The 144,179-nt window shown below is 31.1% G+C and overlaps 1 protein-coding gene across 3 annotated transcripts; it reads left to right on the top strand.

Annotated features, from left to right (window-relative positions):
- Positions 1-42,501: 42,501 nt before the first annotated feature.
- Positions 42,502-143,466, top strand: LOC107449547 (visual pigment-like receptor peropsin). 3 transcript variants are annotated; one of them, XM_087150830.1, is made up of 7 exons: positions 42,502-42,677; positions 44,570-44,614; positions 109,567-109,729; positions 116,910-117,037; positions 130,989-131,085; positions 135,559-135,784; positions 137,424-143,466. In XM_087150830.1, the coding sequence occupies exons 3-7, from the start codon at positions 109,605-109,607 to the stop codon at positions 137,703-137,705; spliced, it is 858 nt and encodes a 285-aa protein (XP_087006956.1). In that variant the 5' UTR covers positions 42,502-42,677; positions 44,570-44,614; positions 109,567-109,604; the 3' UTR covers positions 137,706-143,466. The 3 variants fall into 3 exon arrangements, with proteins under 3 accessions (XP_087006956.1, XP_087006955.1, XP_087006951.1); XM_087150829.1 differs by lacking the exon at positions 44,570-44,614; XM_087150825.1 differs by lacking the exons at positions 42,502-42,677; positions 44,570-44,614 and adding an exon at positions 60,727-60,994.
- The last annotated feature ends 713 nt before the right edge of the window (positions 143,467-144,179 follow it).

Here is a 144,179-nt window from a genome sequence, read left to right as displayed (position 1 = left end):
AAAGAAAAAAAAGAAAAGTTTTTGAAAAGTTGCCGGAGCAGGGATTCGAACCTGCGCCTTATCATCCCTGCCGCGAGTTACTAGTCCAGTGTCTTGACCACGAGACCACTTGAACACGGGAAGTTTGCCTCAATTTCACTTCAAAAGCCCTCTCACGGCCAGCTTTGCAATTGGCATTTGGAGACCCCTCCCGCTCCCTCTAATTCACCTATAAAAATTTCCTCGTACAGTATTGCTAGGACCATGGCCCCCTACTTAGGGTCCGAGTATGAAAATTATAACTTTATATTTAAAGGAGTTAGACGGCTTCGATATTCGAACCGCACCCCACCTTTTTATTTTATTTTTTATTTTTTTATTATTATTCCATTATGTGTTTTTTAACAAAGAAAGATGCACAATTTAAATCATAGAACACCTTACGCATAATAAACTTTCAAATATATTGTAAAATTAATTTAAAGCAATGGAAAAAACGAAATTTTCCTGGATTTTTCCTGTTTTCCCCCATTATTTGATATTTTCCTAATTTAAGAAAATTATTTCCTACGCGTTGGACCCCCTAAAATACACAAAAACACAATAAAAAAAATAATATAATGCAAAATAAGCGAAAAAAAAAAGAAAGGTTTTTAAAAAGTTACCGGAGCAGGGATTCGAACCTGCTCCCTTCCATCCCTGCCGTGAGTTACTAGTCCAGCGTCTTGACCACGAGACCACTTGAACACGGGAAGTTTGCCTCAGTTTCACTTCAAAAATCCTCTCACAGCCAGCTTTGCAACTGACCTTTGGAGACCCCTCCCGCTCCCTCTAATTCACCTATAAAAATTTCCTCGTACAGTATTGTTAGGACCATGGTCCCCTACTTAGGGTCCGAGTTTGAAAATTATAACTTTATATTTAAAGGAGTTAGACGGCTTCGAAATTCGAACCGCACCCCACCTTTTTATTTTATTTTTTATTATTCTATTATTATTCCATTATGTGTTTTTAAACAAAGAAAGATGCACAATTTAAATCATAGAACACCTTACGCATAATAAACTTTCAAATATATTGTAAAAGTAATTTAAAACAATGGAAAAAACAAAATTTTCCTGGATTTTTCCTGTTTTCCCCCATTATTTGATATTTTCCTAATTTAAAAAAATTATTTCCTACGCGTTGGACCCCCTGAAATACAGAAAAACACAATAAAAAAATAATGTAATGCAAAATAAGCAAAAGAAAAAAAAAAGAAAAGTTTTTGAAAAGTTGCCGGAGCAGGGATTCGAACCTGCGACCTTTCATCCCTGCCGTGAGCTACTAGTCCAGCGTCTCGACCACGAGACCACTTGAACACAGGAAATTTGCCACAATTTCACTTCAAAAGCTTTCTCACGGCCAGCTTTGCAATTGCCCTTTGGAGACCCCTCCCGCTCCCTCTAATTCACCTATAAAAATTTCCTCGTACAGTATTGTTAGGACCATGGTCCCCTACTTAGGGTCCGAGTTTGAAAATTATAACTTTATATTTAAAGGAGTTAGACGGCTTCGAAATTCGAACCGCACCCCACCTTTTTATTTTATTTTTTATTTTTTTATTATTATTCCATTATGTGTTTTTTAACAAAGAAAGATGCACAATTTAAATCATAGAACACCTTACGCATAATAAACTTTCAAATATATTGTAAAAGTAATTTAAAACAATGGAAAAAACAAAATTTTCCTGGATTTTTCCTGTTTTCCCCCATTATTTGATATTTTCCAACTTTAAGAAAATTATTTCCTACGCGTAGGACCCCCTAAAATACAGAAAAACACAATAAAAAAATAATATAATGCAAAATTAGCGAAAGAAGAAAAAAAAAAGTTTTTGAAAAGTTGCCGGAGCAGGGATTCGAACCTGCGACCTTTCATCCCTGCCGTGAGGTACTAGTCCAGCGTCTTGACCAAGAGACCACTTTAACACGGGAACTTTGCCACAATTTCACTTCAAAAGCCCTCTCACGGCCAGCTTTGCAACTGACCTTTGGAGACCCCTCCCGCTCCCTCTAATTCACCTATAAAAATTTCCTCGTACAGTATTGTTAGGACCATGGCCCCCTACTTAGGGTCCGAGTTTGAAAATTATAACTTTATATTTAAAGGAGTTAGACGGCTTCGAAATTCGAACCGCACCCCTCCTTTTTACTTTATTTTTTTATTTTTTTATTATTATTCCATTATGTGTTTTTTTAACAAAGAAAGATGCACAATTTAAATCATAGAACACCTTATGCATAATAAACTTTCAAATATATTGTAAAAGTAATTTAAAACAATGGAAAAAACAAAATTTTCCTGGATTTTTCCTGTTTTCCCCCATTATTTGATATTTTCCTAATTTAAAAAAATTATTTCCTACGCGTTGGACCCCTAAAATACAGAAAAACACAATAAAAAAGAAATAATATAATGCAAAATAAGCGAAAGAAAAAAAAAGAAAAGTTTTTGAAAAGTTGCCGGAGCAGGGTTTCGAACCTGCGCCCTTTTATCCCTGCCGTGAGTTACTAGTCCAGCGTCTTGACCACGAGACCACTTGAACACGGGAAGTTCGCCTCAATTTCACTTCAAAAGCCCTCTCACGGCCAGCTTTGCAATTGACCTTTGGAGACCCCTCCCGCTCCCTCTAATTCACCTATAAAAATTTCCTCGTACAGTATTGTTAGGACCATGGTCCCCTACTTAGGTCCGAGTTTGAAAATTATAACTTTATATTTAAAGGAGTTAGACGACTTCGATATTCGAACCGCACCCCACCTTTTTATTTTATTTTTTATTTTTTTATTATTATTCCATTATGTGTTTTTTAACAAAGAAAGATGCACAATTTAAATCATAGAACACCTTACGCATAATAAACTTTCGAATATATTGTAAAAGTAATTTAAAACAATGGAAAAACAAAATTTTCCTGGATTTTTTATGTTTTCCCCCATTATTTGATATTTTCCTAATTTAAGAAAATTATTTCCTACGCGTAGGACCCCCTAAAATACAGAAAAACGCAATCAAAAAAATAATATAATGCAAAATAAGCGAAAGAAAAAAAAGAAAAGTTTTTGAAAAGTTGCCGGAGCAGGGATTCGAACCTGCGCCCTATCATCCCTGCCGCGAGTTACTAGTCCAGCGTCTTGACCACGAGACCACTTGAACACGGGAAGTTTGCCTCAATTTCACTTCAAAAGCCCTCTCACGGCCAGCTTTGCAATTGGCATTTGGAGACCCCTCCCGCTCCCTCTAATTCACCTAAAAAAATTTCCTCGTACAGTATTGCTAGGACCATGGCCCCCTACTTAGGGTCCGAGTATGAAAATTATAACTTTATATTTAAAGAGATTAGACGGCTTCGATATTCGAACCGCACCCCACCTTTTTATTTTATTTTTTATTTTATTTTTTATTTTTTTATTATTATTCCATTATGTGTTTTTTAACAAAGAAAGATGCACAATTTAAATCATAGAACACCTTACGCATAATAAACTTTCAAATATATTGTAAAATTAATTTAAAACAATGGAAAAAACGAAATTTTCCTGGATTTTTCCTGTTTTCCCCCATTATTTGATATTTTCCTAATTTAAGAAAATTATTTCCTACGCGTTGGACCCCCTAAAATACACAAAAACACAATAAAAAAAATAATATAATGCAAAATAAGCGAAAAAAAAAAGAAAGGTTTTTGAAAAGTTGCCGGAGCAGGGATTCGAACCTGCTCCCTTCCATCCCTGCCGTGAGTTACTAGTCCAGCGTCTTGACCACGAGACCACTTGAACACGGGAAGTTTGCCTCAGTTTCACTTCAAAAATCCTCTCACAGCCAGCTTTGCAACTGACCTTTGGAGACCCCTCCCGCTCCCTCTAATTCACCTATAAAAATTTCCTCGTACAGTATTGTTAGGACCATGGTCCCCTACTTAGGGTCCGAGTTTGAAAATTATAACTTTATATTTAAAGGAGTTAGACGGCTTCGAAATTCGAACCGCACCCCACCTTTTTATTTTATTTTTTATTATTCTATTATTATTCCATTATGTGTTTTTTAACAAAGAAAGATGCACAATTTAAATCATAGAACACCTTACGCATAATAAACTTTCAAATATATTGTAAAAGTAATTTAAAACAATGGAAAAAACAAAATTTTCCTGGATTTTTCCTGTTTTCCCCCATTATTTGATATTTTCCTAATTTAAAAAAATTATTTCCTACGCGTTGGACCCCCTAAAATACAGAAAAACACAATAAAAAAAATAATATAATGCAAAATAAGCGAAAGAAAAAAAAAGAAAAGTTTTTGAAAAGTTGCCGGAGCAGGGATTCGAACCTGCGCCCTTTCATCCCTGCCGTGAGTTACTAGTCCAGCGTCTTGACCACGAGACCACTTGAACACGGGAAGTTTGCCTCAATTTCACTTCAAAAGCCCTCTCACGGCCAGCTTTGCAATTGACCTTTGGAGACCCCTCCCGCTCCCTCTAATTAACCTATAAAAATTTCCTCGTACAGTATTGTTAGGACCATGGTCCCCTACTTAGGGTCCCAGTTTGAAAATTATAACTGTATATTTAAAGGAGTTAGACGGCTTCGATATTCGAACCGCACCCCACCTTTTTATTTTATTTTTTATTTTTTCATTATTATTCCATTATGTGTTTTTTAACAAAGAAAGATGCACAATTTAAAGCATAGAACACCTTACGCATAATAAACTTTCAAATATATTGTAAAAGTAATTTAAAACAATAGAAAAAACAAAATTTTCCTGGATTTTTCCTGTTTTCCCCCATTATTTGATATTTTCCTAATTTGAAAAAATTATTTCCTACGCGCAGGACCCCCTGAAATACAGAAAAACACAATAAAAAAATAATGTAATGCAAAATAAGCAAAAGAAAAAAAAAAGAAAAGTTTTTGAAAAGTTGCCGGAGCAGGGATTCGAACCTGCGACCTTTCATCCCTGCCGTGAGCTACTAGTCCAGCGTCTCGACCACGAGACCACTTGAACACAGGAAATTTGCCACAATTTCACTTCAAAAGCTTTCTCACGGCCAGCTTTGCAATTGACCTTTGGAGACCCCTCCCGCTCCCTCTAATTCACCTATAAAAATTTCCTCGTACAGTATTGTTAGGACCATGGTCCCCTACTTAGGGTCCGAGTTTGAAAATTATAACTTTATATTTAAAGGAGTTAGACGGCTTCGAAATTCGAACCGCACCCCACCTTTTTATTTTATTTTTTATTTTTTTATTATTATTCCATTATGTGTTTTTTAACAAAGAAAGATGCACAATTTAAATCATAGAACACCTTACGCATAATAAACTTTCAAATATATTGTAAAAGTAATTTAAAACAATGGAAAAAACAAAATTTTCCTGGATTTTTCCTGTTTTCCCCCATTATTTGATATTTTCCTACTTTAAGAAAATTATTTCCTACGCGTAGGACCCCCTAAAATACAGAAAAACACAATAAAAAAATAATATAATGCAAAATTAGCGAAAGAAGAAAAAAAAAAGTTTTTGAAAAGTTTCCGGAGCAGGGATTCGAACCTGCGACCTTTCATCCCTGCCGTGAGGTACTAGTCCAGCGTCTTGACCAAGAGACCACTTTAACACGGGAACTTTGCCACAATTTCACTTCAAAAGCCCTCTCACGGCCAGCTTTGCAACTGACCTTTGGAGACCCCTCCCGCTCCCTCTAATTCACCTATAAAAATTTCCTCGTACAGTATTGTTAGGACCATGGCCCCCTACTTAGGGTCCGAGTTTGAAAATTATAACTTTATATTTAAAGGAGTTAGACGGCTTCGAAATTCGAACCGCACCCCACCTTTTTATTTTATTTTTTTATTTTTTAATTATTATTCCATTATGTGTTTTTTTAACAAAGAAAGATGCACAATTTAAATCATAGAACACCTTACGCATAAAAAAACTTTCAAATATATTGTAAAAGTAATTTAAAACAATGGAAAAAACAAAATTTTCCTGAATTTTTCCTGTTTTCCCCCATTATTTGATATTTTCCTAATATAAAAAAATTATTTCCTACGCGTTGGACCCCTGAAATACAGAAAAACACAATAAAAAAGAAATAATAAAATGCAAAATAAGCGAAAGAAAAAAAAAAAAAGTTTTTGAAAAGTTGCCGGAGCAGGGTTTCGAACCTGCGCCCTTTTTTCCCTGCCGTGAGTTACTAGTCCAGCGTCTTGACCACGAGACCACTTGAACACGGGAAGTTCGCCTCAATTTCACTTCAAAAGCCCTCTCACGGCCAGCTTTGCAATTGACCTTTGGAGACCCCTCCCGCTCCCTCTAATTCACCTATAAAAATTTCCTCGTACAGTATTGTTAGGACCATGGTCCCCTACTTAGGGTCCGAGTTTGAAAATTATAACTTTATATTTAAAGGAGTTAGACGGCTTCGAAATTCGAACCGCCCCCCACCTTTTTATTTTATTTTTTTACTTTTTTATTATTATTCCATTATGTGTTTTTTTAACAAAGAAAGATGCACAATTTAAATCATAGAACACCTTACGCATAATAAACTTTCAAATATATTGTAAAAGTAATTTAAAACAATGGAAAAAACGAAATTTTCCTGGATTTTTTCTGTTTTCCCCCATTATTTGATATTTTCCTAATTTAAGAAAATTATTTCCTACGCGTTGGACCCCCTAAAATACACAAAAACACAATAAAAAAAATAATATAATGCAAAATAAGCGAAAAAAAAGAAAGGTTTTTGAAAAGTTGCCGGAGCAGGGATTCGAACCTGCTCCCTTCCATCCCTGCCGTGAGTTACTAGTCCAGCGTCTTGACCACGAGACCACTTGAACACGGGAAGTTTGCCTCAATTTCACTTCAAAAGCCCTCTCACGGCCAGCTTTGCAATTGACCTTTGGAGACCCCTCCCGCTCCCTCTAATTCACCTATAAAAATTTCCTCGTACAGTATTGTTAGGACCATGGTCCCCTACTTAGGGTCCGAGTTTGAAAATTATAACTTTATATTTAAAGGAGTTAGACGGCTTCGAAATTCGAACCGCACCCCACCTTTTTATTTTATTTTTTATTTTTTTATTATTATTCCATTATGTGTTTTTTAACAAAGAAAGATGCACAATTTAAATCATAGAACACCTTACGCATAATAAACTTTCAAATATATTGTAAAAGTAATTTAAAACAATGGAAAAAACAAAATTTTCCTGGATTTTTCCTGTTTTCCCCCATTATTTGATATTTTCCTAATTTAAAAAAATTATTTCCTACGCGTTGGACCCCTAAAATACAGAAAAACACAATAAAAAAGAAATAATATAATGCAAAATAAGCGAAAGAAAAAAAAAGAAAAGTTTTTGAAAAGTTGCCGGAGCAGGGTTTCGAACCTGCGCCCTTTTATCCCTGCCGTGAGTTACTAGTCCAGCGTCTTGACCACGAGACCACTTGAACACGGGAAGTTCGCCTCAATTTCACTTCAAAAGCCCTCTCACGGCCAGCTTTGCAATTGACCTTTGGAGACCCCTCCCGCTCCCTCTAATTCACCTATAAAAATTTCCTCGTACAGTATTGTTAGGACCATGGTCCCCTACTTAGGGTCCGAGTTTGAAAATTATAACTTTATATTTAAAGGAGTTAGACGGCTTCGAAATTCGAACCGCCCCCCTCCTTTTTATTTTATTTTTTTATTTTTTTATTATTATTCCATTATGTGTTTTTTTAACAAAGAAAGATGCACAATTTAAATCATAGAACACCTTACGCATAATAAACTTTCAAATATATTGTAAAAGTAATTTAAAACAATGGAAAAAACAAAATTTTCCTGGATTTTTCCTGTTTTCCCCCATTATTTGATATTTTCCTCATTTAAAAAAATTATTTCCTACGCGTTGGACCCCCTAAAATACACAAAAACACAATAAAAAAATAATATAATGCAAAATAAGCGAAAGAAAAAAAAAGAAAAGTTTATGAAAAGTTGCCGCAGCAGGGATTCGAACCTGCGCCCTTTCATCCCTGCCGTGAGTTACTAGTCCAGCGTCTTGACCACGAGACCACTTGAACACGGGAAGTTTGCCTCAATTTCACTTCAAAAGCCCTCTCACGGCCAGCTTTGCAATTGACCTTTGGAGACCCCTCCCGCTCCCTCTAATTAACCTATAAAAATTTCCTCGTACAGTATTGTTAGGACCATGGTCCCCTACTTAGGGTCCCAGTTTGAAAATTATAACTGTATATTTAAAGGAGTTAGACGACTTCGATATTCGAACCGCACCCCACCTTTTTATTTTATTTTTTATTTTTTCATTATTATTCCATTATGTGTTTTTTAACAAAGAAAGATGCACAATTTAAAGCATAGAACACCTTACGCATAATAAACTTTCAAATATATTGTAAAAGTAATTTAAAACAATGGAAAAAACAAAATTTTCCTGGATTTTTCCTGTTTTCCCCCATTATTTGATATTTTCCTAATTTGAAAAAATTATTTCCTACGCGTAGGACCCCCTGAAATACAGAAAAACACAATAAAAAAATAATGTAATGCAAAATAAGCAAAAGAAAAAAAAAGAAAAGTTTTTGAAAAGTTGCCGGAGCAGGGATTCGAACCTGCGACCTTTCATCCCTGCCGTGAGCTACTAGTCCAGCGTCTCGACCACGAGACCACTTGAACACAGGAAGTTTGCCACAATTTCACTTCAAAAGCTTTCTCACGGCCAGCTTTGCAATTGACCTTTGGAGACCCCTCCCGCTCCCTCGAATTCACCTATAAAAATTTCCTCGTACAGTATTGTTAGGACCATGGTCCCCTACTTAGGGTCCGAGTTTGAAAATTATAACTTTATATTTAAAGGAGTTAGACGGCTTCGAAATTCGAACCACACCCCACCTTTTTATTTTATTTTATATTTTTTTATTATTATTCCATTATGTGTTTTTTAACAAAGAAAGATGCACAATTTAAATCATAGAACACCTTTCGCATAATAAACTTTCAAATATATTGTAAAAGTAATTTAAAAGAATGGAAAAAACAAAATTTTCCTGTTTTCCCCCATTATTTGATATTTTCCTAATTTGAAAAAATTATTTCCTACGTGTAGGACCCCCTGAAATACAGAAAAACACAATAAAAAAATAATGTAATGCAAAATAAGCGAAAGAAAAAAAAAGAAAAGTTTTTGAAAAGTTGCCGGAGCAGGGATTCGAACCTGCGCCCTTTAATCCCTGCCGTGAGTTACTAATCCAGCGTCTTGACCACGAGACCACTTGAACACCGGAAGTTTGCCTCAATTTCACTTCAAAAGCCCTCTCACGGCCAGCTCTGCAATTGACCTTTGGAGACCCCTCCCGCTCCCTCTAATTCACCTATAAAAATTTCCTCGTACAGTATTGTTAGGACCATGGTCCCCTACTTAGGGTCCGAGTTTGAAAATTATAACTTTATATTTAAAGGAGTTAGACGGCTTCGATATTCGAACCGCACCCCACCTTTTTATTTTATTTTTTATTTTTTCATTATTATTCCATTATGTGTTTTTTAACAAAGAAAGATGCACAATTTAAAGCATAGAACACCTTACGCATAATAAACTTTCAAATATATTGTAAAAGTAATTTAAAACAATAGAAAAAACCAAATTTTCCTGGATTTTTCCTGTTTTCCCTCATTATTTGATATTTTGCTAATTTGAAAAAATTATTTCCTACGCGTAGGACCCCCTGAAATACCGAAAAACACAATAAAAAAATAATGTAATGCAAAATAAGCAAAAGAAAAAAAAGAAAAGTTTTTGAAAATTTGCCGGAGCAGGGATTCGAACCTGCGACCTTTCATCCCTGCCGTGAGCTACTAGTCCAGCGTCTCGACCACGAGACCACTTGAACTCAGGAAGTTTGCCACAATTTCACTTCAAAAGCTTTCTCACGGCCAGCTTTGCAATTGACCTTTGGAGACCCCTCCGGCTCCCTCTAATTCACCTATAAAAATTTCCTCGTACAGTATTGTTAGGACCATGGTCCCCTACTTAGCGTCCGAGTTTGAAAATTATAACTTTATATTTAAAGGAGTTAGACGGCTTCGATATTCGAACCGCACCCCACCTTTTTATTTTATTTTTTATTTTTTCATTATTATTCCATTATGTGTTTTTTAACAAAGAAAGATGCACAATTTAAAGCATAGAACACCTTACGCATAATAAACTTTCAAATATATTGTAAAAGTAATTTGAAACAATAAAAAAAACAAAATTTTCCTGGATTTTTCCTGTTTTCCCTCATTATTTGATATTTTGCTAATTTGAAAAAATTATTTCCTACGCGTAGGACCCCCTGAAATACCGAAAAACACAATAAAAAAATAATGTAATGCAAAATAAGCAAAAGAAAAAAAAGTAAAGTTTTTGAAAAGTTGCCGGAGCAGGGATTCGAACCTGCGACCTTTCATCCCTGCCGTGAGCTACTAGTCCAACGTCTCGACCACGAGACCACTTGAACTCAGGAAGTTTGCCACAATTTCACTTCAAAAGCTTTCTCACGGCCAGCTTTGCAATTGACCTTTGGAGACCCCTCCCGCTCCCTCTAATTCACCTATAAAAATTTCCTCTTACAGTATTGTTAGGACCATGGTCCCCTACTTAGGGTCCGAGTTTGAAAATTATAACTTTATATTTAAAGGAGTTAGACGGCTTCGATATTCGAACCGCACCCCACCTTTTTATTTTATTTTTTATTTTTTCATTATTATTCCATTATGTGTTTTTTAACAAAGAAAGATGCACAATTTAAAGCATAGAACACCTTACGCATAATAAACTTTCAAATATATTGTAAAAGTAATTTGAAACAATAAAAAAAACAAAATTTTCCTGGATTTTTCCTGTTTTCCCCCATTATTTGATATTTTCCTACTTTAAGAAAATTATTTCCTACGCGTAGGACCCCCTAAAATACAGAAAAACACAATAAAAAAAATAATATAATGCAAAATAAGCGAAAGAAAAAAAAAGAAAACTTTTTGAAAAGTTGTCGGAGCAGGGATTCGAACCTGCGACCTTTCATCCCTGCCGTGAGTTACTAGTCCAGCGTCTTGACCACGAGACTACTTGAACACGGGAAGTTTGCCACAATTTCACTTCAAAAGCCCTCTCACGGCCAGCTTTGCAATTGACCTTTGGAGACCCCTCCCGCTCCCTCTAATTCACCTATAAAAATTTCCTCGTACAGTATTGTTAGGACCATGGTCCCCTACTTAGGGTCCGAGTTTGAAAATTATAACTTTATATTTAAAGGAGTTAGACGGCTTCGATATTCGAACCGCACCCCACCTTTTTATTTTATTTTTTATTTTTTCATTATTATTCCATTATGTGTTTTTTAACAAAGAAAGATGCACAATTTAAATCATAGAACACCTTACGCATAATAAACTTTCAAATATATTGTAAAAGTAATTTAAAACAATGGAAAAAACAAAATTTTCCTGGATTTTTCCTGTTTTCCCCCATTATTTGATATTTTCCTAATTTAAAAAAATTATTTCCTACGCGTTGGACCCCTAAAATACAGAAAAACACAATAAAAAAGAAATAATATAATGCAAAATAAGCGAAAGAAAAAAAAAGAAAAGGTTTTGAAAAGTTGCCGGAGCAGGGTTTCGAACCTGCGCCCTTTTATCCCTGCCGTGAGTTACTAGTCCAGCGTCTTGACCACGAGACCACTTGAACACGGGAAGTTCGCCTCAATTTCACTTCAAAAGCCCTCTCACGGCCAGCTTTGCAATTGACCTTTGGAGACCCCTCCCGCTCCCTCTAATTCACCTATAAAAATTTCCTCGTACAGTATTGTTAGGACCATGGTCCCCTACTTAGGGTCCGAGTTTGAAAATTATAACTTTATATTTAAAGGAGTTAGACGGCTTCGAAATTCGAACCGCCCCCCTCCTTTTTATTTTATTTTTTTATTTTTTTATTATTATTCCATTATGTGTTTTTTTAACAAAGAAAGATGCACAATTTAAATCATAGAACACCTTACGCATAATAAACTTTCAAATATATTGTAAAAGTAATTTAAAACAATGGAAAAAACAAAATTTTCCTGGATTTTTCCTGTTTTCCCCCATTATTTGATATTTTCCTCATTTAAAAAAATTATTTCCTACGCGTTGGACCCCCTAAAATACACAAAAACACAATAAAAAAATAATATAATGCAAAATAAGCGAAAGAAAAAAAAAGAAAAGTTTATGAAAAGTTGCCGCAGCAGGGATTCGAACCTGCGCCCTTTCATCCCTGCCGTGAGTTACTAGTCCAGCGTCTTGACCACGAGACCACTTGAACACGGGAAGTTTGCCTCAATTTCACTTCAAAAGCCCTCTCACGGCCAGCTTTGCAATTGACCTTTGGAGACCCCTCCCGCTCCCTCTAATTAACCTATAAAAATTTCCTCGTACAGTATTGTTAGGACCATGGTCCCCTACTTAGGGTCCCAGTTTGAAAATTATAACTGTATATTTAAAGGAGTTAGACGACTTCGATATTCGAACCGCACCCCACCTTTTTATTTTATTTTTTATTTTTTCATTATTATTCCATTATGTGTTTTTTAACAAAGAAAGATGCACAATTTAAAGCATAGAACACCTTACGCATAATAAACTTTCAAATATATTGTAAAAGTAATTTAAAACAATGGAAAAAACAAAATTTTCCTGGATTTTTCCTGTTTTCCCCCATTATTTGATATTTTCCTAATTTGAAAAAATTATTTCCTACGCGTAGGACCCCCTGAAATACAGAAAAACACAATAAAAAAATAATGTAATGCAAAATAAGCAAAAGAAAAAAAAAGAAAAGTTTTTGAAAAGTTGCCGGAGCAGGGATTCGAACCTGCGACCTTTCATCCCTGCCGTGAGCTACTAGTCCAGCGTCTCGACCACGAGACCACTTGAACACAGGAAGTTTGCCACAATTTCACTTCAAAAGCCCTCTCACGGCCAGCTTTGCAATTGACCTTTGGAGACCCCTCCCGCTCCCTCGAATTCACCTATAAAAATTTCCTCGTACAGTATTGTTAGGACCATGGTCCCCTACTTAGGGTCCGAGTTTGAAAATTATAACTTTATATTTAAAGGAGTTAGACGGCTTCGAAATTCGAACCACACCCCACCTTTTTATTTTATTTTATATTTTTTTATTATTATTCCATTATGTGTTTTTTAACAAAGAAAGATGCACAATTTAAATCATAGAACACCTTTCGCATAATAAACTTTCAAATATATTGTAAAAGTAATTTAAAAGAATGGAAAAAACAAAATTTTCCTGTTTTCCCCCATTATTTGATATTTTCCTAATTTGAAAAAATTATTTCCTACGTGTAGGACCCCCTGAAATACAGAAAAACACAATAAAAAAATAATGTAATGCAAAATAAGCGAAAGAAAAAAAAAGAAAAGTTTTTGAAAAGTTGCCGGAGCAGGGATTCGAACCTGCGCCCTTTAATCCCTGCCGTGAGTTACTAATCCAGCGTCTTGACCACGAGACCACTTGAACACCGGAAGTTTGCCTCAATTTCACTTCAAAAGCCCTCTCACGGCCAGCTCTGCAATTGACCTTTGGAGACCCCTCCCGCTCCCTCTAATTCACCTATAAAAATTTCCTCGTACAGTATTGTTAGGACCATGGTCCCCTACTTAGGGTCCGAGTTTGAAAATTATAACTTTATATTTAAAGGAGTTAGACGGCTTCGATATTCGAACCGCACCCCACCTTTTTATTTTATTTTTTATTTTTTCATTATTATTCCATTATGTGTTTTTTAACAAAGAAAGATGCACAATTTAAAGCATAGAACACCTTACGCATAATAAACTTTCAAATATATTGTAAAAGTAATTTAAAACAATAGAAAAAACCAAATTTTCCTGGATTTTTCCTGTTTTCCCTCATTATTTGATATTTTGCTAATTTGAAAAAATTATTTCCTACGCGTAGGACCCCCTGAAATACCGAAAAACACAATAAAAAAATAATGTAATGCAAAATAAGCAAAAGAAAAAAAAGAAAAGTTTTTGAAAATTTGCCGGAGCAGGGATTCGAACCTGCGACCTTTCATCCCTGCCGTGAGCTACTAGTCCAGCGTCTCGACCACGAGACCACTTGAACTCAGGAAGTTTGCCACAATTTCACTTCAAAAGCTTTCTCACGGCCAGCTTTGCAATTGACCTTTGGAGACCCCTCCGGCTCCCTCTAATTCACCTATAAAAATTTCCTCGTACAGTATTGTTAGGACCATGGTCCCCTACTTAGCGTCCGAGTTTGAAAATTATAACTTTATATTTAAAGGAGTTAGACGGCTTCGATATTCGAACCGCACCCCACCTTTTTATTTTATTTTTTATTTTTTCATTATTATTCCATTATGTGTTTTTTAACAAAGAAAGATGCACAATTTAAAGCATAGAACACCTTACGCATAATAAACTTTCAAATATATTGTAAAAGTAATTTGAAACAATAAAAAAAACAAAATTTTCCTGGATTTTTCCTGTTTTCCCTCATTATTTGATATTTTGCTAATTTGAAAAAATTATTTCCTACGCGTAGGACCCCCTGAAATACCGAAAAACACAATAAAAAAATAATGTAATGCAAAATAAGCAAAAGAAAAAAAAGAAAAGTTTTTGAAAAGTTGCCGGAGCAGGGATTCGAACCTGCGACCTTTCATCCCTGCCGTGAGCTACTAGTCCAACGTCTCGACCACGAGACCACTTGAACTCAGGAAGTTTGCCACAATTTCACTTCAAAAGCTTTCTCACGGCCAGCTTTGCAATTGACCTTTGGAGACCCCTCCCGCTCCCTCTAATTCACCTATAAAAATTTCCTCGTACAGTATTGTTAGGACCATGGTCCCCTACTTAGGGTCCGAGTTTGAAAATTATAACTTTATATTTAAAGGAGTTAGACGGCTTCGATATTCGAACCGCACCCCACCTTTTTATTTTATTTTTTATTTTTTCATTATTATTCCATTATGTGTTTTTTAACAAAGAAAGATGCACAATTTAAAGCATAGAACACCTTACGCATAATAAACTTTCAAATATATTGTAAAAGTAATTTGAAACAATAAAAAAAACAAAATTTTCCTGGATTTTTCCTGTTTTCCCCCATTATTTGATATTTTCCTACTTTAAGAAAATTATTTCCTACGCGTAGGACCCCCTAAAATACAGAAAAACACAATAAAAAAAATAATATAATGCAAAATAAGCGAAAGAAAAAAAAAGAAAACTTTTTGAAAAGTTGTCGGAGCAGGGATTCGAACCTGCGACCTTTCATCCCTGCCGTGAGTTACTAGTCCAGCGTCTTGACCACGAGACTACTTGAACACGGGAAGTTTGCCACAATTTCACTTCAAAAGCCCTCTCACGGCCAGCTTTGCAATTGACCTTTGGAGACCCCTCCCGCTCCCTCTAATTCACCTATAAAAATTTCCTCGTACAGTATTGTTAGGACCATGGTCCCCTACTTAGGGTCCGAGTTTGAAAATTATAACTTTATATTTAAAGGAGTTAGACGGCTTCGATATTCGAACCGCACCCCACCTTTTTATTTTATTTTTTATTTTTTCATTATTATTCCATTATGTGTTTTTTAACAAAGAAAGATGCACAATTTAAATCATAGAACACCTTACGCATAATAATTTTTCAAATATATTGTAAAAGTAATTTAAAACAATGGAAAAAACAAAATTTACCTGGATTTTTCCTGTTTTCTCCCATTATTTGATATTTTCCTAATTTAAAAAAATTATTTTCTCCGCGTAGGACCCCCTGAAATACAGAAAAACACAATAAAAAATAATATAATGCAAAATAAGCAAAAGAAAAAAAAAGAAAATTTGTTGAAAAGTTGCCGGAGCAGGGATTCGAACCTGCGACCTTTTATCCCTGCCGTGAGTTACTAGTCCAGCGTCTTGACCACGAGACCACTTGAACAAAGGAAGTTTGCCACAATTTCACTTCAAAAGCCCTCTCACGGCCAGCTTTGCAATTGACCTTTGGAGACCCCTCCCGCTCCCTCTAATTCACCTATAAAAATTTCTTCGTACAGTATTGTTAGGACCATGGTCCCCTACTTAGGGTCCGGGTTTGAAAATTATAACTTTATATTTAAAGGAGTTAGACGGCTTCGATATTCGAACCGCACCCCACCTTTTTATTTTTTTATTATTATTCTATTATGTGTTTTTTAACAAAGAAAGATGCATAATTTAAATCATAGAACACCTTACGCATTATAAACTTTCAAATATATTGCAAAAGTATTTTAAAACAATAGAAAAAACAAAATTTTCCTGGATTTTTTCTGTTTTCCCCCATTATTTGATATTTTCCTAATTTAAGAAAATTATTTCCTACGCGTAGGACCCCCTAAAATACAGAAAAACACAATAAAAAAATAATATAATGCAAAACAAGCGAAAGAAAAAAAAAGAAAAGTTTTTGAAAAGTTGCCGGAGCAGGGATTTGAACCTGAGACCTTTCATCCCTACCGTGAGTTACAGGTCCAGCGTCTTGACCAAGAGACCACTTGAACACGGGAACTTTGCCACAATTTCACTTCTAAAGCCCTCTCACGGCCAGCTTTGCAATTGACCTTTGGAGACCCCTCCCGCTCCCTTTAATTCACCTATAAAAATTTCCTCGTACAGTCTTGTTAGGACCATGGTCCCCTACTTAGGGTCCGGGTTTGAAAATTATAACTTTATATTTAAAGGAGTTAGACGGCTTCGATATTCGAACCGCACCCCACCTTTTTATTTTATTTTTTATTTTTTCATTATTATTCCATTATGTGTTTTTTAACAAAGAAAGATGCACAATTTAAATCATAGAACACCTTACGCAGAATAAACTTTCAAATATATTGTAAAAGTCATTCAAAACAATGGAAAAAACAAAATTTTCCTGGATTTTTCCTGTTTTCCCCCATTATTTGATATTTTCCTAATTTAAGAAAATTATTTCCTACGCGTAGGACCCCCTAAAATACAGAAAAACACAATAAAAAAAATAATATAATGCAAAATAAGCGAAAGAAAAAAAAAGAAAAGTCTTTGAAAAGTTGCCGGAGCAGGGATTCGAACCTGCGACCTTTCATCCCAGCCGTGAGTTACTAGTCCAGCGTCTTGACCAAGAAACCACTTTAACACGGGAAGTTTGCCTCAATTTCACTTCAAAAGCCCTCTCACGGCCAGTTTCGCAATTGACCTTTGGAGACCCCTCCCGCTCCCTCTAATTCACCTATAAAAATTTCCTCGTACAGTATTGTTAGGACCATGGTCCCCTACTTAGGGTCCGGGTTTGAAAATTATAACTTTATATTTAAAGGAGTTAGACGGCTTCGATATTCGAACCGCACCCCACCTTTTTATTTTTTTATTATTATTCTATTATGTGTTTTTTAACAAAGAAAGATGCATAATTTAAATCATAGAACACCTTACGCATTATAAACTTTCAAATATATTGCAAAAGTATTTTAAAACAATGGAAAAAACAAAATTTTCCTGGATTTTTCCTGTTTTCCCCCATTATTTGATATTTTCCTAATTTAAGAAAATTATTTCCTACGCGTAGGACCCCCTAAAATACAGAAAAACACAATAAAAAAATAATATAATGCAAAACAAGCGAAAGAAAAAAAAAGAAAAGTTTTTGAAAAGTTGCCGGAGCAGGGATTTGAACCTGAGACCTTTCATCCCTACCGTGAGTTACAGGTCCAGCGTCTTGACCAAGAGACCACTTGAACACGGGAACTTTGCCACAATTTCACTTCTAAAGCCCTCTCACGGCCAGCTTTGCAATTGACCTTTGGAGACCCCTCCCGCTCCCTTTAATTCACCTATAAAAATTTCCTCGTACAGTCTTGTTAGGACCATGGTCCCCTACTTAGGGTCCGAGTTTGAAAATTATAACTTTATATTTAAAGGAGTTAGACGGCTTCGATATTCGAACCGCACCCCACCTTTTTATTTTATTTTTTATTTTTTCATTATTATTCCATTATGTGTTTTTTAACAAAGAAAGATGCACAATTTAAATCATAGAACACCTTACGCAGAATAAACTTTCAAATATATTGTAGAGTCATTCAAAACAATGGAAAAAACAAAATTTTCCTGGATTTTTCCTGTTTTCCCCCATTATTTGATATTTTCCTAATTTAAGAAAATTATTTCCTACGCGTAGGACCCCCTAAAATACAGAAAAACACAATAAAAAAAATAATATAATGCAAAATAAGCGAAAGAAAAAAAAAAGAAAAGTCTTTGAAAAGTTGCCGGAGCAGGGATTCGAACCTGCGACCTTTCATCCCAGCCGTGAGTTACTAGTCCAGCGTCTTGACCAAGAAACCACTTTAACACGGGAAGTTTGCCTCAATTTCACTTCAAAAGCCCTCTCACGGCCAGTTTCGCAATTGACCTTTGGAGACCCCTCCCGCTCCCTCTAATTCACCTATAAAAATTTCCTCGTACAGTATTGTTAGGACCATGGTCCCCTACTTAGGGTCCGAGTTTGAAAATTATAACTTTATATTTAAAGAAGTTAGACGGCTTCGATATTCGAACCGCACCCCACCTTTTTATTTTATTGTTTATTTTTTTATTATTATTCCATTATGTGTTTTTTAACAAAGAAAGAAGCACAATTTAAATCATAGAACACCTTACGCATAATAAACTTTCAAATATATTGTAAAAGTAATTTAAAACAATGGAAAAAACAAAATTTTCCTTGATTTTTCCTGTTTTCCCCCATTATTTGATATTTTCATAATTTAAAAAAATTATTTCCTACGCGTTGGACCCCCTAAAATACAGAAAAACACAATAAAAAAATAATATAATGCAAAACAAGCGAAAGAAAAAAAAAGAAAAGTTTTTGAAAAGTTGCCGGAGCAGGGATTTGAACCTGAGACCTTTCATCCCTTCCGTGAGTTACAGGTCCAGCGTCTTGACCAAGAGACCACTTGAACACGGGAACTTTGCCACAATTTCACTTCTAAAGCCCTCTCACGGCCAGCTTTGCAATTGACCTTTGGACTCCCGCTCCCTTTAATTCACCTATAAAAATTTCCTCGTACAGTCTTGTTAGGACCATGGTCCCCTACTTAGGGTCCGAGTTTGAAAATTATAACTTTATATTTAAAGGAGTTAGACGGCTTCGATATTCGAACCGCACCCCACCTTTTTATTTTTTTATTATTATTCCATTATGTGTTTTTTAACAAAGAAAGATGCATAATTTAAATCATAGAACACCTTACGCATTATAAACTTTCAAATATATTGCAAAAGTATTTTAAAACAATGGAAAAAACAAAATTTTCCTGGATTTTTCCTGTTTTCCCCCATTATTTGATATTTTCCTAATTTAAGAAAATTATTTCCTACGCGTAGGACCCCCTAAAATACAGAGAAACACAATAAAAAAATAATATAATGCAAAACAAGCGAAAGAAAAAAAAAGAAATGTTTTTGAAAAGTTGCCGGAGCAGGGATTCGAACCTGCGACTTTTCATCCCTGCCGTGAAATACTAGTCCAGCGCCTTGACCACGAGACCACTTGAGCACGAGAAGTTTGCCACAATTTCACTTCAAAAGCCCTCTCACGGCCAGCTTTGCAATTGACCTTTGGAGACCCCTCCCGCTCCCTCTAATTCACCTATAAAAATTTCCTCGTACAGTCTTGTTAGGACCATGGTCCCTTACTTAGGGTCCGAGTTTGAAAATTATAACTTTATATTTAAAGGAGTTAGACGGCTTCGATATTCGAACCGCACCCCACCTTTTTATTTTATTTTTTATTTTTTTATTATTATTCCATTATGTGTTTTTTAACAAAGAAATATGCACAATTTAAATCATAGAACACCTTACGCATAATAAACTTTCAAATATATTGTAAAAGTAATTTAAAACGATGGAAAAAACAAAATTTTCCTGGATTTTTCCTGTTTTCCCCCATTATTTGATATTTTCCTAATTTAAGAAAATTATTTCCTACGCGTAGGACCCCCTAAAATACAGAAAAACACAATAAAAAAAATAATATAATGCAAAATTAGCGAAAGATAAAAAAAGAAAATTTTTGAAAAGTTGCCGGAGCAGGGATTCGAACCTGCGACCTTTCATCCCTCCCGTGAGTCACTAGTCCAGCGTCTTGACCACGAGACCACTTGAACACGGGAAGTTCGCCACAATTTCACTTCAAAAGCCCTCTCACGGAAAGCTTTCCAATTGACCTCTGGAGACCCCTCCCGCTCCCTCTAATTCACCTATAAAAATTTCCTCGTACAGTATTGTTAGGACCATGGTCCCCTACTTAGGGTCCGAGTTTGAAAATTATAACTTTATATTTAAAGGAGTTAGACGGCTTCGATATTCGAACCGCACCCCACCTTTTTATTTTATTTTTTATTTTTTTACTAGCCGCAAAGGCGGCCAGCTGTCCGCCACGCTAAAGGTTTCCACAAATAAAGTTTTTTAAAACATAGCAGGAAATCTGAAGATTAGTGGACAATTAAAGTGTTTCTGTCCTGCAATTTTGTCTTCATATCCAGTTCTGCTGCAGATGTGTTATAGCTCTTGAAGATGTTTGAAGATGTAACTTTGCTATAGTAACCTAACCTATAATATAACTATCAGGTGGAGACTTGTTTTTTTTTCTTAAAAAAAGGCCTCAGAAATTGTAAAAGCATACAAAAGTTGCGTTAAATACATGAAAAGAACACGAAAACGAATTAATTTTTTATGGTATCTATTTCTCTATAATTTTTTTATGGTATCAATTTCTATTTCTATATCGCTACAAAAATTAACGTCGGGTAGACTATATTTGAGGGTGCCCCTTGATTCTCGCCAAGTTGTGATCGCCAAGCTGGGCGATGTTGAAACCCAATCGTGATTCTCAACGGTTTAGATTTTAGCGTTATCAATGTTCAACGGTATACGTAATTTCAGAGGTCCATTAGTTCTTCGTTAGATACCGGCTGGTAAGGTTACTTTTACTTCTGGTCAATAAGATCGAAGGTATGTGGGCAGTCATAAAAAGGGACTTTATAAAAAAATGTCATCACCAGTTCGGTACCACAAAAGCCATTTTCGATTCATATTTCGCCGAATTTATGTGACGATGGAGGTACACAGATTCTATTCACGATAAATTTAGACCGTATCTAACTGTTATTAGATAATTCAGTGCACCTAAATCTGAGAATATTCAAGCTTAATGAAGAAGTGAGTTGTTGTTTTTTTCCTTTTCTTTCTGCACCTTCTCCATTAATTTTTGCTTCAATTCAAAATCCTTTTTATTGGATTTATTAATTTTGCTTATATTGGGTTCATTGCAAGCTTTATCCGATGTTTTGTTGAAATTTTCCAATGTTTTTTGAAATATCATTATGTTTCGGCCGTTATTTCTTTTACCACGGTGTTCCGCGCAAACAGGAATAGCGCCAAACATAAGTCACCAATTTCGCCAAGGGGCATCCTCAAGTATAATTTTCCCTTATCGTCTTCGCTTAAGAAAAAAAAAAGAGAGTGGAAAGAAGAAGAAAAACTTATTATAACAATTATGAACAGCGATAAATATATCAAAGCGTAGCGTTCTATTTACGTATCTAATATGTTGCCACATTTTTAGTACAAAAGTTAAAGTTTTATCCACTTTGATAAATGTAAACTAATGCGAACCTTACAATTAAATTATTAATTCCTTCGTATATTATTGGTTTAAGTTGTCGAAAATTAATGTTTCATTTGTAAGGTTCGCATTAGCATACATTTATAAGAGATATGCATTTTTTAATAGTTTTTTGAATATGGCTCTTTGAAGACGAAAAAGCATAGATTTTCTTACAAAATGACTGATAACTAAAAAACTAATCCAAATTTTTGAAAAAGAAAAAAAATACTTCTTCATTATGTCAAAACACAATTATGTGTCGAGTTTCGAGCCTGGGCGAGGCTTCTGGGGCGATATATTGTGATTACAGACAGACAGACACACACACAGCCGCGTTTATTATTATGTATAGATTATTATTCCATTATGTGTTCTTTAACAAAGAAAGATGCACAATTTAAATCATAGAACACCTTACGCATAATAAACTTTCAAATATATTGTAAAAGTAATTTAAAACAATGGAAAAAACAAAATTTTCCTGGATTTTTCCTGTTTTCCCCCATTATTTGATATTTTCCTAATTTAAGAAAATTATTTCCTACGCGTAGGACCCCCTAAAATACAGAAAAACACAATAAAAAAAATAATATAATGCAAAATAAGCGAAAGATAAAAAAAGAAAATTTTTGAAAAGTTGCCGGAGCAGGCATTCGAACCTGCGACCTTTCATCCCTTCCGTGAGTTACTAGTCCAGCGTCTTGACCACGAGACCACTTGAACACGGGAAGTTTGCCACAATTTCACTTCAAAAGCCCTCTCACGGAAAGCTTTGCAATTGACCTCTGGAGACCCCTCCCGCTCCCTCTAATTCACCTACAAAAATTTCCTTGTACAGTATTGTTAGGACCATGGTCCCCTACTTAGGGTCCGAGTTTGAAAATTATAACTTTATATTTGAAGGAGTTAGACGGCTTCGATATTCGAACCGCACCCCACCATTTTATTTTATTTTTTATTTTTTTATTATTATTCCATTATGTGTTTTTTAACAAAGAAAGATGCACAATTTAAAAGCATAGAACACCTTACGCGTAATAAACTTCCAAATATATTGTAAAAGTAATTTAAAACAATGGAAAAAACAAAATTTTCCTGGATTTTTCCTGTTTTCCCCCATTATTTGATATTTTCCTAATTTAAGAAAATTATTTCCTATGCGTAGGACCCCCTAAAATACAGAAAAACACAATAAAAAAAATAATATAATGCAAAATAAGCGAAAGAAAAAAAAAGAAAAGTTTTTGAAAAGTTGCCGGAGCAGGGATTCGAACCTGCGACCTTTCATCCCTGCCGTGAGTTACTAGTCCAGCGTCTTGCCCAAGAGACCACTTGAACACGGGAAGTTTGCCACATTTTCACTTCAAAAGCTCTCTCTCGGCCAGCTATGCAATTGACCTTTGGAGACCCCTCCCGTTCCCCCTAATTCACCTATAAAAATTTCCTCGTACAGTATTGTTAGGACCATGGTCCCCTACTTAGGGTCCGAGTTTGAAAATTATAACTTTATATTTAAAGGAGTTAGACGACTTCGATATTCGAACCGCTCCCCACCTTTTAATTTTATTTATTATTTTTTTATTATTATTCCATTATGTGTTTTTTAACAAAGAAAGATGCACAATTTAAATCATAGAACACCTTACGCATGATAAACTTTCAAATAGATTGTAAAAGTAATTTAAAACAATGGAAAGAACCCAATTTTCCTGGATTTTTCCAGTTTTCACAAATTATTTGAAATTTTCCCAATTTAAAAAAAATTATTTCCTACGTGTAAGAACCCCTAAAATACAGAAAAACACAATAAAAAAAATAATATAATGCAAAATAAGCGAAAGAAAAAAAAGAATTTTTTTTTGAAAAGTTGCTGCAGCAGGATTTGAACCTGCTGCCTCTCATCCCAGCCATGAGTTACTAGTCCGGTGTCTTGACCACCAGCATACTTGAATACGCGAAGCCTGCCACAATTTCACTTCAAAAGTCCTCTCACGGTCAGCTATGCAATTGACCTTTGGAAACCCCTCCTGCTCCCTCTAATTCACATATAAAAATTTCCTCGTGCAGTATTGTTAGGACCATGGTCCCCTACTTAGGGTCCGAGTTTGAAAATTATAACTTTATATTTATAGGAGTTAGACGGCTTCGATATTCGAACCGCACCCCACCTTTTTATTTTATTTTTTATTTTTTTATTATTATTCCATTATGCATTGTTTAACAAAGAAATATGCACGATTTTAATTATAGAACTCCTTACGCATGATAAACTATCAAAATATTGTAAAAATAATTTAAAACGATGGAAAAAAACAAAATTTTCCTGGATTTTCCTGTTTTCACCCATTATTTGATGTTTTTCTAATTTAAGAAAATTATTTCTTTCGTGTAGGACCCCCTAAAATACTGAAAAACACAATAAAGAAATAATATAATGCAAAATAAGCGAAAGAAAAAAAAAGAAATTTTTTGGAAAAGTTGTTGGAGCAAGGATTCGAACCTGCGACCTCTCATCCCTGCCGTGAGTTACTAGTCCAGCGTCTTGACCACGAGACCACTTGAACACGAGAAGCTTGCCACAATTTCACTTCAAAAGTCCTCTCACGATCAGCTATGCAATTGACCTTTGGAAACCCCTCCTGCTCCCCCTAATTCACATATAAAAATTTCCTCGTGCTGTATTTTTAGGACCATGGACCCTAACTTAGGGTCCGAGTTTGAAAATTATAACTTTATATTTAAAGGAGTTAGACGACTTCGATATTCGAACTGCACCCCTCCTTTTTATTTTATTTTTTATTTTTTTATTATTATTCCATTATTTGTTGTTTAACAAAGAAAGGTGCACAATTTAAATCATAGAACACCTTACGCATGATAAACTTTCAAATATATTGTAAAAGTAATTTAAAACAATGGAAAAAACAAAATTTTCCTGGATTTTTCCTGTTTTCCCCCATTATTTGATATTTTCCTAATTTAAAAAAATTATTTCCCACATGTAGGACCCCCTAAAATACAGAAAAAAAATAAAAAAATAATATAATGCAAAAGAAAAAAAAAAGGAATTTTTTTTGAAAGTTGCCACAGCAGGGATTCGAACCTGTGACCTCTGTCACCAGGAGCGAGTTACTTTTCCGGTTTCACAATAATTTGGAACGAAAATTTAGCTTTGTATTCTAACACACATTTTGGTGACAGTCATGGTGGTCCTTTTCAGGAACCTTGTTGTTTTACTGGATTGTTTGTTATAGGCAGAAAGCAAGATCAAGTTAAATTGAACCACGTTTACGAGCAGTTTGTTACTTATAATAAAATAACAGGAACAACATTATTTTTCCCATTCCTTTATGCAGAATGACCAATTTTTATTTAAAAAAAAGTTAACTGAACAATGGAAATACCTTAATTAATTATTTATTTATTTCATTCTGATGTACACACCAGCTGCAAGTAAAAATTAAGCACAACTGTTAAATTTATTTTTAGTGACAGAAATAATATTATTATATTCAAAATGTTTACATGTTCAAATAATTATCATAATAAAAGTTGATGAAATTACACACATATATTTCATATATATATAATCATTATCATTACGCATTTTCCTTATTAGTTATTTTTATTAATTGAATTTAAAAATATGTTTAATATCTTTCTTAAATTTGCTATTTAATTTTAATTTGAAATTTTCAGTACTTTTCTGAATTTTAATTTTTACAAATTTCGTTATAAGATGTACAAAATATAGTTTACTCGCACTAAAACCAATTCAATGATTGAAAATTTGATTTTATTGCTACTTATTTCTACATTTGATTTCAACATTAAATTAGTTTTAATGGGTATTCTTCTTAACATATTTTTCACCGTCAACGAACATCCGATTCACATTGTGAATTTACACATCTTTTGCGCTCAACTTTTATAACATTTGTATTTATACAAGACTATAAGGACTAAGGAACCTATAATTCTTTCCTTATTCAAAAACTAACTGCATGTTTCATATTTCGTAGTATATATTTTAAATCTTAAAATCTAATTTCGAAATATATTAATAAAAAAAAATCATAAGTGATGCGAAGTGTGTGGTAATATTTAACCTCTCCACCGCAAAGGAATTTCGAAAAATGATACTTAAACACAGCTCCTTTTTCTTAATTTAGTGAATAAAAAAAGTTTTTTGAAATAAAATTTTGCAACACAACCTTTACGTAATTTGATGACTTCATTAACTTCTTTTCCAGTTGCAATATGAATATGATTAAAAGTATAGTATAAGCAAATATTTTATATAGTATAAACAAAAACATGCACAAGAACTGCAAACGTGCATGACATAGTTTTTTTTTCGCATCAAAAATCACTTTTTTTACATCAAAATATTGTAAATCAAGTTTTTTTTCGTAAAAAAATCAAATTGTCGAAGTATTACCTTGCTACAACTTCGAAAAATATTCTGTAAACATGAATCGTGGCAGTATGTTATAGAATTTTTGTGATGGATAAATAAATAGAGCTTTTATCGCATAGAAATTCCCTACCTAATTTCATTATAAGACCAAAATTTTTGATACAAAACATCTTTCGTTTTTTTTTATTTTTTATTATTATTATTATGTGAAATTTCGTACTTAGAATTGGTTGTTATCTACTCTTAAATTCAAAATAATAAATTTATAATATCAATGTTTCAAGAAAAAAAAATTATGTACCGTGAACATTTAGTTTGGCTTTGTGGTGCCCCCCTATCCTCTGGTGCCCTAACCACGTGCTTAGTGTGCTTAATGGTTAATCCGGGCTTGACTGTATCCTTGAAGCAAATTTGGTAACATTTCATTTAACCATTCTTCACATACTTCAAGAGGGACAGCTTTAGCTTCTCCATGAAGAGTGCGAAAGACATTGTGTGTGTGTGTTGCGAAGGAAGGGGCAAGATATCAGCTCCTAGGTTTTTTTTCTTGCTTTAAAAGATCCAAAAAAAAATCGAGTTAAAGGGAGTAAAATTCGAGTCATCGAGAATAATTAACATGAAATTGAAGATAAAAGGGTCGGGACCTCATAAGAAAATCGAGTTATAGCGAATTGACTATAAAGCGCTATATTCCATTAGATAAAAACTATGTTTATATGTATTACAGCAATTATTGCACAATGTTTATATATCGCAAAATTGTCTGAATAGTTGAGAAAAAAACAGTTTTGTCTAAAAGGTTTATTATAATTACAATTTCTTAAAAGACTTGATGAAAAGTGAAATTCTAACTTAAAATGGTTAGTCATCAAGAATATTAAAATTGGAATATAGCTCTTGTTTAAGACATTTTTTTTTTCGTAATAAAAAAATTTGATGTAAATTGCATAAAAACATTCATTTTATATAAAATTATTTAAAAATACATGAACTTTTAATTTAATGATTGAATTTAAATATAATTTCAATAATAATGTTTAAAAATAAAATCGATACATAATAAATAATAATATTATGGAGCTAGGTGGAAAAAATTTTTTATAACTATTGGCAAGATACAATGCTTCTTTTTTGAGCTCGCACATTTTTATTTTTGATGTTATTCACAATTTTTGAGAAAATTTTAAAACAGCATTTCTGAATGCATTTCTTACTCCATTGAGTAATCAGAAGCCACTGGAATAAGACTCTCCTGGCCATCATAGTCTACTGTTCCAAACCTTTGTGACTTATTTTTGGAGGCTATGTTAAAGGCAAAAATCTTCACAACCACACATTTTCCTCAGTTCAAAACTGCTTTTGACACTTCATAAGCAAATCATTGCTTTTTGACCCCACAGAATTTTGGTATTTATCAGCGCAATAATTTTTTTAAACTAAACAGATTTTACTGGAAATTTAATTTCTATTTGATGTAACTCAATAATTATCACGCTGGTGCATTGAAAAACAATAAATTATGGTAAGTATTGAAATATAAAAATAATACTTAATTATGTACTTCGTACTCTAACAAATATCTATTCAAGAACAAAAAGTAACATGCATCCAAAATTGTTTTCATTACTTAAATTAAAAAAATCCTTATGATTGAAAAATTAACTACTAATTCTCGCTTAATGGTAGTATGTTAAAAACATTCTGATATTCTATTTGTGTCTTTACATTGCAAGTAAAAAGATTTTTATTAGAAATATAATCTATTTTGGATTAAAATAAACACTCGCTAATAATTAAAAATCACTTGTTCAAATTTCCAATACTTTTTTTTTTCACAGAAAGAGAGAGGTATGAACTCCTTATCTCTCTCTCCTCAAAAATTACTTCCCGAATGCTAAATCTTACTTCCGTAGGAACGTGTTACATTTACTTACTAATTTATGATGAATCGATTCGATAGTTTATATTTTATACTGTCCATTCCAGACTCCAAATTTTTGTAGTTTCTTTGAAATTAATTGTTTTTCATTTGCTGAGGTTTTAAATGATTACATAATTTCTATTATTTAATAATAACTTGATTAAACTCCTTGTTCAATTTGTAATTTAAATGTATTCGTACGAAATATAAAATATTAATTTTTGTTGATTCGGATTTTACACGAAACTATGCCTCATTTCTATTTTATTGAATTAAATTAAATAAGCAGTGAGATACATTGTTAGTTTAATTTTTTTTTTATCATGGCCAATTTGCACTTGAGTAGCTCTAGTCTTCTATTTATCATTAGAAAATAGAATTGCTTCCATTTTAAGATTTCTCACGAGCTAAGTCGGAAACGGTATGAATCCATAGTTTATAATTTTGAAGAGAACACTGTCGATCCATTGGGGATGAATCGGCTGTGTTTTACCCACTGACTCTCCAAATTATTAGACGCATTATAAGATTCTATATAAAATCCTAATTATCAGATGACTTTATTGTTCGACTGAAACCGATTTGTTTACCCTTCTCTCTCAATTGGTTAAATTAGACGATGTAATTGTAAAATATTTATTATATCATGCATTATATTGTCATAATTGGACCAAATTATTAAATGCACTTTTTGCACGAGTTTATAGGCAATACTTATATTTATAATCATACACCCTTGTGCAAATTAATTGAAACAAACTTTTTTTTCGTGTTTTTTAAAGAAGATGTTTTGGGGTTGTTTCGGTTACAATGGGGTTGGACCATTGCAGTCTGTTGACGGTATGATGCGTTCTGAGCAGTACATTACTGTTCTGGATAAAAAAGTTGTTCCAGATATGAAGAAACGATACCCTGATGGAACAGGGATTTTTCAACAGGATTTAGCTCCTTGCCATACGTCCAAAATTGTCAAGAAATTCACGTCTGAGAATCAAATTGAGACATTGGAATGGCCAGGAAACTCTCCGGATATCAACCCAATTGAGAATATCTGGGCAAGAATCGCCTATTAAATATGGACTGTACAACTATGGAGAAGCTAATCACGGCGTTAATTCATGTGTGGTACAAGGACACAAATATTATTCTGTAAAAAATCAGTGGAATCCATGCCGAATCGTGTCCAAATGTTAATAAAGTGTCGTGGAGATCATATTATGTACTAAAAATTTTTGAGTTTGCATAAATTTAAATAAAATAGCATTTTCTCTTAGTTTTCTGAATTTATTGAGTTTGTTTCAATTAATTTGCACAAGGGTGTACATGTAATGGGTTTTCATTCAGGATATTTTTTTATTTACTTCCTATTTGTATTTATTTTTAATGCATTGCATTACGGTGTTAACCAATCGGTACAGGAACGTAAACAAATGAGAACCAGTTTCCTCCGAGTAAAAACAATACAGCTGTATAGAGTATCACCTGATAATTATAATTTTACATAGAATCTTATAGTATTTTAATCACGTGCCTAATACTTGTAATTACTATCGATTTAATGACTCCTCCAACATTAAGCCCCCCTTCTTTTCAGAGGCAGCATCCCCAAAATCTACGCGGTCGTTCATCACTGGTATCAGATCTCCAAGCTCATTACTCGTGTGAAAAGCGTTATTTCACGGAATAATTAAACAAGTCAGTTAAAGTGTATAAAATTCTACGATTTTACAAGGTATTCTATAGAATAACGATTACTTGAGCCTTAAAGTGTCATTCCGTTTGCTTTTAGACGCAGTAGCTATTGACACGAGCAATAATAAATTCCACTCATCTGATTTTCCTTATTAATTAATCATCCGCAATGGGGATTAAATATATTTTGAGAGAGATTTTAGCTATTTAAGATCAATTAATTTATAAAATAACTATGGAAATTGTTTATATTTCGCTTTATTATAGCCCCCTATCATTGGTTATTTCATAGAAGAACTAGGTAAAGTGGGGCTGGACTCACGATCGTGAAAACGGGAGTTCGAATCCAGTCTGAGGAAAACGCCCAGTGCAGTAAATGGTGTCTGAAGCACGTTAAATGTGTAGGGTCGCTAAGTCCTCTATGTTTCCATACTAAATTATGAGTCAGAACTGTTTTACTTTATTCAAGAAATTCAAAAGTTGTTATTCTGGCTTGGTTATCACGAAGTACCAAGATTTGAATCTAGTGCTCGAAGACTACATCAGGGCATCAACAATTGAAAACTCTGTTCAAGGATTAAAATATTTCGGTGTCTAGCCCATTGGTCCACCAGTTTTTAACGAAACTGACTTTTAGCCAGCCGAAATTATGATCATGAAGACGAATCATTTGGATGCAAGTAATCATACGTCTTCTAGGTATCAAACTGACCTCCAATGCTTTCATCTTCAACGGGAGGTTTTAATAGAATCAATATTCATGATTCCAATACATCAAAGTAAAAAAGTTGTTTCTAAATCACATAAAGCGCAGTTTTAAGAAGCAGCCCTTATAAAAGTTAACTACAGATTTCGATTGAACCTAAGCCCGTCAAAAAAAAAAAAGCTGAAGATGAATCAAAAATCCACAAATTTGCTTTAAAAAATCGAAAGATATGGTCGAAAACAGTGAACTAAAATAAAGATTGTTGTTGTAGTTCATTTACGTCGCACTATAGCTGTACAATCGGCTATTCGAGACGTTCTGGGAAACATCCCTGAGGATGATCCGTGCCATCACCATTCTGATCCTCTGAAAAGGGGATGGCACTCCCGCTTCAGTAGCCCGACGACCTGCACGCGAAGTCGAGTACTTTATGGTAGAACAGTTCAGAGAGGACCCATACCGTTCACCCTTGGTCCCAACGCAAAATGATCCAAGTGGTCATCCACCCGCACGCTGACCGCAGCCAGTGATGCTTGACTTCGGTGATCTGCCAAGAACCGTGTTTTAACTAAAATAAAGAAAACAGCTCCTCGGAGCAAGAAATCGAAACAATTTAGGTGTATTAAATAAATAGTCCAAAGAAACTGTAGCGGTATAATATATATATTTTATTTCATTTTTTTTTTTTTTTTGCATTGCAAGAACCGTTCGAAACTATTTTCATTTAAGAAAACGTGGCATAAAAATTTAAGAAAAAAAAAACAGTCTAATATATATGAAACGCTTTTAGAAAATTCTCAAGTCATACAGAAGTTTACCCAAATCATAAAGAATCGCTGTAATTCCGCATGTGAGTCATTTAGAATTTTTTCTATGAAAGAGGGGTGTCAACATTTTGAAAAATACTGATCCTTCACTTAACTAACCCCGCCGTCCGAAGACACCTCGTGTAGTAAATGGTGACTGATGCCCGCTAAATCTTTCGAGTCACTAAGTCCTTCATGTCTTCTGGATTTGGGTTCAAAATTACAAGGCTATGGAATTGAACATTAGTAGTCGTTAACCCAAAATTAGGTCGGTTATTCAACGACGGTTATAAAAAAAATTATTTATATCATTAAACAAAGAAAAAAATGTCTGCACTCCCTTAATACAGCGGTTCTTAACCTATGGGTCGCGACCCAAAATTGGGTCGCGAAGTATATTTCTTGGGTCGCGCTGAGTCGAACCAAAAAAGTTAGTAATACACCAAATAATAAGTAATACCTCCTAGAAGAAGTCATTGTGGCTTACTCAGCCTAATTTTGACTTCTTTTTGGGTCGCGACATGAATATATTTCTCAAATTTGGGTCGCGGCTTGAAACGGTTAAGAACCACTGCCTTAATATATTCCTCGAGGAAGTTCTAACTATTGTAGTAACTTAACATCTCATTCTAAAAAGCAAAATTGCATAGTTTTAAAACCAATTCTTTGTATGGGACACAAAAAAATGAGGTTTGTTTTTATAATGATTCGCTTAACTCAACCCCCACTGTTGTTATGGAATCACTTGCTGACGATAAACAGTTTGTAAATTAAAAGTTATTCAACAAAAAGATATGTAAATATTTTGTTGCAATAACAAAAATCCTTAAATTGAGTTTCTATAATATGAGTCATTTTGTTTGATTAATATTGCATCCACATTGGTTAATATTGCAACTTGCTGTTAGAAACCTTATTTAAATTTTCATAGTAATAAATGCTCGTTGAATGCTTTCGTCAAAGAAATTATTCAGCTGTCGGGCTTAACTGTAGCTGAGCTAGTTAATGTGACTTCGTAATTTAAAATATTATTCATTAATTTAATGGCGAGCTTTAACTGGTTGCAATTATCATTATAAAATAAATATAACTTATATAAAGTTTAATACTAGTACGACTAAACTTATTGATCATAAAATGTTACGTAATAAAACAAGCTAAAAGAAATATTTTGTAATATATTAAAGCAACACGTTACTTAAATTTTAAATAATAATCAAAAGAAAAAGGCCGGGATAGTCTGGTCGGTAGGGCGCTTGGTACATGTTCGTGGGTTCGAACCCCGCCGGCTGAAGACTCCCCGTGTAGTAAAATGGTGACTGATGCACGTTAAATCTGAGTCGACTCGCAAAATCCTCCATGTTCCCATAACAAATTAATATTTCTGAGGGTACTGAATTAGGGATTGATCGCTCTCTGATTCCAGTCAAAATTACAATCTGTGGAAGAATGAATGGGTCCGCCCTTTAAACTGACTTGACGTATGGGTGTGGTAGAAGTCAAATTCTTGGCCATACATGGCGCCACTGGAAAACGAGAACTATCGCACCCCTCTGCCTTAACAGACATGCATCAAACAAAAAAACGCAGTGATAGCAGAGAAAAATATTTAGCAGGGATGATAAATAACAGTTACGGCTACTTTTAAATAAGGAACAAAGAAATAAAGCGAATCTTTTAGTAATTTACTATAAAAAAACTTAAACTTTTATTAATTTTGTGCTGATTATCAATCTTTTTTTATTAGCCATCATATTATGCAATTTCCTTTGAAATCTCAAAAAGACCTTTTTGATTGATCCCTACATGGTGAAAGTTTTTTCCTTACATTCTTGAAACTGGGCGAAATTCTTTATTTTAGTGAAATTTCTTTTAAAAAAAAACAGCTTGTTTTTATATAAGTCCCGAGGGCTTTAGTTTTTACTATATTTTTAGAGTAAAAATGATAACACCCATACAAAGTGAAAGACAAAAGACGATCATCAGATCGTCTTTTATCTATATTTTAAAAGTTTTTGACAAACTTATACCAAAAAAAAATATGCATAATAGGGGCAGGAAAATCGTTATCAATTTAAAAAATTAATTCTAACAATGGAAAAAAAAAATTTGTTGAAATATATATGATGAATTTTCCAGTAAGAGGAGCGGAATGAAAATCGAAAAACAGTTTGGTGAAACTTTAAGGTATCTTTAATCTCGTTTCTACATTCTCAGTCCTGCTTTCTCATTCGTTAGTCATAAATAAAATTAATATGCGAATACATCAATATCGTGCATGAAAATTAATATGCGAATGCATCAATAACGTGTATAAAAATTAATATGCGAATACAACAATAACGTGTATTAAAATTAATATGCGAATGCATCAATAACGTGTATAAAAACTAATATGCGAATACATCAATAACGTGAATCTATCTTATTATATAAAACGCTAATACGTACGTATGTATGTATGTATCAATAAAACCAATGATATTTCGTTTCTCGCGCTGGCAACAGTTTTCATTTTTAATTGATTGGATTCGGCGCGCAAGAGCATGTAGTGCGCAACCAGATAACAATAACCAGAGTGAGCATTATCAGGTTGTTCAATTCAGATTCATGCACTAAAAACATGACAATATTTAATTTAAACTCAATTAGGAATTAATTAATTAATTGAAGTGAGAATGCTTTAAAAGGCCGCTGTTGAATTGATATTTTTCTACTGGGAGCTACCTTAACGTCTAAAAAACGTTTAAGTGTTTGTATTGAATGCATTGAATTTTTTTATATTTCGCGTTTATTTATGCATTGAATTTTCACGCTTTAAAATGCAGAATATTAGTGAAGCAATATTTGATAATTTATTTTGCTAATATGTTTCTTATTTAGCTAATGTTTTGATTTTTTCACCAGTACAATCTAAATAGCTAATATACTTTTTTTAAAAGCCAATAAGAACATTGGTAGAATTCATCTACATAAGTACAATGCTATGTCTTTGATGATAAAATACTATGTCTTTGATGATAATATATTATGTCTTTGTGCTAGAACATTGTGTTCATTGGCGAGCGAGCGCAGCGAGCCATGGTTCACGGCGTGAACCACATAGGATTGCGTAGCAATTCTCGGAGGTTGGCGAGCTTTAGCGAGCAGGGGGCGGAGCCTCCTAGTAAAAATTAATATGCGAATATATCAATAACGTGTATAAAAATTAATATGCGAATACAACAATAACGTGTATAAAAATTAATATGCGAATACATAGCTGTCGTCATAGGTCACAAATGTGGGTATGAGTAATCTTCCTCTTCTTGACGTGAAAGTACCTAACTAAAATAGATCAGTGCATTTAAATTTCAACTAAGCTTAGTAATAGTATATAACAAGATAATTAATTTCCTTTTTTAAATTTCCTTTTTTAAATTTCTTGTTTTAATATTTAACGACATATTTACTAAAATATTATTCTTGGGAACTAATTTTTTTTTTTAAATACTGTACATTTAGGATGATAAAGTTATTTGTTTTGTAAAGATTTTAAGAAGCTTTTTTTTGCCATTTTTTAGGAAAGTTAATGCTTATCTATAAATACGTATACCTTAAATATTCAACTCAAATCAAGATAGAAGAAAAAGTTGAAAAGTTGAAGTTGAATTTCTAACAGTAAAAAAACAGATTTAAACCATTTTAAATCTCACTCCTTAAATTTTTTGTGAAAAAGAATGAAAAAAAAAATAATAATATAAAATATGAAAAAAAGAAGAAACATAGAGACATAAAAGCTCTAAATTAATTTTCTCATTTGTTATTTTCAAAAGAAAAGAATGTAAAATGTGTTTCGATTTTTTAAAGGGCATTTTTTTCACTCTCGTCTTTCAGATCTTTTGTTAATTTTTTTATAAGGAAAAACGGAAAAAAAGCTTTGAATCAGACGCATTTTCTTATAGTGATAATTTTCTCATACTGTTAAATATTCATTTAAAACTTAAGTTTGTCTGTATAAAATTTTTATGTTGTTCGTTTAGTTACTTATCGTTCTTTTAATATCGTGCTAAAAGGTAGATTTTCTTTATTTCGCTTTGAATTTCCTTTTGATAATATTGTTTAAATACATTCAAAATTAAAAACAATTAACTTAAATTTTCGAAACTCTCTATAAAAATAATCATTTTAAAGAAAGGCTTCTTATTTTTTAAAAAAAAAAATTAATTAGAATATTTTTCTAATTTCCTCTTTCTAGTTTTAACTTTTCAAAAATGATAAAAAATAAGATTTAAATGAATAATTGAAACAAGACTCATTTTACTTTATTAAATAATGTTTATTGTCTTTTAAAAAAATAGATTTCGATATTTATGTAAATTGAATAATAATAAAAAAAAACATACTTTTCATAAAAGCTTCTCATTAATCTTAATGTATAACAGAAAAAACTGCTGTCACCACTGTTTTAGAAAAGTTCAGCAAAAAAAATATTACTGTCTTAGGAAATTTTAGCAAAGTTTGGTTGTCAATCTTTTATGCAAAAATTATTGAAAAAAAAGTATAAAAGTTTGTACGCTTTTTGTAATATGTTTAAGGAAAATTTTCAGTTACCTTATGTCAAAGTTAATTTCTTTTTCGTTGCATTTTTTATATGCATTTTTAGTTTAGTTTCGCTGCATTATTTAGTTTTATAACAGTAAAACTATTTTTTTCCAGTCACGTACTCCATTGAAAATGAGACACTTATCTAACTTACACTGGTGTAAAACACCAAGATGCAAGGCCTGTATATCTGTAAGAGGGGACCGCATACCTCCTATTAACCTTCCCCTTTTTTTTGTGCTTATTCTGCCAGCTGGAATGTCCGCTGTTTCGAACCTTGTAACTCCAACGAGTATTAAGCACGACCATGCTCGTGTATTGCAATTGTTGAATGATAAATAGATATTGTTGGTGCACGAACTGATTTCTCATTATATCTCCTAAATGTGCGATGAGATACATGTCAGGAGATCTAGGTGGCCAAATCATTTACCTGGAATTGTCCAGAATGTTCTTTAAACCAGTCATGAAGAAACAAGTTCCTGTGACATAACGCATCGTCCTTTATAGAAATTCCATAATTTTTTGAATTCATGAATGGTTTATTGTGGGAAGTTATGACTTATGCCTGAAATTCAGTATTCTGCAAACTCTCGAAGCTGTTGATGTGGGAATGTTGAATTCTCACGAGATTTGTCGAAATGGAATATCCTGTACGTCTAGGTTCAGCTACCATTCCTTGTTCTAAATCTGTTGGGTGTGGTCATAAGCGCATCAAAAACATTCTCAGAACTTGAACACTAATAAATGTCTGGCCAGTGCATTATCCTTGTTAATAATATTTCTCAAGGCCCACGCAGTGGATTGATCGTAAAGACACGATTCCCGGTTGAACACCGAAGTCAAACATCACTGACTGCGGTAAGTAAGCGGGTGGGTGACCACTTTGATCAGCCTGTGTAGGGAACCGAGAGTGCGCGGTATCGGTCCTCGTTAAACTGTTCTATCGTAAAGTGCTCGACTTCGCGTGCAGGTCGTCGGGCTACCGAAGCGAGGTTGCCATCCCCTCTGCAGAGGATCAAAATTGCGATGGCATATTTTCGGATTATCCTCAGGGATGTTTCCCAGACCGTCGCTAATTGTGCAGCTCCAGTGTGACGTAAATAAAGTACCAATGTTAATAATAATAGTTTCTAAAATCCAGCAAGTACCGCTCTACGGAGTAATGTAAAAGGATTGATTGTATTCAGTTTCTTCTATGGTACCATGCATCATTCATTTTTTGTTATTTTATTTTATAACCGTCGTTGCAGACCCAATTTTGGGTTTACAACTACTAATAACTAGCTTAACCCTGCCCCGCCCCCGCAAGGGTGCATCCGGGAACACTCCGAAAGCTCGAAGTGCGCGCAACAGTTCAATCACACAAGCAAACATTTTCAAATTAGAGTTTTAACAAATAAGGAGAATATTAAATATGAAATCCAGAAAACAGCGTTACTTAGAAATGAACTAAGTACAAACAAACATAACAAAGAAAATAAACACTATCAATCAGAAGAGATATTGATGTCGCATCTTCAGTAGGGGTGCTAAGTTAATAAAAAGGAACAATTACACATGGTTAAATATAAGAGGTTTGTAACTCAGAATATAATCACAGCTGACAGAACAGTAATTAAGGTATCAAGTTCCAGGAAAAGATTTTCTTAAACACAGTAAATGTATATTCAAAAGAACTTAAAAATGTACAAGCATAACAGTGAGCGTGTACATTAAAAGTCAGGTGAATAATTTATGACGCATGGTGCAAAGGCCAGCAGTCTCTCCTGAAAACAAAAAAAAAGACACACACATATATATACACCCTCTAGGAACGCGAGTGATTAAAAATCAGGAATCACATGGGGAGCAGAAATCGACAAAAAGCATGAAATTAAAATGCAAAAATCAGTTTAGGAGAAAATTCAAGTAAAAACAACCATAACAGGTAAACCAATAAGAGATTTAAAGTATGTCTTTCCCAACAATAGGCAGCAAGTGACCGTCAGGATTCAGGGAGGTGCCTTGTTAGTAAACAATTTTCTTACTATTTCCTCAATTCCCTTTTTTATTTTAGGGTTTGACCAATGCTGCCTAATAAACTCATAGGTGGTTTCGAATGAAAAAATTTCTCTCTAATGTGTTTAAAATTTGTACAATGGATTAAATATATGTTCCCAATTCTCAACAGGTTGACAGGTACGGCACAGCTGAGCTCCCCCGACAAACCTGGCCTGATGTTGTCCATAACAGTCATGATTAGTTAGGAATTAATTTAAACAGAAATTCCCCATGACTTTCCTCGTTTGAACTTTTGGGAGGAGCTTGAAAGTGCCTTCCCTTTGTAAAACTGTCACTCCATCTCTCCTGCCATTGAATCAATTTTTTGCGTTCCAACGTTTTTATTGCAGTTCGCCTGCTGGGATCTTCAAACAGGTCGATCTCTCATAGGCTAATTTGGCTAACCTATCAGCCTCCTCGTTGAATGGCCTGCATGTGCTTTTATCCAATGTAAAACGATATTGTTTGTGAATTCTTGTTAAATTAAGTGAAGTAAATACTCTTTAGAGTTGCCGTTTTCCAAATCTTGCAGGCTAGACAGTTATAAATTGAGATTTTATCTGAAATTCTTTGTTCATTAATCCAACGAATCGACTGGACATAAACACGGAAACGTAATCAGAGACGGTTTTTCTTTCAACAAGTGCTCCCTCCAGATAGGCCACGCATCCTGTCTCATTTTTAACTAAAAGTTTCGATCCATCTGTGAATAATTCTGATCCCTTATAAGTAGCTAAATGTAGTTGATATTTAAGTAAAACTTCCTCAGCCGGATGATAAATATAAGGTGTATGTATTGGTTTATAGATTATCATACCTGCCAACATTCACTCTTTTCGAGAATGGATTTTCCAAGTTGTAGTAAAACAATTACCAAAAAACTATCTTCCTCAAAAACATATTTATATTTTAGTCAGGTTGAAATTCGCTATCGTAAGGACTAATATGCTTTTATATATTTGTTGTAATTATTCATATGCAGTGGTTGTCAAACTGATTTAAAATTATTATTATAATTCAAAAAGTTGAGAGAAATAACATGAATTTCGCTAGCACTTTAAATATAAGAATAAAATCTTCCGGGAAAACCGGAAGAGTTGGCAGCTATGGAATATTCATGTTGGAAAATAATATTAAGTTGAGCTTCTACGTTTACGGCCATATCCAGAGGGATTGTCCCAGCAAGTACTTTGAGAGTGTCAGTAGATGTAGTCTTATATGCCTTAGTGATAGATAGTAATGAAGTTCTTTCCATTTTTTTTCAATCTATTAATGATTCTTACCTGTTGGCCAAACCAAATTTCCGTACCATAGAAGATAAGTTTCTGAGTGCTGTTTAGGTAGATGAATTTCCGAACATCAGGGCCAATCCCCCTGTCGACCCCAGAGATTCTATTTAGTTTAGCTTGAAATTTAGTAACTTCGCTGTAGATAAAGTCTAGGTGGGGCAACCAGGAAAGCTGATAATGCAATCTAAATCCCTGATAATCTATTATTTCCTTCGTTGAAATATTAATTCCACAGAGTTTTGCAGTTGGTCGTCTAGAGACACGTTCGATCTACGAAAATACAATAGCTAAATTGAAGATTGTGAGACTCAGCCCAATTTTCAAATTTCGTCAAAATCGCAGGGGTTTGGGGTCCAAGTCTATCAAGAAATCTTCCGTTGAGAAGTAATAGGAAGTCATTAACCAGACAATCCTAGGACACAGTAACTAGTCCTAGGATACACTAACTACACTAGTCAATCCTTGGATGACCTAGGACCGATCAATCCTAGGATTAACTAAACCAGACAATTGTAGGATTAACTGGAACTAAAACAGTCAATCCTAGGTCAAAGATAAACTAAACTAGTCAATCCTAGAACTAACTAAACCAGTCAATCCTGGGAGTAACTAAACTGGTCAATCTTAGGATTAACTAAATCAGTCAATACTAGGATTAACTAAACTAGTCAATCCTGGGATTAACTAAACCAGTCACTCCTAGGATTAGCTAAACTAGTCAATCTTCGGATTAACTAAACCAGTTAATCCTGGGATTACCTAAACCAGTCAATCCCGGGATTACCTAAACTAGCCAATCCTGGGATTAACAAAACTAGTCATTCCTAGCATTACTAGGACCACTTTTTTCAATATCGTTCAGGAATTGTACGTATTTTTTTCTAAACATAAATGGAATACATTACAAAAATTTTGTAAGAGCAAACACTTGAGTATTAAACATATTTATGACAAAAGGTGGTCTGCTCGTTCCGATGCTGTGAAATCCTTAAAGGAATATTACGAAGAAATTAAACAATGTTTACGTCATTTTTCCTCAGATAAAGATGAAAAACCATTAACAAGGTCCAAAGCTGCCGATTTACATAAAAAAAAGTCTTCGGATCATCCTCAGGGATGTTTCCCAGACCGTCGCCAATAGCCCATTGTGCAACTCTAGTGCGACGTAAATGAACACCAACATAAAGAAAAACTTGATACATTTGAGTATGTACTGTTACTTACTATATGGGAAATTTTTTTAGAGAGAATAGATGCTTCAAACAAGACTCTTCAACATACAGACGAATTCAGTATAAAATCTGCGGAGTGTTTAGCATTAGCAATATGGGAATGGTTAAGATTAATATGAGCTATTTTAAGTTTGTGAATATCTTCATCCATAATTTATTCTTTTAATAATCTGTTCTCTCTCCCAGATGTAGGTTTCACAGTATTTATAGAGTGAGATATGATGTCGTAAAGTTTAAGTTATATCTCTGATTTTACAATTAATGCACCTACAAGTGCAATCATCAATCTTGAGGCCTTTACTGCCACAGTTTGCGTATACCTCTTCTGCTTTGCAGGTTTTTGCTACATGGCCAAAAGAGCAACACTTAAAGCATTGTATGACTCGTACATATTCCTTTGTTCTAATTCTATACCAACCCAAGTTTACTTTTTCTAATCGTAAAACTGCCCTAAATGTATCTGGTTCAGTTTCGATAACCCAGTGGTTACAATTCTTGACCTTAATGGAAATTTAACGTCAATGATTCCGTGTTTACAAATGCTGGGTTTTGTTCCTTAATTTTTTCGATCAATTCTTCCCTAGTAAATTCCTCTTGTACGTCTTATAGTATAATTCTCGGATTCAATTTCTTAGTCTTACCACAAGTAAAGTTTTTTCCCAGGTTTCCTTTCTCAATTTCGTTTCTCAGTTTTTCTATTTCCTCCTCCTCGCTTACCTGCACAATAATGCCACCATTTATAATCTTATCGACACGCTTGGCTCCGATCTTAAGTTTAATTGGATCAATCTTATTGGTCATCTCCTGTCTAGTGTTATCGGATGAATTATCCGGATTCCTCGGGTGGATTAGATGGACGGGCTCTTGCTTGCGTCCCGAAAAGGTGGATTTCAAAGTTGATCCCACAGTAATGGCTTGAGTGGAAGTACCCGATGCAGTCACAGCTGCAAAAGTTGGCATTAACTGTTTCACGATCTCAGATCTCTCATGTATCTGTCCTCTTAAAGCATAAATAACGGCATTCTGCTGGTTTATGAAGCTAAGAAATGAAGCAACGCAATCCATGATGCGTTCCTTTGAATCCTTCGAAAATTTGCTGCTAGTCTTTGCGAGGAGAGCACTGAGTTGACTTTGGATACTAATCGCTTCCTTGAAAAAGTCAGTCTTGGGATCTAGAACATCGGGGTTGATCGTTGAAAAGTCCCTAGCTTGCTCCAACAGCCCATCCTTTGAATCCTATCCAGATGAAGAATCAACCATCTCCGGATCAAAACCTCATCGGTCCAGGCGGTAACCCTATCGGCTCCTCAAAGGAGTAACCGAAAAAGCGTGTGAAGTAGGTAGAAGGTCCAAGTCAGCAAGATCATCGAGAACAGCTTCTGCGGAGGACGTTGAAAACAGGAGCGGGTAATATCAACCCAGGTACCTTCGGTGTCAAAAGGGGATCCGGGAAATGCAGGTTAGTTGAGAATCAGTTCCCGCCCAAAAGGTGGTCACCGAAGAAGTCCTGCTAGAGAAGGCCGCTAGATGAACACTAAAGGAGGACACAGATGGAATCCACCAAGAAGTAAGCCCTACAGCGAGTTCAACACTGGGAAGCACAGCGGATTGATCCAAGATGCTTGGGTGTCAATAGTGAATCATCAGTCAAGACATAAAGTCAGTGATGAGGATCAGTGAGGTACAATGTACAGTATCGGTGGGTTGTAGATTGTCAGTGAGCAATCCAGTTCATGAGAGACAACACGTAGCCAGTAGAGCCCAATTGTCAACAGATGATGAGCTGCGGAATCAAAACAAGCGCACGGAGGTTGATCCACAGAGCCGACAACCCAGTAGTGCTTCAACATACAGAATCCAAAAGCCAACAGTAAAGATAAACGAAGCACTGTGATCAAAATCAATGAGCTGTAGACAGTCTGTGAGCAATCCAGTTGATGAATAGCAAAACGTAACTCGATGGTTCCGGTTAACAATAACTGGGAAAATAATTCAGCAAGTTATCAATCGATCAGATGATGGACCAGAGAATCAAAACAAACACAAGTCACTGGAGATCAGTTTGTAAACAAACAGAATTTCAGCAGTTTTGCATCCAATGCTTATTAGTATTCATATCAAAGTACGGGCCTGAGTAACAGTTTAGAGAAAGTTGTAAAACTTCCATGAACAGATCAGAAAGTAAGTAGCAATTAGTGTTCAATATAGTCAAATCTAATTGTTGTCACAAAAGCACTTACAATGAAAATGTAAAGTTCGGAATTTGGAAAGATGACTGCTCGCTCACCAATTTCCACAAGAAATGTCAAATCGCGGGTGTTTCCCCAGGACGGGAATTCGTTCGTTGTTGAGTAATTCCAAGCATAAAGTTCAGATAATTATCTTGAAAAACATTAAGTATTCATGCTTCTCACTGATGCAAGAGGGTCGCCATGTTGGACTGGCGCATTTGCAGATTGAAGTAAAGGTCCAATATCACATCACATACGGTAACAAAGCTGTAGAAAAGGTGTTTAAAACGATTAAAAACTAATTTAAATTCAAATTAACTTAGAAAAATCACCATTTTGAAAATCTTTATGACTACTAATGTTCAACTCCGTAGCCTTGTAATATTGAACTGAATCCAGAAGACAAGGGAGCTCCTGGATCAAGTATTAGGAAAAATTTGTTTTCGTGGAGAACTTCTTGATGAAACTGACCAGCATTTGCGTTATATGGCGAGGAAGACCACGAGAGCCTCCCACGTTAGCCACGTTTTGCAGCTGTCTGAAAAACTACATTATTTTTGTAGTTAACTACTTTATATTATTTTATAGCAGTCGTTGAATTGACGACGCAATTATTTTGGGGGTTACGACTACTAATGTTCAACTCTGTAACCTTTTAATTTTTAACCCAATCAAGAAAACAAGGGAACTACTGGATCAAGTATTGAGAAAATTTTTTTTTTTTGATGAAACTAACCGGCATTTGCGTTACATGGGGAAGAAAACCACGAGAACCTTTCACGGTTAGCCTGAAAGTAAGGGGACTCTAACCTATGATCCGTTAATCACTGAGGATATTTTACGTCAACAATATGGTCAGTGCAAGTCGGGTGCGGAATTCCAATCGACCAGTCATCGCTAGGATTCGAACCTATTCACCTCATTGTGAATCAAACACTCTATCACGTGAGCTACCACGGCTCTTTCTTTTTGTTATTAAATATACTTCGTTGAAGGCATTTGTAATGCTTTAAAACCTCGAGATCATTGCATTTAACAACCCTTATGTACATTTTGTGTGCGTATCTTTGCTTATTGCTATCTCATGAATTTTGCGATATCATGATTTTTTAAATGAATATTTTTAGATGTACATAAAACGCTAGTATTTATTCTATTTACTTATTTTACACCGGGCAATTTAGTTAAGCAAAAGCTATTAGTAGTGTGATTTTCTTCACACATAACGTTTAAAGCTGAGCAACTCGTCTTATTTTGTTAAAAGTAGTTTTGGATTGGTGGAAAGTATTTGATTCATTTAGTGTACATCTTTACACTTTTGATATTTAAATTCATTTAGTGTACATTAAAGAATGAAAATATTAATACAGATCTCCAACTGAAAAAAAATCGAACATTAAAAATTCCTAATAAATAACATTACGTTATAAAACATTTACGAATTTCAACTAAAAGTACCTTTACATAAGATTGGGGCATCTTCGAGCTTATTAATGAAGTTTTCAAAATAAATGAGAAAAGTGAAAAGAAATATTTGAAAAACAATAAAAAAATATTATAAATATACAAAAGCATTAATAGAAAGCAATTAATAGAAAGCTTAAATATGAAAAGCATCTACAAGAAAAAATGGAGTTGTGTCAATTTATGAAAAATGGGTCTATTATTTAAAAATGACCTTAAAGCGATGCAATCATACATAAAGAAAAAAAAGACATTTTTTGACCAATATTTTGCATTTTCGAACTAAAATTACTTTTAAATTAACAACACTATCATAGTTTATGTTAAAAATATGACACATTATTTTCTAATCTTTTTTTACTAATTCTAATTATATAGGTTGACGCTTGCTTCAAGTGGCCTAAAGCTATGTGTCAAAAACAGGTAATTTTTTTATTTGTAATAAAAAAGTGTTACTCTTAAAAGATTTTACAAAATCAGCTTTTATTTGCACTTGTTTACTGGCTACAAGTTGTAAATCTGTGTCATAAAGAAATAAGTATTTTTTTGTTGAAATATATTCCATCTTTTTTTTTATAGCTCTTTCAGAAAGTACCTGTTCTTATACATTTTATTAATTTGTTTTGATTTTAGGCTAAATTCATAAGCAATGTGGTAATTTGAGAGATAACTTATAATCATGCAGAATATAAAATTAATTAAAAAAGACTTATCTTTTTGAATATGGAAGATTTTTATTTTTAGGAGATTTCATTTAAAGTGTTCATTAAAATATTTTTAATTCATTTTAATCAAAGGGTGCAGATACAGAACTTTTTGAATGAATAAGAAAAGTATCGATTTCTTAGTTGCTGACGTAATTTTAATAACTTCCTAAAAATAAGTTTTTAGAAAGTGCAATTACTTTTAAAAAAAAATTGAGGATTTCTTTCTTAGTTTCTCACAATTTAATAAATAATGCATAAAACGTTTTATAAATATTTTAAAATCAGTAAAAATTAAATGAAACATCGTTAATTTACGGTAAATAGATGAGTAACTAAATTAATTAAAATAAAATTAAAAGTGATTGTAGCTGTAGCAGGACACTCCAGGATCAAGAAAGTCAGTTTTTTACCCCACTCACTCTAAAATATGATTCCTTAGAATTGAGTCACGTTGGTCATCAAGAATAACGAATTATAAACTAAAGAACCTTTTTTATACTCGTATAGTCGATACACAAAGCAAAGTGACTGATTCGATGATTCGCGGAAAATTTTTCTCACATTTTATCAAATATCCGATCATTACGTTGTGTTACCTAATATCCTTTGAATTTAATGCAGTTCAGCCGAGTCTGGTTGTTGCACCTTCAAAATTTGCTCCCTTTAAGTCAACTTTTTTCTTTGTTTTGTTTCTTTGAAAATATGTTATGCAAAGCAAATTTTTATAAGTTATAATTAAATGTGATAGCAAACAGTTTCAACTACAGTCAAACCCCGCTATAGTGAAACTTCGAGGGACCGAAACTTCGGTTCACTATAACCGGAACTTCACTATGCCTGTTCGGCAAACGATCTTAACTAATGGTTCCAAACCCTCCCTTTTATAACAGATTATTTAAATAAATGACAAATGAAATGACTGTAAAATAATACGTAGTATCAAAAAATGTGTTTATTACTATTTTTTATTACTCTTCGTCTTGCGTGCAAATTTTTTTTTTAAATCTTTAGCTAATGAGCATTCCTCAACATCAGATAGGGAAACACTTCCCGACTCTCCGAAAATTTTCCCTGAATTTATGTTATTCCGCTTTTTTTAAAACCTGTCTAACTAGCCATTCGAGCACATGAAATTAGTCTCACCCAGTCGTTTAGCAAATTCATCGGCTTTGACTTGAAGCATTTGTCCAGATACTGGAAGATGATTCTGTGAATGCTGAACCAATTCAATAATGAAGCAAACAAGAAAAAATGCTTGTTGCTGCATTCCATGCTATAGAGGGTTTTAAAAATCGGTATATGTATTTATTTTGAAGTAGAAATTTCAAAATTATAACAAAAAAAAATGAAGAAAATCAGTCGAAGACAGAAAAAAGTTCATTATATCCAGCTTCCTCACTTTTTTTGGTTCACTATATCCACAAAAAATAACATTATACGTGTATAGCAAGGCACGGGACCTAACATTTCGTTCACTATATCCGGGAGTTCACTATAAACCGTGTTCACTATAGCGGGGTTTGACAGCATTAAAATTAACTTTTGCTCTACTTGGGACAGCAGAGTTCCTCATTATTTGATTTTTGACAATTTAATTTTTTAAATTTGATTTTTAACAAATGAGCATTCAGTGAAAAACTTACACGCTAAATGCACTCATAATCCACAATTTAAAAGGTAAAAATTCTAGTCGACTTATACTGAATACTATTTTTGCTGTTATAATATGTTTACTACAGTATTATTTAACGACATACACTACCTTTACATTGATTTTGTAAAGTAATTAATTAATTGACAAGTTTCTTTCAGCATCTTACGTGCTTGTTTATCAAACTCAATTTAAGATAAAAAGTTTCTAAAATTTGGGGAAATGTGTACGTTTTAATACATCTTAATTTCTTTTTTCAAAACTTAAAATGGTGATTGCCTGCGGAATTTTATAATTTTTTAATAGCGCTCATTTTCCTTCTAAAATTTTAAGTTCCGTTCACATGAGTGCACTCAGTTGACATTTATTATTATTTTTAATTACTTTGAATCAGTTAAGTTAATATTTATGTAGTTTAACATTTATTAACAGCTTCCATTACCAATTTTTTGAAGAAAAAAATGCAAAAAATCAACATATTTTTTTATTTTATTAATAAATACAAGGAACTAAAAAAAACATAATACACAAGTTCTAAGTTTGAATTTTAATATTTTTATGTGTAAAAAATATTTAATTCACCACCAGTTTACTATCCTAAATGATCTCGGGCGAATAAAAAAAGTTGAATATTAGTCTTAGTTCGCATCTTCATCATCTGAAAAATGATCTGCTTTACTTACTTACGGGCCATACATTTACATTTGACCGGTATACATTTGCTCGGTATACCCTACACTGATGTTTTTTTAAGGTTAAGTGCCACTGCCCGGTATACCATACACTGATGTTCTTTTAAGGTTAAGTGCCACTGCCCGGTATACATTTGCAAGGTATACCCTACACTGATGTTCTTTTAAGGTCAAGTGCCATTGTCCGGTATATATTTGCCCGATACTCCAAACACTGATGTTTCTTCTAATCTATCGTCAGTAAGTATTAAAATATAGAATAAATATAAATATATCAAATGATAATATCAGCGAATAAATTAATATAAAATTGGATATAACAAATATGTCGGACATTCACCAAAGCGACTATGTGATTGTTGACATTCACCGGTGAGAGTCGACATTCTCCAGATTTCGGTCATTCACCGTACCATATATACATACCCGAATTAACTCAGGATAATCAGGGAAGCTGTTAGGGAGGTAATTTAGGTGGTTAATTAAGTGAGTGGAGGTAATTAAGCACCACCAAGCGATGTCGCTTCCTTTGCAACTCTAGGCCTTTGTTCCACAGTGAGTATTATCGCTGCGAAATACTTTTAAAATATGCTATTTCCATGGACATCTCTTTAAATAGAGTTTTGGAAACCAGTAGACAATTTTACAGAAGAAAATAATGAAAAATATACTAATGACAACCGAAGCTGACGTCGTCAGGGGGTACCAGCTCCGGAAGTCATAAACACACAAAACCTTTTCTATCGAGAGAGCACGACAAATTGTCGAATTAGTAAAGTAGTTTGTTTTTGAATTTCAGTTAAGTTAAAGTTATTGAGAAAGTTGTGTGCTTTGGTTTGAAATAGGGATATTTTTATGAAGGTTTTTTCAACAACGTTTTCCTTTTGTAATTAGTTTATGTAATTTACTTTTGTTTTTGTATTTCTTTTCTCTCTTCATGTACTTTTAACAAAACCTTTGGGGTACAGAATGTGAACAATTTTTAGACATTTGTCGTGCTCTCTCGATAGAAAAGGTTTTGTGTGTTTATGACTTCAGGAGCTGGTACCTCCTCACGACGTCAGCTTCGGTTGTCTTTTTAATATTTTTCATTATTTTCTTCTGTAAACTTTTCTATTGGTTTCAATTTCCTTATGGAATTTCTGCTGCATTGCGCAATTCGCCACTGGAATTGTAGTATTTGATTGCTTTATACGTGATTTTTTTATTTCTCTTTTTATTTGAGTTTGGGAAAGTAATTTCTAGATTTAAATTAGATTTTACTTAATTTAGTAAATCAGAAAAACAATAGCAGAAAACGAAGCAGTGTGTCCCCTGTTAAAGTGCTGCCTGACTAACACACCTGTCTTAAATATTTATCGTTTTGTGCTATTGTTTTTCTGACTTACTAAATTAAAATAAAACAAACTTGGTTTTAGCTGCTATAAGCGCTCTTCCATTTTGATTTGTTATTTTAATGTTACTTACTTATTTTGTCTTTTTCTGAATTTGTAAATTTGTTTCATTTTTTGATTAGATTTTACTTATTTGTATTATAAATAATTAAATGTAACACTGTTCGCAACGTGTCAACAGCAGCCCAATATTATGGGATTTCAGCAGACACTTTTTTTTATAGTATAGTTTTTTGTTAAAAAAAAGATTCGCATTTAGTACCATTCAAAATGAAAATAAAATTGAAGTTGAAAGACATGTGTCAATAATGATGTATTTTTAGACATTATAGTCGAAAGTTATCTACATGAATCCCCTTTCCTCTATTTCCTTCACAATTTTCAAAATCGAAATAATACGAAGCCATCGAAATAAAACTTTCTTAAAAACTATCTTCTTTTTCGAATTCTCGTTAAAAATAAATATTGCTATATTTTTATCTTATTTACAGAAATTTCAGTAATTTATTCTCAGCAATTTTCAAGAAACTCTTACATTGCTTCTTATACAAAAAAAAGAAGAGGAAGAAAAAAGTAAGAGTATATTCAAATAATGTCCGGCATGCATTATGTATGATTTGAAGAGGATTTGCGGAGATTCGACACTCTTGCAAAAACTAACTTGAGACTTACCTGAAGGTTAAATGGGATGATTAATTACAATAATGCATCAGGTTTCTGATTTTGGAAGGCTTTGAAAGTAGAATTAAGGATGTCAACGTTTTCTGTATCAGATTTTTTTATGCAGCTTTTAAAAAGGAGCAATTTTTTTAGGTTTTTTTTAAATTTTCATTTCTTCTATTTAATCCTTAACAGGGTATCCGCTACATTTTAGATTTTCAAATCCATGACTTTTCATGCCTGATTCCAAGAATTTTTCATGACTTAACGAAGTTACTAATTTCTCCAACAAAAACACAACAGATTTAAAAAAGCATTATAATAACATTAATTGAAATGTTGTGAAAAACCAAAACTGTTATACTCTGCATCTTCACATTTATAGATTTTAAGTTTAAAAAACAAAGTAAAGAAAGAGTTGAAGCAATAACATAGCCATAAAAAATAAAAAACCATATAATTTTCTTCTTCTTTTTTTCTGCAGAATTATATTCTGAAGATTCTTTTCTTGTTCATCGGAAAGGAAAGAAATACTTCTTATGTTTCTGTTTTAATTTCGGAATTAAAAAAATTCGCCAAAGACTGGTTTACTTCAGCTAGAATTTTAAATTTATAAAATAAAAAAATAATAATAATAAAAATTCTGAAATCACATTAATTTAAAAGATAATTCGCTCTAGAAATGATGTTTTTCCTTTCATTTTTTTAAAGAACACTATAATTTTTAAAGAACATGATAAAAACATTTTATACTTTAATAAAATAAGACTGAGAGTGGGGATTTTATTACAATTTCAGATATTCGGAACACCATGAAATAGGGGGGGGGGAATTCCATTTTAAAAATTAGATTTTTTGACGACCTAAGTCCTTGACTTTCCATGAGCTTTTTAAAAAAATAGTAATTCTATTCATGACAAATTTTGCTCAATGCCAAAATTCATGACCTTCCATGAAAAAATGTTTAATTTTTCATAAATAATATTATTTTAATAATTTTTCTTATTTTTCATATTTTCTCAATATTTTAACTTATTTTATGAGTTCTATAAACTTGCAGTTGATGCGCAGTTAATCATTTTTCTCTCTCTCTTTTCTTTTTATCTTAATTTTTTTGCTTTATATATATATATACACACAGAGAGACAGTTCCCCCCCCCTCCACTCTTGAGATCACTGACGGATACACGGTCACTGACGTAATCATATATTCTTAAAAAAAGATTATATTGATGGTCGAAAATTATTATTAAACGAAGGGGGGAAATTCTACGAATATTTAGGAGATCAATTCTATAGGGAGGACTATATATAGGATCTACCTATCAATTATCTGGGAGAATCACAGTATAGGGGTGGTGTTCGTGAGTGAAATCACGCGATGAAAATACCTCGATGGTAAAACTAAACCAATTATTTAAAAATCTTAGATGAAACAAAATATAAATTATCGACACTTAATACTGGGAATTACACTGAGCGGTATGGTCCCGTTCAAGCCACGGAAATCTTAAAATCAAAAATAGAAGGAAGTTTTAACATAAGCTACATATTATAAATCTCACTCACTATCAACAAACGCGCTGGTCGATCGAGATCCCCAAAGAATGTGTGCAGTCAAAAGAATAAAACTAGTTATTTCATCTTTAAGAAAATAGGATTTCGTCTTTCTACTTGAAAAGATGGGATTCAAATCTAATTACGGAGTAAAAATCTTCCTTTTATTTTTACCCGACACTCAAATTGATTTTACTGTTTTTATCTTTGATAAAGGATTCGTTATCTTCTGATATGTAGCATTTATGGGTGTGCTTCAATTGTGAAATTTCCTTTAAAAATCATTTTTGACAGATATTATAAAAAAGTACACATTAAAGATACATTCTTTTTGTAATACATAAAAGTTGTAAAAATCTATTCATGGTGTCATAGTTTTCCATTGTTGTCAATACATTTTCATTGGCTGGAAAATCACGCGGTTTGATCCAGTTTTTCCTCTTGGTTCGGTTGTCCTCAGCATAAAATTTATATAAGTCAAAAGGTTATTGTTTCCCTATAAATATTTTTGTTTCAATAATTTAAAGGTTAAAATTACCTATACTGCTATTTTTACGTTTCTGATTTTGTTAGATTTCTAAATTAAGAGTTTAAGAGAATTGTTTTTATTATTGCGATTATTAGAATAATGTGGCCGGGATAGCCTGGTCGGTAGGGCGCAGGACCCATGTCCGCGAATTCGTGGGTTCGAACCCGAGCCGGCCGAAGACTCCCCATGTAGTAAAGTGACCGATGCGCGTTAAATCTGTCGTGTCGCTAAAGTCCTCCATGTTCCCATAACAAATCAATACCTCTGAGGGTACTGGATTGGAGATCGATCATTCTCTGATTCAGGTCAAAATTACGATCTGTGGATGAATGAATGGATGTAAGAATGGGTCCGCCCTATAAAACGGGTGTGACGTATGGTGTGGCAGAAGTCGAATTCTTAGCCATAGATGGCGCCACTGGAAAACAAAAACAATCGCACCCCCTCTGCCTAAACAGGCATACGTCAACAACAACAACATTAGAATAATGTAATTTTACGTTACATTTTAAGATAGTTATTTAAATCGGTGTCCGATCTTTTTTAACCATTTTACAATTATTATTTTTTGGTGCAAATTACATTAATATATAATTTATATATATTATTATGAGTTGCGGTTAAAGATATTCGTTAAATGATTTAGAACTTCATGCACAAAGAGATGAATGCAAATACATTCGTTCATTTGGTAAGCAAAAATATTAAATTACCGTTTTGTTGTTGTTGTTAATTTACGTCGCACTAGAGCTGCACAATGGGCTATTGGCGACGGTCTGGGAAACATCCCGGAGGATGATCCGAAGACATGCCATCACAATTTTGATCCTCTGCGGAGGGTATGGCACCCCCGCTTCGGTAGCCCGACGACCTGCGCGCGAAGTCGAGTACTTTACGGTAGCACAGTTTAACGAGGACCCATGCCGCACACCCTCGGTCCCTACACAGACTGATCCAAGTGATTACCCACCCGCACACTGACCGTAGCCAGTGATGTTTGACTTCGGTGATCTGCTAGGAACCGTGTCTTAACGATCAGTCCACTGCGGGACAAATTACCGTTATGAATTCGCCAAATTTGTTATAGCAATATGCTTTTAATTTTTAAATGTGATTACTTAAAAAAAATGATTTATATTCACTTATAGATCTTATAAGAGAGTTATTTGGAGGCACAAGTGTTCTTTTTGGTACATAATATTTTTAGTTGAATCATTTCAACTATTTTATGCCAAGACAGAGCAATAATGTGGGTTTGTGAGCGTCAGCGGACAGGAGCCCCCTTAGTAATATCTAAAAAATGCATTATATAACGCATTTTCTTAAAAGAAACAATCGGTCAATCAGAGGCTTTAAGTATATCTTGCAGGGATTTTGTTAACTGTTTTGTAAACTGCCTCCTCTCAATTTCTGTAAACGCTAATGTGTTTTCGATCGAGCTATAATCGAAGAAAAGGGTTCAAACTCGACATAAAAGATAAAAGTTTTTTATGGCAAAAATATTTACGATGATGAAATTTTTCAACCTATAAAACAAAATGTTTTTCCTTCTCTTTAGATTGAATGGTTTCAAATAAATTGTTCCATTCTTTTAAACCTTCTGCTTTCGATATCACGTTCACATAAGAAGCGCGAGAAAAACTGTTTTTCAAGTGAAGAAGCTTTATAAAACTGTATAAAATTCTAGCTAAAATCTTGTTTTATAAATGGTCTCTCTAAATGCTGCTCTTGTTTAAAAAAGATATTTCATTCGTACAATTTCGTGCGTTAAGAAACTGTTTTAACATGCGTAATATATTTACTATATTGAGTAATAAAAGCATTTTTTTAATATCCTTTATAGTGTAATGCAGGGATGGGCAAACTTATCTGGTCGAGGGCCAAAAATCGAAGAAAAAAAATTTCGACGGGCTAAATAAAAACATCTAAAATAAAATAAAAAATACTATATGCGATTTTCAATGTAAGTATTTAATGAGATGAATGAAATTGCGGTTTCATTTTTAAAAGTTCCTTATATTGAGGTTCCAAGTGAGATGTACTTATATACTATTATGAAGTACTTATATACTGAGTGAGATGTACTTGAATATACTATTATGAATTACGGTTAAAGAAATGCGTTAAATGATTTAGCACAAAGTGATGAACGCATTGTATTTAAAATACACCGTTTGGTATTAAATTACAGATGTGAACTCACTGAATAATTTCAACTGTTTTAAGCCAATCATCGGCGTTGTTGTTGAGCCCCAATAATATAAAAAGGTCATTTTTATTGTGTCAGAGTAATGATTTGATTAGATCCTTGAGTTTCATACCAATTTGAGAGTTATCAGTAAGGCCCGGATTTTGATGACATTTTTTGCATTTTTGGACATTTTTTGCATTTTTGGACATTTTTTGTCTTTTAGAGAATTTTTAGATTTATAGGGCATTTTTCTTTAAATTTTGGGGCGTATTTTGCATTTTAATGCACTTTTTAAAGTTTTTTGTTAATTTTTTCCAATTTTTACTACTTTTTATCAATTTTCATTATTACACTGACTTCCAAACAATGAAGAAAATCTATAGAATATTAACAGGTGAAGCAAAATCTTTTCAAATTGAAGAAGAATTGTCAGTAAATGAGACCATCTTTTTCAAGTACGCACCTATAACATCAGTAGACGTTGAAAGAAGCTTCTGCAGGAATGAAAATTTACTTTCAGACAAGAGACGCTCGCTTACATTTCAAATTATCAAAAAACATTTAATAATCCAATGTAATTCTGATATTTAGTAATATTATGAGATGGAAGTTGTTATATCCATTAAAGTTTGTATACAAAATAAAAATATTTTGGTGTCAATGTATTTTCCTTTTTTTGTTATTTTAGGATATAAAGCATATTTTTTAAACTTTAATGAACGTAGAACAAGTATTGCATTGCTTTATATTTTTTAAATGACTCATAATAATTTTAAAGACTGAAATATTTTTTTAATTCAATATTTTTACTTTATTTAAGGCATTTTTTGCGCAATTTTTGCATTTTTAAGGGCATTTTTGACCCGTTTTAAGGGCATTTTTTGCACTTTTTAAGGGCATTAGTTGAGATTTTTTAGGTCATCAAAATCCGGGCTCTAGTTATCAGCATAAAATGAATAAAAGTAATTATAAACTGTTATCACATCATTCTCTGTTTGTGATTCTTATTATGAAGCTAAATTTAAGGGTTTAAAACTCCAGTTTTTATGTAGTATTATATTTAATATAGTAGTGACATATTAAAAAACACATATTTGAATTAATATGTAACTTATTAATTATATTCCAATGTAATATATATGTAACTTATTATATGTAACTTATTAATTATATTCCAATGTAATATATATGTAACTTATTATATGTAACTTATTAATTATATTCCAATGTAATATATATGTAACTTATTATATGTAACTTATTAATTATATTCCAATGTAATATATATGTAACTTATTATATGTAACTTATTAATTATATTCATTTTCCCCCTTAACAAAAACATTTTACGAGTTTTTACGAAAGTCAAAAATTAAAGTTTAAAAAAGTAGATCAAATTGTAAAGTTCAGCCGTGAAAGAATCGATTTTAAATTTTATTCTTATAAAATCAAGAACTAAATTGATAAAACCGAACATTTGACTTTCTATCTAGAGTGGTTGTGAGCAGACACTTTTTTAAGGAAAATTCTTAGAACATTAATATTTTTATTTAAATTATAAATTGATGGTCTACATTCTCATAAAATAACTGCGTTAAGCAAAGATAGGTAGGTAGATACTTTATTAACGTCGCGCTAGAGCTTCGCGATGGGCTATTGGCGACGGGATGGGAAACATCCCTTAGAATGATCCGAAGACATACCATCGTAATTTTGATTCTCTGGAGAGGGGATGACTCAACAGCTTCGGTGGCCCGACGACCTGCATGCGAATTCGAGCACTTTGCGGTAAAATAGTTTAACGAGTATCAATACCGCTACGCTGACTGATCAAAGTGGTCATCCGCCCGCACTACGATCACAGCCAGTGATGTTCGTCTTCGGTGTTCTACTGGGAACCGTGTCTTTACGATCAGTCCACTGCGGGACGTTTTGTTACTCACCCTAACACAATATTTTCGCTGTGCGTTCTTCAGTTGTCAGAAAAACTACATTATTTTTGTAGTTAACTGCAACTACTTTATTTTATAAGCGCCAACCATAAACATGTTAGGGTTTATGACTACTAATGTTCAACTCCGTAGCTTTCTCATTCTGAACCCAATCCAGAAAACAAGGGAACTCCTTGATCAAATATATGAAAATAATTGCCTTCGTGGAAGACTTTTAGATGAAACTAACCCGCATTTGCGCTACGTAAAAAGGAAAACCACGAAAATTTCCCATGGTTAGCCTAACGGCAGGAAGACTGCAACCCATGCTGCGTCTACCACTGAGAATATTTTGTGTCACCACCACTGTGGTTGGTGCGAGCCGGGTGCGGCATTCTTATTGACCAGCCATCGTTGAGATTCGAACCCGGTTCACCTGACTAGAAAGCGAACACTCTATCCCTAGTATCTCTAGTAATTGTAGTGAGCCACCTCGGCTCCCAACAACTACTTTATTTCAAATATAGTTATAAAAAACTATTTTTGAGTAGTAGTCGCTGCTATACTCAGGAGACTACCTTTGTATGAGAACTTAACTTACGCCCATGTTCAAAATAGTTTTGAATACAAAAAATTGATTTATTTAAAACTGAGTCATTATTTCGAAAAATTATTTCATGTTTACATGAGCCAATTCGTAATTCTAAACCATTTTTTAAACAATTTGTTCTTTTACCCTTAAAATGTTTACCCCTTTCTCGGAGCGAATATTTAATTTGAGAAATGGGAGGAAATTATCGAATATTTACGAGTTTGCGTTACATGCGCCTCTTATTTCATCCAAGAAATAAAGTACATCGAAAATTACCGAGAAAACACTTATGCTCCCTTTCATTGAAATACCATCAATACTTCATGAGTGTACTACATTCGCATTTGAAGGTGTGGCCAAAGTGATAAATTACCTATTATTTGTAATGGCTATTTTAAATATTAGTAATACGTAATTCTTGCTTCGACCACATGATTGCGTCCATTGTCGCTCCAGCGAAGATTTACTCTTTTCAGATTTGAAAAAATAGTTGAGTTTGAAACTTGTTTCTTTAGTAAACTAATGTTAAAAGAAGTTGCCGGAAATCTCAACAAACTAATGGTTTTTTTTTATCGCACTATTTACTATACTTTTATTTAGAAAAAAGTAATACACTACAAAACTACGAAGAAAAGTAGCCACGACAGTAGTGTCGCTACTTGTAGCACACTACTCACGTTTCTAATATAGGTTTTGCCACTGTTCGTTATGATAAAAGTCAGTTTTTCAAAAATCTATATATATATATATATTTTTTTTTCCAATTTTATTTGGCGTTTCGATTTTAAGATACCAGCAAGTCACAAAACATTTTGCTTCTCGGCATGTTTTCATATTTTTGCATATTATTGAGGAATAGCTGCAGAACAGTTAGAATTGATTCGCGGAATATAAGTTTATATTCTTTCTCCGCGAAGGGGGGGGGGAATATCAAAAACATCCGTCAGCTGGTGAGAGCGCAGAAATCAATTTCAGGGATAGATTTACCTTTAAAACACTTCTTTACGGCGGTATAGCAAGAATTATAATATTCGGATTATATTAAGTACTAATTGCATATTATAATGATACATAAAAATAAAACATTTTATGCAAATATACAATCTGTGTTATTTTATTTAATCATTAGAATGGTTCACGTGGGTGAAAATTTTTAAATTTATAACTGATACCGCGAGCATGAACGAAATTAAAAGAATGTCGAATTTCACCGGTGAATGTCAACACAATCACATACTCGGTTTGGTGAATGTCCGAAATATTTGTTATAGCCGATTTGATAATAATTTATTCGCTGATATTATTATATTTATTCCATATTTTAATAGATTAGAAGAAATATCAGTGCTCGGAGTATCGGCTAAATGCAATACTGGGAAGAAGCAATTTAGTTTATATCCGTCGTTGAACAACCGACCCAATTTTTGGGTTTACGACTACTGATGTTCAATTCCGTTGGCTTGTCATTTTGAACCCAATCCAGAAGACAAGGGAGCTGCTGGATCAAGTTGGGAGAAATTTACCTTCGTGGAGGACTTTTTGATGGAACTAACCCGAACTGGCGTTACATGGAGAGGAAGACCACGAGAACCTCCCACGTTTAGCCTGACGGCAAGGGGACTCTGACCCATGATCCGTCTATTACTGAGGATATTTCACGTCAGCACTGTGGTCGGTGCAAGTCGGATGCGGAGAATTCTTATCGACTGGGATTCGAACCCGGTTCACCTCTTTGGAAGGCGTGCGCTCTATCCCCTGAGACATCACGGCTCGGGCAGAAGCACTTGACCTAAAAAAATAAGCAAAAAAAAACTTGATGTAGGGAATACCGAACAAATGTATACCGGGTAGCTGCAATGAACCTTAAAAGAACATTCATGTAGGGCATACCGGGCATTAGTACTTAACTAGACCTATTATACATTTGCCAAAGTGACTGAAATGATTGTCAACATTCACCGGTGAAAGTCAACAAACATTCATTTCGGTTATTCACAGTAACATATCTATAAAGGCAATGCAGACAATCTTGAGTTGTGAAATCTATATATATATTTCTCTTACCCGGCTACAAAAAAAAGCCTCATTACAACTCTCCGAATGGCAACACTAGAAAATCGACCAATGATTGCAGCTAAAAATGTCACATGCCAAATCTAGCTGAGGTGGCTCAACATATAGCGCTTTTAAAAACGGAAATAACCAGAGAGAGCATTTTCACCTGCGGCAATCTCATACTATCAAGCTAGGCAGAAGTGAGTAGTCTTTGTCGATAGATCTCTAATTTAGTATTTTGTCGATAGATCTCTAATTTAGTATTTTGTCGAAAGCGCTTTTTTTCACGAATTTATATATTACAAATTTATTTGACGATTTTTGATTTATATCACGAATTTATTTATTTTATTGTTGTAATTAGTTATTCATTGAAAAATGAGTCTCAGTCGTGCTGTTACGCTTTAAGATTTTATACTATAGCACATTTCTAATAGGTTTAACGAATTACATGTCATTTATTTCAATTCAAATTTATTTTAATGAATTAGTATTTACTAAAAAGACGTAATTTTTTTTAAAAAAAAGTTTTAATATGGATTTTAATGATTGTTTTAAATTCTTAGAATTTTGTGCATTTGCAATGTACCTAAGTTAGTAGCGAGCGAAGCGGCCTTGGTTTGCGAAGCAAACCATATAAGATTGCGTAGCAATTTTCGGGGGTTGGCGAGTATTAGCTAGTAGAGGGCGCAGCCCTCTAGTATATTTATAATAGGTAAACAGAATAACTTTTCAGAAATATATTACCAGAAACGGTTAAACTTCTTTTAGTAAAATGTATGCAACATCAGACTAAATTTCCTATTCAGGAAGTTTCAGGATTTAATTCAAAGTTTTTTAACCGGTAAAACCATTAACCTGTTCTGTAATCATTATTTTAGAGTGATTGCTACATATCATAGCGCAGTTTTTTCAAGAAAAGCAAAATAAGTTTTGCATGATACAGTTAAAAAAAAATTGTTAAAGTTAATACGTTTTGTTAGTCGTAGATCATTAATCAATAGAGAGAAATGCTTCCTGAATTCCGGATCTAGAGTGAGACGTAGATTCGAATGAATATGGGGGGAGGGGAGAAATAATATTCTTTTACAGTTAGAAAAATGAAAAAAGTATTATCGGATTTTTGCGTACTAAGAGTCAGGCATCAAATATGCAAATTAATTGCAGCTATTCTTTTTTTTTTTAAATTGCAAATACTGATGTTCTTTTTTTACAACGGGATATCGTCTTGAAAATATCCCTCATTTTGTGCTTAGATCTTTGAAATATCTTTGGAATATTTTTACTCATTTATCAAAAGGGAATTTTATGAATTCATTTATTTTAATGATGGCCATTGTAAGGCTCACTATATTTCTTATCATTTAAAGATTTATGTCATTTAATTTAAAAGATCATTAAAATCATCTAAGTCATAATCATTTTAAGTTATAAAAATTTAAATCCATCGTAAAAAAAAAGGGAAAAAAATCGATGCGTTATTTTCTTAATAGATTATGTATTTTCAATCGATGCGTTATTTTCTAATAGATTATGTATTTTCAACTATTCCCTGGAACTGTTTATTAAAAATATCATATTATTACGTTTATTCGTCTATTTTTACTTATAGACATTAAACGATATCTCTAAGTGATTAAAAATTTTCTTTTCTACATATTATCGTTGATCAATTGGTTGATAAATTGTTGTATATAATGCTTTCTTTTAAATTTAAATCGAATTTTTCTACAATTTGGATTCGTTGAAATTTTAAATTAATAAAATTATTAAACTAATTAAATTATTTCATTTTATGGAATATTAGTTATTAAAAGCAGGGTAATGATCACAATGCTCAAATAATCGTTCTTAAAAACCAACTTCAATGAACAATTTAATACAAAAAAGTCGCTGATTATTTATTTAATAAATTGCTTAAAAATGGAGTAATTTTAATTTTTTTTAAAAAGTTTACACATTTCAAGAGTTTACACATTTTCGAACACTAATCTTTTCTTTTAAATTTTTTTAATGAAATTAAAAAGAAATCCCTTTTTGATCCCAACCCCCTCAGTTGCTTCAAGATGTCGGAATCCACTTTTTAATTTAATATTTTGGACTATAATTGTGAAAAACAAATCGTCTGCAAAAATTATCAACTATCAAATCTCTCATAGAGTATCTTTAATTTTGTACTAAACACCTTTAAAGAGAAAAAGCCAAATGATTGAATTTAGTTTTTGTCATTTTCTCAAATTTTTTAAGTATATATGAGAGCATATATTAAAGTATAGCTATATATATATTACTGTTATATAACAAATATTTAAAAATTCTTGAGAAATCATGTAAAACGAGCCAGAAACAGTTCTTAATGGCACGGGATTTTCTTTCTCACAATTTCTTTATTCTGTTTATTCGGATTTTCTTTACACACTCAAAGAAAAGATATAAATAAATAAAAACAAAAAAAGTTTTGTGTGTTACATATTTTTTCTTTTGATTTTCTGTTGGTCAAGAACAATTTTTTCGCATCAAGCGCAGGAAAAGGTGCGCCGTGAGGAGAAAATAATCGTTTGCTTCACTTTGAGGCAGCATAACTTCGCTACCCTTTGTCTGAAACGGAAGCAGACGAGAGATAGAGAGGAATTTTTCGCTGGATCGAATGCTAACGGAATTGCAACTCAACTTTTCTTTTGACACTTGTTTTCGATTCTGATCGGTTCTATGTTATGGATGATAAAGATTCCACAACATCTTTGGAAGATTTATCGACCATGGATTTCAAAGACACTTTAACCAATCCGTCTAATTTCCCTCCGTCAACACACGTGATTATAGGAACTTATTTAGTTATTGTCGGTGAGTCAAAAATATCCCTATTTAGTTTCCTGAATAAGTTTGATAAATATGTTTCCTGAAATATTTCTAAAATCATATTTGAAAACATGTCTAATTTCTAACTGTCATTACACGTGAATTTATAGGAACTTATTTAGCTATTGTCGGCAAAACAAATATATCCTTATTTAGCTTCCTTCGGCTATTTTGTATCCTAAAATATTTCTAAAATCTATTTAATATATTTATTTAGTTTCCTTAGATTGTTTTGCTTTCTAAAACCATATTTGAAAATGTTACGTTTAATATAATATATTAGTATACGAACTTACTTAATTACTCTTTACTAGATCCAGATAACTTGTAGAAAAAATCATTATTTTATTTCCAATACGAGTTGTTTCATAATATTGTTTAATAATTTTGTAATAATTTTGTTTCTTAAAATAACTATATAAAAATATATTTTAAAATATATATACTTCATATTCATTTTAACTAATTTTTTCCTGATATTAATTTTAAATATTTTTTTAAATAAAAAATCAAACAGTGCAGAATCGAAAAGAATAGGTAAACACTTTTAAAATGTATCCAATTTAAATATTATATTCATTTCTCGAAAAGGGGGTTGCATATACTGCCTATTTTAACCAAATTAAATTTGTTTACATAATGAATCAACCTTAAAGTGATCTAGCATATTTACAGGTAAAATTATGGGCACAATTAGAATATAAAAATACTCTCAAATCTGCGATGAATCAATTGTATAGAAATTATTATTTTCTTATTGATAAATTGTATCTAGTTTTCTAGCTTTTTCTTTTATAATTATATTCTATTTTTTAAGAAATTAGCGCAATTTTTATTCATTTTAAACGAAAAAGTCCTGCCTTAAAATCGTTTTCCTGTATTTTTTGCAACCAACGTTTAAAACTTATTTAATTTAAAATTATTAATACGAATATTTAAGAAAAAAATATGATAGTTATTATCTATTAATTAGATTTATCTGATATATTTCATACATTTATTTGTACTCATCATTGTTGAAATGCATGCATAAATTAGTTCCAGAAGTCAAAGTCAATAATACCTTGCTACTGACCTTCAGTTGATGACATCTGCGGGGGTGAGTCAGCGTCCTGTGGAAAACAGTTTTCAAAGTTATAAGAATCACGTGAAATTCAAAATGGAGACGGAAGGAAATAGAACCACGTCTTATTTAATGTTTAATGATTAAAGAAGAAAAAGAAAAACATAATTTTTACATAATTTGAAGCAACATTATTTTTTTATTTATAAAAAATTCCGAACATTTCACGATTTTCTTCTCTTTGCAAAAGTAAATTATCAGCTGTTTAAAAGAGAATTATCAGAAAGGTTTTATTGAAAAAAAAGAAGAAAAATACGATAAAAATTTTTCTATGAAAACGAAATTGTACCCCTTTGAAACATCTTATATTATGAGTTTTTTTCGGAATTGTTATATGACAAAGAAAATTAAATTTGATTCGGGAAAAAAAAATTCCTGGTTTCTGTTAAAATTTTTTAACTATGAAATGATAATTTGCCTAAAATGTCACATTAAAAAATTCTATTCAAGGCCCCCTAGTGATATTTTATGTAATTAAATAATGAATTATCTGAAGGTATGAAGAAAAAAAAACGAAAAATGATGTGAAAGCATCCATATCCTGTAATTCCTTTATAATATATTATAATAAATTATTCGTCATGATTTATGAAAAAAATGTCATTGTGAATTATCGTTGAGGATTGCTTTGTCTATTTTATCCGAAATTATATAGTGGAATTAGGGAAATTTTAAGTTAGGTTGTAAATACTGAACTTGAATATGCTGAAATGCAGTTGCTCATCTATTTGAATTCTATATATATTTTTTAATTCTGGAATTCTATCTCTCTCTGGAATGTAACATGAGCTGTGCCCACGATGAATTGTGCTCGTGACGAATTATGCCCACGATGAATTGTACTCAAAAAGAATTGACACTGTGACGAATTGACGCAGAGCCATAATCGCACCGTAAATTTGCTAAAACATTTTTTTAATAACTTTTTTATGATACTGTTGTTCCATTTGAATGATTCAAATTAACACCTTAAGATAGAAGCAATTTACCTTAGATAATAATTTAAGGTATTTATATTATGGTTCTAACAAATTTTTCTAATAGTACCGTAAAAAGAACAAAACAATATATAACTTTTAATAAACAAAACAAAAAAAGCATAATAATTGGGTATCGTAAATCTAAGGGAAACAACCTTTATTCATGTAGTTTTATTACAAAAAAAAATGTTAGCTCTTGTTCACGAATAAAAATTTAAAAAAAAATAGTCAATAACATAATTGTAAATAAGTTTTAAGAATATTAAAGGAAATAAGAGTTGTAGAATATTATCTTATTTTCTAAAGCTTAGTTTCTTTAAAAACAAATAAATTCTGATGCAAATTCTTGTAACATTCAAAATGTTTCATCATTCTTATCATTTATTTAGTTTCCGAAATACCATTAGTTTGTTTTTCAAAAACTGAATAATTAACAATATCGCATGGATTATATAAGAAATAAAAAATATACAAATAAAGTTATTAGCACTCTATGCACTTTTTGATAACTGAAATGTGAGAAATTACTAAATATTACGCATGGATGATATAAAAATAGTTTAATTATGTCAATTGAAATGAATATCTCTGAATGTTTTACTTAAAGTTTAGTTGTAACACATCATAATTTAATGTAAGGCAATTTTGTTTTTAATAAAAATAAAAGCATGAACACTAAAAAGCATACGAATTAATACCGACTTTTATGAGTTAGCTTCAAACTCTAAGTGACATTTCCTTACTAAATTAATCCTTTTATTTAAATCCTGTCTGCCATGCCTCTTCTTAGTAAGATTAAGCTACTTAAATTTGGAGTAAAATTAATTATACCTGCTTTAATGACAGTCTATCTTAAGTATGACATTCTGTCTAGCATCGTATGTAACATTTTCGATGGCGTGTTTTACTTAAGTTAACTAATTTTTTATCCTCTAGTTCTTCCGAGCCTAAGTATTATTAGTTCATATAACAGGAATTTTTATTCAACCTTGTTAATGAGGCAGCTCTTTTTTTTAAAAAAAAAATATTTAGTTTTTTGTTAAACCGTTTTAAGATTTTGCTTAAATTACAATTACGAACACGTTAAAGGAATACAATAAATAATGAGATCTACTTTATTACTATTATTTTGCATTAGAAGATGAAAGAGAGTGTATATTTTCCTAAAACAACATTTGAAAGATGCAGACCATATTCTTTTTATTAAAATATGAACTATAAAACGCATTTTTCTTGCCATTTCGCGATGCCTATTATATTTCTTATGATGTTTACCAACAAATGAAAATAACACAAAGAAAGCATCAAACATTTTATCATACACTTTTATTATTTCTTTCCTGTTTCATTCAGTCAATTTGAAAAATTTTAAAGAAACTTTATTGTCTGAAGTCAATATTCTTCCTGTTGAAGGAGAATTCCATATCATTTTTACTGAACATTTAATAACTAAGAAAAAAAAGTAAAGAAATTAAACGATTTACAAAATATACAAGCAGTCGATTTTTTTCAGAAACTCTTTCAAGATTTCTTTACAACTTTATTTTCAAAAGTCGTTTTTTCGCATGCAACATATGGTTATGACCTTTTTCAAGTCACGTAATCCATACTATATAGACTTCTTTGTTACCAGCAAGAAGTAATTGTAAGACTGGATAAAGATATATTATTAAAATCTCAAAATATTCATTAAAATCAGTGATATTTTGGCTCCGAAAGGGCATTTTACAGCTCAGTCTGGAATAATCTTTTAAATAAAGATTACATTTCTAACAAATTAAAGACAATTTATACGCAAAGTGATTCAAAGGAAACTTTTTTTAATTATGTGATAGAGATTGTTAAAAAGTTCTCATCCGTTAAGAAGGGCTAATCTACAAATAAAATATAATTCATTTTAGGTTTCGTTTCAAGATCCATTCATTCGAATTAGCTATTAGTTTAGATGTTCTATAAATGTATTTACCGAACAAAAGAGAACCAAACAATAATTCGATCTAAATTTCTATAAACTCAATGTACACACAACTAATATAACGTACTGAAACCGACTTAACCGAGTTATAAAATTTATCTGAAAAATATAGTGGTAAGAATAACAGATAAGCTAAATTTCATTAGGGTCTCTCGGTTTTAGGGACTTTGTATTTTCTAGAACAAGGTGTTTTTTTAGAGAAAGAATTTGATAAGAACAAAAAAAAAAAAAAAAAACGTTGTATAATAAAAAATATCGATCATTGAGTCAACCAGACATATTTTCTTACGTAAGACTTCCTGAACTCCAAATACAAAACATCCCTGTTTTTTAACGTTGTAGTTATCGTTTTATTTTTTTTTATTTAAGTGCGTAATTTGCCCGAATTGCATAAACATGATGAACATGTGAATTTAATTTCAACATCGCGTAAGAAATATTTAATAAAAGTAAAAACTTTATTTAGTTTACCCCATAAAACATGTTTCATAGAGTAATGATTTGTTATCCATCAGATGCATTAAATCCAGTTGACGGGATAAACTGAGTTTGAGGGTAATGGGATAAATTGCAAACTATATATTTCTAAGCAGTCTGTTCTATCAGTTTTTAGGTGATATTTTTTACTATAAGATAAGTACATTACTTTAGGACACAGTAATATATAATCTTGAAATTTTATTTGAAATAAATATTTAATCATGATATTAATTTATACACGATATCTTAGAACACGGCATTAAAAACCGTTTATTTTCGGTTAAATTTACTTTTCAGTTTCGTATTTTTTTATGAAATGTATGGGGATAAGAACTAAAATTTTAAAAACCAGAATTTACGGTAGACCATTACAGCATAAAACAAACAGCAAAATTACCGTTACAGCAAAATTACAGAATGAACGGTTTAAATATCGCATATTTTGGTTTCATTAACCCGAATTATGTTGTTTTTTTTGCCAGAAGTGCTATTACTATATAGAACAGTAATTATGCCAGATTTTTTTTTCTCTGTGAATACACAAATTTAATGTTAAAATAGCAATAGAAGTGCAATAGCTATTGACGTTATTAATAATTTTGAATATTGATTTTGGCAATAAACTTACAAGAAAAATAAGGAGGCATAGTAGAGATATTTGATCAACGAAAACAACTGAAGGATTCCTAAAAGTAGTACCGTGAAACCTCCAAGAAGGACCACCTCTATGTAGCGATCATCTCTATTTACGACCACTTTCAGTGTGCACGGAGCTTTTTCTATAAGAATATGTGTTGATAAAAAAATCTATCCCAGCAAATCATTAAAATCTCTCATTAAATCGATCACAAAATCGATCATTAAAATCTCTCACAGCAAACATCTGCACCCTATGCGGAAAAGGTTAAATGAGGAAAAGCGAAAAAATATCAAAACAAAAATTTAACAAAACAAATAAGTAGATTGAAATGTATGTTTGTGTGAGGCTTTTTATTTTAAAGAGTTCTTTTTGAGGATATAGCCTCATGTTGCAGTCAGTGTGCACTAAAGACGATGCTATTAATTATTTATTTAAAATAGCTTTATCATTCATAATTGGTAAAGCTATTTTAAATAAATAATTTGTTTTACACATAACATGGGATCATTTTTATAGACGCTCAATCATAATTGGTAAAGCTATTTTAAATAAATAATTTGTTTTACGCATAACATGGGATCATTTTTATAGACGCTCAATCATAATTGGTAAAGCTTCATAATTGGTAAAGCTATTTTAAATAAATAATTTGTTTTACACATAACATGGGATCATTTTTATAGACGCTCAATCATAATTGGTAAAGCTATTTTAAATAAATAATTTGTTTTACGCATAACATGGGATCATTTTTATAGACGCTCAATCATAATTGGTAAAGCTTCATAATTGGTAAAGCTATTTTAAATAAATAATTTGTTTTACACATAACATGGGATCATTTTTATAGACGCTCAATCATAATTGGTAAAGCTTCATAATTGGTAAAGCTATTTTAAATAAATAATTTGTTTTACACATAACATGGGATCATTTTTAAAGACGCTCAATCATAATTGGTAAAGCTTCATAATTGGTAAAGCTATTTTAAATAAATAATTTGTTTTACACATAACATGGGATCATTTTTATAGACGCTCAATCATAATTGGTAAAGCTTCATAATTGGTAAAGCTATTTTAAATAAATAATTTGTTTTACACATAACATGGGATCATTTTTATAGACGCTCAATCATAATTGGTAAAGCTTCATAATTGGTAAAGCTATTTTAAATAAATAATTTTTTTTACTCATAACATGGGATCATTTTTATAGACGCTCAATCATAATTGGTAAAGCTTCATAATTGATAAAGCTATTTTAAATAAATAATTTGTTTTACACATAACATGGGATCATTTTTATAGACGCTCAATTTTATTCACTGATGCTTCTTTTCATAACGCCAAATTATATGGCACTGACTGAAATGCCTTCGATAACCATTTTGAAGTCAATGGAGGTAATCTCTAAGAACAACCATCAACGGCCATTTTACTGTGGAACGCTCCCGACAGGTTTCACGGTATAAATTCTCCGGAGGTTGAATTAATACTGTGGGTAACAATGAAGAGTTAAGATTTTATAAAGGAAGTAATGTTCGTTTTTCGAAATGTTTTCCATTTTACTGTTTTCGTATACTGCTGTTCCATGGAGCTTAGTGTTTTTAAAAAGTGCTTAAAGGGACTTATTTTCGATTTTTAAAAAGCTCTTAAAGGTGATTTTTTCATTGAGTGTTTTTATAAAGTGCTTCATTTTCCATTTTCGAAAATGAGTTTTTTTTCTTCTCTTTACCATGTCAATTTCCGTCACGTATTATACAGAAGCGTGCTTTTCACATTGTTCTATTCAACGTTTTTCACAATTCATTCAACTACAATTTATTACGGCGTACAGTCGGTCCATAGCGTATGAAAGCGCCAATAATTTTACAAGTTTGATGAAATACTTGGGAGTCCGCATGTGAGTGTACTAAGCTGGGTTCGGTGAGATTATGTATATTTTGCAAGATATTCTCCATTTTAGGCTTCACTTTCCACCCTCTGATATCGAACAGAAAAATCTCTCGATAATGGCTAATAGAATCAAGAAAAAGAGTTCTTTTTCAGAAACTGGTTATTTTATCATCAGGGGTCTGTCCAGACATTTTGTGAAAGGTCCGTTTTTCGTGAAATTGTGAAAAAATTACTCACATTCTTTCAACCAGGGTCCGCTTTTATGAATTTGTGCAAATAGGGTCCGGTTATTGCAAAAAAAAAAACTTTTTCAAGGAGTTTTTAAATTGTAAAGATATACAAGATTATGCTCTGCACTGTAAAATTATAATAAAAAAATTTAAATTTTAAAAAATAAACAACAATTGCTGCTTCTAAATTAGAGATGCAACATACAAATATTTGGTATTTAGCCTATACTGCTGAACGCAGAATATTAATTTCGAACGAATAAACAGCTTCTGCCGAAGACAAAACTTAATTCGTTTACATCCATCTTTCTTGTTTTCTGCCCTGGAAAGGGTTTATTCGATTAACAAAATAATAATGAAGATAAACAAATTTGTGAAGGGTCCGATTATAAGAAAAATCATTTTGTGAAGGGTCCGTTTTTAAGTTAAAATATTTTGTGAAGGGTCCGTTTTTATGAAAAGATATTTTGTGAAGGGTCCGTTAACGGACCCAAATTTCTTCTAAACAGACCCCTGATCATGATCATGTTAAGTCTTTGAAAATTATTTTTCATTTTGTTAATGTATATAGTGCTTAAAAATATTTTTGAGTGCTTAAAAAGTACTTATTAAAAGATGCTTATTTTTTGAGTAAAGAAATATGCCCCAATGTTGGGAGCCTAGCAGTTTTTTACTCAACGTGAAGATACAATTTTTGTATCTATAATATGCAGTGGCTTGTAAGCTTGTCGTAATAACGGACTGATCGTTATTTCGAAGATTTACTCTCTCTTTTTCTTTGTATAAATATTTAGCTATTTTATTCTCATAGTTCATACCTTTATGTAATTAAAACCTTTCAACAGCCGAGTTAAAAAGTAACAAAGGGGAAAATTATTTTTCTGTGAAAGAAAGCGTACAAAACTGATTCAGATCGGGATTTTATTTTATAGTAAATGGTATGAAGTATGTATTTAATTTCATTACATAGGCAGTAATTGGCTTTAAATATTGATAGTAATGGGTATTATGATTTAGTGTTGTAAGCAGTTGTTTATTTAATACAGTATTGGTAGTATTGTTTTTTTATAACAATATTGATTGTAATTCATTTCGTACAACCATTTTGTCATTTTGCAATTCATTTTATTGATAGAAATTAGATTAATATTATAGTATTGGGAGAAATTGGTTTGATAAATTTTTGGGTCAAAATAATTTTTACATCAGAATTTTTTTTTACTTAAATAACCATTAAATAGGTATGAAATTATTGCTTCGAATAAACATTTAATTACCTAAATTAAGTAAAACTTATTTCAATAAGTCAAAAACGCTTAAATACTTGTCATAGATTTATATCTTTAATAACACAGTATACTCGCAATATTTCGAAAACCTTGCTATGTCAATAAAATATTTTTGTACCTTGGCATTATTCATCCACATAATGTTAATTAGAATTCCTATATGGAAGAGTTCCGTCTTAAAACCTTGTTGTGTTGAAATTTTTTTCGAAACAGAAAAAGAATTTTTTCAGAAAAATCACGAAATAAGTTTCTTGTAAACCAATTCTTTTCTATTCAATGCTGAATTATTTTTGTCTTACTTTTAAAAATAAAATTATCATTGTTGTATTTAGACTTATAGTCAACTATTATTACAAACATTTTTATTAGTAGTTATTCATATGTTTTACGATTAGATTATTTTAGAGTATAGTTTTCTACTTTTTAGAACATATTTAGTTCTGAACTCGCTTTATCGAAATTTTTTTAGCGTCCTTTCAACTTTGTGATATGGAGAATATACCGTATTTTGTTAGAGCTCCATCGCATGCAAGGAGGCGCTGGAATTAAATTCATGTCAAATGATTTCCTGTTGTTTTAAGTTTAAATTTGAATCAAGCAGTTTATATGCAGTTCCCGGGAAGTACTCAAAAGCATGTAATTCAAATTCAAAAGGGATAATTCTGCCGAAACATTTTGTCCAAACGAGGTTGGATCTAGCAGAGCGGTTGCAAAACTATTCAACTTAATTGCATTACATTTGGTAACTCACCGTAATTTTCAAATCTAATTAACATGACGACATGTGTGTTGACGCTTGTCTGTATCTCTAAGTGTAAATTTGATTGCGATCTTCAGAATATTAGGTAGCATTCTTTAATGAGAATTAAATTGCTCAAAATCGTTATTCTTCTTCCGAAAGGTGTGGCCAACCGTAATAGATGAATCTCATTATCTAAAGAAAAGGAAATATGCGAGCTATTTCTAATTTTTCGAAGATATACTAGTATTAAATATTAAAAAGGTGGGGAAATGTTATTTATATTGGTTATGGAATTAAATCGCAAGTAATGTATATCTTTTTCCATGCAATTCTGACTAACAGTGATTTTAAGTCTAATATTATAAATGAAAAACTAGATGAGTAAGATATAGAGAACTGAATAATTTACAATTGTCCGCATAATTTTGTTATCAGCAAAATTTCTTCAGCTACCAGAGAACTAACTTTAACCTTTTTTCATCAGGAAACTTTGTCTTTCATTTCTCTCCCTCAGTGGACTGATCGTTAAGACACGGTTCCCAGCCGAAGTCAAGCATCACTGGCTGCGGTCAGAGTTCGGGGGGCAACCACTTTGATCACCCTGCATAGAGACCGAGGGTGCGCGGTATAGGTCCTCGTTAAACTGCTTTACCGCAAAGTGTTCGACTTCACGCGCAAGTCGTCGGGCTACTAAAGCAGGGGAGCCATCCCCTCTGCAGAGGATCAAAATTACGATCGGTAAATAAATCTTCGGATTATCCTCAGGGATGTTTCTCAGACCGTTGCCAATAGTTCATTGTGCAGCTCTAGTGCGACGTAAATGAAGTACCAACACACCATCTTTTTTCATTTCTCGAGTTCTAGATCCAGAGCCAGCATAAATGTGATTTAAAAATAAAAAAAAAAAACTCCAAGAATGACTGTATAACAAAGTGTGTTAAACCTGAATTTAATCTGATTGAAAAATTTCAAGGTAGTATCAGAAAAAATTCCAAATTTATAATAAAAAAGTACTTTTTGTTTTATCTAACTCAGTTGAAAATAGTTAAATTTTTACAAACTAAAAAAAAAAATGTTTAAAGGAATATTCAGCTTCCATTTCAGTTTAATTAAACTTTAATATTTGCCCTGATGTTAAATGTGAATATTGTGCTGTAAAAATGCATATAAAATGTGTATAAAAGCTGCGTGATTGGGGTAAAAAACGATTTTGCACGTAGAAGTTAAGGTTACCAATGTGAATTTGCGCGATTGCGACCGACGAGAATTATTATAAAACACAAAATGAGAAAACGCAATTTTCCACGTTTTATTTCAGAAACTAGAAATGTGACATCAAATGAGTTATAAAATGTACTTGAAAAATTTATCCTGCTGTGAATAAAAAAATCTTTACGCTTTATGTTTTTCGTTCAGACGTTTAAGAACTTCTAATTTCGCCATTGAAATCGATACCGTCTCGTCACTTTAAACAGAAAAAGAAGAAAAAAATGTACAAGGTAAGGAAAATAAAATCCCGAATTTCAAGAATAAAAGTTATTAATGCTTAAAGATTCTTACAATTTAATAAGATATTTTTTAATGTCATCATTCAAAATATTTATGTGTAACGCCTTAATTTTAAGTATTTATTAGCAAGTGTAATATTTCCATTATTATATGCTCAAAGATTATTTTGTTAGTACTTAGCATTTAAGATTTTTGTTTCCTAGTGATAATACATACAAAACAATTGCTAGTACAGTTATAAATAATAAAATATATTAAAATTAGGCATACCAATTAAAAATAAATATAAGGACACTTTTATAGTTTAGATTATTAGCGGACAAAATGTTACTATAAAAGTTTTCTTATATGCTTTCATTTATTTAACAGTAAAAGCTAAAAACCAAAATTAGAAAATGATATGAAAACGATGACGACACATATTTCTAACTTTAAAATGTTTTTTTAATACTAAAAGCAATACCAAGACTATAAAATTTTGAGCAGAAATAATTTGTTCTCAGTGTAAAGTTTGACAGCTAGTATCAGAAAAGTGTCGAACATTCAACTCATTTCTTACTGAGAGCAGCAAAGTTTCCTCTAGTTCTGATTTTTGAGATCTGTGTGCGGCGGCGTGACGTCATGAGGTGGGGGAATCGTAGCTTTGAGTATGGAATCTATATCTTCTCTTTAGCCCTGATCTCAGGGAACTTATGTCTGAAAATAAAGGAAAGTAGAGGAATATCTACACTTTGCATGATGTGTATGTGCACATGAAAGATATTTTGTTTTGATCCATGGAGGATATTTTGTTGGGCGGAACAAATTTTTCAAGTACGAATCTTTTTCTATTTTTGGACTAATTATTAATGCAATGTTTTATATTTTGTGTAGATATCTTTGTTTTCTAAAAAAAATTGGATTGAGAGCTTTTTTTGAATTCTTTGTGTTTCAATTTTACTTGATTTAGAATAAAGTATGCGAAACTTAGGTGGTAAATTGTTTACAATTATTTGATGGGTCATAAACACAAGCAGGCAAATATAATCTTTCTGTATTTAAATTACGCTTGAGGCTGAGGCAATCTTAACGTTTGATTTAAAAAAATGCACTTTCCTTAATTGAAAATAACCATGTTTACTTTTTAATTTCATTTAAAATGAGATATTTTTTGTATGAAGCAAAGAATTTATCAATCTTGAAAGTTGGTCCGCTTCTTTTTTCATATTCAAAAACTGCATAATATGAGCATTGTTCTCACTGTGTTAATTGAATATTGTGAAATTATAAAGTAACTGAATTTAAAGATGTTATAGCAATATACTATATGAATTTATAGATATTTACTATATTTGCCTACAGAAGTTTATATTCTTAACTTCTTTCATTCGCCGAAACTAGACAAAGGATTTTGTCTGTTTCTCCAAGTCTACTTGTTTAGTAAAAATTCTCATAGTTTTTCTGCATTTTAAAAAATACCCTAAAATGGAGTAAGTTTCAGAAGAAAAAAATTCTTACTTACAAAGAATTTTTACATTATAACTTCTTGAATATTTAAGTATGTATTACTAATATGTAATAAAGCGAGCCTTATTTATAGTAATAAGTTAAAAGCTTCTCTTTCTTTTTTTTTGTTCTAAAATTTTAAGTTCATTTTTATTAAATATAGATTAACATAATAAGTTAAATTATGAGTTAACATAATAAAAAACATTTCAAATCAAGATCATTTAATGTCGATCATAAATGGAAAATATTGCAGACCATTTATAGTTTATTAGTGTCATTAAGTTTTGTATTTTGATGGCAACAAAAATCCCTAAAATTCCCTATATGTAACATATTTTGTATATTACGCAACAGTTATCAGGAAATTTATATTGTTTTGCAAAATCTACTGGATTTTTTCATAACCACGTCGGCAGCAAGGCATAGGAAATGGTAACTAAAAGAGATTCTATCTTTTCGATTTTCTTAAAAATATTCTGACACAGATAACTTTTGACAGTCAAGGTTAAATTTTAAAATTCCTTTTTTTGGCTGTTCTATTTATGGTAAATTCATTTTTTTTTTTTTTTTTTACAGAAGAAGGGCGAAACTTAAGTTAGTAATGTAAATCTTTTCTCAAAAGTCGCATCCATTATTACTGCATATTTTCTTCAAATGAATTAAATCAACAAAGATTATTTTTTGAAATAAAAGGGAAAATAAATCGCAATAATTATTTTTTTCATTGATATCCATCACATTATACAAAATCCATGTGCTAGGTTTTAAAAAAAATCCATTTACGAAAGGGGTGATACCGGGGAAAAATCAATTTAATCTGACCTCACTCGCTTCTTTTTGTCAATCTCTAGCAATTTTTAATCAATAACGCAATAAAATCTTTAGTATTTCTTTTACTCGAGTCATTTTAAGGTAATTAATAAATGTGCACGTCTTTTTCAACAATCTTACAGAAATTGATTTTACTGTGAAAAAGAAAAACACTTGTATCTCTTAGTCTATTTGTTTTACAAACAGATTTTAATTGTAAAAGATGAAATTAAAAATATAATTTATAAATTGAGTCATTTTTGCTTCTTATTCAGTTTTAAAGCAAAAAATGTGCCAATTTTTGCGAAAAACATTTTGTTTTTTCAAATTTTGACGTCATTAAATATTATTTTATTGAGAATTTCCAATTACTAGTTTTACACCAAAAAGCACCTTTTTAAAAGATGTTGTGAAATATTCGATGAAAACAATTTTTCTCCATTGTTAATAAAAACTACCCTAATATCCAGTGCGCAAAATAAATAGAAAACGTACCACCCTGAATAACTTTTGATCTAATGATTGGATCTTCACGTTCTATGACACATTCTAAGTGGCTCGAGGTGGTGACAACAAATATTCTAATTAATAAGTACCTTCGATATTTTAAGTTACGAAATCAGACAGAAAAACGTACTTTCTCTGAATAAACATCAATGGATTTGGATTTCTGACCCCCTTAGGTATGGGGAGTAAACACAATCTGGGGAATAGGGTCCTAATACTTTCGTCAGGAGAGAGGTCTTAAGTTTGAAACCCTTTAATGTTAATTTTACTTTTTGCGTATTTCGCTATATCTGGAGAACATTTTAAGGGAATCTAAAAATTTTTGCACACAATTATAAAATTCCGTTGGCCAAAGATAATTCCACGCAAAAAATAACTTTTTATTATTTTATTTAATAATAGTCGAAAGAATGCTGATTTGTAAGGTATAAAATTTTTTGCGTCATTTTAAGGAATATAATTTTACATGGCAGAATACAAAATTTGAGCAAAATCGGTTGAATACTTCCTAAGAAATTGAAGCTAAAAAAAGGCCGGATGTTTAAAATTCAATTTCTCAAGAACTATTCGACCAATTTTTATAAAATTTCGTATTTTGCCATGTACAATTATATCGTTCACTATATCCGGGAGTTCACTCTAAACCATGTTCATTATATCTGGGTTTGACTGTACTTTAGACGGTAAATCAAAGGTCAGATAAAGAAATTGTCATGCTCTAAAGTTCTTATTAATGTCCTTTATTTTTTTGTTTAGTTTGCAGTCACTGATAAATGTATTTCACTCGAAACTCAAAATAATAGATTCATGGTATATTTTAATATAAGTATTACGTCAATATGTTTGGTGATTATTAAAGCTGCACCAACAAAAGCAATTTTCTGTACGGTCCCTTAAAAGGGATATGTACCGGAGAAAACTACTAGATAGTGGTAAATTTTATGGCTCAAGGTATACAGAGCTTTCGCTTTCCAAGCAGGTGAACCGGATTCGAATCTCAGCGATCGCTGGTTGATTCGAATTCCGCATCAGGCTCGCACCGACCACAGTTCTGACGTAAAATATCCTCAGTGGTAGACGGGTTATGGATCCGAGTTCCCTTGCCATCAGGATAACCATGGGAGGTTTTCGTGGTTTCACTCTCCATGTGACGCAAATGCTGGTTAATTCCATCAAAAAGTCCTCCACGAAGGCAAATTTCTCCCAATACTTGATCCAGGAGCTTCCTTGTCTTCTGGATTGGGCTCAAAATTACAAGGCTACGGCGTTGAACAATAGTAATCGTAAGCCCAAAAATTGGATCAGCTGTTCAACGACGGTTATAAAATAAAATATCAAGAGTAAGCCACAAGCAATAACAGCGTGCTAAATGAAGTTAATCTCTATTCTGAGGGACTGGACTACAAAAGAAGGTTTTGTTTAATTTAATAACGTAAAGCTACCGGAAAGAGCATCAAATAATAATAATTTTAAAAAATTGAAATTATTTCAGTTTTATTGATTGAAGAACTTGGTGGAAGAACCAAGTAAGTGACACTTTCAGAGAAGCTATAATCAGGGTACGAAAAAACGTGGTATCCGAATTATTTTATAACCAATTTATTAGAGAGTGGGGCTAATAGTTATTTGCCTTATTTTATTTACCACTGCCTAATTTGTAATCATGCAATCATGCTAAAAAGTCAAAACGTGGTGTCCGAACTATTTTATAACCAATTTATTAGAGAGTGGGGCTAATAGTTATTTATTTGCCTTATTTTATTTACCACTGCCTAATTTGTAATCATGCAATCATGCTAAAAAGTCAAAACGTGGCGTCCGAACTATTTTATAACCAATTTATTAGAGAGTGGGGCTAATAGTTATTTGCCTTATTTTATTTACCACTGTCTAATTTGTAATCATGCAATCATGCAATCATGCTAAAAAGTCAAGTCATGTTAAGATTAAAGTCAAAGTAAAAAAAAAACTGTAACGTTAATTACAAGGTTATTAGAGAGACATAAGGTAGTGCAATTATGGAGTTAAGTTTCTCCCATTTGCTTCGCAACACGTTTTATGACGTCACATACTTAATCGATCTTACATCGCTATATTTTCAATTCGTCGCAACTCCTTGAATGCTGCTGTAAATTATTTAAATACGATTTCACATTATGGTATTTACTTACGTATGTTTAAATATAAAAGTACATATTGCATATAAACTCCTGCAAATCATGTCATTATTAAAAAACTACAGCGCGTCTAATAATTTAATCTAATTATTATAATATACCCATATAAAACTTGATGTAATAAATATTCTATATTTACATAATATATCGTCTAATTTATCCTATCGTCAAATTTATACTATATATCGTCGAATTTAACCAACTGATACACTAACGTAAATAAGTGCATATTCTGTTAAAAAAAAAACTATCAATATAATTTAAATATTACTAAAAATATTTTTCTCCTCCAAATATTTATAATTAGAAATTCAGTATATTCAAAAAAACTTCATTTAAAAAAATTTAGCATTATATAAATTGCAATATAATGCTAAGAAATTAATAGTATGATTTAAATAAAATTTTCCACTTTGACTCGAACCAATGTTATTCTTTAGAATAAACGGAGAAAATATATGAATAGATTGTTCATTTATAATTATAAAAACGTATTTTAAAAGCAAATTTACTTTTTAGAACTCAAATTAAGCATTCATAAATAGAAATGTGTATAGTTAAAATAATATTAAAACATTTTTAAGACGATAAAAAAAGATTTGTACAATATTGTGTACAAATTATAAGGAGACAGAAAAGTATCCCAACAATTAAGTCATTGTTTAATTTAATAACTTATATTGATGAAAAAAATTGGTAAACTAAGAATGAAGCTAAGAATAAATTTGATACACTGAGACTAAAATTACAAAAATTCAACATTGAAATCACCGTGTATTTATTAAATAAAAATGGTTATCCAATTAAGAACTAAACTATCCTATTTCAGTTCAACTTCGTACAATTTATGCTACAATTATGTTACTTCGAACAAATTATTTAATTATGTACCTTATGCTTTTCTTATGAATATTTTATGGAAAAAAAGCTGCAAAAATGAATGCCATTATAAAAGTAAATGCATTTTAATACAAATCGAAAAGGAATTCGGAAATACTTGGCGATTATAATTATCATGAGGAAAAGAAAGCTTACCTTGCAAGAATGTTTGCTCGTTTGTTAAATAATTTGCTACTTTTCCCGACGGCGTCCTGAGCGAAAAGAGAGTGCAATTCCAGCAGATTATTTTCGCCAAAGAATTTTAAGTAAAATTATTTGATTAATTGAATCAAAGTATTTGACGAATATTTCAAGTCTTGTAAAAAGGTAAGTAAATAAAATTTAAGCCAAAGCTCTAAAGGAAAGAACCAAGGAAAATAATTTTTTAAATTTTTATTTCCGATTTAAAAAAAAAACTTAAAATAAAAAGGCAAATTGTTATAGGAGATTGATTGAGATAAAAAAAAAATTTCTGGAAAATCCAAAACTGCAATTAAGAAGGGGCTCTTGTTAAAGATTTTAAAGGTGCCCCCTTTGAGATTAATATTATTTTAAAATATATTCAACGCGCAATTTCTTTGTTTCTGATCCAATGTGCGTTTAAGATATTTGACCGTTCTGGGACTATTTGGGGCAGATGCACTAAAAACTTTCAGATAAAATTTATGAGTAGTAACTTACGATACCCCCTTTCATTTCAGCAACGTATTCATAATGATTCGACGATTGAGAAAGGATGTCCCCGTGAAAGGGCATGACAGAACTTAATTTGAAACTGAAGGAAATTCAATATTGAAAATCCTGAAAGGGGATCATTCAGTCATATCTTGTATTCTGGTCTAAAAGTATTGAATATCTTTTCCACCGGCATAGAGAGAGCATTTATGAATAATTCAAGAAAGCAATTCTAATAATGGTCACGTGATACGGATCTCTTTTTTTTTTCTTTCAATTCTACTATTATAAGAAAAAGGAAGTTCTCGAAATGGTTTTATTTTTAAAGTTCTTTTTAACGTTTTTTCATTAAAATTTCTAAAAGTAAAAATGGTGATAAAACGTTAAAAATTATTTTTCTGTCAATTAATTTTAAATGAAATGAGGAGGGATTTAACTGGGTTTTTTTCTTTCTTTTTGGTGGTTCCAGGACAGAATTTGTTATAAATGAGAAAGAAAGGGAAATTCTGACTTCAGTGGTTTCTGAAAATGTATGAGTTTCAAAAATTTTGCAAAATAAAGTAAAGCGATTGCTGAACTTGAAGAATTTTAGGTTTTATTAAATATGGATATGTATACACATTTTTCTGATTCGGAAGCGAGAAAGTCCTTAGTTCTTTTTAGCGTTGGCACAAAAAAAAAACTTTAAATATTAAGCGAGTGAATAGTTGTTGTTGTTGTCGTGGACCATTTTAAGCAAAGGGTGCGATTGATCTTGTTTTCCAGTGACGCCATCTACGGCCAAAAATTCTTCTGCCACACCCGCTTATAGGGCGAACCCATTTATTCACACATCGCTATTTCGACTTGAGCCAGAGAACAATCAATCATCAATTCAGTGGTCCCAGGGGCATAATTTGTTATGGGAACATGGAGGACTACGCGACCCGGCGGATTTAACGTGCATCAGCAGCCATTTTCTGTCTTCGGCCTGCTCGACTTGAACTCCCGTTCTCACGAAGGAGAGTCCGGCGCCCTACCAAACAGGCTATCCCGGTCCAGCGAGTGAGTAGCATATATGGCAGTACTTTTACTTTCGTTACTTGTACCGCCGGTACAAGTAAAAAGTACGTACTTTTACTTGTACTTCGTTACTTTTTAAATTTAGTACTTTTACTTGTACTTTCGTTACTTTTTCAGGGAAAAAATACAAGTATTTGTAACGGAAATATCGAATGAAATCGTTACTTTTTACTAAAACTCAGTAAGCTTTCTAAAAAAAGAAAAAAAAAAGTAAAAAAATTACATTAAAAAAATGCTTATGTTTTTTTAATTTACAAAATTAATGTGCAATATATATGCATTCACAGCTAATTTCCTGTTTAAATATCCTCTGTTTCAACTTATACAGCACATTCAATTATTTTTTACTAGCTCAAAGATCACAAAGTTATCTGAAACCCCGTGTTTGCTTTGTTTATGACTGTGCTTTTTAAAACGCGTTTCTAAAGAGTAAAACAATTTTAAATCAATGGTAATTTAAATAAATAAAAATAAGAAACTAAAAATTAAAATGAATAGATAAAATTTCTTTTTCGTGCAAATCCATAAAAAGTTTGAAAAAATTATATTTGATTTTAAAATTATATTATACGATTATATTATAAAATTATATAATAATATTCTTCCGAATTTAAAAATAAATTAATATCCATAACTTTCAAAATTAAGAATAATTAAATAAATAACAACAATTTTGCAAAAACATTAAAGAACATAAGAATATTATTCAATAAAATTTTAGGTTACTTTGAATTTTCGATTTCCTAGAAATGTACTTTTAAATCGTTACTTTTTTTGTTTAGTACTTGTACTTTTACTTGTACTTTTTACTCGTTACTTTTTAAAATAAGAACTTTTAACTTTTTACTCGTTACTTTTTTTAAAAATACTTGTACTTTTACTCGTTACTTTTTAAAAGTAACGTTGCCATATATGGTGAGTAGTGATAAGCATGAATGATGCTTAAGGACGTACAGTGCACAAAAAAGTAAATGGACCACCCAGAATAACTTTTGATTGAATGATTGGATCTTCACATTCCAGGACTCAATCGTAATGTTTCGATGGGATGACCTCAAATATGCTAATTAATTACAGCAGACGATGTTTTAAGTTACGAAATCAGATACAGAAACATACTTTCTCTGAATAAACAATTTTTTTTCCCAACGGATTCGGATTTATGACTCCCAAAATTTAGGGTGTAACACAATCTGGTCCCAATAGTTTGGTCTGGAGAGCGCTCCAAACTTTAGATGCTTTAATGTTAATTTTACTTTTTGTGTATTTTGCCATATCCTGAGAAATTTAAAAGCGAATTCTCTCAAATTTTGTATTTTGCCATGTAAAATTATATTCTTTGAAAGGTTGTTATATTCCTCTTACAATTCAAATATTTTTCGACTGATATTAAATAAAATAATGAAAAATAGTAAATATTTGTTAAAAAATTTGAATCTTTGGATAAATGAATTTTATAATTGGGTTTCAATTAGCTTTAGGAGTTCTTGAGATATAGCGAAATACGAAAAAAGTAAAATTAACAAACATTAAGGGGTTTAAACTTTAGACTATTGGGACCCTATTTCTCAGATTGCGGCTACCCCCCTGTACCTAAGGGGGTCAGAAATCCGAATCCGTTGAAGAAAAGGGTATTTTTTTTCCAGAGAAAGTACATTTTTGTTTCTGATTTTGTAACTTAATAGATCGCCTGTGCTAATTAATTAGTATATTTGAGGTCGACCCATCAAACCCTTAAGATGGGGTCCTAGAATGTGAAGATCTGATCATGCAATCAAAAGTTATTTTGGGTGGTCCGTTTACTTTGGTGTATATAGTGCCTGGATGATGTATATTTTAGCTGTTCGAGGCTCCTCCAAGGGGCTATGTGTACTAACTATCATATCAGGCAATCGAATCTTGGTTTTCCCTCTTCCCGCTCACTTCAGATTCCTCACCTGTTAGTGTTGCGTTAAGACGTTAACTTCTTTATTCGAAATTTTAAATATTGTAAATTATTCCTAAATAGTGCTGGTTAAATATTAGAGTGCTTATTCTTGAAAGGCCACGCTAAGGAACAGCAAAATTATATTATTAAGTCAGGGGCCTGTTTAGAAGAAACTTGGGTCCGTTAACGAACCCTTCACAAAATCTCTATTCGTAAAAACGGACCCTTCACAAAATATTTTAACTTAAAAACAGACCCTTCACAAAATAATTTTTCTTTTAATAAGACCCTTCACAAATTTGTTTATCTTCATTAATGTTTTGTTAATCGAATAAATTCTTTCCAGGGGGTGGGGGTGGGGGGGAAGAAAGACAGATGTAAACGAACTGAGCTTTGTCTTCGGCAGACGCTTCTTCCATTATTCGTCCGAAATGAATATTCTGCGTTCAGTAGTATAGGCTAAATACCAAATATTTGTATGTTGCATCTCTAATTTAGCAGCATCAATTGCTGTTTATTTTTTAAAATTTAATTTTTTTAATTATAATTTTACATTGTTGAGCATAATCTTGTATCTCTTTACAATGCAAAAATTCCTTTAAAAAGTTTATTGCAATAACAGGACCCTATTTGCACTAATTCACAAAAGCGGGACCCTACTTAAAAGAATGTGACTCAACGTTTATTTTATATTCACAAATTGCGAGTCATTTTTTCACAATTTTACAAAAACGGACCTTTTACAAAATGTCTTAACAGACCCCTGATTAGGTGAATGTTTTACTTAATTAAATTGTGAGGAGAGAAAACACCATTTTAGGAGTGTTCAGGGACGCCGGGATCACTGGAATCTCCCAAAGATTTTCCCCATTCGAAATAGTATTGTCTGACCAATCGGAATACTCACAAAATTTCATATTCTTACTTTTATTTATTTATTTATTAAGAAACACAAATGAAATTATTTCACGTTAATTTGACTTTTTTTTAAATAGCTATGAAAAAAGTATACTTAAGTATGGTAGGTTTCACAAATTGTGTTTTAAAGAAATCTAATCCCCTCCTTGCCGTTATCAATGACTCGTCTTGGTGCTCTCATTTCTGAACACACGTAAGCCAGTTTAATCCGAAATAGAGAGATACAAATTAGTAAATAATCGCAGCTCCATCAAGGAAATTTACGAACATTTTTTCAAACTGTGAACACGTCGTAGTTGAAGCAGTTGTTAGTATAATTCGTTCCAAGATCAATATTCCACAACAGAAAATATTCAATACCATATAGAACTAAGATGGACTACTATTATATTCTAGCTATTGAATTTCTTTACTTTTATCTAACACATGCGCAGCCCTAGCGATTTCCTGAATTATTGTTGTGGCTCTCAAATTGCAAAAGGTTGAAGACCTCTAGATTAATATGCTTATTTGTAGATATATATATACTACATTAATCTTTCTTAATTCATAAACTGCCATCATAAATTTCTTTAGCATCACATTATTGGTTGTCAAATAGTTTATATATATATGGTTAAATTGATTAGGTATAATGGAGAGTTAGAACATTTTAAATAAAATTTATTAAACACTGAGTAAAATATCAAACATAAATTTTGCTAAAACTTAAAATATAAAAGTAAAATCTTCCGGAGGAAAAGTTGACAACTATATTTATCACCAAGACATTTCTTAGAGTCGTTTTTCATGTCTCTTTATTACAATGTGTAAGAATAATTGTAGACGCTAGTTTTTGATTCAATCAAAATAGGAATTTCATTCGGCAAGATGAAAATTTCCCCTGTCCCAAAAATATAAATCCGCGGCGCTCTTGTGTATGAAATCTTTCTTTTTTTTTTAATACAAGAGCAGCATTTTGAAAGAAATTTTAAAATAGTCCTATATTTAAAATTCGATTTCTCAGGAAATACTTAACCAACTAGGTCTTGTTAAGCGCCACTACCCGGTATGCCCTACATCGATGTTTTCTAAGGTCAAGTGTCACTGCCCAGTATGTACTTAACCGGTACTCCGAACGCTGATGTTTCTCCTAATCTATCCTCGGTAAATATTAAAATATCGAATAAATATAATAATATCGATGAATAAATTAATATAAAATAGAATATAACAAATATCTCGGACATTCACCAAAGCGACTCAGTGATTGTTGACATTCACCGGTGAAAGTCGACTTTTTCTTGATTTTGATCATTCACGGTATACTACTGATATTAATAAGATAATTGGTACCTAATAAGAATTAAGGTAATTGATTTTTTATGGCCCAAAAAACGGAAATTTTCGTATGAGTGAATAATTTTTTTTATATTGAATTTATATTGAAGTACTTAAATACTATTTCTGTTAATTGAATTTTTCATCAGATACATTTTGAACTTATTATGGTGGTATAAATTCAAAAATAGAAAATATAGTTTATTCTTTTAAATGTTGAATAATAGGCGCCATGGAATCAATTCAAAACTGTTCTACATGAACGTATTGGCCATTCTAATAATGATACATTTCTTACTCAACGAGTTACTAAAAATAAACAAACATTAATATTATTGATTTACTAAATAACTAATTCAGCAGTTACAATCTGAAGTAAAAAAGAAAAATTCAAAAGTGACCATGAAATATCAATACTAGATACAAATATTTGCGTTTTTGTTAAGACATGGTATTTAAATATTCATGTTTATTACATTGGTTTCATGTTATAGTTATGACACCCATAAAGTTGGATTCAAGCAATCTTCTGTATTTCAGTTTCATATTTTTTTTCCAGTTATTAGATTTTTTTTTTTTATTGAAATTGATTTAAAATGACATTGGCTTGTTTTTATGTATTTTATTATTTAAAGAAAAAAATTGAAAAGTAAATTAAAAAGTATAAAATTGATTTAAATATATTAAAAGTTATTTTGGAATTATTTTTTTTAATTAAAATTCTTAGTTTTAGATATTTTGCTTTATTAAAATCTCATCTTTGAGAAAATTTAATACAAAATAATAGCGATATGATGTTTCAAAAATCTATCAAAATATTGCACCAATAAAGTGAATGTTAAAACAGAGTAATATTAAATTTAATTTTGCTTTCATTAATTCATTTAAACAAAAATACTATCCTCCCCAATTACTATTATTATACAATTGTTAACAATATTTTATTACTACCTGCTAACAGAAATAATCTATATTTCAAATCTTTGTTTTTCCCTTTCTAGTTTAGCCATTTTCGGTTCTCTTAAATACGGAATATCAGAAATAAAATATTCTATTTAGTTGTAAAAACAAACTGAAATTCGTTTCGAAAAACCATAACATTTTTTAACCTTTCTTTTTAAATCATTGCTCTCCGCTCTTTTAATCGTCGCGCTATTGATGTTTAATAATTTCATTTTTAAAACAAATATTGTTCTTTCATCCGATATTATTTAGTAAGTTAAACATAAATTTTAGCCTAAGTTCATGACTGCATTATCATATGAAAGAATAATGTCTCGCCAGTCATTTTCAAATGATCCAATGTAAAAATTTCGTGTAGGTTATTGCTAATTTAAACTTTACGGTGTGCGAAAATGAGTTTTTTCTCTCTCAATATTTCCTTTGTCTGTTAAATATTTATAACAACAGCATGCTTACTTTTCTCTCTTACTGGTCTGAAATCATTTTTGAAATTGGTGACAGAGGGCGCTCAATAACAATGTTTATTTTATGCAAATTTGCATAAAATATAAGACAATATTATGTATTTTGAAAATGTGCAGTCAGTTTTATTCGTATTCTATAAAACAATAAAGGCAGTTTCTTTTTTATAGTTCGGTTTCAGTTGTCGGGTGTTTTTTTTTTTCCCCCATCTACAACTTGGAACTTATTTATTTTTTTCTAAAACTGGGAAATATCCAAACGTTGATTAGGTACTAAAATTTTTTCTTCTTTTTAACGATTTTAACATTTCTTTGATTAGCTTGACTCGAAGCATCTGTGATTGGTGCAACTATTCTGTATTCATTAGACATTGTTCCACTTTTTTTTATTGAAATTCTTTTTCTTTCTAATTTATTGTAATCAGATGCATGCTTAATATTCAGCGTTGCTTGCTTATTAAAATAAAGGGAATAAAGTGCTAATAATCCAGAATATTTTAATAAGGTATAAGACAATTTAAAACAAGAGCTATACTTTGTGCAAATTAAGAAAAAAAAAACATTGCGGTATAAGATTTAAGAAATCATCCACGATCGCATATAGTTCTGTTATATTTCGTTATCAAATTATAAAAAATATGCTTTCAAAGCAATATAAAAGCTTTTAAAAGTTAAACATGTCAGACAGAAATTTAATTCGTGTCATCTTTTACGATACATATCAGAATTATTGAAAAAAAAATTTTTAGTTTCGTAGTTTTACTGGAATCCTAGATTTGGCGACATATTTCGATAAATAAGGTGACATTCTTGAAAAAGAAATGACTGTATGACGTTGCAAGAACATTGGATATCATTGGACGACTGAAAATGGCGCGTCTTATGCTGACATGCTCTTAAGAAATCAAGTGCAAGATAAATAATTTTTATTTCTGTTGCGTTGTAGAAGAACTTCGTTTGCAAGAAACAATGCTTACTACCCTTTCATCAGTTTCTTTAAATGCGAACAGAAAGACGTATATTTGTTACAATTTTCATTGTTATTAATTCTTATTACTTGTTGATTACTGTTGTTAATAAGAAAGCAAGCAAAAAGGAGGCTGTGTAACTTCGTTTTAAGTGTTGGCGATATTGATATACAATCGCGCTGAGAACTTGGCATCCATTTGGCGTACACTTCGATGCAAACAGCCCCTCTTTTTATGCATATTATAAGATTCGCTTTTGCTTTTAACAACTTGAGATAAAAAATATTTATAAATTGAAACCAGAAAAATGTACACTACCGGTCAAAAGTTTGCGAAAATTTTTAAATCTGCAAAAAAAAGGCCTAAATTCAAAATTTTCATAGAACTTCAAAAAATCATTCAAATGGCATGAAAATTTGATATGTTCTGAAGTGAACCCTCTACTGTTAGTTACATATGATCAAATTGCAATACTTTGTTTTTTGCGAACTGAATCCAGCTTTTCATCACGGATTGTTTTTATGGTGAAAAAAGTTAAGTTTGAACACTTGCCAAACTTGCAAAAAATATTTTTTGTACTTTCTGTTAATAGAAAATAGTTATTTGAACAGTTCTATGTAAGCCCTCAAAATTTCAAATCGATTCGATTTTTTTTTGACGAAGTTATAGAATTTTGAAAAACATGTGTACTTCTCTCGATTTTTGAGCATTCCACATATGCAGTCTTCTGGTCTATACATCTTCTATCAAAGAACTTTTTAATTTTTATGTTTCTATATTTTCAAATAATTAATATTTATCATAAAACAAATACTCTTATTCATTATTGTAATTATTATTGTTTATATTTATTGTTTATATTTATTGCTTACCTGTATTAGTTTTGTTGTGATATTTTTACTTTATATTAAATTAAATTAAAAAGTTATAACAATAATTACATAAATAATTCTAAAAAAATAATAACAATAGTATAAAAAATTTGCATTTTTATTAAACTATTTTATTTACAACAGGTCAAATATTTAACATATTCTTATTCCTATTTTGTAATTAAATAAATTAACATTTAAATCTTAGATTCCTCGAACCATCCACCTTTTGCTTTTATTATAGCCTTACATATGCATAGCATTCGTTCTAATAAACCATTAATCACTTCAATTGATATAGAGTTCCATTCCTGTTGTAAAATGTCCCATAACTGACTTCGATTCAAATATCAGAGCATCGTTTGCAAGAACAAACAAATTTTAGATGAAATGTGACATCTATGAAATATTGTTTTAATTATATTCATAATAAGTTCCTTGTAGTAACAATAATTACAATAATAAATAAGAATATTTGTTTTATAATCAATAATAATTATTTGAAAATATAGAAAACATTAAAATTAAAAAGTTCTTTGGTCGAAGATGTATAGACCAAAGGACCGCAAATGTGGAATGCTTAAAAATCGAGAAAAGTACACATGTTTTTCAAAATTCTATAACTTCGTCAAAAAAAATCAAATCGATTTGAAATTTTGAGGACTTACATAGAACTGTACAAATAACTATTTTCTATTAACAGAAAGTACAAAAAAAATTTTTTGCAAGTTTGGCAAGTGTTCAAACTTAACAACTTTTTTCACCATAGAAACAACTCATGATGAAAAGGTGGATTCAGTTCGCAAAAAACAAAGTATTGCAATTTGATCAAATGTAACTAACTGTAAAGAGTTCACCTTAGAACATATCAAATTTTCATGCCATTTGAATGATTTTTCGCAGTTCTATGAACATTTGAATTTAGAACTTTTTTTTGTAGATTTCAAAATTTTCGCAAACTTTTGACCGGTAGTGTATGTTAATGCATAAAAACCGTTAATTAAAAAACTCAGTGGGAAAATCCTCTTATAAAAATTGTCTTCATTAAATTTATATTTTGTCATAAAAATAAAATTGTAAAAAGTTATTTTAAAAATGATATTTTTTCCGATTTAAATTACTATAATGAAAACATCTATTTTATATTTATTCAATTATGATTTAATTCATGCGAATTATGCAGTAATTAAATTGAATTATTTAATGCAATTAGTTAGGAGTCGCTTATTAAAGTTTTAATTACTTAAATATTATGGATTTTGATTATTGACAAAATTAATTGCTTATTTCGTCTGAACTATGTAATTATTATTGTAGACGGTCTTCAATTTTTCAATAGGAATTTCAGTTAATGAAACTGATAAATCATCATTGGTAAAATTATAATTGATAAATTTTCAAAATGCATTATTTAAAGCCATTTAACTTTTTTTCTTAGGAGTCGCTTATTAAGATTTTAAATATTATGGATTTAAATTATTGACAAAATCAATTGATTATTTCGACTGAACCATATAATTATCATTGTAATGACTTACTTTTCTAAAATGTGGCAAAAACTATTCTTTTTTCACCCGAAATGTGCTTTAAGACGACAATAGTTCCCTAAGTCCATTTGATTATGCTTTTAAATATTTAGCTTCTATATTAGTTTCTATTCAAATAATAACTAAAAAGCATTATTATTTGACTATAATAACATTATTAGTAATAGTAAACATAAGAATACAAAATTTTAAAACTTAAGAGCCAATTTATAACTACAGTGTAGGGGAGAGTGGGGTCAATTGTAACAGGGTACGATTGTAACAGAGCAAAAATTTCGAGTGTCGGGTTCTAGATTTGGTTTCTAGGTGGCGCACAAGGTGTATTTAATAAATCTACATGTACACCCCTGCTGGCAACCATTTTTATGTACTTTTGAAAGAGTTACGTCACAAAAGATATTTTCATGCTACGTGAGTACTTTTTTTTGGTATTAGAATATTATATTGTAACAAAGTAATTTTGTTTAAACAAATAAAAATTATTAATCGAATATGTGAGGGGACACCTTAATTAACATTTCAGTAAAAAAAAGATTAGTTTTGTTAATTAGCTAGCATTGTTTTTAACAAATGAAGCTGAAATGGCGTCTTGGGGACAATTGTAACACTAAGTAAAGGGACGATTGTAACAGCTGAAAATAAAAAATCTTATGTTTACAAAAAATTACGTAACTCATTAGGAACCACCGATAGTTTCGTATATCATTTATATTATGTTGCACGTGCATTATTTTATTTGTCACCTTTCACAGCATAAATTAAAATTATTAACCCCTTAAAGTTAAAAGTTTAACCCTTTAGGTCTCTGCTCATTATTATTTTTACTCCTAAAATATCTACATGTACTACTATTTTGATCAATAAAAAAATATATCACAACTATGATAATATGTATAATTAACTATGTTTTAGTTGAATTTATGAACTGTTACAATTGATCCCGTAAGTGGGGACAATTGTAACAAGTGCACGAGTGTCAAAAATTGTTAATAACTAATGTAATAACATTTAAAATAAGGTATTTATTTTTTTTCCTAGTAGAGGATAGTCTACTTTACTCGTCTATCAATTACTACTAATAATATATTGGATTTTTTGTTAGTTAAAAATAGTTAAGTAAAAAATGTTACAATTGACCCCACTCTCCCCTACTCCCGATTATCCGGGTTAATCACCGGGACAGGGAGCACGGAGAATCGAAAAACACGGATAATCCGAAAACTCTTTTAATTAGAGAAAAAATCAATATTTGTACAAAAAATATAAAAATTACTGACATTTGCATGCTGTATAACATCAAACTAGGAATTTTCCTTTTAAAAAATTGTGAAATGCGTCTTCGTCATATGTTTTACGCATGTTTTACGAACCGCAGTAATGTCACCGTAATCAAATCCTCCCATATAATCTAATAAAATTTCCACAGAGCAGCAGAAATAGAAATTGTATTTCCTTCATTTACTACATCTTCTGCATCAGTTACTATCATCACTATTTGATTTAACAACATAACGATGTCTTCATCTGTCAAATACTGGAAGTCAGGCTCACATGCATCACTTTGAAACCAATCTTCAAAATTTTCTTCGTCAAGAATTTCGAAAACTCAGATTTCTTTTGCTTGTTCGAGAATACTGTTATCATATTTTTCTTGAACATCTGAAGAAGATTGCTCATCAAGCGATATTATCTTTCTCCAAGATCGTGATAAAGTAGACGATTTTATCTTTGACCATGCTGCTGATATTCGATATACTTCAATGCACTAACGAATATTGCTTCTAAAAATTTGGTTGTGTTATAACTTCATGAATAAAATTTTTTTTAATCTTTAAAATGTTTCTCTTTATATTTTTCGTGTGACTCCGGAATGAGCACGGATAATCCGCAAACCGGATAATTCGCGCACGGATAATCGAGAGTGTACTGCATTATTAATTATTTTGAGAAATAGTTAAAATAATCTACTTACAAGTGTTTAGACATTTATAAATGCATTCTGTTTTGAGTCCCAACTATTGTTGAATCTATGAAATCAAACTTTATAGCTAAAAAGAAGTTTTGAAATTTTTACTGTATTTTTATTTTTTTTAATTTTTAATTGAAAGCTTAATTAGAATCTTTGTATTTTTTTTCCACATTTATTAAGAATAAAATAATTTAGAATATTTGCATAATTGCTTTGTGTTAAAATTTTAATATTATTAATATCTGAAATTTATCATTTTGATTTTTTGCTCAATTTCAATTTATAAAAACTGAAGTATAAATAAGAATTTGGTTACTTAAAGGAAGAAGCAAAAATAAAACTCACACGCGAGTAAAAAGTTAAATGAAATTTTTCTTGTCTGTATACAAAAAATGAAATAATGTGCCATTTAAAAAAATGCCTCAATAGTCAATTTCTACCCATTTTTAAAGCATAAGCAATTTATATGAAATATGCAAATTATATTTACAAAATATAAAACAAACAATAATTATAATGTTTTTAAATTATTATGAAACAAATAGTGTAGTTGAGAAAAAATACATCTTAAAATTTAAAATAAATAAATAAATAATGGTCTGTAATCTATTTTCCTAAAAAAAATTTATAATAATAATAATTAAATTTTCAATTAAATATTGTTTAAAAAGTTTACCAATAGGAAATTTACCTATAATTAAATATAGATATTTATTTTTTAATTATTAGGCCATAAAAAATTAAATATTTTCTTGTGTTTTCAGTGTTTCAGTGAGGGAACAGTAATTACATTTTCCCATGTAAATATAATTTAAAACTGTCACTTAATTTTTATTTTCAATTTTTTTAAAAAAAATTTCTCTTTTTTTTATTGTTGATTATTGATTTGAATATTCATATGTTTGGTCTAAATATAAAAACTATCAACATTAAACTAATTATGTGATGAATTATTTTTAATTGCCTTAAAGAAAATCACCTATTCTTTAATTTCTTATCAAATGTGTTTTTTTTTTCTTTTTTTTGTTGCTTTCAGTAACTTCTGTGACACTCTACAGGTTCACATGCAAAATACAGATATGTATATACAGGAGTCTGTTTAGAAGAAATTTGGGTCCGTTAACGGACCCTTCACAAAATATATTTTCATAAAAACGGACCCTTCACAAAATATTTTAACTTATAAACGGACCCTTCACAAAATGATTTTTCTTTTAATCGGACCCTTCACAAATTTGTTTATCTTCATTATTATTTTGTTAATCGAATAAGCCCTTTCCAGGGCAGAAAACAACAAAGATGGATGTAAACGAACTAAATTTTGTCTTCGGCAGACGATTCTTCCGTTATTCGTCCGAAATGAATATTCTGCGTTCAGCAGTATAGGTTAGATACCAAATATTTGTATGTTGCATCTCTAGTTTAGAAGCAGAAATTGTTGTTTATTTTTTAAAATTAAATTTTTTTAATTATAATTTTACAGTGTTGAGCATAATCTTGTATATCTTTAGAATTTAAAAACTCCTTGAAAAAAAATTTTTTTTTTGCAATAACGGACCCAATTTGCACAAATTCAAAAAAACGGACCCTGGTTGAAAGAATGTGAATAATTTTTTCACAATTTCACAAAAAACGGACCCTTCACAAAATGTCTGGACAGACCCCTGATATAAACATACTATAAACGCACATACATAAATTTTATTTCTTATAGATAATTTCATCGTTTTTTAAGTGAATTTTTTAAAGCTTCGTTTAAATTTAATTTACACTTAATTAAGGAAAAGCAAAAAATTAATAAAGTTGATTAATTAATGTAATGACCATAGGTAGTTAAATTAATTAATTATTTTATAAATTGCGAACATTGTTTTGTTTTTATGTTTTTATTATTACGCTTAAAACGAATTATTTATTAGAACAATTCGATTGATATTATTATAGGCTCATTTATTAACAAAACAACGCATCATCTGCGACAGGAGAATATTACTACAATACCTGTCAATAGTGTAAACACTGGATTAGTTCAAGTGAATAATATATGATTCGTAATATATTCCATTTGTATTACAATTTGCTGTGGCTCGCGGATTAAATAAACGTCATTTTGTAGCTTATTTGACATTTTACATTAATTGAAAACTGAGAGTAAACTGAGGTTTGCAGATGTTTGAGAACTAATATGTGTTTGCTGAAAATTATTTAACTCAATGTTTCGATTAAAAGACAATTATAAATTTCGTTTAAAAAATTAGTTCTGAATTCTAAATAATATTCTTATCAGAATTGTAAATTCTTTTCTCATCGTCTATTTTAAATTAAACAAAATTTAAGTCCTTTTTTTTTGTTAATTCCTACAATTAGTTCACCCTCTCCCTATATCTTGTTCAAATTTGCATTCATTAATAAAATACTTTTTATTCAGCCAATCAAATTCAAATACATTTTTTTTAATCTTGTAGTGGATGACACTTGAGGTTAATACAGTTTTTTTTCAAATATTAATTCATTCATTAAATTTAATTAATTAATTTTAATTTTGTATGGGGGAAAAATTTTAATCATTTGATAAAAATGACTAAAATAAAATTTTTCTTTGTTGTTCTAAGTAGGAGTTGTATTGTTTATGGTGTTTTTAATGTTGACAATGAATTTGTACACATTAAGGAAAGAAAAAATAACAATTATTTTGAACTGTAATGTTTAAAAATGTATGCATTTGTTCTAGGGGAAAATATTTAGTGCGTTCATTTAGTAGTAAGTATGTTAACTAAATTAAAAAAGAAATACACTTGGAAGTGTGACTTTTATTGTTATTATATTGTAATTAGGATTGATATAATTGTTTTTGTAAGTCTAAACTTAACTGATAAAGAACTTGGATCATCTGCACTTCATAGATAAGAAGAAGCTTGAATGTAATTTTTTCAAAATCAGATGTCTTTTATTAATTTAAAAAAAACAACAACTTTAGAATTACTTATTGGTGCTACTTATTAATAATTTCATTAGCATAATCTCTTTCTTAACTGTAAATCTCACGACAAATAAGGTATAGACTCTATAAGATTTTATCTAATAAACAGTGGTTGGCGGATCATGAGTCCCCTTGCCGTCAGACTAACTGTGGGAGATTTTCATGGTTTTCCTTTTCATGTAACGCAAATGCGGGTTAGTTCCATCAAAAAGTCTTCCTCGAAGGCACATTTCTCCCAATACTTGATCCAGGAGTTCCCTTGTCTTCTGGATTGGGTTGAAAATTACAAAGTTACATTAGAGTTGAACATCAGTAGTCGTAAACTCAAAAAATTGGGTCAGCTGTTCAACGACAGTTATGAAATAAAATAAAATCTGTGCAGTTGAAGAGATAGAGAAATTTGATTGTGGAAAAATTTTGAATATTACGATTTGACCTCTAGCAACAGCATCATGCCAAATTATTCTGATGATACTTAATCTTTATTTTGATGGGATGAACTCTTAAAAAATCTTTCATTTCATCGAATAACGTAAAGTCACTGAGAAGGGAAAATAAATAAAAGAATGTAAAAACTTTTAGCTTTATACATTTCGTCGGTTTTTCAGTTTTGTATTCACCAGAGCTGTGGAGTCGATAGTTGAAATGACATACATTCATTTATAATTTTCGCCAATTCTGGGGTATCATTTCTTATTTTAATTTAATCGCGATTTTCTGGGGCCCTGAACCAGCTATGGGAATCTCTTCCGCATCATTCAGGGCCCCGTGGCAAAATCACTCTGCAGAACGCTGCAGAGTTCTTACAGAAAAAATTTCCTTTTGAAAAGTAAACAAAAAAAATTACTTTTCTTTTCTACAGAAATTTACACGTAATATTTGAATCATGCATTTATATAATCAGTTTTTGACGAGGTCAATTTACGACGTTTACGATTACTTTGTAATGTTTCGATTGTATTTTCGGGCAGTTATTGATATTGATTTTCACGTGGATTTTAAATATCCCGATATATTTCAAACAATATGGAAAATTCGAATCATGCATTTAAGTATTTACTTTTCAAGGCATATTTTCTATCGAGATTTTTTTTTTTAGCCGTATCGATTATCGTTCCAAATTACTAAAAAAAAAAAATTCATAATTTTCACAATTTTCTCTTCAATATTTATCAGTTAATTTATCATGATTATGTAAAGTTTTCGAAAATGTTTCTGAATTTTATTGATTTTATGTTCATAAATTAGGAACTGTAAATTACAGAAAAAAATAAATTTTATTATTGCACAGGGCCTAACTATGATTTTTTTTTTTAAATTTTTTTTTTTGTTTTTTGGAAAGTGATTAAAAATATTTTTTGAGTGCTTAAAAATTACTTAAAAGATGCTTATTTTTTGTTGTCAAATCTGACTACGCACCCTGAAAAATTATTATCACAAATATTTCAATAACATACAAACTTAAATTTCTAAAAATAGTTTTACAAAAGCTATTGCAGCAACAAAAGAAAAATCCATAGCCTTGGGGGAAATTTCTTTAAGAAAACACTTTTTTTTTTTTTTTTGATATTTAAGAACGGACCATTATCCAAAAATAATTTCTATTCGTCATCAGATATCCCACCATAAAAAAAAAGAACTCATTAAATGCAAAGAATCTCTTTTATCGTAAAAGGATCAGATCTTGTGCAACATCATCATTTTAGTTGCTCATTGTTTGTGGGCCCTGCTCCAATATCCTCTATTTCCTGTTCTCCCCTCCGGGGTCACGTGACACGACGTGCTCATATAATGCTGATTAATGATTTCGATATCTGAGAAGGTATCCCCGATGAAAAAGAAGCACTGATGTATCTCGAAGAAAGGGTGATCAGACTATGATTGTGATGTATGGTTCAAAATCAATGGTTTAGTACTCGAAATATGTTGTACCAGCACTTTGACTTCATAAACAGTTGAGCTCTGCAATTAACACAGCGAAATATTACGTTATAAATGTTGATCGTCAAGACCACATTTATTTTTAGAAATAATCAATGAATTGATTTGAAATGTTCAGCGAATCTATATTCTTAATAGATAAAAAAAAACTTTAAGAATTTAATTACAAATTTTAAAGGAAAAAGAATTGTGTTGCAGAATTAATATAACTACACGCGACTTGATGACACACTTTTTTTAAAAAAAATATTGTATGTTAAATTGCACAAAAAAAATCTTGGGTGTAATCTTTCTATTTACAGTAAAAATAAATAATCGTAAAAATGTTAAATTATATTGCCGTTAAATATCTCGTATGTATATCCGATAATTTATTTTTAATTTTAAAAAAATTACTGTCAAAATATATAAAAACATTAATGTAAACATGTAACTTTAAAGTTTCAATGCAACAAGGAAAAATTTATTTCACAAAAAAGTTTTAAAGATCGTAAATATATGAAAAATTAGCATCCTGAATAATGAAACAGCGAATCATTATTTTTTATTTACTTTAAAAAATATATACTATATTGTGACCACAAAAAAATAGCCCGCACTAAATTTAATAAATAAATTTTTTGTGAAAAATATATTTTATTTTATCCGTTTTTTTAAAGATACCTATTTAAGAAAAATATCTATGTATGAAGTACCAGATTAAGTGTATGCTGGGATTTTGCACCAAAGAAACATCAGTCGTTATTTCTTAGGGGTGCACAACCTTACTGAGCGAAGGACATCAGGTTGAGTTACGAAGGGAGGCATGCATGTTTAGATATGTTGACGCCAAATATGATTTTCATCATGAAAATTAGCGTTCTAAGCAGTGCATTTCTTTCCAGCAAATTTGATTACAGAAAATTAAATGCTTTTGATTGGAAATTTTATTCAGTTATCATTTCTTTGAGTTATCATTTTCTTGGGCGTTTGATTTTTAATGATTCCATCGTAATTTCACATCGGTCGATGATAGTTATTTATCATTTTTTTCGGTCCTTCACGCGTCGTATTTCAAATTCAGTTATTTTTATACGATGCTATAACGACGAGCGAAGTTTGATTATGAGTTATCACTAGAGCCCGGATTTTGATGACCTGAAAAATCTCAATTAATGCCCTTAAAAAGTGCAAAAAATGCCCTTAAAAAGGGCAAAAAATACCCTTAAAAATGAAAAAAAGTGCCCTAAATAAAGTAAAAATATTGAATTAGAAAATGTTTTGCTCTTTAAAATTATTATGAGTCATTTAAAAAATATAAAGCAATGCAATACTTGTTCTACGTTCATTAAAGTTTGAAAAATATGATTTATATCCTAAAATAACAGAAAAAGGAAAATATATTGACACCAAAATATTTTTATTTTGTATGGAAACTTTAATGGATATAACAACTTCCATCTCATAATATTACAAAATATCAGAATTACATTGGATTATTAAATGTTTTTTGATAATTTGAAATGTAAACGAGCGTACTTGTCTGAAAGTAAATTTTCATTCCTGCAGAAGCTTCTTTCAACGTCTACTGATGTTATAGGTGCGTACTTGAAAAAGACGGTCTCACTTAGTGACAATTCTTCTTCAATTTGAAAAGATTTTGCTTCACCTGTTAATATCCTATAGATTTTCTTCATTGTTAGGAAGTCAGTGTAATAATGAAAATTGATAAAAAATAATAAAAATTGGAAAAAAATTAACAAAAAACTTTAAAAAATGCATTAAAATGCAAAATACGCCCCCAAATTTAAGGAAAAATGCCCTATAAATCTAAAAAAATGCTCTAAAGGACAAAAAATGTCCAAAAATGCAAAAAATGCAAAAAAAAGCAAATGTCATCAAAATCCGGGCCTTAGTTATCACTTTAGTCAAGTCGCGTTCGATTTGTTACAATTCAATCAATCTTAATTTTACTGCAGTCCTTGACTAGGTAAAAAGTTTATTTCAAGATTGATCACTTTACAAATTTTTTGGATCTATGGGTAAATTTATATCTATTGAAAATCATTACCTCTAACAATTTGTAGTCTCTCCTTAACCCCTAGAAATCTTTCAAGCTTTAGCGAGGAACATAAATATAGTAACTAATTAAGAAACGCAACTAATTTAGAAACAAACTATAGACTTTGTAAATAGATAGATACTTGTTTAAGTGGATTTAAAAGCAAACTGTTCAACTAATTACATGAATCGAGATTAAAAAAAAGAAACTTAAATTATCCGAAAACTTTCATCAAAGTAAAAATAAAATATAAGTTAGTTTGCCTGGCTTTGAGAAAAAAAATTAGCATAAAAGAGGTGAGAATAAACTATGCACTCACGTGAACAGGATGATATATTAACTTAATCTAATCTAAGTGATAAAAAAATTACCTTTAAAAAATTCAGCTTTTTTTAATGCCCACCTGTGATAACATCCGTCCATTCAGGCATTTACAGGGCAATTTTGTTGGCTTCTCTTTCAGGGGCACCCTATTAGGTGGGCCAACGTCGCTCCCACAGTGAGGACATATAGTACAGAGAAGGAAAAAACATCCATGCCTGGCCCGGGATTCGAACCCAGAACCCTTCTTATGCAAGGACAGTTCCCTGCCCCCTACACAGGCTGATCGGCTTTTTTATGAACAGAGCGAGAAATACTTCATAACGCACACTCCTCATTACGTATGTTGATTCTGTTTTCGGTTATTTATCATTTTTTCGGCCCTTTTCTCATGGTTTATCAAATTCTGATACTTTTAAAACGATGTTATAACGACATTCCAGTTTGAATTGAAGCGTTCGATTCATGATAATTCCATCGTAATTTCGCGACGTTAGATGATAATTTTTTCGTTTCTCATTCACTATTTTTTCGGTTTTTTCCCCACAAGGTTATGCGAAATATCGATATTTTTAATGCGCTATTATGATACGCGAATTTAGAATTTCAGTTTAGATGCGTTCGATTACTTGACGAATGCTGTCGTAAAATCACGTCGTTTACGATAATTTTTTTTTCTTCCCGAGAATCGGCCGTTCAACAATTTTGTAAGATTATTTTTGTAAAGTGAAATTATGTGAAGAGATCGTTTTTACGAATTTGAAATTTGTGAAGAGGCCGCAAAACTGTCTCAATTTCCCCCTGGATCGACTCTTGATATCTGTTTTTATAATAAACGCTCAGAAATATTGCGTTCTTTTAATCCTTCATTTTTGTCTTTTCATTTTATTTATTACATTTAAAGATAAAGAAGATAGTTACATAATTTGCGCTTCCCTATTTTTTCCCGGCATGATTTTACTGTCTTGTTTTCCCTCCTATGCAGATCTATATCTCTCAATTATCTTTAGAACTCTAATTAATTGCTTATTTCGTAATTGAGAGTAAATTAAATGGGATTTTTTTAACATTCTGTTCTAGTTTTCTGCTGTTGTCTAATTTACTCTTTAATATATACCCTATCGATCCCTGAGACAGAATTTTTTCGAGTTATCTGTGATAAAACTCTCTAGCACTAATATCTTTCTGCAGGATACTTTTAATAATGACAAACATATATTGTTACTAATTTAAAGCAACAAAAGCGCTGGAAAAGAAACTATGTAATTTTTTAAATTGAATATGGAATAATTTTTTATCCTCATAATATTCTCGCATTTTGTTAGAGGGGGAACATTTATTATTTTTATCAAAGTTGGAACTCGCATAAATTCATTTATAAAGTTAGATTATTTTTTAGTGTTTTATCTCTTCAGTATTTATCAATATATTTAGAAAAATACCCGTTTATTTTAATTTACATAAATACTTTCTTTAAAAATTTCACTTTTGTTTATTTTTGCATCTTTCGCCTCATGCCCCAGGTGCAGTGTATAAAATTAAATTAAGCAGGGATACAAAATTAAATAGATACGAAATTGAAAACTGATTTTACATCAGAAGTTTTTGCTTTTGACTTCCAAATTGTTGAATTATAACAAAAATTACAGTTTTCAGTGTTGACTAAGTATGAGGTTTTTTAATTTTTTTTTATCCTTTTAAATGATGTTTTTTTTCCCGTCGTTTGCTACCATTTTTTTCTCTGTATTAACGTGTTATATTTTTTAATAATTGAAATAAAATATTCAATATAATGTTAATTTTTTGCGGTTCATCTTATATTTTGACACTGTCATTACATACTGCGATATTAGGCTAGAATTTTTTAGAAATATGTCTGGAAAGTCTTCTATTTGAGTAGAGATTCCGATTTTAGGAAACTTGTTATTATTTACATTCAGTCAACGTCTTTAAATAAGTTTATTTATTACTTCACAATTTCACTAAACTTTCAAAAAAGCATTTAACATCTAAATGTTATTTTAGAAGTTTCTTCTTTCACATTGTCAGTATGTATAAAAAATTAATTATTTTAGCATTATTTGCATTAATATCATTATTTAGCAGTCGACAATTTGTAGAATTAATGTCAATTAATTGTTAAGATGATTTTTTTTCATTAATTGAATCAATACAAATTTTAATTTGCAAGACTATTCAAGACAATGTACATAAATAGTTAAATTGAATGGAATGAGGAAAAGAGTAAAATTGATAAATAGGCTATTGTTTTCTAAAATGACGAGCATAATGTCAAATTTTCCACTTTATAAAATATGTCAACATAAATACAAATACAAAAATAAATTTAGTACAACAAACTGCTGTAACTGTTAAAATTTTTCTAGATCAAGTTAAAAATCTTTTATTTCAGAATAAATGTTTGTTTAAATAATTATAATCATTTTTTTGCTGTTCAGAATTAAATTAATTGTAAACTACTTAATTTAATTAATGCATAAGAATCACGCATCAAAATTTTTTTATTATATGCTAGTATGCAATATCTTTAACTAATTTTTTTATATTAAAGGGGGCAAGTTGGACGAAACCAGTTGCTGAAGTTACTAAACTTCGTTAATCAAAAAACTGCACAATTTACTAAAGAAGGACATTTATTTATATAAAATTATGTTTAAAAGACAGAAAACATTCCAAACTAAATAAAAAAAACTTTGTTCTGGGACAAATATAATTTGAGTTACAGCCATTAATAGCTAATCAAATTAGCGGCAAACGAGCCATTTTAGAAAAAATATAAATGCTTTTAAACCCTTTTACTAATTTCAATATTATTGATAGTATTCAAATTGACATCAAAAATTCTATCAGTGTACAAAATTTCATGAAAATCTGACATGATGTGTGCCATAGCTGGATGAACTGACATGGAATGCACCCTGCATCAATACAAACATATAGTATGTTTTAGTTCTAATCGTTAGAAGGAAAAAAATAACAAATTGCTTTTTTTTTGTCATTTGTTTTAACATACTGAAGCTTAAAATATAACAATGTTCTTATTGACGTATTTGCGGAAAATATTTGCTGGCATATTTGCAGAAGAAATTATTTTTCTTCTTCTTAAATATAGCATAAAAATAGTAATTTGAAATATTACAATAATTAATATAAGCATACTCCATATACACTATACAAATTTATTTTATAACAACCAACAGGAAATAATTCTGAAATTTAACTGAAAAATTAATATTTAGAAAAACAGCTTATTCCCAATGATTTTAAGCGAACATTATATATCTTTAACAATCATATAAGGATTAAGTTTGAGAAAATTTAAATCTTTCAAAAATTATAAAATTATTTAACTAGTTATAAAAACTAACAGAATATGGAATCAGCCACGTTTTTTCTTCTCCAAGTTCTCATGATTTTATCTAAAATTTGCTCGTATTAATTTATTTTACCTAGGTTTTTTGTTTGATTGAAGCTTTAATTCTACGTAGACATTTAAAAACTTATATTTAAAGTATACGAATTCCGCCTATCAATTAAACTCAAAATTGTAAAAAATGTGAGAAAACTTCATCTTCCTTTTATTTTGCAATATTCTAACTTAAAAAATGCACATAAATAGTGGAAAATATGCTTATTTAAAATACTTTTTCTTAAAAAAAAAAAAAGCAGGCTTGTTTTTTTTAACTTATTTGTTTTTGTTTAAACCAGTCAAATTTGGAGAAAACCGTATACCCTTTCTACTTTTACCTTTCGATTATCAGAAAAATGTATGTAGTTCATTTGTATTCATTTCATTTTCCTTGAAAAGAGTTACGATTTTAAATTTGAAGAAGAAAAAAATGCATATTGAAGCATTTCATTCAGGTAATTTATGAAGATCCCTTTTGATCAAAAATGTGCATAGACCCAACTGCACATAGGATTGATTTACATAATACTCATCATATCTACGGAATGCATTTGGAAAGTATGTTGATATCTTTCACTATAAATAATCTCACTTTCTTTTTATAAGAAAATTAAAGATTTGTAAAAGAACACCGTGTAAGCTGTTCAAGAAAATACGGAGAAAAATTTTTTAAATTTCTATTTTGAGGAGGCGATTTATGAATAAATCAAAAGGCGAGTATTTTCTTTGAAATAATATTAACCTTTTCTCTCTGATTTTAAGTTTTGTTTAAATTTTCATAAACACAAAAATTGTAATTTGAAAACGTAGAATAACCAAGAATTAAAACTAAACATTGGAGAAAAAAAATCTATGCATTAAAAAACTGAGTTAATGGAAAAAAAGTACTTTAGGGGAACCGCAGAAAATAGCCATAAGTAGAAAGTGCTTCATTAATTTTGGTAATACGTACTACTGGTATTCACGGTAATTGTTGCAGTTTTAATAAGAATTCTACAAAGAATTTCAGACAATATCTTTCCAGTAGGGCCGTGATGCACGAATAGCCTGGTTGGTAGGGCACTGGGCCCATGTCCAAGAGGTGTGTTCGATCCCTGCTGGCCGAAGACTCTCTGTGTCGTAAATGGTGACTGATGCACATTAAATCTGTCGAGTCACAAAGTCCTCCAAGTTCCCGCAGCAAATCATGCCTCTGGGGGTACTGAACCAGGCGTATCCTTGCCTTCTGGATTAAGTTCAAAATGACAAGGCTACGGAGTTGAACATTGGTTATCGTAAACCCCAAAAATTGGGCCGACTGTTCAACGACGGCAATAAAATAAAATAACAAGCAGTCTCGTTGATACGAATTCCAAACCCGGGTGGCACGGACCACAGTGTTGGCGAAAAATTTCCTAAGTGGTAGACAGATCACAGGTTTAAGTCCCTTAGCTGTCAGGTTAACCGTGGGAGGTTTTCGTGTATTTTCTTCTCCATGCAACGCATATGCGGATTAGTTTCCTCAAGAAAAAATCCTTCACGAAGGCAAATTTCTCACAATACTTGATCCAAGAGTGTCCTTGTCTTCTGGATTAAGTTCAAAATGACAAGGCTACGGAGTTAAATATTGGTTATCGTAAATTCAGAAGTGGGTCAGCTGCTCAACAGCGGTTATAAAATAAAATTGAAATTGCAAGTAATCTTTTTTTTTAAAAATTATTTTTAATAAGTAGTGTTGCTTTATACCTTACCTTTATTGTAGGTTGAAAAATATTTCTATGTAGAATAACTTGACTAACCAATTTTTTTTTAAAAAAAACGTCCTAGTTTTAGAAAAGGTAGACTTATAGATACAGAAATATGTTTGCAACATTATGTTACTGAAGTACAATGCAATTCAAATTTATTAAGACTGAAATATATTTGCAATTTTTTTCAAATTATTAAATCATTTAAAAAATTAAATATTTCAAATTATAATGCTTTGTAAAATTTTAAATCAATGATTTTTTTTAAAAAAAAAACTGTATTTTAATCGATGATATTTTTAAAATAACATTCTTTTTTTTTTTTTGAAACAAACAAACAAAAACTATATTGGGAACAAAAACAAATACAAACAATATATATTCGTCGCCAAGAGGAAAATCCTGTCCAGGCGACAAAGAAAGGTAATACAATAAATTTAAAAAAGAAGTTAAGAGAAAAAAACTACATGAAACTATATAAAAAAAATAACAAAGGTAGCATAAGAAATTCATTTGGATCGGCACAAGATTGGTATAAAAAATCAATTGCTTCCTTTAAAGTGAAAAATAGAGATCTAAATCGTCAACGTTCATCACAAATTGAAATAAAGCACGCTTAAAAGAAGAATATATTTGGATATTTTGCTACTGAAATGGTAATTTATTATATAAATTAGGTGCTAAGTAAAAAAAACTGTTTTCGTGAAATTTCTTTTGTAAAGTAGGAAATCTCATTTATTTCAGTTGGTCTCCTTTCAGACACATTAGTTTTTAATTTGCATATTAATTTATGGTTGTGTAAATAAAGCAAAATACAAAAAAATACATTATGGCGAAATGGTAATAGATTAATTCTTGTATATATATTGGTGGCAGGTTTTTGACATGTGACAGTTTTTGACGGTTTAAACCATGGTTTAAACCGTCACGTCAAAAATGTCGAAAATGTCAAAAACCTATATTCATATGTGAAATTTAATTAATACATAAAATTTATATATTTTTTATAAAGGATAGTGTTTCTAAATATGTTCTAGAAAAAATAAATTTAAAATTTTGAAGAAACACTTATATTTTGAATAGTAACCAAAATCTTGTACTTTTGAAAGCTCACATCTTTTGTAATATTATGTATTCATTTTCATGTGTTATTGAAAATCTGCAGTGATATTATTAAGAAATTTATTTATAACCAAATTTAGTGTATAGTATAGATTATACTAAAAATTAGACATTTTTAAAGACAAACATTAGCAGTTTTGCACATTAGACATCTTTTAAAGAAAAATCTTTTTAATATTCTTTTAAATCTTCTTAATAATCTTTTTAACATAAGACGATACAAATTTAAGTGCTTTCTGTTAAATACACAGAGTAGTTAGTGTCGATTTACAGTATATTCAGCCTATTCATTTACTATGTTGAAAATTTAGTTTATCCAAATACTTGTGAATTCCATTTTGCTGAATACTATATAGTTTTGTTGAATATCTAAATATTCAGCTGTTGAATAATTACTTCTTGCTTTCAAGATATGCATTATTTGTATTCTTAATACAAGTGGAGAAAAAAAAATTAAGAGGTAAAAATTTTTTTAAAATGATAAGTGTAATAATTATAAATAAATATAATAAACAATATGAATTGTATTTATCATTATTCACAAGTATAACTAGTTTTAAATTCAAATTAACATACTGGATAATAAAGATATTCGGTATAAGATTAAAACAAAAATTTTATTCACTTGTATCAAGTTTGTATTTATACAACATAACTTGTAAGTTCCTTACAAATATTAGTTATATGTTCCTTATATGTCAAAAATGCATAGTAATAAACTTTTAATTTTCTTAAGTATCAAAAAAAAAAATTTTTTTTTTCAAAATATTAATATTTAAAAAAAAATTTGTGCAAAATTTTTCTGCACATGCATTTGAATATAAATTTCTGAGATTTTAAATCTGTTATTTTAAATTAATTTTAATTAAAAAATATTTTAAAACCTGCTGATTACCTCTATAGTATAATTAAATTTCGATGGCAACTGTTGGTAGTTTTGAAGTTTATATATTTTCTTGGCAAACTTCAGTTTTTGACGGTTTAAACCAGTATTATACCCTTGTCATGTCAAAAACCACTTTTTGACGTCAAACACCCAACCCTGATTGGTGGTAGTTATACTTGAATTATTTATATTTAGAGAATTAATAATCTTGAAGTATTTATTCTGAACTGAGATTAAAGAAAGTAAATTAGTTTTATATTCACCGCCGTATATTATTGCACCATAATTAATTAAAGAATGAAACCAGGAGTAATAGAGTGCTTTCACAAAATTAAAATGAATTTTATTCTTAAGGTGATAAAATTTAACTAAAACAAAAAGCAATTTTTTAACTAAATTGTTAATATATGTTTTTCATTTCAAATTAGAATCGATATATAGTCTTAAATTTTTATATTACTTACAGATTGTAGGATGTGGCATTGATAATTTTCATTAGTACTTTTACAGGAGAGAGAGAGAGTGAAATTTTAAATATAAGTTAAATTCTGATTTTCTTAAGCTGAAATAAATATATTTAGTTTTATTTAGATTTAAATTTAAGTCATTTACTGTAAACCATTTTGAAATTACGCATAAATCAGATTCAATTTGAAAAATTAGTTGATTTAAATCAGTGCAAAAATGCAAAATTACGGAATCATCAGCATATGTTATTATCTTACCAAAAAGTTTGAATTGACAGAAGTCATTAATGAATATAATAAACAATAAGGGTCCTAGAATAGATCCTTGAGGAGCACCACGGTTTGAAAATATATAATTGCTAAAATTACTTCGGATTTTAACTTTATGTTCTCTGTTTGAAAGATATGAAATAAACCAATTTAAAATAATTCCTCTGAAACCAGCAAATTCTAATTTTTTGATTAAAAGATTGTGATTGACATTATCGAAAGATTTTGATGTATCAAGAAATGTATCTACTGTTATCTTATTTTTAGCAATACTATTATGAATAAATTTTAAAATTCCAAAAGAGCTTTTTCTGTACTTTTGCCTTTAATAAATCCATATTGATTTTCAGAGAAAAAAATTTTTATGTTTTAAATAATTGTACATTTTATCAGCTAGAGCTTTTTCAATGATTTTGGAAAAAACAGAACAAGTAATATTGAAATTGGTCTATAGTTTGATAAGCAATTTTTATCGCCGGTTTTAAAAATAGGAGTTATATTTGCTCTTTTTAAAGAAGTTGGAAAAATGGATGACTTGAGTGAGGTATTGATGAAATTAGTTGTGAGCTTTGGACAAGATAATTTTTTTTAATATTATTGAGAGCAAATTGTTTAATTAATTCTACATTAATACCGTCATAGTCAAAGGAGTTTTTATTAGAAAGAGAATTTATTAAGTAAAGTACATCACAATCATTCAATTCTAGGAAAACAAACGAGGTTAAACTTGGTGAAATATAGATTTGAAAACTGCTTGAATTTGGGTTTGAGGTACTGTTAGCATTTGCAAATGATTTCTTTAATTGATCAGAAGATTCATAGTCGTTTAAAATATCAGGTAAAGTAGGTGATTTGCTCTGATTACCAATAATACTATTTACAAGATCCCATTTTTGTTTATTTGAATCACAATTTAAAAATTTGTTTTTGAAGTATTCTGATTTTGCTGTTTTAATTAAGTTCTTAAGCTCAGAAATTATAGCGTTGTATGCTGTTTTGTAAATAATATCCCATGGATATTTTGTACTTTTTTTTAAAAATAGTTTTTCCTTTCTTCGAATTAAAATCAAGATATTACTAGTCATCCAGTTATTTTTGGCTCTTTTGTTTGATTTATGCGTATATTTAAAATTATTTTTTAAATTATTGAGTTTGAAAATAAAACTTTGATATTGTTGATCAAGAGAATCTTGAGGATTGTAATTAAATTTGTAACTTGACAGATAATTATAGAGCTTATTATAGTTGATTGAAATTTTATTTTCAGTTTCCTTAATTTTATTTACCTCATCGTTATAAATACTGCAAAAAATTGGATAGTTATCACTTATGTCATTTATGAATATTGCGGATTTGACTGAAATTTTTTTTTGTTTTTACGAAGACATACATGATCAATGCAAGTTGACGAGGAATTTACTCTAGTTGGTTTGTCTATGTAATTTTGAAATCCAAATTGGCGTAATAAATTAATATATTCATGAGTAATAAAATCATCACTTAGAATATCAATATTTATATCACCCATCAGTATTACATTAGGAAATTTAAGTTTAGAGATTATTACCTTAAGTTCAGTATTAAAAAAATCAACACTAAAATCAAGAGATCTATATAAAGATAGAAATAATAAATCTAAAGGTTTGCAATAAAATAATATAGATTCTGCGGAAACAAAATGTATGGCTAACTCTGAAATATGAAGACATATTTTAATAAAAACACAAACACCTCCAGAGCGATTATTATTTCTGCAATTAAAGAATGAATTATAACCATCTATTGAGAGAAAATTATTTTCATTTTGGTAAATCCAAATTTCCGATATAATTATAACACTTATAATAAATGATAAACTTTAATAAATGATTAATACACTTTTAATAAATGATTAAAGATTTAATGAAGATAAATTTGAAAAAAAACTTTTTATTTCAATAAATGATAATAAAAAAAAAACGGTTGATGAAAACATGATTATGATCATTCAGATCAAATACCTTTGCTCAGAACCAGGCATAACATTTCACCGCCTTCATTTAGTTTCTGTAATTTGAAAAAAAAGAAGAAAAAAAAAATATTTATTGTTATTTACGGTTGATCGTTATTTTCTATTGCTGGTGAAGTTTTTACTTTAGAAAATTGCGTTTCAAAAGTGTTCAACGATCAAGAAATTGCCCTTCTGCAAAGAACACTTACGGAAGTCGCTTAGAAACGTATTGATGGCGAGATTTTCTTTAGAATTGCTCCCAGGTTGTTTCATTTCTACTTTATGTGTCTATAACAACAGTCGTAACTTTAACGCCAAAAATAAAACTATATCGTTCTTATTTTTTAATTCCAGAGAGTAAAATTTCCAAAACGGTCTGTCATTTTTACTTATTCTTCATATTCTTACTGTGCATAAGCTTTAGAGGCTTATAAAAATTCAAAATTAGCCCTCCTAACTATCGATTGATTATTGTTTTTCTCAGCAATAAGAAAATTTAGATTTATTTAATTCCTACAATTAGTTCACCCTCTCCCTATATATCTTGTTCAAATTTTCAACCTTTAATAAAATACTTTTTATTCATCCACTTAAGTTCAAATAAATTTTTTTAAGCTTGCAGTGGATGTTAATACAGATTTTTCAAATATAAATTCATTCATTAAATGTAATTCATTCATTTTAGTTTTATACGGGAGAAACTTTTTTAATTATTAAATAAAAAAAACTAAAATGAAATTTTTCTTTGTTGTTGTCTGTCCTAAGTAGGAATTGACTTCAAAAAAAAAAGGATAAAACAGATGTATAATAATTTTATTTCACATGTATTAGATAAAAAAAATTTTTAAACTCATGTTAAGTTTTTAGAATTTAAAACCCAATATTCATTTCTATGAAGCGTAGGGGAGAGTGGGGTCAATTGTAACATTTTTTACTTAACTATTTTTAACTAACAAAAAATCCAATATATTATTAGTATTAATTGACAGACGAATAAAGTAGACTATCCTCTACTAGAAAATAAATATATACCTTATTTTAAATGTTATTATATTAGTTATTAACAATTTTTGACAGTCATGCAGTTGTTACAATTGTCCCCACTTACGGGGTCAATTGTAACGGCTCATAAATTCAACTAAAACATAATCAATTATACATATTATCATAGTTGTGATATATTTTTTTATTGATCAAAATAGTAGTGATATTTTAGGAGTAAAAATAATAATGAGCAGAAACCTAAAGGGTTAAACTTCTTTAAGGGGTTAAAAATTTTAATTTATGCTGTGAAAGGTGACAAATGAAATAATGCACACGCAACATAATATAAATGATATAGGAAACTATTGGTGGTTCTTAAAGAGTTAAGTAATTGTTTGTAAGCATAAGATTATTTATTTTCAGCTGTTACAATCGCTCTTTTACTTATTGTTACAAACGTCCCCATGACGCCATTTCAGCTTCATTTGTTAAAAACAATGCTAGTTAATTAACAAAACTAATTTTTTTATTGAAATGTTAATTAAGGTGTTCACTTACATATTCGGTTAATAATTTTATTTTGTTTAAATAAAATTACTTTGTTACAATATAATATTCTAATACCAAAAAAATTACTTACGTAGCGTGAAAATATCTTTTGTGATGTATCTCTTTCAAAAGTTCATAAAAATGGTTGCCAGCAGGTGTGTACATGTAGATTTATTAAATACACCTTGTGCCCCACCTAGGAATCAAATCTAGAACCCGACACTCGAAATTTTTGCTCTGTTACAATCGTACCCTGTTACAATTGATTCCACTCTCCCCGACTCATTTTTATCTCATTTTATCATTTTTATCTCTAGCGTAATCATTTTTAAGCGCAATCATTTTTCAGCGTAATCATTTTTATCTTTAGCATACTAATTTTTAAGCTTAATCGTTTTTATTTCATTTTAATCTTTAGCGTAATCATTTTTATCTTTCAGGTGTTTTGGGAACCATCGGAAATGGTGCCGTACTCGCAATGTTCATCAGGTTCAAATCACTCATAACTCCAACGTCCTTACTTCTCATTAACCTCGCCGTCTCTGATCTCGGACTCATCCTCCTGGGATTTCCATTCTCATCCTCGTCCAGTTTTCACGGAAGGTGAGTTTCATACACTTCCCCTGCTGATCATCCCGAGTTAACAACTCGTGTGTGTATATATTGCAACTATTTATTATCCCGGGAAAACTCGGGCTCAGTTTGTTGTGTTTTATCACGTTTTTACTCTACCGGAAGCAAAAAAAAAGGGAAAAAAAAATCTGCTGTGATTGGAAGTTTGCCAAGGTTTGTTTGGGAGGTTTGCTGTTTGTTTGTTTGTGGGACTGCACACGTGCTTTGTGCGATAGTATGTATATACCAGGGGTTTCCAACTTACATGAGGCCGGGGGCCACAATTCAAAACACAAATCAAATGGCGGGCGGCAACTTTATCAAACTTCTATGTAGGACTCTTTTATGTTTGAAGGAACATTAAATATTACTGTCAGATTTTTACCAAGTTGTACAAAACAAAAGTATTGAAGGCCGGGATAGCCTGGTCGGTAGGGCGCTGGGCCCAAGTCCAAGAGGTCGTGGGTTCGATCCTCGCCGGCCGAAGACTCCCCGTGTAGTAAATGGTGACTGATGCACGTTAAATCTGTCGAGTCTCAAAGTCCTCCATGTTACCATAACAAATCAATACCTCTGGGGGTACTGATCCAGGAATTTCCTTGTCTTCTGGATTGGTTCAAAATTACAAGGCTACGGAGTTGAACATTAGTAGTCGTAAACCCATTAAATTGGGTCGGCTGTTCAACGACGGTTATAAAATAAAATAAAATAAAAGTATTGAATTACAAATTAAAATAAGAAGTAGATTTTTAAAAATATTTAATTGCATATTAAAAAATTCGGGCTACAATAACTTTAATGTGCACCCATGTATCAATGCCATGTAGCATGTACAATGACTTTAATGTGCACCTTGTCAAAATTAATGTGCAACAGATATCTAATTGTTAAGATATAAAACTTTTAAAAGGTTGGTATTAAAACTTACATAGTAGCGCACAAAATATTCAATGAGAAAATTGAGCTTTGTCTGCAGCTACCACCAGAGAATCGATATTTAGATTTTAAATTTACAAATGTGTGTGTAAATATCTTCGCTCAAAATGAGTGGTTTCAAAAAGTTAAATCGCAGAATTTCTTCGAGAAAGTTTTTGATACGCACATGCTAAATTATATTCACAAAATACAAAAAAAAATGAAATAAAAAAGAGCAACATACACGATTATTTTTGTATTTGAATAAATATTTTCTTGGATGCAAAACCTGAAAAATAAATTTCTTTGCACCGTTGGTATGTTAAATTTTACAGAAACGAAGAAATTAGGTTTTTATTAACGAGAAAAGTATTTTAAACCCGTATAGAATTTTTACGAAAATTGTCCGCAGAAAAATGACAACTAATATATTTAAGTTCGCGGGCCGGATGTGGCCCCCGGGCCGCCAGTTGGAAACAGCAGGTATATACGATGGTTACTGAATTTACATAGAAGAAAAAAAGTTTAAAAAAAATGGCGTATTATTTTACTGGTGTTCGGAAAATATCACTTTATGTTGTTCCTTGTTTTAAAAACTATCTTACAAAGACTCATATTTAACTTTTTTTTATTTGCACGAGATAACTCTGGGATAGTAAACAGATGATAAATTAAATGTTTTTTACACGTTTAGAAATTCAACTGAAAACTTGTGTATTATGTTTTGCTTTATTTCCTTGTATTTTTATTAATGAAATTAAAAAATATGTCAATTTTTTGCATTCTTTTTCTACAGAAAATGGGCAAGGAAAGCGGTGAATATTTTGAGAATTTTTTTTTTATAATTTTGTTTTCAAGCGTTTATTTTCATTAGATGCATTACATTTAGATTATTCGATAGCGATCCTCGAAAAACTCGTAGAAATATAATTTTCTAAAATACCACCTTAAGACAACAATCACAGCCGTAGAAGTAGAGGCATTTAGTTCCGAGACACTCATTGAAAAATCCATTTTTATCCCGAAATATCTGAAACGATGTTTTCATGTTCATTCCTGATTTTTGTTTTCATTGACCTGACGACGACAAAGTTGTGTCATTTGCTCAAGAATGATAATTTTTATGAATGAAAAGTGCAAAAATCTTCTTTCAACTTCAAATAAAGTTTTATTCATTTCTAAAAGGAGTGTAGAATTATTTATGTTGGGATATAGTGCAACAACACTTCTGGTTTTTAACGGAAAAATTAAAGTAGCTATTGTGCCATAGCTTTTATTTACACAATACGATCTTATTTTATAACCATCATTGAATAGCCGACCCAATTTTTTGGGTTTGCGACTACTAATGTTCAACTCCGTAGTTTTGTCATTTTGAACCCAGAAGACAAGGGAACTCTTGAATCAAGTATTGGGAGAACTTTTCGTGGAACTAACCCGCATTTGCGTTACATGAAGGGGAAAACCTCCCACGGTTAGTCTGCCGGCAAGGGGACTCTAACCCATAATCCGTCAGCACCCTTTATTTCTTTTCCTTCCTAAGTTTTCATTAACTCACGATAACGACTTTTTTACGCAGGAAAAAAATACAACTTCAGATAAACTTCGAGAACAGAAGACTGAAAAAACAATTTCATAACTTCAGATGGAAGTAGTGAACTATTGAGGCAAACACAGAAGTATAAAACTGATAATCTGAAAAAAATAATTCTGAAATAGCAAACATTTAAAAGATCGTTCGTTAGGAAAACTGGTGTTTTTTTAATTGTTTTTTGAACTTACATTTTAATGAGTAGCAATTTTGCAATAAATTCCGATTTGTAATAGTAGAATTATTTAATCAATGATATAATTTGCCCCCTTTTTCTATTTGGCTACAATTAGATCGAATAAATTTTCAATATAATATAATAAGATATGGAAATTTCGTATCGCGCATTTCAATAATCACCTTTTAACGCTCTCGATGCCATTGTAAATCCGTGTTTCGATCTTTTTTTTCTATTTCAGTTAATGCAATTAATTTTCTCATTGTGTTTAAACTTCCGATATTATTATGACACGCAAAATTTGAATATCTCATTTGAGTAATAATTTTTTGTTACGTAATCACTTGAGTAATCACTTAAAATGAATCATTTTTTTTATAATCGAACCTTTCCCAGTTATGGCCGTTATTTTAAGATTTTTTTAAATGTTTTTTTTTTTTAAATTTTTTTTATGTTGATTTGCAGAAAATGAGATATATTTATTTATTTATGTTTGCTATACTTAAAATTAGAAATCTTAACTGGGTATGAAAACAAAAGAACAAAACAAAAAAGGAACATTAGAAAGCACTGAAACATTAACCTAGGCATGCTACATTTTTAAAACAAATAGTTACGAGAATATAAAACAGCGATATTTCAGTACATTAAAATGACTTTGTTATAATGTTTAAAGGTAAACAATAAAACATCTTATACTGAATAGACTGGAAAATTCCATAAACTTGTACTCGTTTGGAAACAAAACAAAGGATCAGTTGGATGAAAAATTGCTCCTTTTGTTTTAAAAAAAAATGTCTTATTACTTTCTCCTAAGCACATTAATTATTTTTATTTTTAAACCAATGTTGCAATATTTTCCTGATTGAAAAATGACAGTATCTCTTGTTTTCATCTTTAAAAATAGAATTCTTTTGATAAATTCCATATTATAAAAGTAAGCGTTTAATTGTATCCGAAGTTATGGAACAACAGGATGCACAACTTTTTTAATATCTCTTAAATTTTTATTATTCGTTTAGCTTCCTCTTTCACGAAATTTAAGTTCCTCCTTTTATCGAAAGTGCCCACTTTAGCGAAACACTTCAGAAGGTAATGAATCCTTAAGTTGAGATGCTTCAAAACTTAATTAGAGTTTAAAAATTTCCGCTTTTCAATCACGTCTTCATATAAGAGTCGAAATTTCAGAGGAAATTTTTTTTGTGTGTGTGTGTTCTAATCTTTAGCTTTTGTACAAAGATTTCCATGCTTGAAATAAGATATGATTGAGACCCATTAGCATTTTTATAAATCAGCGCGAAAGTTAATTTTAAAAAAAATACACAGTCTTTTTTGGATTTTGGTCCAAAATTTTGTTTTTTGCTTTATTTTCGGGTCTTAATAAATTCAATATTTGTATCAATTTATTATTTAATATTTTTTGTAAAGTGAAAACAATATCAATTTGTCTGAATAAAAAGACAAAATATATACATATTATTTTTGAAATGATAAAGCATTTAAAGTTCCGCGTACTTCATCTTCTGTAAATTACTGTAAGCTTTCAACTTTCTCTAAAAAAATTAATTTTACTACATTTTAATATTAACAAATTAGATTTACGTATTAAATTTTTTTAAATTTAACTTTTGTACTACACATATTTGTAATATCGCTTTGTTAAAGAAAAAACTTAAAAAAAGTAAAAAAATTTAGTAAAATTGTTTAGAGTTTAAATTTTTTCTATTCTTCCATCCAAAGGATACTTAAATAATGTCACTTAGCCGGTTCTTTCCATGTGTATCTCCGGAATTAATAGATTTAACAATATAAATGTTGTTATATGTTTAAATAAGACTAATAAATTAAAATAAAGATCTAGAAATCACGAATTTTTTAAAAATGTCACTCAACCAGTTCTTCCTTTAAGCTCCTCGAATAAGTGACTCGCGTCAAGCTTTAAGATTAAGAAAATACAAATATTTAATTTGCTTATAGTATCATACGTAAAGTGATACTTTAATTTATCCATTTTTTTTCTTATCTAAGTTGAATGTTTGCTTATTTAAGAAACCTGCATTGTTATAAAGTGCTTTCGTTATTTCCTCTGAAAATATATGACTTATTATGAAAGTATCTTCCTTTTTTTTAAAACCTAATATTGCCCTCAAATCGTTGATTTGCTACCAGGAAACCAAAGTAGTCTACAGCAGAGGTCGCCAAAGTGGTCTATATAGACCCCCAGGGCGGGGGTCGATCTGAACCGGAAGGGTCGATTGGTCGAAGGATTATCAGTATTTTTCAGATATGTGACAATTAGAAATAAAAAAAGAAGACTTGGAAATATACAGGTAATCTTCAAAAATTGAGCGACGATTTTAAACTGCGTTTTGTTGATTTGGAAAACATTGACATCCCTTATTGGATTATTGTGCCATTTTCTGCTCAAATTGAAAACGCGGACATCAACATACAAAATGAGCTTGCTGAATTATTATGGGGATTTGAAGCAAAGACGCTTTTTAAAAATTTAACAATAAGCAAATTTTGGACAAATATAAATATAATGCAAAAATATAAGGCTAATATATTTCGTAAGGCTTTGCGAAATAGCTCAGCCATTTATGATAGCATTTCCAAGTTCCTATATGGTTGAAGCCGGTTTCAGTCACGTAAATTCAATCTTAACTAAGAACAAAAATTAATTAAATGTGGAGTTTCGAGGGGATTTAAGATTAAAATTGACCAATTTTGAACCAAATATAACGAACCATGCAAAAAAAAAAAAAAAAAAAACACCAGGAACACCCATGTCATTGATTAAGAAGCAATAAATCCGTAGTTACTTTACTTATTATTTCTACTTACTTATAATTACTTATTATTTCATAAATATTAAGGTATTTATATTTCAACATTAATATATTTTTCATAAAACTATTGTCACACTATGTACTATTACTTTAATAAATGTTCAAAATCATAAAATAAATGTACAAACACAGTATCTAATAAAGTTTTATTTTAATTAACAAAAAATTTCTTTTATGGGGGTCGATGGAGATTTCGAAAAATTATGTAGGGGTCGATGATCAAAAAAGTTTGGCAATCCCTGGTCTACAGTGTTGTGCTCCGATTTTCTCTATCAAATAAAGAAGATATAATTGCAATATTTACTTTTGTTAGAAATGAATTATTTTTACAGCTCATGGTTCAGATAATAATTACATCCATTTAACATTTGTATAGTCTGTATAACATAACGTTCGTATATTTTGTATGGATGGTTTAACTGAATGTAAACAATAACAAGCTTTCTAAAACTTCCGGTGTATCCCTCCGCTTATGTTATGCTTAGGAGGTGCGATGTGTGCTTAGTATTCTAGGAAGTTTTATTATTGTGATGCGTGTTTAAATTTCGACATAGTCTTACCATTTATAAGAGTTTTCTGCAACTTATAAATTCTAACACGTCATGAGCCTAAAACAAGTTTAAGAAAATTAATATCACAGCCTAAATAAAGTGTTTTGAGTGTTATCCCTTAATTGGCTATATTTGTGTTAAATAGCACCGTTTGTTATTTTTTGGGCAACATCATTAGCAAGCTTGCGGAGTCACCCGATTTGATTTGTTGTTTATTTCGTTGAAAGTTATACTGAAGGAACACGTTATATTGAAAGCACTACACGTGTAATAATATTGAATGGCGTATTTTTTCAAGCTCAGGTGTAAAAATCGGCCGGAAGTCGTAACCCGGAAGTCTTACGACGAATTTTAACCCCAGCGTCATCTGCGCTTAGCTTTAGATGGTCAACCCTCCCTATAGAAAGATCTTCCCTCTCCACAAAGTCTAAGGCCGTCTGCTGCCATGGAAACAAAAAATTCAAAGAGGGGAGTTTATCTTTCCCCTGATTTTTTTTCTCTCTCGTTAACCTGACTCAAACTCTGTGTTAATTATTGACCTAACACCCCTACTTGAAATAGTTAAACATCGTGACCACAGTACCGGACGAATGGTTAGGGTAGTTCTTTCCATAGTTCTTTTCGTTGGTAGCAAGGCAGTAGGATTTTTTTTAAAAAAAAAGATACTGTATAGTTTATTAAAAGTAAGATCTTCTCTAGCCATTCGTCTGTACCCGTGGCGGTGACTATGGTAACGAGGTATAACTATTTAAAGTAAGGGTATTGGGTCATTGCTTAAGACATGTTTTGGCTCTGATCGGCGAGAGAAAGGTAATCTTTTTCTTCAGTCTTAGTCCTTGAGTGAAGAGAAGCTACCCTCCATGAAATAAGTTATTCTTGTTTCCATAGCAGCAGACGGCCTCAGACTTTGTGGCGGGGGGAATTCTTACCGTAGACAAACAATAGTTCATAAGTTTGTTGACCACTGGTTAGTTCTATAACAATTCTCGTTTTTCATATCGTTCATGTGTAAAAATTAAATGAAGGACCCAATAAAGCTATATAAATTATTTGTGGTATCTAACAGAATGTGTCTTACTTGCAGGTGGTTGTTTGGAGAAGGTGGTTGCCAGTGGTACGCATTCATGGGCTTCCTGTTTGGTTCAGCACACATAGGAACGCTTGCTCTTCTGGCCCTTGATCGATACCTGATAGCTTGCCGGATCAGTCTGAGTAAGAACTTCCTCTACCTTGCAAGGATTGTACTCTTGAAGAACTTCTTTGTTTCTTCTTCCTTTCTCCCTACTTCCGGTGAACTTATATACTTATTCTTCCAACCGGATGACACGTTTATTTCAGTTAATGCATATGTTTGAAACATGAACAACTTTTAAAATGTACAGGGTGATTAATAAGTTCTCAGAAAGACAATTTCAAAATTACCATGTTTGTGTGTGTCTGAACTTTTAAGAATAAAATCTAGCGAGACTGGCGAAAACGAGGAAAATAATGAAAAGAGAAAAGCATGCAACGACAATATAAAAGAAGAACATTGCGTGTAAATTTTATTTTTGTTTAAAGATATTTTTTAAAAGGCAGACCAAATTTTAAATAAAAATAAAATTTACACGCGATTTTGATATTTTTCTTTTTTTATAACCGTCGTTGAACAACCACCCAATTTTTTTTTTTATTTACGACTACTAATGTTCAATTCTGTAGTCTTGTAGTTTTGAACCCAATCCAAAAGACAAGGAAACTCCCGAATCAAGTATTGAGAGAAATTTGCCTTAGTAGAGAATATTTTAATGTAACTAACTTGCATTTGCGTCACATGAAGAGGAAAATCTCTCACGGTTAGCCTAACGGAAAGCGGACTCTAATCCATGATCCGTCTACCACTGAGGATATTTTACGTCAAGCACTGTGGTCGGCCCGAGTCGGATGCAGAATTCGTATCGACCAGCCATTGCTGGGATTCGAATCCGGTTCACCTCATTGGAAGGCAAACGCTCTATCCCCTGAGCCATCACGGCTCACGATTTTGATATTATTTTTATAACCGTCGTTGAACACCCGACCCAAATTTTTGGGTTTACGACTACTGATGTTCCTACGACTACTATTAATGTTACGACTACTAATGTAATGGGTGTGTGAATGACCGAAATTGTTGGTTGTTGACTTGTGAGGAGAGTAGTTATCGACAATACCAACCTTCATCAATCAAAAGGTACCCCTAGATTGAATAGAGTTAACATGTCTTATATACTAGTGAATTGATGTTTAATAATCATAGTGGTAGTTACGCCACTATACTCGATGAGCGATAAGAATTCAATGAACGGATACCACTAGTTGCCGTATTTGGGGAAGACTGGGAGAGCTGTATTAAGTTCACCGGATTTTGAGCACTCGTGGTGAGAGCTGTGTTATGTTCATGGTTGTGTGCGTTGTCTCTCCTGCGTTGCTATTAGCAGTCGAGTGTGTGCAGAATCCCGTTGTGTGCAAATGAGACTGAGAAGCAACAGTGCGAGGAGGACGATGACGCAATTGCAAATAGCAAATCAATTGTTCAATGTGGACCATACATCGAAGTCGGCGTGATCATCTTACGTCCTTAGGTCACCAATTAGGTTTTGATAGAACTTTAATTTGCAGCATTAAGTTTAAAATCAGATGGAAACGTTTATTTTGTTTTGGTGGTGGAATTACAGTCGCGTCAGCCCCCGGTGTTAATAAGTTATTGACTTTTTCTTGACTTGTCAAAAAGAAAGAGGCGGCAGTTTAGTTGGCCGTAGTCGTTAGCATCTTCAATCGACCGAGGCCAATTAGTTTCCCGAAGTATTTGTAAATTTTTGAAATTCGCAAGGCTTAACACAGTGATGTGCCTTGTTTCCAAATTTATAATGGTACCAACCTAGTTTATAACAAAAAGATTGGGATCTCAAACGGCTACGATCTCGAGCACTTGCAGATTTACTTTGAGACTTACCCCTTGTATGAATGTATCAAATTTCCTAGTTAATTCTGCTATACTAATCTTCAAGGAATTAATTTTTTTGTTATTAGTGTTGTTATGTTCAAGAGTTTTACCGTATACTTTGTTCACTGTTCATAACTCTGTTGAGCTAAATATACCAATAATTGCCATCTCTGCAATTTTATCCAAAGAATGAGAACTGATAGGTTATATAGCCTGTTGTGTGAACCTCGGTAGCGAATGTGATTTAAACAATTCCTCAGAAATGGAAGTTTCTACCAGACCATTCATTTGTTGTAACATGTCAGATGGATGCTTATCGCCAAGATTAAATGCAGTCAATACCCTTTTTTAACCTGGCTTCTATTAATCTACTTAACAATGTATTTTTTAAAGCGTCGTATTTTCCATTCATTCCCTACAAAATCTAAGATATTTTCGTCTAATGAGGCAAAGACAATGTTATAACTTAGATAAATCACGAGTAATATTGCCGTTAGCAAACTGTGCTTCGAGTTGTAAAAACCATAATTTACTTTTATGTCGCCAAAAAATTGGTGGTTTTACTGCCATTTTGTTTACTTCTAAATTCACATTATCTTGAGTTGATGAATTTAAATTAACATTTGTGCTTTCCTCCATGTTTAATATCGAAGGTAAGTCAGAAAATAGTGGTGATATTTGAATACACAAACCTTTTTTTCATCTAAATAAAATTTTCGCAATGTTAAAGTAATCAAGTCCTGCGGTCACCAATTGGGGGAGAGTAGTTATCGACATTGCCAATCTTCATCAATCAAAAGATCATTATTGAAAAATTCCTCAAAATTTTAATTTATTTTATACCAAATCTATAAATAGAAAAGCTGTTTTGTTTGTTTCTTTCAACAAGAACAATTAGTTGAGTAATTTTTGATGCATTTCAATTTACTATTGCATTATTATTTAATTGCTATTATTATCTGTTCTTAAGCCTACCAAAAAGTTATCTTTTAAATACTATCGCTTAGAATTTTGAATTCATTGATGATATAGTTTTGAAGGTAATTTTTTTTAATAAAAATGTTTTATTTGTTGCCTCGATTGAAAATTAAGTTGGAAAATATTCCTTAAAAGTATTTACAAAAGAGCATGATTGAACATTTATTCAAATCGCGACTCAACATGTTTTTAATCAACGGAATCAGTTTTAAAATTACTGGAAAACATTTGCTGCACTTTAAAAAAAAATTTTAAAAATAATTTTCAGATTCTAAAGAATTCTTAATTGCAGAATCTGACATAAACTGTTTACTTCGAAAGCACCAATGTAAAAAAAAAGGAAACACAACGTTGGAATTTCAAGTCGATAAAAGACTCGCCAAATACAAAAGTAAACCTTAAATAAACAGTAGGCCTGATAATGTATAATTCAAATGAATTCATCAAGAATTAATACAAAAAAAATGTATTGTACCTTTAACAATGGTGAAATTGTTTTTAAAAAAATCAAACATAAAGCGTCGGTGTTATTCCTTTTTCTTTCTTTATAAACAAGTAATGGAAACAAATTAGTTTTAAAATAGGCTAACACCTCTATTTGCATAAAATACTAAGGAAGGTTGAAGAAAGAATAAAAACTTAGCATCCATTTTCTACGCTATTATTTTAGTTTCTTTCTTTAAGAGATTATGTATATTTAGTAATTGAATTATTACAATCTAACGATGGAGAGAAATAATGGTGGAAAGAAAATGAATTTTAATTTCGAATACATTAAGTTTTTTCTCTTCGCTTCTTCAATTTAATCTTTTAAGAATTGATTATTGAAGTATTTAAAATGAAGTAAATATAACCGTAATAATAATAATGAAATACAGAAATTAGAGTGAGACTATGCAAGTAAAATGGTGCAACTCTATTCCCTCACAAACTATTTCCATTTATTCAGTTTGTAATTTATTTAAGGTTTAGTTGTGTTTGGTGAATCTTTATCAACTTTGCTTTTTTTCTTAATTTAATTTTTTAGAATTTTTGAAGTTAAAAGGGGCACAGAAAAAGTAAGAAGAACCCCGAAAGTTCTTATCAATGTCTTATGAGAATTCTATTTGTTTTTAGAATTCCGGCTTTGGTTTGTTGTCATTGATAAATAAATGTATTTCAAAACTCAAAAGTCGAAGGGTTATGCAATAAGTATACTAATATAAAGTTTGGTATTGATATAGTTGTTGATAATTAAAACTGCATCAATACTTAGCATTTTTAATACTGATGCTGTGGGAATGCGCGTCTTATGGCCCCTAGAAAGGGACATATACCAGCAAAAATCACTTGATAGTGGTACATTTTGACTATCATACGTCGTCCGAGAACAATATCATCACGCCAGGCGATGATATATACAGTAAATCTTTTTTCTGATGTGATGAACAAAAACAAACGAGTTTTTTTATAGAATCCGGACAGCCTGGTTGATGGGCACTGGGCCCATGTCCAAGACGGCGAGGGATCTATCACCGTCGGCCGAAGACTCCCCGTGTAGTAAGTGGTGACTGGTTTGCGTTAAATCTGTCGAGTCACTAAGTCCTCTAGGTTCCCATACCAAATCGTACCTCTGGGGGTACTGATCCAGCAGTTTCCTTGTCTTCTAGATAGGTTCAAAATTGCAAGTTGACGGAGTTGAACATTGATGGTCGTAAACCCAAAATCGGGTTGGCTGTTCAACGACGGTTATAAAATAAAATATATAATGTAGAGCCGTGATGGCTCAAGGAATAGAGCGTTCGCTTTCATATGAGGTGAACCGGGTTCGAATCCCAGCAATGGCTGATCGATACGAACTCCGCATCCGGCTCGCACCAACTACACTGCTGACTTAAAGTATCCTCAGTGATAGTAGGATCGTGGGTTAGAGTTCCCTTGCAGCCAGGCTAACCATGGGAATTTTTGTGTGGTTTTCCTCTCCATGTAACGCAAATGTGGATTATTTCCATTGTGAAGTCCTCCAAGAAGGCAAATTTCTCCCAATACTTGATCCAGGAGTTCTTGTCTTCTGAATTAGGTTCAAAATCACAGGGCTACGAAGTTGAACAGTAGTAGTCGTAAACCTAAAAATTGGGTCGGTTGTTCAGCGACGGTTATTAAATTAAATAATAATGTAAAGTCATCGGGAAGGGTAACGATAATAATGAATGAAAATATTTTTATTTCTTTATTTTATGAAAAGCTTGATGAAAACCAGGTAAGTGAAATTTTAAGAGCTTCTATAACCAGTTTAAGGATAAAAGTAATCTTCGAACTATTTTATTACAGATTTATTAGACGGAGGGACTCATAATTCTTTGCTCTATTTTATTTTCCATTGCCCGATTTGAAAATAAAAATAATGCAAGCACACTAAAAACTAATGTGGAAAAGTTAAGATTAAAACAAAAGAAGAAAAAAAAATTTACATTGAATGTTCCCACATTGATACAACCACTTTGTTATTTTCACTGATTTATAAATGCTCCTAAAAATTTCACTTACCTGGTTCTTTCACTAAGCACTTTAATTGTGCCAGAACATTCCTTTCAGATTTGTGCTTGATTTCGTAGTGTTATTCAGTACTGATTAATTAATTTGATTCACCCGGTAAGAAGAACGGTCATTCAAGTTATATATTATGTGCAACAACTGCACAAAATTTTGTAAACCTAGCTTAATTATTCATGAAGCTATGGACATTTTTATAAAACATACTATTTTTTTGTCTTCCGTTTTTTTACTATAACTGTTGAAATATTCAATAAAATTTTCAGAGTAATTTTCAATCAATTTTGTTTAGAATCCTATTTGGCAACTTATGAAAAAAGGCCGTTTTGATTTTGAAGTAGCTTTTGTACTTTGTTACTGAAAGCTTTAAATGATAAGTTTCTTTCCAAAAATACCAATGTCGTTTTTAATAAATCTTGTTTTTAATAGTACAAAATTAAATTCGAGTACAAAATTAAATCCGATTTAAATTCGATTCCTTATCGTTCTGAGCCTTCTTTCCTAATTAATAAAAACTACTTAGAAAATTACTAAAAAAATTTTAAATTTTCAAAATATTCGAATCGAACTTTTTTTAGAAGTTACCAAATACGATTCAACTATTTATGAATATTTTTTTTTATTGTTTTCCGTCAAGGTGCACTACTTTAAATACTCCTATCTTGCGCCAATTTTAACGAAATTTTTAAAATGAAAGTATGGTTAATTAAAAATTACTCTAAAACTTTTGTTTAATTTTATTGAATATTTCGGAAGTTATAGTAAGAAAACCTAAGTCAAAAAAAAAATTAGTTTTATTATAGTCATACCCATATGTCTATGAATATTTAAAATAGGTTTATTAAATTTTGTACAGTTATTGCATATTATAACCAATGTAATTGACACTAGTAAAAAGCTTATCGCTATATTGTTTGGTATAGGGTGTTCAAAAACATCCTTTTTCGTTCGTAATTTATTACCGGTCCCTCTAAAATCTTTATCGATATGTATGAGAAATTACATGACCGAAACATTTCTTCAAAATAATTCTCCAAGTTATTTCTTAAGAAACATCAAAAAATGATTTAGTATAGAAATCTTTGTCTAACTCCTGTATTTATTTAAATAATCCCGGTTTTCATATCATTTCGTACAGGAATTTATAATTTTAAGTCAAAAGCTTAATTGTTAACAAATTGTTTGCATGAAACTGATTTGATTTTGTGTAGCAGGCATAATATTGATTAATGTGATTGATATTGTGTGCAAAAATACTTAAAAAAAAAAGAATTTTTAATACTTCTATTCCATAACTTAAAGCTCGAGTAAAGATAATACATAACACAAACTCATAATAAATAATAAAAATTTCTTTTAAGTTGAATCAAATCAAACTCATAAATAGTAAATAGTTATCAGATATCCGAGATGCTTCAAACTTGAAATCCACCCATGTCTTGAAAATATAGACTTGCAATTTTTAAAGCACAAATGAATTCTCGCGTACAACACAACCCATCCTACATTAATAAAAGAAAAAAAAAATTTTTTTTAACATCTTGTAAAACCTTAAGATAAAAAAAAATCTAATATTTTGTAACCTTTTTAAAGTGAAAAAACTTTTTTAAAAAAATATAGGTTTGATTGTTTTTTTTTTTTTTTTTTCATTTCAATTTCAGGTGTAGCGCCAGATGCAGAAAAATAAATTACCTAAAAATATTTAAAAATATTCTGGTTTGGGAGTTTCTTCGACGCGTCGAAAACCTTTAAGTGCTTTTAAGAACGATGGAAAAAGAAATATCAGATTCGAACATACCTCAAAAATTGTAAATCAATATTTTCTCTGCTCTCATATTGCTAGAATGTATTTATTTATTTTTACTTAGCAATATCTCTTAAAATCGACCTCTTTCTAATAGTAATACTAAAAAAGATAAAAATTGTTGCTTGTCTCTTAAATTTATTTTCGTGATCTTGGATATTTTTTTTCTTACTCTGTAAGAAATTCTTTAATAAAAATACCAGTTTCATTTCTAGACTTTTCTTCTTCAAGTTTATATCTGACAAAAATGTAATAAATATTTGGATCTTCGGAAATCTATAAGAAGTGAAAGAAATCAATTTTGAAATAGAAATTTCCTGATTCTTCTGTAATAAGACAATTCTGTGAAAGTTTTGGGTAATAAATTCCTAAAACATATCAATTATCTCTGAATATAAGCAGCATGAAAAAATACAAATAATACAACCTAAGCAATTTTGCTTATCTGATAAAAACAACCATCAAAACTCAAAATGTAATAGAGAAACTCTTAGATACAGAAGAAAATTCCGAACAAGTTACAGCAAGAGAAAACGAGGCAAATGTTGCAATACTATTGAAAAATTAATGTGAGTGCTACACTAAAGATTTCGAATCAGGCCACTTGACAACTTCTTTCCTTTGCTAATCGCTGAAATAAAAGTTCAGAAAATTGATAAAAATGTTGATTTTTGAAAGAAGGAAAAAAATGCGATATGTAACTTATTACTCGAAAATGCCACATATATAAAAAAAATTATCGCTTTCTTTGATTTTTTATTGCACTGCAGAATAATTATGAGAATATTTAATATAAAAACAACTTCAAACAAAGCGGATTGGATCCTCATGAGAATAGCAGCTTATAAACAGGAAAATCAAAGTTGTTGAGAAACAGTTGAAGGAGAGCATGGTGAGAAATTTCAATTCCAGCAACAGGTTGAAATAACGCCTATTGTTGTAACTTGTTTGAAAGTTTCACCTACATCTCTGTGTTTCATTCTGGATTTGGACTCTAATGAAAGTTTTTTCATTATTGAATTTTCAAAAATACTTTTTATTCATCCCCACAAGATCAAATACATTTTTTTTTAACTTGACACACTTGATGTTAATACAGTTTTTTTTCAAATATTAATTCATTCATTAAATAGGGATGAGCTAAAAGCGGTTAAGCGTTAGTCGTTGTTTTAAATTTTGCGATGAGCGATTCAGTGTTTCACATATTTTAAAAATAACATCAGTGAAAATTTCTAACTTATAGCTCTTGTTGAAAAAAAAAATAGTTTATTGCCCTCATTTAATTTTTTTATATTCGCTGTGTCAGATAAATTCAATTCGCAATTGCAACGCTCGAGTACGCCCTCTAGCGGGAGCCTGTAAATATCAGACATTAATTTATCACGTTTTCATTTAGTTCCATCTGAATCACTGGCAGAGTCGGGCACCATTTTCTTTGCACGAAATAGGAAGCAAAATTTCCCTAAGGAAAAAGCCGAAAAACTTTAAAAAAAACTCTCCAGAACATTGTTAAATCTTTCAAAAACAGAACACGCCAAACATTTGAAGAAAATTCCTCAATAATTTTCAACTTCTATTATCAACAAACTTGCAACTCATAACTTCCGATTTCGCTTTCGCATACTGTTACAGATGTGTGTATTAAGGTAAAATGCATTTCTTCTGTCTTCAATTCATTACAAATTAAAGTGAAATCAACATTGCTTTCGTCATTCCAATAAATAAATGTGAATTCAGAACGTCAAGAACTGCAATTATTATAGAATATTGTTCTATCATTTTAATGTTTGAAGTAATATGATTCTTAAAACTATCGAATGTAAAGTTTAAGTAGGCCTTTCATGTTATATCATTAAATTTAGTAAAACTATTTCTTGGGCATTAGGTTTTAACTCTTATAAGTTTAATTTGCCACAATAAAGAAGGAACGTTGCAATGCTACACGCTACATTAAAGACGTCTCTAGAGTAAATGAATGACTGTTCATATAGAAATCGCAGGTATTAGTCTCATACAACAACGCCCCCTATAGTTCGTTGCGATCGCGAATAAAAAACTACGTTCGCGTCACCAAATTTATACTTTTATAGTTGTCTGATAACATGAGCCTTTTTTTTTCTGTATTTAGGACACTCTCCCTATGTCTTGTTCAAATTGACACTTGAAGTTAATACAGCTTTCTTCAAATATTAATTCATTAATCAGGATGGCCACCCACCTGGAAAATCTGGAATTATCAGGGAATTTTTTTTATGCTGGAAAAAACCTGGAAATATCAGGGAAATTTGGATGAAAACCTGGAAAATCAGGGAATTTTAAAGAAAAGCTGGAAATTTTTTCTTTGATAATTTTTTTAATTTCACTAATTTAAATTATTTACTAATTTTCTTAAGCTAAATTATTTCATCCATTATACCCACTTTTTTTTTAACGGAAATGTATCGCCAAACCGTTGAAATATCATCAACTTGGCGATACTTTGCTTGCATCAAAATTTGCTCCATTACAGCTCTGTCAAACTATTCATGTCACTATACAGCTCTGTCAAACTGTTTCTTAAGTTTTGACCACATAAAATTCTCCCACGGTTGCTAAACGAATACAGAAACCTTACCTTTGACCGCTATGGGACTGTGCAATTTAGGAAAGATTCTGGTGGAGATGGAGAAAGGGATTAGGATATTAGCTTCTGTTTTTAAATTCTGTCCTTGGGCTGAATCCATTTATGGCTCAAGTTTGTTCCGATAATTTGGCGGTAATTTTTTTTTTCTATTTTGACAAAATGTTTCTGTATTTTTAACTTTATAAAATTCTCCAAAAATCGTTAGTTATAGTTTAATAATAACAGATTTTATATTGCACTCTTTTTCTGAAAACTTTTCTACTCCCATTCAAAGAAATCTGTGAATTATTTTTTCTCAGCAAACCAACCAATCGCACATTTTTTTTACAATCGCTAGCAGCAATGTTTGTCGATAAATTGTTACAATTGTTGCATTAATGCTAATTTTTTCTATTTCATTTTAACCTTTTATAACATATATTAAAAAAAAAATTCTTGTAAGAACCAACTATATATTAATATTTCATTTTACTCTTTTGTTGGTCAATATATGATTTTTGATTCAAAATTTTGTACGAAAACGATTAAAAAATAAATAAAAAAATCTTGCCAAATTGTCAAAATAAATTATTTTTTTCAAGATGATATGTTAAAAAAAATAACATTTTGAATAAAATATTTTATAATAAAGACACTTTTCTTGTACACATCCTACACTTTATAAGAAAAAAGAAACAAAAACCTGGAAATTTTAAGATTTTTATCTGGAAAACCTGGAAAAATCAGGGAAATTTGAAATCTGATTTGAGTGGCCACCCTGTTAATTAAATTTAATTAATTAATTTTAGTTTCATATGGGAGAAAAATTGTAATTATTTAATAAAAAGTAGTTAAAATAAACATTTTTTTTGTTGACCTAACTGAGAATTGACTTCAAAAATTTCACTTTTATATTACTTGTTGTCTAGCTTTATTCATATATCTAGTACAAAGATAAAATTTTTTTTTACCTTTTAATAATCCTTATTAATAATTTTTAATTGTTTTTAAACCTTAAAAAAGTTTATAAAAAAAGCGAATTTCAGAGATGCAAATCCTTCACTTTCCAATGGTAAATTACATTAAATTTAAACAAATTAATTCAATGATCCCTTGTAAATGTGCAATTTTGGATCATAAAATGTTGTAACGATCAGAATTTGAAATAATGTGGCATTAAAAATAAATGAGCGTTTCGATTCTTACTCGGTTGAAAACCTTGGATAGGGGTAAAACTTTTCTACCCCTGGGGTAAAATATGTTCCTCTAAAGTTTTACTTATCAAATAAAAAAAAAGTTCCCGTGGATTAAACTATTAAGCTTTCTGCCTGGGGAAACATTTGATTTTTTATTTCTGATTAAAAAGACAGTTCTTCTTATTTTTAATTTAATTTTTTTTTCTACAACATGACATGGTAAAATTTCAAAAACAGAATAAAATTGATAGATGTCACATATTTTGTTTTATTTTTTAATTAAAATATATGAATTATTTTTAAAAAAAATTTAATCTAATTAAGTTGGTTTTTTTTATTTTGTCAAAGGTATTTTAAGTTTTTATTTAATTAAATTATAAAAATGTGAGCTTAATTATATTATAATTCTTGTTAAAAAGGATTGAAAGAAGAGACAAATGGAAAAGAACTGTTTATTGTTGAAAAGATTATGTCATTGAAAATACGAACTTTGTTTGGAAATACATAATTTTTTAAGGTTTTTCACCATCGCTCTTAAATTTATACACTTGTCTTGTTAGTGCATAAAATGTTACAATGATAAATATAAAGTTTTTCATATTTTTTGATAAACTTACAAAATTTTGTAGTTCAATGAACGTATTTAATTTTTATTAATATATGAACTTAATTTTTTGTTATTTAGGTAACGCACATTGCGCAAAAAATAAAAATAAAAAAAATGAACCACGGTGAATAACTTTTGATCTACTAATCAGATCTTCACGTTCTAGGATTCTTAATAGCTCGAGGGGTTGACTTTAAATATGCTAATTAATAAGTGCAGATGATATTTTTTAAAATCAGACAAAATCAGAAGTTCAGTTACAAAATCAGACACAAAAACGTACTTTCTCTGGATAAACGGAACTTTTTTTCGACAGATTCGGATTTCTGACCTCCAAAATATAGGGGGTGACCGCAATCTGGGAAATATGCAATTATAAAATGATATTTGTTATTTCTTTTTGAAAAAGAGTTACTTCCTCATGAGTTGGAGAAAAAAAATTTCTAGAACAGTTATTAAGATTCCTGATCCAGATAAGCCTCAATCTACATTTAATTAATGTGTGTTTCTCCGGAATCCTTGAAAAAATTCATTCCAAAAAAAAGATATCAACCTTAGTAGGGGAGAGTTGGACAAAACGGGATACCATTATTGTTTTTATTTACTACGGAATATCTGTTAAGGAACCCTACATTATTTTTTTTTTTGTAGCTACAGCATTGATTGAAACACACAAAAAACATATTTTAAACTAATTTTAATGGCTGTGAAATAGAAAAAAAATTAATTTCCAAACTCTTACATATCCCGTTTTAGCATACCTGGGTTGAATAAAACGGGATAGGGTTTACAATGTTTAATTTTTTGCATAAAACTAAGTGAAAAGCATAATTAACTGATTCATGGGATATTACTGTTCTAACACTTTTATATAGATTGTTCTTTTATAAGTAAGTACACAAAAAAATATGATGCTACATTTGTTTTTAAAGACTGCGAGTTTTCAAACATGATGGCTTATTTCCGCTATTTTCATTGTCGAGATGTGCCTTGTGCTCTTAAGAGAGATTTCTTAGCAGCCTTTTCTTCTATTCTCTTGGTTCTTTTTTGTAGTTTAATAATCCTTTCCTTTTCTTCCATTTCTAATTGAATTTTATTTCTAATTCACTCCATTGATGTCGCAACATCCCTGAAAGACTCTTTAATAATCAAGTATTTAAATTCTTCAGTAAACAAAGAGAAGAATTCTTTTTAGAATCGAATGTAGATTGAATTGAGTAATTCAGAAAATTACGAAGTTTATATATAAAAAAGCTCAAGTCTTCATCAGAGAAATACATTACAATTAGTTCTAAAGAAAGATGTGAAATCCTAGAGTCGAAAATAAAATGCTTAATAACGACCGTTAATAAACAAATTTTGCATTACTATATAAAGAGACTAAATTTTACAAAAATATATATAGCTAATATAAATAAGCTGTTCAAAAAGTCTAGGCTTACATATGGCTATTTTAAAATGCAATAATCCAACAAATAAATAGGTGGGTAAAACGGGACATAAAAAAACTCTATCCCGTTTTATCCAACTCATAAGTGTCCCGTTTTGTCCGACTCCGACACTTTTTGAAACAAACATGGCTGCTGCCTAAATGTGAAAAAAAAATTAGATAGACTGAAAATAAAAATATTGGTAAATAAATGGTTAGTCAAATTTAATACTCACCGGAATTTTATTCCCAAATATGTAGGCAGTACAATATAAAAATAACAACGCACGTAAATGTAGAAAATGGCAAGAAAAATAGAATAGCAAAAGTTCTAAGACCTACAACTATCTATCAAATAGTGATCTCGAGACGGGGTGCACCGAGAATGATATAATCACCGTCGAATAACGCGTTTCTGTCGTTGTCCACTAGATAGCTGCAATAGTCTGGTCCCTAGGCGACGTATCCCGTTTTGTCCGACTATCCCGTTTTATTCAACTCTCCCCTAACATTCTTACGTACAGTGCACAAAATAAAAAAAACTCACCGCCCTTAGTAACATTTGATCTAATGATTGGATCTTCACGTTCTAGGACTCAATCTTAATGGTTCGAGGGGGTGAACTCAAATACACTAATTTAACTATAGTGCAGGCGATATTTTAAATTACGAAATCAGAGACAGAAACGTACTTTTTCTGAATAAACATTACTTTTTTTCGTTGAATTTGTATTTCTGACCCCCAGAACATCAGGGGAGCCGCAATCTGGGAAAAATGGCTCCAATTATTTGGTCCCCTTAATGTTAATTTTATTTTTACATACTTCGCCATATCTCAAGAAATTTTTAACCGAATCAAAAAAAATTTGCACACAATTATAAAATTCGTTTATTCGGAGAAAATTCCATACAAAAAATGACTCTTATTATATATTTATTATTTTATTTAAAAATAGTCGACAAAATTTTGAACTGTAAAATATACAATTTTTTACATCATTTTAGAGCATGTAATAATGATGTCAATACATTGATTTCTTGATATTATAGGAAGTAAGCTAAATTATCGGAGGTACTGCCAAATGCTAGCAGCAGTATGGGGCTATGCTTTCTTTTGGGCTGCCATGCCCCTTTTCGGCTGGGGTAGGTAAGTAGCAAATTCCTTTGTAAATGTTTTTCTTTTGATAATATTACGCAAAGCCGTTACTAAAACCGTTAATCTATCTCAGCCCTGATTTTTAAATGGACACATACATTTTTGCAAGTACTCTCGATATCTCTAAGTTGAAGGGACGCTAAAAAAAAAACGAGATGGCGAGTTTTGAGCCCTCAAGGGATAGAGAGTTCGCCTTCCAACTAGGTGAACAGGGTTCGAATCCCAGCAATGTCTGGGATACGAATTCCGCATCCTGCTTGCACCGTCCACAGTGCTGACTTGAAATATCCTCAGTGATAGACGGATCATGCGTTAGAGTCCCCTTGCCATCCTTCTAACCGTGGGAGGTTCTCGTGGTCTTCCTCTCTGTGCAACGCAAATGCAGGTTAGTTCCATCAAAAAGACGTCCACGAAGGCAAATTTCTCCCAATAATTGATCCAGGAGTTCCTTTGTCTTCTGGATTAGGTTCAAAATTAATAGGCTACGGTGTTGAACATTAGTAGTCTTAAACCCAAAATGGGGTCAGCTGTTCAACGACGGTTATAAAATAAGATTAAAAAATAGAGAGTTTTTGAGACAACAAGTTCAGAACTAAATATGCTCTAAAATGTAGAAAAATATATTCGAAAATAATACTCTAAAAAGTAGAGTCATAAAACATAGGAATGACTACTGTTAAATATGTATGTAATGATGTTAGTAGACTATAAGTCTAAATACAACAATGATAATTTTATTTTTAAAAGTACGACAAAAATAATTCTGCATTGAATAGAAAAGAATTGTTTACAATGAGATTTTTGTGAAAAAAATTCCTTTTCTATTTCGAATAAAAATTAGGCATAGCAAGGTTTTGAGAAAAAACTTTTCGACATAGGAATTCAAAATAACATTAGGAGGATATGTAATCCCAAAAATAGTTATTTGACATAACATGGATGTCGAGAGTATACTGCATAATTTTTTGAATTGGAATTTAATGAAATCCTATGTAGGAAAAAAATAGTTCTGAATCTAATTGTAAGAATAATTTTTTAGCATCTCATATATTTCCAGAATCTTTATGAATATTTGAGTTGATCCTACTATATTTTTTTCAACTAAAAAATAGATAAATATTATCAAGTAAAATGTCTTAATGTAATTCTCTAGCTGACATCATTATTACTGAAAAAGTTTAACTGAGGTTCTTTTAGGTTAATCTTACCAACTTTTACGATGAATGTTAGAAACCACACAGAAAAATATATAAAAACTTTCCATTAGTTATACTGGAGCATGTAAAATGACAATGCTTTTACTTTTTTCAAAGCACTGCAATTATGACAACACTTTTCGATGAAATGTGTACAACGCCCCACTGTGACAAGAAATTCAACTACTCGTCGACCATTTGCTTCGATCGTGGAATAGTTGGATTTATTTATATCATTGGTTTATCGTTACATAGATTTACATTTTCCTAATATTGATACAATAATTCTTTTATTGAAATGAAGCAAAATAGCTCAAAACTTTAAAGTTATAAATGTAACACTGATAGAAAACAAACAGAAGCCAATAAAAACTTGGCAGACTTTTTACAGTATTTTATAAGCATGCTTTTTAAAAATAATTATATTTTGATATTAATCTCAATTTTATTGACTGGCGTATCAATCAGATAAAATATTTTGAGGGTTTGCTTGATAATGTAACCACTTGATTTGTTTCAGAAATTATGAACAATAGAAAACAGTTGAAAAGTTTCCAAAGTTCGATATTACCCAAGACAAAAATTCTTGATGGTACCATCAAAGGATTTTGATGGTTTATGTTGCTTTCAATAAGATTCTTGATGGTCCAACATGGTCACCATTCACCATCATACAACCATCTAGTTTTGATAGCCCAACAAATTTCCATCATTACAAAATGTTGCTTTTGTGCTATGACGGTAAACCATCAAGAAATGTTTGATTTTTGATGGACAAATATAAACCATCATATTTTGATGGCAGTTTACTTTATTGGAAGCTCTTATCCTTAATCATCACGACACAGCAAATAAAGTTTGTACATTATCAAGCATCATGTTTTTCATGTGTATTTTCTTAGGATTATATGGATATTTATGATGAACGGCATACATTATGAGTGAATCGCACAGGTACGAAAATATCACAAGTTTTATTTCTTTTTACCCCTTCCTTCTCTGTCCCGTGATATTGACGGGCTGGAGTGTTCAGTAGTAACGTGCCAATAAGAATAAAACTAATTCATTTCTTTTGACCAGAAAACATTTTATTTCTCATTTTACACACCTGATGGCAGTACCAGAATATTTTTAAGATAATTCTAGATAGTTAGTTTATTTTAAACTAGTTGCAGCACTAATCAAATATGTAATGCAAATACAAAAGCCAAAAAACTAGGCATTTTTATGACCGTTTTCTTGAAAATGAACCGATCGTTAAGGGGTTAATTAATGACTGTTCCCTTTGTGAATGGTTATTTCCTATGAAAACTCTCTCTCTCTCTCTCTCTCTCTTTGAGTGCCGCTTAAGAAGACCGAGGAAGAAAATTTTCCTCTTTTTCTTTCATAACTAATTTAAAGTGTGGAAAAAGTGAGTTCATGCAAACCGAGATTAAGCCATGCAGTTTTAAATACTGAAAAGAAAATTTTAAAATTCACAAATGAAAATAATTTATGAGACAATAACTTAGGATTACGCAACGGGAGAATTTCTCTTCTAATAATTTGTTTGCATTTTAATATTTTGAAGTATTTTTTTCAGCAACCGAAACTTCATTACTTACTCTAGGTTTGTCTGAACTTACTTTTTTCTTTCTTTTTTAAAGTTTAAATTAGTAATGAAGGATAAAGAGAATTTGCGGCGAAAAACTTCTTTCGCGGCATGGCGTTCCCTTAGGAGTACCCAAACTGTTCTCAAGACAACTTCAGTTAGTAGAAATCCTGAATTGCTGCTTGAAAAAGTTTTTTTTTTAATTATTAAAGCCTAAATACTCGACTATTGCTTATTCATTATAAAACATTGTCAAGTATACAAATATATAAAAAATATTTGCATACTTTAAATGAAAATATGTCTTGATCACCGTTAAAAATAAATGCTCAATATTTTTTTCAACTTCAAATGAAGTTTATTGTCCTCTGATCTTTAGTCTATACTAATAATTATTTTAGATGAATTTTGAAGGCGTGTGAAACTGCATTCTAAAAGAGGAAATGCTTTTAAGTAAGAAAAATAATGGGAATTTCGAATGTTTCATAGCTTGTAAATGCTATTTTACAATCTAATAAAATCATTTCATTACATATTGAGTTAAAATTAAAAAAAATCAATATTCTGACTGAGCTTTTTTTTAATATTCCGAATTTGTTTTAAAGGAATTTTAAGCTGCAAAAGAACTTACGTGAATGGGTTTACATTTAGCAACAATTATATATATTTTTTTTATCCTGAACTAAAATATAGATACGTAAGGGATTTTTAGAAATTCGAGTCTCTCCGTAATATATATTTTCAGATTTCTCCGCCCAGAATTAAATCACATTTAAATTAAATAATTAATTCACATTAGTGTCTCAGACTAAATATTTAAGAGATGAAGAACAAAAATGGAATCCGTTGAATAACAAAAAAAAATCAGTTTTATTGCCATCTGAAACGTGCATGTTTTTTTAAAAGAAGAAAAAGACAATTTCCTCCTGCAATAAAACAGGTTTTGATGTTCTCAATTCCACTTTCCCCTGCGTTGCTTCATTAGATTTCATAGTATTTTTATTTTCTCTTCAAATATTAATTTGCGACTCCTAAATGCTATTTCTTTTCGTTCTGATTTTAGAAGGCCCTGTCATCACACAAAGATGGCTCTTTTCCTCGATTTATGCTATTTCCATTATTGCTGGCAACAGTTATACGTGACTATTAGATAGCCAGTGCCCTCTATAGCAATTCTGAAAAGCCCCACTTTCAATATCTTGTTTTTTAATACTTTATTTTATAACCGTCGTTGAACAGCCGACCCAATTTTTTGGGTTTACAACTATTGATGTTCAACTCCGTAGCCTTGCAATTTTGAAACTAATCCAGAAGACAATGGAACTCCTGGACCAAGTATTGGGAGAAATTTGCCTTCGCGTACGACTTTTTGATGTAGCTAACAGGCAACTTAGTTACATGGAGAGAAAAACCTCTCACTGTTAGTCTGACGGCAAGGGGACTCTAACCCATGATCCGTCTACCACTGAGGATATTTTACGTCAGCACTGTGATCGGTGCGAGAGCGGAATTCGTTTCGACCAGCCATGGCTGGGATTCGGACCCGGTTCACCTCACTGGAAGGCGAACGCTTTATCAACCACCACGACTCATATAAAGTCATAAAAAAAAATAGTTCTTGAGAAGGATGTAAACGGTCTTCATTGAAATAAGTAGAATTCTCACTCCATATTTTAGGTATGGCCTGGAGCCGAGCATTACAACTTGCACTATCGATTGGCAACACAACGACTCGAGCTACAAGTCCTTTCTCTTAGTGTACTTCGTCCTAGGTTTCATGGTTCCGTTGACTATCATCACCGTTTGTTATTGTGCCATCGCACGCCGTGTACGGAAGAATACGGCCACTCGACAAAGAGGAGTGATACATGATCAATGGAGTAATGAGAGGTCCATAACGTCCGTAAGTTTTTCTTTTTTATATTGCACTATTAGGTATTTGTATTGTGATTAACATTACAAGGTTTTCGAAATTCCGTCTTCCGAAAGCCTTGATTCTTCAATAATAAAAATAAATTGTCTGTTAATATTTCTCTAATAAATTAAATTGAACCAGAATTTATTTTGAAAGTGTAAGCATTCGGAAACTTTGAAAAAATTACATAAATTGCGTTTGATTCTTAATTGAAACGATACGGCAATTTTAAAATATTTTTTTAACGTTAATATAAGCGTTAGAGCTAGGCCTCAGGTCGGATTAAATGAGTGAATTTGACGAACTTCACTTAAACTGTTCAGGCAATCTAGCACTCTATGGAGATAACTTTTTTTTAATGTATTTTGGAATGATCCGTAGTATGAATGGATTTAAATGCTAAAATTAATCATAAAGGAACCTATATTACTTCAGAGAGAAAAGTGACTCATGAACCTATATTAGTTTAGAGAGAAAAGTGAGATGTTTAAGAAAAGCTATAAAATTAACGCGAATCATTCGTAGAGCGAGTTAGTATATGAGCGAATTAGTCAATTACTGAAAGGGCGAATCCCAACAAATGTGTGAATAAGTTTCGTGAACAAACCTGCAATTTTTTGTTATGTCGTGTAAGTTACTTATTTATTATTCATTTATAATTTTAATGTTCAACTCAAAATATTTTCTTGTTGACACGATTGTGTTTGGCTACCTAACACAAGTAAATGCAGAACGATTGGCGATACAATGTTTTAATGTAAGCAAATACGAGTACATTTTACCTATACAACGATAAATAATACACGATGGATGGGATAGGGGCCGCTGCCAGCTCGTAAAACAGTTGAGGTACCTTTTGATAGATAATCCTCATAGAGGCTCTGAGAAGATAATTTTTGAGCTCCCATCTCCTTTCGTTGTTTGAATGAATAGGCTAAATAGAGTTGGGAATCCATTGTCAGAGTTAATGCTCCCATTCAAACTATGTCCAGTGGCGTAGTTTGGGGGAGAATTTTGGTGACAAAACCCCGTCCGAAATTATGTATATTACTTGATTAATCAACTATTGTACTGTAAGTAATGAACTACTGTACAGCTGTAGATATAAACAATTTTTCACTATTCATTTTTTTGAAATTTAAGCGTTTATTGTTGTTGTTGTCGGTCATTAAGACAGAGGGGGTGCAATTGTTCTTGTTTTCCAGTGGTGCCATCTATGGCTAAGAATTTGACTTTTTCCATACTCATACTTACACCCGTTTATAGGGCGGACTCATTCATTCATCCACAGATCGTAATTTTGACCTGAACCAAAGAACGATCAAAATCCAATTCAATACCCCCAGAGGTTTTGATTTGTTATAGGAACATGGAGGACTTTGTGACTTGATTGATTTAACGAGCACCATGCATTATAATCCCCCCTCGAACATGCATTATAACTACGCCGCTGACTATTTCATCAGCTAGTTTGGATGTTTTTGGCCAAATATTTTAGTACCTAACGATATCAGGTGCTGTTAATTATAGCAAATGAAGGCTTCTCTGTGAGCATCTACAGAAAACTGTTTTATTTTCCGATACTTGTTAAACAGCTATAATTTTCATATCCGTTTTATAATTGCAGATGTCATTCGTGCTGATCATCGCATTTGTGTTGGCCTGGTCTCCATACGCTGTCCTATGCCTGTGGACTATCTTCGCCCCTCCAGAAACCGTCCCACCCATTCTGACTTTAATTCCGCCTTTATTTGCCAAAGCATCGACAGTCTTCAATCCTTTCATTTACTTCCTGTCCAATCCACGATTGCGGAAAGGGATTCTTGCCACCCTCCTCTGCTGCAGGGAGGCCGACATCGAGAGCATCGAAATGCCAGACTCTCCGGCACCTGCAAACGTAGAGGGTTGATCATGTTTTTCTACAATATGTCATTTACAATATACTTTCGATTACCCAAAAGCTAATATTTGGAAAGGAAGTCACAGATAATTTTTTAAAAAATGTACTTATCTGTTTTTCAGTATTATTTTTTAAATGAATATGTTTTTTTAAAAAAAAAAATAGCGTACAGGGTTTATTGTGAAAGCGTGCCAAATTGGCTACCAGCTTTAACCTTTTCCCCTGGGTTGTGACAACAGTTGTCACATCAGTAGTTTGGGTCCTCTGAGGGGCTTGTCATACTTTCAACCTAAGAATGGGAGGAAGAAATCTTTTTCCACCTTTGAAATTGGTATGTGGAACGTTTTTATTTTCTCTCTTTTTTTTTTCCTTTTAATTTTTAAACGGAATCTAATGTAGCAACCGATGTAGATTTCCCGCGCGCTTCTCAAGTTATGCCCTGGGTGAAAACGAGACGGAAAAAAGGAAAAGCGGTAGTAAAACTTTTTCAGTTTTAAATTATTTTCGGGAGGAGTAAATCTATTCTCTTCTTCAACAATATCTACTTTTTCTCAAAAAAGAAGCAGTTTTATACATATACTTTAATTATTAAAAAAAAAAAATTCTCGATAGTTACAGAAATTTAATGTTGCTCGAAAAAGAATGCTAGAATGGAATTCCTTTCCTGTCATATTTTGCTCTTTTCCGTCTTTATAGGCTTTCAGCCCTGAATTATGCAAAAGCGCGGGAAACCTCTTCCGGTGACCCTCCTATTATTTCCAACTGCCGGGGTCTAAGAGTTTACAAACAGAAACGGTTGGAAAAAAAAGAAAAAAAAACAGTGGGAGAATAAAATTGTTTAACACTCGTCCGCTATAGTTTGTCTAAAATAAGAATTCCCCCTGACATTCGTCTGGACCCGTGGCCGTGACTATGGTAACGGGGTATGGCTATTTCAAGTAGGGGTGCGAGGTCACTGTTTTGGAGTGGTTTCGGTTCGGGACGGCGAGAGAAAGGGAATCTCTTCGGTCTTTTGTGTTAGTGATAGAATGAAGCTACCCTCCCTAAAAGGCGCCATTCTTGTTTCCATCGCACCAGACGGTTTCAGATTTTGTGGCGGTAGGATTTCTTAGCTTAGATAAACTATACTACGACCAGCAGTTCCCTGTCATATTTCACTCCCCCAGTTTTAAAAAGAGGCTCTCAGAAGACCTCGATGTCCTCTTTTTGAGCCCACGTGAAAAGGTTAAGGCTGTCTACCATACCTCAAATCATGATATTTTTATAACTATCCAAAGAAAATTGAAAGATTAATTAATCTTTTTTTTCAATTTGGTTTTAAAGGTTAATTTATCCCCAGCGTCAATGTTGATTAAAAAAATAGCTCTAAATGTCAAGCCATATTTGTTTTAAATAAAGAGGCATTGTGAACTAACTTTTCAATTTATGATCATTTTTAAAAAAAAAGTTCTAATTCGTAAAATCTTGCCTAGTTGGTCATTTTTTAAATAAAGGCTTAAGACTCTTTTTTTTAAGCTTTTTAAATATGTATCCTTTTAAGTCAGCTTTTTGTGTGATAGTATACAGTGCCTGAATTATCTTCAGCATTGTGTGATAGTATTGGTCCTCAACATTGGGGCCCCAAAAGTTTCTGAGGACTTCCTAAATTTTACAAATTTTTTTTTTTTTTTTTGTGTTTTTCCTTAAGAATTTTCTCTATTAGAGTTATGAGTTAACAAAAATTTAAATAAATAGAAGCTCAAATTTACAAATATATCGTAATTTATTTGAGGTATAAATCGTTTAAAAACACTTTATAATTAAGCAGCATATAAATTTAGTTTAAATTAACAACCAGGGGGCTCCTGGTAGTTCTGTGTCAAGGGCCCCTCCCCTATTATTATGTAAAATTAGATTTTAGTTTGCAAACAAAGGTATCATGCTATACTTTCAGTTTGAACCTTAACTCCGTTAATCCACACACCGGAAGGATAATCGAAAGTATACTGTACTGTTATTTTAAACTAGTAATGGACTGCTTTTATAGTATATGTGCCTGTCTGAAATGTTGTTTTCTTGTGTGTAATATTTTATTCGTATTGATGTGACAAATTATAATGAGCTTGTGTATTTGTGGGTGAAAATAATGTCAAATGTGAATTACAAGTGTGTCATCTAAAAGTTTCACTTGTTAAATTTTCATGAATAATATTTAATTATCATGGAGGGGACACATTTCCTTAAGGAAATTTTTTTTCCGTTTAGAACTAAATTAGTTTAATTATTCTATCTTTATACTTATTCAATTTCAATGTTTCAAAATATTTATGAGAATCATTCTGAAACTGTTGAAATTTGTTTAAGGTGAAGATCTATCAGTTATGTGTTTATGGGTGAATTAACGTTATTTACGAGCCATCCTAAAGAAAGAAAAATTGATAGAAATAAAAATTGACTGTTCGCTACGGTTTGCACAAAAATTTATGATCGAACAATTCCATAATTGGTTACAAAACGCATCAACAGATTGCTCTGACGACTGAAAAATTTTCGAAAAAATATTTTCTGCTGCTTGTTAAACCATTCTAACTGAGTTGCACGTGCAACTGTTCACTTAAATTTTCCACACATTGTTCCTACAAATTGTTGTTATTTTGAAAGCATTGTTATTATTATTTTTTCAGCTTGGAGCTCCCATCTATTGACAATCTATATTTCTTGTAACCATCTGTGAAACTTGACGAAAACTAAACAGTACATTTATATGTGTCCTACAGATTTTTTTTTTCTTTACCCATTGACAAAATGGGTCTTGGTTGACGGCGTCTACACAATTTTCAACTGTGTTCAAGAGTAATACGTAAGTAGTGCGCATGCGTCTCCATTTCGTGTGTTGCTATGGCCACCGCTGCTGTTTTGCCCAATGGGTAACCAGTGATCGTAATAAGGCTATCACAACTTTTTTGCTGATTTTGTTTGTCATATTTTCGTTTGAGATGATAATTGTATACCACTATGGTTTGGCTACAAAATGAATTTCAAAATATAATTTATGCGCCAAATATATTGCAACATAAAATTTAATATGAGAATATTCTTTTTTAATTTTTTTTTTTTATCCGTGGAATTTTTTGGTACATGCTCGGTATTTACTTAGTACCTTAATTCAATCAAATATTAAAGCATTTATTATAATAAAATAATTAAGTATTGCAATACATCAAATATTAAGTATTAATTGCTGACATTGAATTTTTAAAAACAAATATTTTTATAAATAGATCCTCCAGTTTCAGAATCATGTCTTTGAAGGTCAAAAAGGAAGGGAAACTTGCTTTTGATCATCGCTAATCATGTTCGATTCCAGGTTATTTAGCATGTGCTGTAATCCGAATCACTTCAATTACATTAATGTGATAAAATATCCGCTGCTGTAGATTAGAATTTCCCTTCTGTTGAGCTAACCGTAAGAGATTCTCGAATCTCTACAAAGTCAAGTTTGATTCGTTATTTAGCTCAAGAAATCCTACGTCTTCTGGGTCGGACTCAAAACTAGTATTATACACGGGAACATTGAAAATTAACCGTCATTGTAGTGCTTATTCACTGCTGCCGATAAAATTTAAAAAAAATTGACTACTACATTACTCTATAATTCCATTCTCAGAACAATTATGTCGGTAAATGTAATATTTTTTTAACTGCCTCAATATTTTTCGTTTGAATTTATCGAGTGAAGAATTACAATAAATAAATAAAGACGGTTTGTTTTTTTAATTTCTTAAACGATAGTATGTCTTTAGTTTTTTATAAAATAGTTTTTCGATTTCTGTATCTCCTCGGATCTTTTTTGTTGTGTGTATTTTACATTATTGTACGATTTTGAAAGGATTGAATAGTGGTCAAGAAGATTTCGTTTTTTCTATAAAAAAAAAAAAATTACTATACGCGATTGTTGTCAAATCACGCTGCACAAAAAATCTCGAGCTTGAAATTACCGTCTTCCGAAAACCATTTAAATATTCGTTTAGAGATATCTTTTGGCATATTTCTCTGACAAAATACAAATGGAAAAAAGTCTTAAAGTTAAATGCACACTTTTCTTTCAAAGAAAGGGTTCGTAAAAAGAAAACGTATATATTATTGCCTTTTGAAGGAATTAGCATTTTTGTTCTTGTCCACAGACGTGACAAATGGCTCTGGCTTTCAATTTGAAATTTTATAATATAATTTTTTGTTTTAAATCCAGTAATTATACGTATTCAATCGAAAGAGTTTTTTATTGAGATCATTTAAATTTTTTTGTTTTTTTTTATTAATTAATTGTGAGACTGGGGAATAGTGATGAGTGACTGTCCACAGATATGATATGTCACATATGTTAACAAGTTCTGAACAATAAATGAAATATATATTTCGAAATTTACTTTTCTTTAAATTTCGTTAAGGTCCACAGTCCATTTTCATTAATTTTAAAATTTTCCATTGTTATTATAAATAAAACAAGGGACAGAATTTCCTGCATTTGCTGAGAAAAGACATATGTATAAGACGCATCAGCGATCGGAAAAAAATTACAATAGATATTTCTTTTTCACCTAAAGATTCGATATATTGTTGCATTACGAGCGCCATTTCTTTTTTTAACTCATTCTACTGTAAGTGTCCTATAAATTCAGATGCAATCTCTCTTTACTGGAAGAAAAAAAAAACTTATTTTATTGCTCTAAAGCTTTTTTCTTTATTCCTGAGCCCTCAATCAGATTGCAGGATTTAAACTGCATTTACATCAGCAATGCTTAATACTTTCTTTAAATTAATTTCTAATACTACTTTGTTCATATTTCTTCAGATCGATAAAAGATAGATATAATTTTGTTAAGGGAATTTTTGTCGATGGTTTTTAAATCTATGTGAAATCTCCGGTGGAAGATCGGCTTATGTCCATAAAAGTTTATACGGAGAAAAAAAGTAATTTAACGAGCGAACTGAAAGAGCTTTTTAGCACGGCCCATTATCACTGTGTAATAACTCTTAGAGAGAACTGTTATTGATTTGTCAAAACTTAGTAATCCTCAAAAAGCAACTAATGGTGTTCCAATCTTCTTTCAGAAAAAGTGACCGTTTATCTCCCTCAGTCTTCATATGTTTTCATTAATATGCGATCGGGAAAAAAAAGATTGAGAATATATTTTATGGGCTAAAATTTTGAAATTTCTTGTGAGCGTAAAAACGACGAATGTATTTTTCCCATCTGAAACGAATGATACCAAACTCGAGAAATTTTGTGATATTTTTAATAAGATCTTGTGTTAAGGTGCAACCACATTTTTTTCTTCTTGTCTTCCTGTTAACAGCCTTAGTCTCGAGGATGAAAAATCTCTTACTTGACGATTAAAATTAGTTCACATTAGAATTGAATTAATTAATCTTTTATTATTAAATGTAATTTTTTTTCTGTATTTATAACCATTATTTTCATTCATAAAAACATGATTTGTTGAAATGCTTACGGTTTTAATCTAAGAAACTCGTTGCTTTTCAGAACATTAGAATAGAAAAGGGTAACCATTTTGTCGCATTATTAGTTTATGGACTACAAAATACTATGAACATAGCGTGTTAAAAATATGTGTAATCTTTCTACATTTTGTAATGAATTGAAATGTTGATGTTTATATATATTTCATGTTGAATCGATACATATTTATATGTGATGTTATTATTTAAAATAAGGAAATGTCTAATCAAAGTTTTCATGGTGGTGGTTTTAATAAAATATTTAAACCTACTTTTTGTTTTTATTTTATTTTATGATCGTCGTTGAACAGCCAACCCAATTTTTGGGCTTACGACTTCTAATGATCAACTCCGTTGCCTTGTCATTTTGAACCCAATCCAGAAGACAAGGAACCTCCTGGATCAATTATTGGCAGAAATTTGCCTTCTTGGAGGACTTTTTGATGGAACTAACCCGCATTTGCGTTACATGGAGAGGAAGGCACCTCATTGGAAGGCAAACCCTCCATCCTCTGAGCCATCACGGCTCTATCTTTATTCATTGTAATTTACCCACAGCAATGCACTATTAAGGTTTTATCTAGAATGTCGACAAAAAAATTTTTTTATCTATTGTACTACCCGCCCCAAAGCTAACCCTTAAGCATTATGATGGCAGCTTGTTTAGAGCAGGTTTTGCCAAATAACGTTTTTTATTACTCGTTTTGAAAAAAAAAAAATTAAATTAAAATCGTTTATGTTGAATATTTAACTCAACTTTCCCAAGTTCTGCAGGTTGCCTCATCTTTGCGGGAGGTTGTTCCTGGATGGGAAGGGTGAAGTTAGTCTGGAGATTTTCTCCTGGTTTGGTAGGGCCACCCTAGACGTGAAGGCTATCCCGTTTTATCCAGCTAAAATCAGCAGGAGCTAAGACAGACTTCGAACTTTGCCGGGGGTGCTCCAGTTTTTTTAACCAGCAGAAGCTGCTCATTCATTCTTTCAGAT

This window comes from Parasteatoda tepidariorum, chromosome 1 (genome assembly GCF_982258835.1).
Source record: "Parasteatoda tepidariorum strain Cologne lab strain chromosome 1, Ptep-v5.0, whole genome shotgun sequence".
Classification (NCBI taxonomy): Eukaryota; Metazoa; Arthropoda; class Arachnida; order Araneae; family Theridiidae; genus Parasteatoda; species Parasteatoda tepidariorum.
Note: the sequence above shows the minus strand (reverse complement) of the source record. Positions and strands in the feature narration are given on the sequence as shown.

What these genes read in the sequence shown, in the direction of transcription:
- LOC107449547 (XM_087150825.1), top strand. Translation starts at nt 60,865, where the DNA reads ATGGATGATAAAGATTCCACAACATCTTTGGAAGATTTATCGACCATG. An exon ending in AGCTTGCCGGATCAGTCTGA is followed by an intron (nt 117,038 to 130,988) that starts GTAAGAACTTCC and finishes TTGATATTATAG; the next exon opens with GAAGTAAGCTAAATTATCGG. An exon ending in CCCCTTTTCGGCTGGGGTAG is followed by an intron (nt 131,086 to 135,558) that starts GTAAGTAGCAAA and finishes TCCATATTTTAG; the next exon opens with GTATGGCCTGGAGCCGAGCA.